The sequence below is a fragment of the Rhinopithecus roxellana genome, chromosome 7, assembly GCF_007565055.1.
Source record: "Rhinopithecus roxellana isolate Shanxi Qingling chromosome 7, ASM756505v1, whole genome shotgun sequence".
NCBI classification, from domain to species: Eukaryota; Metazoa; Chordata; class Mammalia; order Primates; family Cercopithecidae; genus Rhinopithecus; species Rhinopithecus roxellana.
This window is the reverse complement of record NC_044555.1, coordinates 126,894,495-127,038,673: the sequence shown is the minus strand read 5'-3', so window position 1 is coordinate 127,038,673 and position 144,179 is coordinate 126,894,495. Positions and strand designations below refer to the sequence as shown.

The 144,179-nt window shown below is 38.7% G+C and overlaps 2 protein-coding genes and 1 pseudogene across 3 annotated transcripts; 2 read left to right on the top strand and 1 right to left on the bottom strand.

Moving 5' to 3' along the window:
* The first annotated feature begins 26,110 nt into the window (after positions 1-26,110).
* LOC104671847 lies at positions 26,111-27,380 on the top strand (annotated as a pseudogene).
* A 2,005-nt stretch (positions 27,381-29,385) lies between these two features.
* FRMD7 (FERM domain containing 7) lies at positions 29,386-80,973 on the top strand. Of its 2 annotated transcripts, none has more exons than XM_010375477.1 (12): positions 29,386-29,620; positions 57,460-57,564; positions 58,681-58,723; positions 60,639-60,717; positions 63,679-63,776; positions 72,069-72,183; positions 72,375-72,522; positions 73,510-73,605; positions 75,582-75,745; positions 77,693-77,761; positions 77,878-77,953; positions 78,999-80,973. In XM_010375477.1, the coding sequence occupies exons 1-12, from the start codon at positions 29,564-29,566 to the stop codon at positions 80,091-80,093; spliced, it is 2,145 nt and encodes a 714-aa protein (XP_010373779.1). In that variant the 5' UTR covers positions 29,386-29,563; the 3' UTR covers positions 80,094-80,973. The 2 variants fall into 2 exon arrangements, with proteins under 2 accessions (XP_010373779.1, XP_010373780.1); XM_010375478.2 differs by having other exon boundaries at positions 29,388-29,620; positions 60,684-60,717; positions 78,999-80,093.
* Positions 80,974-82,125: 1,152 nt separating this feature from the next.
* STK26 (serine/threonine kinase 26) lies at positions 82,126-134,613 on the bottom strand. The gene is made up of 12 exons (XM_010375479.2): positions 134,348-134,613; positions 134,096-134,246; positions 103,373-103,603; positions 94,530-94,586; positions 89,711-89,819; positions 89,453-89,610; positions 88,399-88,584; positions 86,838-86,986; positions 85,697-85,790; positions 85,183-85,245; positions 84,965-85,101; positions 82,126-83,926 (listed from the first exon to the last, which is right to left on the bottom strand). The coding sequence occupies exons 2-12, from the start codon at positions 134,135-134,137 to the stop codon at positions 83,902-83,904; spliced, it is 1,251 nt and encodes a 416-aa protein (XP_010373781.1). The 5' UTR covers positions 134,138-134,246; positions 134,348-134,613; the 3' UTR covers positions 82,126-83,901.
* Between the last annotated feature and the right edge of the window lie 9,566 nt (positions 134,614-144,179).

The following is a 144,179-nucleotide window of genomic DNA, read 5'->3' as shown; positions in this document are numbered from 1 at the left end:
CCTGTCTTCTTCTGAGCTCTCCAAACTGTTCCAACCTCTGCTTGTTACCCAGTTCCAAAGTTGCTTCCACATTTTCGGGTATCTTTTCAGCAATGCCCCACTCTACTGGCACCAATTTACTGTATTAGTCCATTTTCATGCTGCTGGTAAAGACATACCTGAGAGTGGGCAATTTACAAAAGAAAAGGTATAGTTGGACTTACAGTTCCACACGGCTGGGGAAGCCTCACAATCATGGTGGAGGGCAAGGAGGAGAAAGTCACGTCTTATGTGGATGGCAGCAAGCAAAGAGAGAATGAGGGGCATGCAAAAGCAGAAACACCTGATAAAACCCTCAGATCTCATGAGACTTATTCACTACCATGAGAACAGTATAAGGGAACCACCCCCATGATTCAATTAGCTCCCACCAGGTCCCTCCCACAACACATGGGAATTATGGGAGTACAATTCAAGATGAGATTTGGTTGGGAACACAGAGCCAAACCATGTCAGACTTACCTAACAATTTTTGACTGTAGAAAATTCAGGAAGATTCTCCTTATGATATTAGCATTTATTAATTTTTGCATGACGTAAGTTTTATGGTATTAGTGTTTATTATATTTTACATACAGTGTGAGGTAAGGTTCAAAGTTAATTTGTTTTCTATATGGATAGTCAGTTATTTCAGCACTATTTATTGAAAAGATTATCCTTTCCCCAGTGAATTCTTTTGGTACCTTGTCACAAACATCAATTGACCACATTTGTAAGGGTTTATTTTAGAATTATCCATTCTGTTCCCTTAATCTATGTCTACCCATAGATGAATACTGTACTATACTGTCTTGATTACTGTATCTTTATAGTAAATTTTGAAAGCAGGTAATGTAAGTCCTGCAAATTTGTTTTTCTTTTTCAAAATTATTTTGCCTATTCTAGATCCTTTGCATTTCCATAAAAATGTAAGGATCAGGCCGGGCGCGGTGGCTCAAGCCTGTAATCCCAGCACTTTGGGGGGCCGAGACGGGCGGATCACGAGGTCAGGAGATCGAGACCATCCTGGCTAACATGGTGAAACCCCGTCTCTACTAAAAAAATACAAAAAAAAAAAAAAAAAAACTAGCTGGGCGAGGTGGTGGGCGCCTGTAGTCCCAGCTACTCGGGAGGCTGAGGCAGGAGAATGGTATAAACCCGGGAGGCGGAGCTTGCAGTGAGCTGAGATCCGGCCACTGCACTCCAGCCTGGGCAACAGAGTGAGACTCCGTCTCAAAAAAAAAAAAAAAAAAAAAAAAAAAAAAAAAAAAAAAAAGGAAGGATCAGCTTGTCAATTTTTAGGAAAGGTCTGTTGGGATTGCATTGAACATAGATATTTATCCATAGATCCATTTGTGGAGACTTTCTTTCTGGCAATACTGAGTCTTCCAAGCTATGAACATAGAATGTCTATCCATTTATTTAGATCTGATTTAAACTTATTTTACTATCCTGTAGTTTTAACTGTAGAAATAAAGTACTTCATTTGTTACATTTATTCCTAAATTGGCCAGGCATGGTGGCTCACACCTGTAATGCCAGCACTTTGGGAGGCCAAGGCAGGCAGATCACTTGAGGTCAGGAGTTCAAGACTAGCCTGACCAATATGGCAAAACCCTGTCTCTATTAAAAATACAAAAATTAGCTGGGCATGGTGGTGCACGCCTGTAATCCCAGCTGCTCTGGAGGCTGAGGTAGGAGAATTGCTTGAACCCAGGAGGCAGAGGTTGCAGTGAGCTGAGATCATGCCACTGCACTCCAACCTGGGCAATAGAGCAAGACTCTGTCTTAAAAAAAAGGTGTTTTTGTATGTGTGTGTGTATATATATACATATATATACACATATATATACATATATACATATATACATATATATGTGTATATATATATATATATAAGTTTTGATGCTATTTTTTTCTTGAGACAGGGTCTTTCTCTGTCATCCAGGCTGGAGTACAATGGTGCTGTCATAGCTACTGCAACTTCAGTCTCCTGAGCTCAAGTGATCCTCCCATCTTAACCTCCCAAATAGCTAGGACTACAGGTGTGCACCACCATGCCCAGCTAATTTTTCATTTTTTGTAGGGACAGAGTCTTGCTACGTTTCCCAGGCCGGTCTGGGTCTTGAACTCCTGGCCTCAAGCAATCCTCTTGCCTCAGCTTCCCAACGTTCTGGGGTTACAGGCATGAGACTCCATGCTCCAATGCTATTTTTAATGAAACTGTTTTTTAATTTCATTTTCAGATTTTTCACTGTTAGTATATAGAAACCAACTTTATTTTTGTATAATGTTCTTATATCCTATAAACTTGATAAACTTATTAGCTCTAGTACTTTTATTGTGAATTCCTAAGGATTTTCTACATAAATAATTATATCATCTATGCACAAAAACAATTGTATTTCTTTCTTTCCTATCTAGATTCCTTTAATTCCTTTAATTTATTATTTATATTTTCTTTTTGCTTTATAGTGCTGGCTAGAACCCGAAGTATAATGTAGAATAGAAATGGTGAGAGTAGACATTCTTTCCTTCTTCTTGACTTTAGGGAGGAAAGCATTCACTATTTCACAATTAAGAATGTTATTAGTTGTAGGTATTTCATAAATGCCTCTTATCAGGTTGAGAAACCACCTTTCCTTTCTATTCCTAGTATTTTTAAGTTTTAATCATGAATGAGCATTGGATTTTTCTGCATCTATTAGGATAATTATGGGGTTTACTAGGCTTTTATCCTATTTTTATGGTATATAAATTTTATATTGCTGCTGTAACAACTACAAATGTGTAGCTTGAAACAGCACAAATTTATTGTTGTACGGTTCTGTATATTAGAAGCCCAACATAGGTGTCATTGGACTAAAATTAAGATGTTAGCAAAGCTGGATTCCTTTCTTAAGGCTCTATGGGAGAATCTATTTCCTTGCCTTTTATGCCTTCCAAAGGCTGCCTGCATTTCCTGGTCCACGTTCTTCATCCTCCATCTTTCAAAACCAGCAAAGGTAGGTCCAATCCATCTCACATGGCATCATTCTGACTCCTTTCTCTTTTGTGTCCCTCTTCCATTCTTAAGGATGCTTGTGATTACACTGGGCCTTCCTGGATAGTCCAGCAAAATCACTTGATTTTATGGTAATCTGAGTTGCAACCTTAATTACATCTGCAACCTCAATTTCCCTTTGACATGTGATGTAACATAAATCACAGGTTTTGGAAATTAAAATATGGATTTTTTGGGGAACCATTATTCTTCCTACCACAGCATGCCATCTGACCCCCTGAAAGGTAAATGTTTAACTTATATGTAAAATACATTCACCCCATCCCAAAGTCTTCAAATGTCTCATCCCATTGCACTATTAACTCAGAGTTAAAGAACATCTAAATATTATCAGCTCAAAAATCCCAAATCTCATCACCTTAACAATCTACATCAAGTATAGATGAGGCTCTGGGTATAATCCATCCTAGGACACAATTCCTCTTCAATCTATGCACCTGTGAAACACTGGCTCCCAAAATATTATGACGGTATGGGATAACTGTCATAAACATTCCTGTTCAAAACGGGAAAAAATGAAGTTAAAAAAGGAGTCACTGGTCTCAAGCATTTTCAAAATCAATGAAGGCAAACTTGATTTGCTTTAAAGACCTACAAAGAATCCTCTGTAGCCAGTGGCTTCATCCAGTGGGCAAGCAGTTCTACCATCTGGGTTCATGCATCCATGCTGTCAGTCATCTTTTTCATGAACTGCAGCATGTTTGCAGATGGTTACTTTCATTAGCCTGTTTCTTGCATGCAGAATGTTGAGGCTCTGACAACCCTTTTTTTCATTTCATACTCTCTCTGTCCTTTTCAGTACAAGCTGGCAGCATTTATGCTTGTATAAAATTCTCAAGAACCTTGTGTGTCTCTTATGTTTGTCATGGCGATTTACTCCACTAAGCAAGAGGCTCCTTCACAGATCTTTTCTAATTTATCTTATCTCTATTTTTGTCTTTTGCAGAAATAGCTGAGGGTATCTATGAGTCACACTCTAATCTCAAAGAGCAGCCTTCAGTGTGGTGGAACACACTAATCTGTTGATCGTTTTGTGATATGAGCAAAAATTTGTCCAGCCACAGCTTCAGCTTTTGTTCTAGAACACACTTTCCTATAAGTAAATCTCTTAATTGTATTATCTTTTGCAATCTGGATAGGCTGGGAATTTCCCAAATCACCAAGTCCTCGTTGTACTGTAACAATTTCCCCCTCAGTTTATCTTTTTCCTCTCACATTTTGTTATAAGCAGTAAGAAGAAGACAGGCTGTACCTTTGATACTGGGTTTGGAAACCTCAGCGCAGTGTCCAAATTCGCAGAATTCTGCTGAGTTTTCTTCCACTGTATAACAAGACTCCATTTCTCTCAGTTTCCGGGAACATTTTCCTCACTTCGAGTCCTCACTAGTGTCACCTTAAACATCCACATTTATTTTCTTTTTCATTTTTTAACCTTTTATTTTAAGTTCACAGGCACACGTATAGGTTTGTTATATAGGTAAACTTGTGTCATGGGGGTTTGTTGTACAGATTGTTTCATTACCCAGGCATTAAGCCTAGTACCCATTAGTTATTTTTCCTGACTCTCTCCCTCCTCCCACCCTCCACTCTCCAATAGCCCCCAGTGTCTATGATTCCCCCCACATGTCCATGAAACATCTATATTTCTAATAAAAGTATATTTACAATTATTTATGTAGTCACTAAGGTGATATATGTTTTCTTTACCACAGTCCTCACTTTTTTTCTGAACCTTCATCAGCAGAATCTTTGATATCATGTTTCTATTAACAGTATGTTCAAGGCAACCTAAGTTTCTAAAATCAAGCTTTTCAAATTCTTTCAGCCTCTGCCCACTGTTCAATTCCAAAGCCACTTCCACATTTGTTATGACAGCATCCCACTTCCAAGTATCAAAATCTATATTAGTTTTCTACTGCTGATGTAACAACTAACCACAAACTTAGTGGCTTGAAACAGCACAAATTCATTATCTTACAGTGTGGTACATTAGAAGTTTAATAAGGATCTCACTAGGCTAAAATCAAGATGTCAGCAGAGTTGTGTTCCTTTCTGTAGGCTTTATGGAAGAATCCATTTCATTGCCTTTTACACCTTCCAGAGGCCATCCATGTTTCTTAGTTCCTGACCCTCTTCTTCTATTTTCAATGTCAGCAGTGACAGGTTCAGTCCTTCTCATGTGGCCATCATTCTACTTCCTCTCTGCCCTCCTCCTACTTCTAAGGATTCTTATGATTACATTGGGCCTACCTGGATAATCTAGCATAATTTTCTATTTTATGATCAGCAGATTAACAACATTAATTCCATCTGCAACCTAATTTCCCTTTGGCATGTAGTATAACATATTCACAAGTTCTGGGGATTAAGACATGGGTAGCTTTGGGGAACCATTATTCTGCCTACCACCTATGTTACATTAATCTATTTTTTAGTTGTTAAATCAGCTTTTCATTATTAGGATAAATGTCACTTGGTCATGTCCTATAATTCATTTTTTATATTGCTGAATGGAGTTTGATGTTCTTCAAAAGGATACTACTCTGGAGTTTCTTTTCTTGTGGTGTCTTTGCTTTTTGTACCAGGGTTATACTGGCTTCTTAGAAAGAGTTAGAATATATTCTCATCTCAATTTTCTGAAGGCATTTGTGAAGGATTGATTTTTTATCTTGAGTTAATTTGTCTAGCCTAGGCTTTTCTTCATGGAAAAATATTTAGTTTCTAATTCAATTTTCCAGTAGTTATGGGTCTATTCAAAATTTAAATTTCTTCTTAAGTCAGTGTTGGTAATTTATGTCTCTTTTCAGAATTTTCTCATTTCATCTAAATTGTCTAATTCATTGATATAAATTGGCTTCCAATACTACCTATAATCTTTTTAATTTCTGTAAGATCAGTAGTGATAGCCCCTCTTATTCCTGATCTTCTCTTTTTTTCTTCATCAGTTGAGCAAGGATTTGCCAATTTTACCAATCTTGTCAAAGAACCAACTTTTAGTTTCCTAGATTTTCCCTGTTGTTTTTCTGTTTTCTTTTTCTATTTCATTTATTCCCACTATAATCTTTATTATTTGTGTCCTCTTGATTGCTTTGGTTTTTAGTTTGCTCGGCATTTCCCAGTTTCTTAAGGTTGAAGCTTAGGTTATCGATTTGACATCTTTCTTCTTTTCTGATACAAATGTTTAAAGCCATAAATTTCCTTCCAAGCACTGCTTTAACTGCATCTCATATGTTTGAATATATTAAATCATTTTTATTCAAATCAAAATATTTTTTTGAATCCTAGTTATTTTTATTAATCAATTATCCAACACATGATAATTGTATTCAAGGCACTATGCAAGATGTTGAGAATCCAGAGATGAGCTTTTATTTCATCCATCTCACCTCCCCTTCTGTCTACATATGTCCATAGGGTGATGATCCTGGAATATCATGCTTATAAAGTTTGTGGAAACCTCAGCATTCTGAAGAGAGACATAGAGACTGTTAAAATGCAGGAGTATTGGGTGACATTTCAGGAGCTCTAGTCCCCAAACCTTCTCTTCTTCTTATGGGCACCTATATCCATAAGGAAGAACAGCTATACATGACACACAACTTTTTATTCTGTGTCTGACCCTGGGACTGTGATGGAAAGAAGAAAAGTTGATGAAGTCATTGCCCTCCAGCTCTCTGGTCACCAAGGAGGGATGGACACCTCCCTCTTCTTTGTTTCTCAACGATTCAGTATGTCTGACTGGGGTTTTCACTGACTCTTTCACACCCTTCCTCTTCCCTGGGCATGCAGCCTTGGAGTAGCAATCAGTGGTCAGGTCCTCTGACTCCTCCTCTCAGTGGTCCCCTTTTCCAGTCCTGCCTTGTCAGTCTTTTAACTTCAATCAACTCCTGCTGTTGTCTCCAAAATCAAAATATTTGATTGCTCTTCTGATTTTTCCCTTTGGTCCATAGAAGTGCTTTATTAATTTTCAAATATTTGGGCTTTTCCCAGGTTACTTTCTGATGTAGATCACTAAATTAATTATGTTGTGCTCATAGAACATATTTAAATAATTGCAATCTTTCCAATTTTATTGAGACTTCTTTTATTGAGACTTAATTTTTCCCTTTGGTTCATAAAAGTGTTTTATTTAATTTTCAAAGATACAGGCTTTTCCCAGGTTCCTTTCTGATGTGGATCTCTAAATTAATTCTTTTGCACTCATAGAACATATTTAAATAATTGCAATCTTTTCCATTTTATTGAGACTTGTTTTCTGGCCTAGTGCATGGTATATCCTAGAATACGTTCTATATGCATTTAAAACGAGTTGATGGGTGCAGCACACCAACATGGCACAAATATACATATGTAACAAACCTGCACGGTATGCACATGTACCCTAGAACTTAAAGTATAATAAAAAAAAAAAAAAAAAAAAAGAATGTGTATTCCATAGTCATTGGGTGTAGCATTCTAAAAATGGTAATTAGGGCAAGTTTGTTAATAGTGATGGACAAGTCTGTGTATCTTTGCTTATTTTCTATAAGTTATGGCAGTGGGATATTGAAATATCTAACTATTATTGCTGTTTACCTATTCCTCCTTTTATTTCTGTCAGGTTTTGTCTCATGTATTTTGAGGTCCTGTTGCTAAGGGCATATGTTATAAACATATGTTTATACTCTTTACATCTTCCTGATGGATCTACCTTTTAATCATATAAATGGTCTCTCTTTGTTTGCAGTAACATTTCTTGTCTTAAAGTCTTTTTATGACATTAATAAAGCCAATATCATTTTTATGGTTTCTATGTGGGATAATTTTTTCCATCATTTTATACACTTTCAACCTATGCATTTATTTGACTCTAAGTGGTATCTCTTCTAGACAGGATATAGTTGGAGCTTGCTTTTTTTTGTCTTGGCTGATAATCTCTGACTTTTTTTTTTTTTTTTTATTATACTTTAAGTTCTAGGGTACATGTGCATAACGTGCAGGTTTGTTACATATGTATACTTATGCCATGTTGGTGTGCTGCACCCATCAACTCGTCAGCACCCATCAATTCATCATTTATATCATGTATAACTCCCCAATGCAATCCCTCCCTCCTCCCCCCTCCCCCCTCCCCATGATAGACCCCAGTGTGTGATGTTCCCCTTCCCGAGTCCAAGTGATCTCATTGTTCAGTTCCCACCTATGAGTGAGAACATGCGGTGTTTGGTTTTCTCTTCTTGTGATAGTTTGCTAAGAATGATGGTTTCCAGCTGCATCCATGTCCCTACAAAGGACGCAAACTCATCCTTTTTTATGGCTGCATAGTATTCCATGGTGTATATGTGCCACATTTTCTTAATCCAGTCTGTCACAGATGGACATTTGGGTTGATTCCAAGTCTTTGCTATTGTGAATAGTGCCGCAATAAACATACGTGTACATGTGTCTCTGTAGTAGACTAATTTATAATCCTTTGGGTATATACCCAGTAGTGGGATGGCTGGGTCATATGGTACATCTAGTTCTAGATCCTTGAGGAATTGCCATACTGTTTTCCATAATGGTTGAACTAGTTTACAATCCCACCAACAGTGTAAAAGTGTTCCTATTTCTCCACATCCTCTCCAACACCTGTTGTTTCCTGACTTCTTAATGATTGCCATTCTAACTGGTGTGAGATGGTATCTCATTGTGGTTTTGATTTGCATTTCTCTGATGGCCAGTGATGATGAGCATTTTTTCATGTGTCTGTTGGCTGTATGAATATCTTCTTTTGAGAAATGTCTGTTCATATCCTTTCCCCACTTTTTGATGGGGTTGTTTGTTTTTTTCTCGTATATTTGTTTGAGTTCTTTGTAGATTCTGGATATTAGCCCTTTGTCAGATGAGTCGGTTGCAAAAATTTTCTCCCATTTTGTAGGTTGCCTGTTCACTCTGATGGTAGTTTCTTTTGCTGTGCAAAAGCTCTTTAGTTTAATTAGATCCCATTTGTCAATTTTGGCTTTTGCTGCCGTTGCTTTTGGTGTTTTAGACATGAAGTCCTTGCCCATGCCTATGTCCTGAATGGTACTACCTAGATTTTCTTCTAGGGTTTTTATGGTATTAGGTCTAACATTTAAGTCTCTAATCCATCTTGAATTAATCTTCGTATAAGGGGTAAGGAAAGGATCCAGTTTCAGCTTTCTACTTATGGCTAGCCAATTTTCCCAGCACCATTTATTAAATAGGGAATCCTTTCCCCATTTCTTGTTTCTCTCAGGTTTGTCAAAGATCAGATGGCTGTAGATGTGCGGTATTATTTCTGAGGACTCTGTTCTGTTCCATTGGTCTATAGCTCTGTTTTGGTACCAGTACCATGCTGTTTTGGTTACTGTAGCCTTGTAGTATAGTTTGAAGTCAGGTAGCGTGACGCCTCCAGCTTTGTCCTTTTGACTTAGGATTGTCTTGGCAATGCGGGCTCTTTTTTGGTTCCATATGAACTTTAAAGCAGTTTTTTCCAATTCTGTGAAGAAACTCATTGGTAGCTTGATGGGGATGGCATTGAATCTATAAATAACCTTGGGGAGTATGGCCATTTTCACGATATTGATTCTTCCTATCCATGAGCATGGTATGTTCTTCCATTTGTTTGTGTCCTCTTTGATTTCACTGAGCAGTGGTTTGTAGTTCTCCTTGAAGAGGTCCTTTACATCCCTTGTAAGCTGGATTCCTAGGTATTTTATTCTCTTTGAAGCAATTGTGAATGGAAGTTCATTCCTGATTTGGCTCTCTGCTTGTCTGTTGCTGGTGTATAAGAATGCTTGTGATTTTTGCACATTAATTTTGTATCCTGAGACTTTGCTGAAGTTGCTTATCAGCTTAAGGAGATTTTGGGCTGAGACGATGGGGTTTTCTAAATATACAATCATGTCATCTGCAAACAGGGACAATTTGACTTCTTCTTTTCCTAACTGGATACCCTTGATTTCTTTCTCTTGCCTGATTGCCCTAGCCAGAACTTCCAACACTATGTTGAATAGGAGTGGTGAGAGAGGGCATCCCTGTCTTGTGCCAGTTTTCAAAGGGAATTTTTCCAGTTTTTGCCCATTCAGTATGATATTGGCTGTGGGTTTGTCATAAATAGCTCTTATTATTTTGAGGTACGTTCCATCAATACCGAATTTATTGAGCGTTTTTAGCATGAAGGGCTGTTGAATTTTGTCAAAAGCCTTTTCTGCATCTATTGAGACAATCATGTGGTTCTTGTCTTTGGTTCTGTTTATATGCTGGATTACGTTTATTGATTTGCGAATGTTGAACCAGCCTTGCATCCCAGGGATGAAGCCCACTTGATCATGGTGGATAAGCTTTTTGATGTGCTGCTGAATCCGGTTTGCCAGTATTTTATTGAGGATTTTTGCATCAATGTTCATCAGGGATATTGGTCTAAAATTCTCTTTTTTTGTTGTGTCTCTGCCAGGCTTTGGTATCAGGATGATGTTGGCCTCATAAAATGAGTTAGGGAGGATTCCCTCTTTTTCTATTGATTGGAATAGTTTCAGAAGGAATGGTACCAGCTCCTCCTTGTACCTCTGGTAGAATTCAGCTGTGAATCCATCTGGTCCTGGACTTTTTTTGGTGGGTAGGCTATTAATTGTTGCCTCAATTTCAGAGCCTGCTATTGGTCTATTCAGGGATTCAACTTCTTCCTGGTTTAGCCTTGGGAGAGTGTAAGTGTCCAGGAAATTATCCATTTCTTCTAGATTTTCTAGTTGATTTGCGTAGAGGCGTTTATAGTATTCTCTGATGGTAGTTTGTATTTCTGTGGGGTCAGTGGTGATATCCCCTTTATCATTTTTTATTGCATCTATTTGATTCCTCTCTCTTTTTTTCTTTATTAGCCTTGCTAGCGGTCTGTCAATTTTGTTGATCTTTTCAAAAAACCAACTCCTGGATTCATTGATTTTTTGGAGGGTTTTTTGTGTCTCTATCTCCTTCAGTTCGGCTCTGATCTTAGTTATTTCTTGCCTTCTGCTAGCTTTTGAATGTGATTGCTCTTGCCTCTCTAGTTCTTTTAATTGTGATGTTAGAGTGTCAATTTTAGATCTTTCCTGCTTTCTCTTGTGGGCATTTAGTGCTATAAATTTCCCTCTACACACTGCTTTAAATGTGTCCCAGAGATTCTGGGATGTTGTATCTTTGTTCTCATTGGTTTCAAAGAACATATTTATTTCCGCTTTCATTTCGTTATGTACCCAGTAGTCATTCAGGAGCAGGTTGTTCAGTTTCCATGTAGTTGAGCGGTTTTGATTGAGTTTCTTAGTCCTGAGTTCTAGTTTGATTGCACTGTGGTCTGAGAGACAGTTTGTTATAATTTCTGTTCTTTTACATTTGCTGAGGAGTACTTTACTTCCAATTATGTGGTCAATTTTGGAATAAGTGCGATGTGGTGCTGAGAAGAATGTATATTCTGTTGATTTGGGGTGGAGAGTTCTATAGATGTCTATTAGGTCCGCTTGGTGCAGAGATGAGTTCAATTCCTGGATATCCTTGTTAACTTTCTGTCTCGTTGATCTGTCTAATGTTGACAGCGGAGTGTTGAAGTCCCCCATTATTATTGTATGGGAGTCTAAGTCTCTTTGTAAGTCTCTAAGGACTTGCTTTATGAATCTGGGTGCTCCTGTATTGGGTGCATATATATTTAGGAGAGTTAGCTCTTCCTGTTGAATTGATCCCTTTACCATTATGTAATGGCCTTCTTTGTCTCTTTTGATCTTTGATGGTTTAAAGTCTGTTTTATCAGAGACTAGGATTGCAACCCCTGCTTTTTTTTGTTCTCCATTTGCTTGGTAGATCTTCCTCCATCCCTTTATTTTGAGCCTATGTATGTCTCTGCATGTGAGATGGGTCTCCTGAATACAGCAGACTGATGGGTCTTGACTCTTTATCCAGTTTGCCAGTCTGTGTCTTTTAATTGGAGCATTTAGTCCATTAACATTTAAGGTTAATATTGTTATGTGTGAACTTGATCCTGCCATTATGATATTAACTGGTTATTTTGCTCGTTAGTTGATGCAGTTTCTTCCTAGCCTCGATGGTCTTTACATTTTGCCAAGTTTTTGCGATGGCTGGTACCGGTTGTTCCTTTCCATGTTTAGGGCTTCCTTCAGGGTCTCTTGTAAGGCAGGCCTGGTGGTGACAAAATCTCTAAGCATTTGCTTATCTGTAAAGGATTTTATTTCTCCTTCACTTATGAAACTTAATTTGGCTGGATATGAAATTCTGGGTTGAAAATTCTTTTCTTTAAGAACGTTGAATATTGGCCCCCACTCTCTTCTGGCTTGTAGAGTTTCTGCCGAGAGATCTGCTGTTAGTCTGATGGGCTTCCCTTTGTGGGTGACCCGACCTTTCTCTCTGGCTGCCCTTAAGATTTTTTCCTTCATTTCAACTTTGGTGAATCTGGCAATTATGTGTCTTGGAGTTGCTCTTCTGGAGGAGTATCTTTGTGGCGTTCTCTGTATTTCCTGAATTTGAATGTTGGCCTGCCCTACTAGGTTGGGGAAGTTCTCCTGGATGATATCCTGAAGAGTGTTTTCCAACTTGGTTCCATTTTCCCCCTCACTTTCAGGCACCCCAATCAGACGTAGATTTGGTCTTTTTACGTAATCCCATACTTCTTGCAGGCTTTGCTCATTTCTTTTTCTTCTTTTTTCTTTTGGTTTCTCTTCTCGCTTCATTTCATTCATTTGATCTTCAATCGCTGATACTCTTTCTTCCAGTTGATCGAGTCGGTTACTGAAGCTTGTGCATTTGTCACGTATTTCTCGTGTCATGGTTTTCATCTCTGTCATTTCGTTTATGATCTTCTCTGCATTAATGAGTCTAGCTGTCAATTCTTCCACTCTTTTTTCAAGATTTTTAGTTTCTTTGCGCTGGGTACGTAATTCCTCCTTTAGCTCTGATAAGTTTGATGGACTGAAGCCTTCTTCTCTCCTCTCGTCCAAGTCATTCTCTGACCAGCTTTGATCCGTTGCTGGTGATGGGCTGCGCTCCTTTGCAGGGGGAGATGCGCTCTTATTTTTTGAATTTCCAGCTTTTCTGCCCTGCTTCTTCCCCATCTTTGTGGTTTTATCTGTCTCTGGTCTTTGATGGTGGTGACGAACTGATGGGGTTTTGGTATAGGTGTCCTTCCTGTTTGATAGTTTTCCTTCTGACAGTCAGAAGGACTCTCTGTTGGTCTGTTGGAGATTGCTTGAGGTCCACTCCAGACCCTGTTTGCCTGGGTATCAGCAGCAGAGGTTGCCGAAGATAGAATATTGCTGAACAGCGAGTGTACCTGTCTGATTCTTCCTTTGGAAGTGTCCTCTCAGGGGTGTACTCCACCCTGTGAGGTGTGGGGTGTCAGACTGCCCCTAGTGGGGGATTTCTCCCAGCTAGGCTACTCAGGGGTCAGGGACACACCTGAGCAGGCAGTCTGTCCGTTCTCAGATCTCAACCTCCGCGTTGGGAGATCCGCGGCTCTCCCCAAAGCTGTCAGACAGAGTCGTTCGCGTCTGCACCGGCTCCCGCGACTTCCCCTGTTGGTCTTCAGCTGTGCGCTGTCCCCAGAGGTGGAGACTACAGAGACAGGCAGGCTTCCTTGAGCTGCTGTGAGCTCCACCCAGTTCGAGCTTCCCAGCGGCTTTGTTTACCTACTTAAGCCTCAGCAATGGCGGGCGCCCCTCCCCCAGCCTCGCTGCTGCCTTGCGGATAGATCGCGGCAGACTGCTGTGTTAGCAGTGAGGGAGGCTTCGTGGGCGTGGGACCCTCCCGGCCAGGTGTGGGATATATTCTCCTGGAATGCCTGTATGCTTACAGCGCAGTATTGGGGTGGGAGTTACCCGATTTTCCAGGTGTTGTGTGTCTCAGTTCCCCTGGCTAGGAAAACGGATCCCCTTCCCCCTTGCGCTTCCAGGTGAGGCGATGCCTCGCCCTGCTTCAGCTCTCGCTGGTCAGGCTGCAGCAGCTGACCAGCACCGATTGTCCGGCACTCCCTAGTGAGATGACCCCAGTACCTCAGTTGAAAATGCAGAAATCACGGGTCTTCTGTGTCGCTCGCGCTGGGAGTTGGAGACTGGAGTTGTTCCTATTCGGCCATCTTGCTCCGCCCCCCATCTCTGACTTTTGAAAGGGATGTTTATTTCATGCGCATTTAATACACATTGATATGGTTAGATTTATGTCTGCAATTTTGTCACATGTTTTTCATCTGTTTCATTTTATTTATGCATATGTTGCTCTTCATTTGCTTTTCTAGGTGAAATAAATATTTCTAGTGTATAATTTTAATTTATCTATTGCTTTGTTATTTACTATATTATTTTCAATTATGTTCTTAATGGTCTTGAATTTACAATATGCATCTTAGCTTATTACAGTTGACTTCAGAATAATGCTAATTTAATTTTAGTAAAGTATAAAATTTTACTCAAATATGTCTCTTTTTCTTCCTCCTGCCTTTTGCTATTACTGTCATATAGTATATCAATATATGTTATAAACCCAATGATAGTGTTATGTTTATTAGTTTACACAATTGCGTGTCTTTTTTAAAAATTGATAGGAAATTAGAAGTAATATATTTATAGAAACTTTTGTATTTACCAACAGGTATATCATTTCCATAACTCTTTATTTCTTCCTGGAAATTCAAGTTATTACCTGCTGTCATTTTCTTTCAGCCTGAAGATTTCCTGTAGAATTTCCTTTCAGGCAGGCTAGTGACCAACAAATTCTCCCGGTCTTTGTTTATTTGAGAATGCCTTTGTTCTACCTTCATTTTCTAAGGATAGTTTTCTTAGACACAGAATAGTTGGTTAAGAGTCTGTCTCCTCTATTCACCCATTTTGAATATGTCATCTCATTACCTCCTGGTCCGTATTATTTCTGATATGAAGTTGACCATTAATCATATTGTTGTTCTTATGTACCTGATGTTTTTCTTGCTGCTTTCATTTCAAAATTTTATATTTTTATGGTTTTTTTATAGCTTGCTCAGGATATTTTTAGGTGTGGATCTCTTTGTGTTTATCCTGCTGGGGGTTGGAGTGGTCAATAAGTTCCTTGGATGTATAGATTAATTTTTAAATAAAATTTGGGAAAATTGCAGCCATTATTTCTTAAAATGTTTTCTGTTCCTTTCTCCTCTCCTCTAGGACTTCCATTATACATATGTTAGTAGATTTTATGGTTTTCACAAGTCTCTAAGGCTCTGTTCATTTTTCTTTATTCCTTTTTCTTTCTGTTCTTCAGATTGTATCTTCTCTATTGTTCTATCTTCAGGTTCACTGATTCCTTCTTCTGCCAGCTCAAATCTACTATTGAGCCCCTAAAGTGAAGTTTTCATTGCAGTTATTTTACTTTTCATTTCCCAAATTTACGTGTGGTGCTTTTGGATAAATTATACGTCCTTATAGAGATTCTCTATTTTCTGTGTCATTGCCATCATACTTTCCTTTAATTTTTTTAAACATAAGTTATATGCTTCAGTTCTTTAAACATATTCATGATGGCTGCTTTTAAGTCTTCTCTGCTAAATTTAACATCTGGGAATATTCATAAACAGTTTCTATTAACTGATTCCTCCCCTGTCAAGTATAGGTCACACTTTCTTCTTTTTATGCATGTCTTATAGTTTTGTTGTTGAATATTGGATATTTTGGATAATATAATATAGCAATTCTGAATTCTGACCAGCCCAAGGTTATTGTTCTGTTTCGTTTTGTTTGTTTTGTTTCTTTGTTGACTGGGCTAAATCTTTACAATCTTTTACCCCAGTGATGTGCAACCACTGGTGTCTTTATTTAGTTTTTTTACCTTTGTTTTTATTTTAAAATCTGGATTTTTAAGGATGATCACTGGGCCTTCATAGCTTCTGATAGACCAAATATTGGTTAGTAGTTGTGTTCAAACATCTTATGCCAGAAATATTTTCTCTCTCTGCTGATGGATCTGTCTGTGTGTGCTGGGAAAACATTTAAACCTCAGACTGTTTTGAAGTGTTCCAAAGATTTTGCTTTTTGCCAGGCTTTTTCATGATTCCTCTGGGGGGTGTTTACCGTCTCCATCAACCAGGTATGTGTGGGTGGCTTAAGTCTACTACAATCTCTGCTGCACATGTGCACATCTTCTTATTAAGCCAGGATGTGTGAAAAACATATCAGCACCCTATGTCTGTCACCTCCCCAAAAACCTTGTTACATTCCTAGCTAGTCCACTGGTATCTTGCTTGCCCAAAATAGGCACACAACCTCAGGCTAATGGAGCCATTAGCTCTTCCTATTCACTTGTTACCTAGTTTGCCACTTTCACTATGAATGCTGCTAATCAAGTAAGCCCCTCCCACTGAGGCATCACAACTGCTGGTTTGCACAGCCTTCCTCACCCTGGTTTCATTACACTACATACAGAGCTGGGAGATGGTGTCTAGAACTATCCCCAGGCAAAAATACCAGAAACATGCTGCTCTTGTACAAAGTTCAGTAGTTTTCACAAATAAATAATCCTCAGTTTGCTTTGTACCTTTGTTTGAATTCCAGAATGTTGAAATGGTTGTTTTTCACTATCTTGTATAGCTTTATAGTTGCTTTTTGAGGAGAGAATTTCTCAACCTCCTGTCATGCCAGAATTCCTGTCCTATAATAAATATTTTAGAATGACTTTTATCTTTTGGCTTTCCTAAACTCAATTTACTTTTCATAGCTTTTTGTATATTCCTTAGCATTTTTTTTTTTTTTTTTAACGAATATAATCAAATTTTTTTTTTTTTTTTTTTTTTTTATTATACTTTAAGTTCTAGGGTACATGTGCATAACGTGCAGGTTTGTTACATATGTATACTTATGCCATGTTGGTGTGCTGCACCCATCAACTCGTCAGCACCCATCAATTCATCATTTATATCATGTATAACTCCCCAATGCAATCCCTCCCTCCTCCCCCCTCCCCCCTCCCCATGATAGACCCCAGTGTGTGATGTTCCCCTTCCCGAGTCCAAGTGATCTCATTGTTCAGTTCCCACCTATGAGTGAGAACACCTTAGCATTTTTTTTGCATACAATCGTACCATTGGCAAAGTGGGCAATTTTACTTCCTCCTTTCCAATCTGTATGCTTTTAGTTTTTCTTGCCTTACTGCAAGAGCTGAGACCTCCTGTATTAAATTGCATAGGAGGGGTGAGATCAGACAACCTGTCTTTTTCTCTGATCTTATAGAGAAAGAATTAGTCTTTTACCATTAATTATTATGTTATCTTTACATTTTTTATAGACAAGTAATGTTTTGAAAAACACACATAATTCTTGGATAAATGAGAAAATATGATGAATTGTAAGAAGATAGTAAACTGTGGCCAAAAGGCAAAATCTTCTATTATCTAGCTAAATGACCTTGAGCAAGTCTCTCCACCTCAGTTTCTTCATCTCTAAAATGCAGAAGGTTGAACTGACCGCAGGTGATCAGAAGTTTTCAAAGTTAAAAAAAAAAAAATCCTTTCTTAAAAGTTTTTTCCATGAAATTCTAATATTTAAAAAGAATAAAATAAAATCTGATCTGGTCCAGTAGAAGTAGGAGTGGTAGTACTGGATCCCAAGTTACTCATGCTCTCTACCTGTCCTTTTACAATGGGAGGTACTGCCACAGAGGCGGTAGGGTTCTGTGAATGGAATGGAGTTTGAAAGGAGCACACAACATTATTAACATGACTTGGAGAGGTATAAGTGGAATAGGAGATCAGCATTTATAATAAAACAGCATATAATACGTAATATATGTATATATAATGGTTACCATTATATAAACATAATATTACATACATACATATATATGATGGTTACCAATAGTTATATGTATGCAATGATATACATGTAATACATATACAGTCATGTGTCAGTTAACGATGGGCAGACACTCTGAGAAATGCAAAGTTAGGCAATTTTGTCATTGTGCCAATATCATACAGTGTACTTACACAAACCTAGATCATATAACCTACTACAGACCGAGGCTATATGGTATAGCTTATTGTCCCTAGGCTACAAACCTTTAGAGCATGGTACTGTACTGAATACTGTAGGTAACTGTAACACAATGGTAAGTTTTTGTGCATCTAAACATATCAAAACATAGAAAGGCACAGTAAAAATACCATATTATAATCTTATGGGACCACTATTGTATGTGTGGTCTGTCATCTACCAAAACATCATTATGTAGTGCATGACTGTGTATAAGCAAGATATTAATGGTGGTTATCTCAGGTTGGTGTCATTAATTTCAGGTGACCTTAATTCCTTCTTTGTGTTTTGGGGTTATGAAACTTTTTAAAAATGGATTTTATTTTCATTTTTTGAGACAGGGTCTTGCTATGTCACCCAGGCTGGGGTGCAGTGGTACAATCACAGCTCACTGCAACCTCCACTTCCCGGGCTCAAGGGATCCTTATCACCACAGCCTACTAAGTAGCTGGGATCACATGCACGTGCCACCGTACCCAGATAAGTTTTTTCATTTTTTGTAGAGATGGGGTCTCACTGTGTTTCCCAGACTGGTCTCAAACTCCTGAGCTTAAGCAATCCTCTTGCTTCAGCCTTCCAAAGTGCTGGGATTTTAGGTGTGAGCCACTGCATCTGTCCTATTTCACACATAATCAGTAAAAAAGCTATTTTCTTGGGGGTACAGGAAATAAAGAAAAATACACATAAGAAAGGCCCTTTAAGCTCTGACATTATATGAAATTCACTATTAAATAATAAGGTTGACTAACATTCAAGAGTGTTGGCAGTTTAATAAGGGACCCTATAAACGAACAGACTAACCCCGAAAGGAATAAGGTGCTAGTGAAGATATGCCAGGAACTGGGGCCATAATTTTTATCAGGATTTTTAACTTATGTCTTCCAAGTTACACCACAGTGGTCAAAGACTACTCTTTGAATCTTAGGTAAAACCAGTTGTGTGGTGCTTTTTAGTTTTTATTTAAGTTTGTTTTATTTATTTTTAAAGGATAATGGTAAAATCTATGTAGACTCACTCTTCTATTTCTATCCAGCTCACAAACCCTGGAATTCATTTCCCAATCTCCTCGTGCTGCTATTCTGGCCTCCTGCCCATCTCTCCTGCTCCACTTCCCTATGTGTGGAGAGACTAAGTGAAGACAGACTGGCCAGGCTAATTTTTCCAAGGGTGAGCTCAACTTTGGATTTTTACTTTAAAGTAGAATATGAAAATTCCCTTTAGGACAGTTTCCTGTTTTAGATCACAGTCTATTTAGTAAAAATTTTGCCAGTAAATCTGAAGGAATAAAGTCTAGGTGGAAAAAGAGAGAGGAAAGAGATAATCCATTCTTCATTTACTCAGTTATTATTTTAAACTTTCACAAAAAGGTGATTTATACATGTGTATTTTCTTAATATTCACCTATTCAGCAAACATTTGTTGAGTGTCTACTGTGTGCCAGGCACTGAAATATATGATTTCACCAATGTACATTTTTTCTTTCTCATAACAACCCCATTAAGTAGAATTGTCAGTCAGATGTGGTGGCTCATGCCTGTATTCCAAGCACTTTGGGGGGTCAAGGCAGGAGGATCACTTGCGCCTAGGAGTTCAAGGTTGCTGTTAGCTATGATTTTGCCACTGAACTTCAGCGTGGGCGACAGAGGCGACAGAGCAACCTCAAAAAAAATTGTCACCTTACTTTATATGTCAAGAACTGAAGTGCAGGGAGTGGAAGTGACCTGCCCCACGTCACAGTGTTGATTAGATTCCAAATAGAGTCTTTGGTCACCAGAGCTACTGCTTTTCCTACCAGCCTTGCAGTTGCCTCTCCAGTTGAAGTTGTTGTGGAGACTGTGCTATAAGCAGTCAAATTATTAGCAAAGGTATGCACCCTTGTCCATCAGATGACAACATTTTATTAGTCTAATTTTACCAGCCTATGTATTTAGTGACATAGAATAAGTTGGTTCAATAAAGACATATGGCGGTATTTGGGCTTTTTGCCTAATCAAGTTTAAATGTACTTTTTAAAGGGTTTCATTCAAAAGCCACTGTTTTACTTAATGTGGAAGTACTGGGAGCCTTCCCACTAAAATCAAGAGGGAAAAAAAGATGCTCACTCTTGCCACTATTATGTAACAGTGCATTGAAGGTATTAGGTACCCTAACCAGACAATAGAATAAAATAACTATTTTAAGAATTGGAAAGAAAGCAATAAAAACATTTCTACTCACATATAATAGAATTGTCTTCTACCTGAAAACCAAAGAATCAAGTAAACAACTACTACAAACATTTAACAACATTTAGTACATTAGTAAAATATAAAATTAATGTGTAAAAATAAATTCCCTTCATATATGCAAGCAACTGTCAATTAGAAGATATAATGGCAGGGAAGAACACATTTTAAAAAGCAGCCAAAAACATTACATACATAGTAGTGAATATATAAGAAATCTACAAACCTTTATGAGGAATACTTTCAAACACTTTGATATTCATCACCTAAACACATTGATCAATCTTAGAATCACTAAAAACGAAACAGCCAGACATATGCCTTCTGATCCAATATTAAGTACCTGGCATCAACTATGAAATATCTTTAACAAATAAGTGAATCTCATCAAGAAATACAAGGAATAGAAGAACAAATTAAATGACACAATGAAGCAAGCAGACAAATCTAGAACATGAAACATTCCAGAAGACAATTGACCTAGGTTCTTCAATTGATTTATTGAAGGGATAAAAAGGGAGAAAGGACATTGCTTTAGATTCTAAAAGAATCAATGGATGTAACAACCAAATGTAATGTGTGGACCTTGTTTGGATCCTGACACAAACTAATTAACAAAAAATAAAAAAAACTTTTTGAGACAATTGGGAAACTTTTAGTATGTATTACAGTTGACTCCTGAACAATGCAAGGGTTAGGGGTGCCAACCCTTGCACAGTTGAAAACTAGCATATAACACTGACTCCTCCAAAACTTAACTGTTAATAGCCTACTGTTGACTGGAAGCTTTATCAACAACATAAACAGTCGATTAACACACATTTTGTGTGTTATATGTATTATTTTCTTACAATTAAGTAAGCTAGAGAAAAATGTTACAAGAAAATCATAAGAAAGAGAAAATATATTTACTATTCATTAAGTGGAAGTACATCATCATAAAAGTCTTAATCCTCATTGTCTTCATGTTGAGTAGGCTGAGGAGGAGGAGAGGGGTTACTCTTGCTGTCTCAGGGGTGGCAGAGACAGAAGAAAATCATGTATAAGTGGACTCATGCAGTTCATACCCATGTTGTTCAAGAGTCAATTGTATATGATAATAAGAGAGTGTTTAATAATTTTGTTAGATGGGATAATGGCTTTGGGGTAATAGAAGAAAATTTCCACATTTTAATGAAACACATACTAAAGATATTTAGGGAGTGAAAAGAAATAATGCTTGGAATTTGCTTTAAAATCATTTGTGGGAGGTAGAGAGAGAGGAAAAGATAGAGGATGGAATCGAAAAATCTTAATATTATTTGTATTAGCTTGCTAGAGGTGTGTCTTAGTTTATTTTGTGTTACTATAAAAGAATACCTCAGGCTGGGCAATTTATAAAGAAAAGAAATTGATTTAGCTCATGTTCTGCAGGCTGAGAAGTTCAAGGCATGACTCTGGCTTCTGGCAAGGGCTTTCATGTATGTTACAATGTGGCAGAGAAGGTCAAAGGGGGCAGTGGGCACATACAAAGAGAGGGGAAAACCTGAAGAGCATCCTGGCTTTACAACAACCCACTCTCTCAGGAAGGAATCCATTCCCACAAAAACTAATCCAGTATCATTACAACAAGCACTCATTACCCCGAATACAGCACCAAGCCGTTCATGAGGGATCTGCCCCCATAACAGGAACACACCCCACTAGGCCCCACCTCTCAATACTGCCATATTGGGGATCAAATTTCAACATGAGTTTTCGTGGGGACAAACAAACCATATCTAAACTATAGTCAGATGCTGTAACAAAATATCACAGACTGCGTGGCTTAAACAACAAATTTATTTCTCACAGTCCTGGAGACTGGAAGTCTGAGATCAAAATGTCAGCAAGTTTGGTTTCTCCCGAAGCCTCTCTCTTTGGTTTATGGAAGGCCACCTTCTTGCTGAGTCCTCAGTGATCTTTCCTCTGTGCACATGTTTCTCTGTCCTAATAGCCTCTTCTTACAAGAAGACCAGTCAGATTAGATTAAGGCCCACCCAAATGGCCTCATCTTAACATAATTGCCTTTTTAAAGCCTATCTCCAAATACAGTCATGCTTTGAGGTACTGGGTGTTAGGGCTTTGACATAAACATTTTGAATGATGAGTGTATGTGAGTTTATAGTACTATCTACACCCTTTGCTTTTGTGTATGTATAAAAATGTGTATTAAATACAACAACATTCCAGAGGAGAACATAAAGGTACACCCAAGGCTGGGTGCGGTCGCTCACGCCTGTAATCCCAGCACTGTGGGAGGCCGAGGCAAGCAGATCATGAGGTCAGGAGTTCGAGACCAGCCTGGCCAATATGGTGAAACTCCCGTCTCTACTAAAAATACGAAAATTAGCCAGCGTGGTGGCACATGCCTTTAGTCCCAGCTACTTGGGAGGCTGAGGCAGAAGAATCACTTGAACCCGGGAGGCAGAGGTTGCAGTGAGCCGAGATCATGCCACTGGACTCCAGCCTAGGCGACAGAGCAAGACTCCGTCTCAACAACAATAACAACAACAACAAAGTACACCCGAACAGATAAACATACATAGCATGTCCCATAAATAGGTACCATCAGGAAGATATCAATTATCCCTAAGCAAATTCACAATTTTAACATATCTCAATAAATACACCAACATTCATTTCCTGGAACTGAATAAGCATATGCAGAAAAATAAGGAAACAAGAATAGTCAGGAAAATTCTGGAAAATGAAAGAGTAGTGGGGTGTGGAGCAGCCTTCTTGAATACTAAAACATACTCTAGAGCCTCAAAAATTAACAGTGTGGTATTTGTGCATGACTGGAAGAGAATAAAAATCCCAAAATAGACCCATGTGCATAAGGTGATTTAATACATGATAAAAGCAACTTCTCAAATCAATGGAGGTAGAAATAAACTTTCTGATCAATATTAGGACAAGTGGGAAGCCATTTCAAAAAAGATTAAGTTGAATCTATACCTCATGCCATACATCAGGATAAAACCCAAATAGATAAAAGATTTAAATTTTTTAAAAAAACAAAACCATAAAAGCACTTAAAAGAAAGCCTTGAAGTCAATGCCTTCCTAACTATGACTCAAAATCCAGAGGCCATTTTTTAAAATGATTGACAAATTGTGCTACACAAAAAAGAAAAACTCATGGCAAACACATGTGAGTGCACGCACACACACACACACACACACCCCATAAGACCATGAGCAATGTCAAAAGACAAAGGAGAAATAGGGAAAATATTTGTAACTTAGATATCACAGACAAAGGACTAGGCTAATTTCCCTAATTTTTAAAGAGTTTCTAGAAATCTGTGAGAAAAGACAATAAAGCATTTTTTTTTTCAGGGAGACCTAAAAATAAATAATCGACAGCATGAACAGACAACCTACAGAATGGGAGAAAATATTTGCAAACTATGCATCCAACAGGGGACTAATATTTAGAATTTACAAGGAACTCAAACAATTTCACAAAAAAACCAACCACATTAAAAAGTGGGGAAAAGATGTGAATAGACATTTTTCAAAAGAAAACATATAAATGACCAACAAGCATATGAAAAAAATGCTCAGCATCACTAATCATCAGAGAAATGCAAGTTAAAACCACAATGAGATATCATCTTATACTAATCAGAATAGCTATGATTAAAAGGTCAAACAAATAACAGTTGTCAGTGAGTATGCAGAGAAAAGGGAGTGCTTGTCCACTGATGGTGGGAATGTAAATTAGTACAACCACTATGGAAAACAGTATGAAAATTTTTCAAAGAACTAAAAATAGAACTACCCTTCAATCCAGCAATCCCACTACTGAGTATCTACCCGCAAGGAAAAGAAATAATTACATTAAAAAAAGATATCTGCACTCATATGTTTATGGCAGCACTATTCGCAATAGCAAAGATACAGAATCAACCTAAATGTTCATCAACAGATGATTGGATAAAGAAAATGTGGTATGTGTACATAGTGGAGTACTATTCAGCCACAAAATAGAATGAAATATGTCTCTTGCAGCAACATGGATGGAACTGGAAGCCATTATCTTAAGTGAAACAACCCAGAAACAGAAAGTCAAATACCACATGTTCTCCCTTATAAGCTAAAATTACTTAACCAGTACAATTAATTTCTTAATGGGTACATTATTTGGGTGATGGACACAATAAAAGCATAGACTTCACCAGTACTCAATATATATCCAGGTAACAAAATTGCACTTGTACTCCTTAAACTTTATACAAAATCTTTTAAATAAGAAAAATAAAATGGGAATCCCAAAGTAAATGAACACGTCTTTCACAGTAAAAGAAATCCACACACAAAAAAGAAATTAATATAAATGTAATGGCACTGGGGCCAGGCGTGGTGGCTTGTGCCTGTACTCCCAGCACTTTGGGAGGCTGAGGTGGGCGGATCTCCTGAGGTCAGGAGTTCCAGACCAGCCTGGCCAAAATGGTGAAATCCCGTCTCTACTAAAAATACAAAAAAAAAAAAAAAAAAAAAACAAAAAAAAAAAAAAAAAAACAACACTAGCCGGGTGTGGTGGTGCACGCCTGTATTCCCAGCTACTCAGGAGGCTGAGGCAGGAGAATCGCTTGAACCTGGGAGTTGGAGTCTGCAGTGAGCGGAGATCACGCTACTGCACTCCAGCCTGGGAGACAGAGTGAGACTCTGTCTCAAAAAAAAATAATAAAATAAAAAATAAAAAAATTTTAAAAATAAAAAAAAAAATGTAATGGCCCTTAAACATATGAAAAGATGTTTGACTTCTCTCATAATATGAAAAGTTCAAATTTAAAACTACACCAAGGATTTTTTTCTCAGCTATCAGTTTGGTAAACATTCAAAAGTTTGATACTACACTCCACTGTCAAGCCTGTATAGAAAACAGTCACTCTCATACATTACTAATGGGATTGCAAATTAGTACATTTATCAGTTTGGTGGGGCTGCCATAAGAAACATCGCAGACCAGGTGGCTTAAATAACAGAAAGTTATTTTCTCACCATTCTGCAGCCTAGAAGTCTGAGATCAAGGTGTTGGCAGGACTGGTTTCTTCTGAAGCCTCTCTGCATGCCTTATAGATGGACATCTTCTCCTCTATGTGTCTTCACGTAGTCTTCCCTCTTTACATGTCTGTGTCCTAATCTCTTTTCATAAGGACACCAGTCGAATTGAATTGCGACCCACCCTAATGACCTCATTTCAACTTAATTAATTCTTTAAAGACCCTCTCTCCAAATGCAGTCACATTCTGAGTGACTAGGGCTTAGGACTTCAATATAAGAATTTTACGGGTCACAATTCAACCCACAATTACCCTCATGGAAGGAAATCTAGATATAGCTATCGTGACTACCAATTCATTATCCTTGACCAGCAACTCTACTTCTGGAAATCTATCCTACAGATATACCTGCACACATATAAATTGACATATGTATGAAGATATTCATTTCAGTCTTGTTGAGGCTGAAATATTCATTTCAGACTGGTTGAGTGAACTTTAGTTTGTCTACACAGTGCAAAATTATGCAGCTGTGAAAAGAAATGAGGAAGTTCTCCATGCACAGGTAAGGGCAGATCTCCATGATAAATGAGGAAAAAGAATGCACAAAACAGTAATACTAGTATGCTACCTACATAGGATATATACATTTGTATTTGTTTGTATAAAATTTGCATAAGGAAACACTGAAGGCTGAACAAGTACAACAAAATGCTAATAAAAGTGGTTACCGAGTGGGACCAGCAATGCAAATCTCTAGATGACGGTGTAATTTAAAACACTTCAAAATCATTGGAAGAAAGCTATTGCTGGGCTCTGCCTGCTGACCTGGGGAGGTCAGTGGCTCTATGAAAAACACTGTGATAACCTACTAAGGAGAGCAGCCTGTGAAGAAGCTCAGGTGTTTGGCAATCAGCTCATTCCTCCCAATGCACAAGTGAAGAAGGAAACTGTTTTTCTCAGTCCTGCAGCTTGCAAAGGCAAAGCCAGGACTCTATTTGAAAAAAATGCTGCCCTGATTTTACATTTATCCTGGCATAGGTGTGACTATTGTTAAGACAGATTATGAGGTACAAGCCAAGAAATTCCTGGAACTGATGGAAAACACATATGTGATCATTGTTGCAGGAGGAGATGGGACACTGCAGGAGGTTGTTACTGGAGTTCTTCGACGAACAGATGAGGCTACCTTCAGTAAGATTCCCATTGGATTTATCCCACTGGGAGAGACCAGTAGTTTGAGTCATAACCTCCTTACTGAAAGTGGAAACAAACTCCAACATATTACTGATGCTACACTTGCCATTGTGAACGGAGAGACAGTTCCATTTGATGTCTTGCTGATCAAGGGTGAAAAGGAACAGCCTGTGTTTGCAATGACCGGTCTTTGATGGGGATCCTTCAGAGACACTGGCATCAAAGTTAGCAGGTACTGATATCCTAGGCCTCTAAAAATCAAAGTAGCCCACTTCTTCAGCACTCTTAAGGAGTGGCCTCAGACTCGTGAAACCTCTATCTTGTATATGGGACCTACAGAGCGACCTCCCAATGAACCAAAGGAGACCCCTGTACAAAGGCCTTTTTTGTACAGGAGAATATTACGAAGGCTTACATCTTACTGGGCACAACCACAGGATGCCCTTTCCCAAGAGGTGAGCCGAGAGATCTGGAAAGATGTGCAGCTGTCCACCATTGAACTGTCCATTACAACACGGAACAATCCGCTTGACCCAACACGCAAAGAAGATTTTATGAACATCTGCATTGAAGCCGACACCATCAGCAAAGGAAACTTTATAACTATAGGAAGTCGAAAGGTGAGAAACGCCAAGCTGGACGCCGAGGGCATGGAGTGTCTCCAAGCCAGCCAGTGCACTTTGCTTGTCCCAGAGGGAGCAGGGAGCACTTTTAGCATTGACAGTGAGGAGTATGAAGTGATGTCTGTGGAGGTGAAACTGCTCCCCAGGAACCTGCCGTTCTTCTGTGATCCTAGGAAGAGAGAACAGATGTTGGCAAGCCCCACTCAGTGAGCAGGCAGAAGACAAGTACTCCCAGACCACATTTTAAGCCACCAGTGGGACCAAAAGGGAACAGGTGCCTCAACCATCCCAACAGTGTTGTCAGAGGGTCCCAAGGGCATTTTCATGACAAGTACCCCTCTGCCCCCCTCCAGCAGTGCTTCCCAAAGTGTTGTCTGTCACCTGCTTTGCAATCAGCTTCCATTAGTGGATGTTTTGTTTTGGTGTGACGGTTGACCCTCCTAAACACGGACTTTCCTCAGGCTGGTTCAAGATGGAAAAGGACTTTCTTCTGTTTTCTCCCAAAGTGCAACCACAGTGGAGAGCCCACAGTGGGCTTAGCTTGCCTAAGCCCTTCCATTCCCATTTTGTTCTTTGACCGTACTAGGAATTCCGGGGAAAGTGCCTTCCTTCCCTGGGGACCTTTTCCTATTTCTAGGTTCCTCCATGGGTGCTGCTATTTTGTGAGCTCCGGCTCTTGCTTAGCTTTTATTTCAGTTCTATCCTCAGTCCAGAAATGTATGCAAGGTTGTTTCCCTCTTAGCCATGGCTACAGTACTGTAAAATGCTAGTTTTATTTTTTAAGTAGTGCCTCCTAAATGGTTTGCATGAGAGCCACTTGGGGTGCATGTTGAAAATTGATCTATTTGGGGTCCACCCCAAACCTAACAACCCAATTTGGGGATGGGGCTGAGGTATCTGCATTTTTTAAAAAGTCAGCCACCTTTCCCAGGTGATTCTGTAAGTTGGTCCCTCAACCGCACTTGGAGAAATAGTGTTTTAAAGCAGTGGTCCACAAAGTATTCTGCTCATGTGCCCCCCAAAAGTATTTTGAAAAATGATGTATCCCCTCACCCATCTAAGTTGACATCTAAAATTTTTCATGGGAAGTTAAATAGTTGACAAAGTATGTATTTGCTGGTGTCATGTAAATATTGGTATTTTAAAATAAAAACTGTTAGATCAGTATTTTAAACATATCCAGTACAATTTAAATATCACAACAGTTTGACACCCTTTATTCATTTATAAAAATAAATGAGCTAGTTCTTTAGTAGTTGAACATTTTAAATTGGCTTTTCTCCTTCTATATTTCCATACCACTTTCAGTCAAGAATCCTATCATAATGTAATCTACTGTGCTTGGCATCTTTTAATCATTCACCCATTATCTTCTTGTCACAAAAAATATAAATGGAAGTAAGTTTTTTTAGTTCTTGCTTTAAGTATTATCTCAGTCCAGAACAAATGTTATCGTAATTATTGGTATATAATGAAAATAATATAATTCTTTGAAGATTTTTTTAGAATGTTCTTTGTCCTAATTAGTTCATTTATCCAAGAATATATGAATGTTATTTACAGCTGAGATGGGGTTCAACCTCAGTTGTATTCCTTGTTTCATTTCTTTGTAGACGTAAGCACATAAATTCTATGGGAATAGAAAGAAAAAACATTGGTTAGCAATAAGGGTGTATTGGGGACACAGAAAAGAGGGAGCAGGAGTAGAAGTGAAGTTTTCTATGTACCTTTTTATACAGTTTTTATTTCTAAATCATGTGAATTCAGATAATTAAAATTATATATAATTTTATATTATATGTTTCTATATAATATGCAGTTATATAGATATATATAATTACATATAGATATAACATATCTATATAATTACATATAGATATACATAAGCATAGATAGATAGATAGATAGATAGATAGATAGATAGATAGATGCTTCCCAGCTTGGCTATGAAATTTCTAGTACAATTTGAGATTAACTCTAATCTTTTTACTTTTGAAAATGGCTATTCTCAGTTTATTAAAGCTTCATCTAGGGTTTTCAAATTGTGCCCTTGTGAAATAAAGAATATCCCCAGGGACTGCAAATGCTTGCTTTCTTTATATTTTTCTTTGAAGAAAGGAGCTGAGTTTAAGAAGGCTAGAGGAAGTCCAGTTGGATTTGATATTGACCAAACAGGAGACTGCCCAGATGCTATTGATCCCCTGCACTCAGCAGCACAAACGCCCTTGGGTGTGCATTACTTCAAGCAAACGGAAGTGTGCCCCGCTGAGAGTGGGGATGCCTGGCTGGGGGTGGAAGGACTCGAGTGCACCACATCCAGCTGGGAGTGAGATTCCTGGAGAAAGCACCCACAGCACTCTGAGCCTGCTTGCAGCCCAACAGCCTCGCTGAGAATGCTACATTTAAAAGTGCAGTTTTTGGATGATTCCCAGAAGATTTTTGTGGTTGATGTAAGTGGAAATCACATTGCTATTATTCCTTCATTATTCATTCAATAATGGTCATTTGTGAACAGCCCATTAGACAGTAATGTTATGTCTTCTTTAGGACCGAATGAAGGAGGACTGTGATTTTTAGCTTTGGACAAATAATCTGTATTTAACATCACAATGTAGTTCATATTTTTCCATTAACCTTGCTCTTAGAACAAGTTGTCTTTTCTCAAGGGACAACAATAACAAATTTTAAAGACAGGATAACTATTTGCAAAAAGCAAAGCAGCAATAAACTAGTTCTTTTACCCAATAAGGTATTATTGTTCATTGAAATTATGTCTGTGGGTCTCACCCCATTAGCATTTGTGGGGAGAAAACTGTTGTTCTGAGGGAAAGGAGTGGGGGAAGCTATCCTCCTTTTCTGAAGAAAACCTATGGGTTACAAGGGTTAGAATTATGTAGTTGTAATGAGAACTTCAGGAAGTAATGACAAGTATGAGAGAGAAAAATAGGATAAGAGACTATTTAGTCTGATTTAGTACTTATAGTTCAGAGTTCTTAATAAATTCCTAGCTACAAGATGATTGCATACAATTATACCTCATCTCTTCAAGAAAGAACAAATGTATTAAGCACATCATTTGGGGCTCATGTTCCAACATCTTAAGATATGTACATTTTGATGTCAGGATTTATGTATGAGCATTTTGAAAAGTTCTATGTTTTTATTGGAACCAAAAATGCTATTTGCTTTGATATTTACCTTAGCTACTAACAAGAGACAAATAGTTTATTTTATTTGAAATTCATACAAAATGTTGATTCTTTTATACATAAACTGACAACTGCTATGGCTCAGCCATGATGTTGGGTGTGTGGGTAGCCCATTTTTCCAATGAGTATTTTGTTTTTATTTGAATCATGTGCTTTGTGAGTGATGACTTCATGTCTTCAGCTGCTGTTTTGCTGTCTCTTCCTTTCAGTTTTATGCGCAAAAGGCATTTTGAGGTCCACGGACCTGAATGATTTGTTTTTGTAGCAAATAGCTTCCATTAGAGGTATGAGGCATTTCCTATTATTTCTTGGAACTATATTTAAGGGGTGGAAAATATCTTTTGAGTAGTTTATCCATTTGCAGACCGGTGGTGTATGCTCACAGTGCTGCAGTACCTGAATTAGTGAGCTGCGTATTCAAAAGATATTGCTTTAGGCTAAGTTTTTAATAGATATTTCAAGGAACTCAAAGAGAAATCTTTGACAAAAAGTGACAGAAGAGTTTTTTGAATGTGCAGTCTAATTCAGATCCATTTAAATGGGGTGTGGGGTGGATGGGGAACACAGTACCATATCTTCACAAAATTCACCTACAGAAGAGCTAGTTCCAGCAACTTAAAGACTTGATTTGGCTTCAAGTCAAACTTTCTCTTTCCAGCTGCAACACATTGTGTTCCTTAGAAAGATAATGGGAGAGATTTGATACCCAGCAATTCTAGTGTCAAAGCATGTGATCCCTTTTGCTCTGTGTAAGACTGCTTTGTAAGTAGCAATCGTGGTGTTACCCAGAATGGCAATAGCACTGGCTGCAGTACTGTGAGTGGCTTTGTCCAGAGGAGTTAGAAGCTTAAGTTAGCATTCAGTCATCCAATAGTACCTTCTCTGCTTAACAATAGTAGATTGATGATGATGATGATGATGATGATGATGATGATGATGATGATGATGATAGTGATGATGATAAGTGGTGGTGATGATGATGATGATGATGATGATGATGATGATAGCAGTAGTGAGTCATCTGTGGATAGCACTTTAAAATTTACAAAGCACTTTCACATCCATCAGTTCATTTGATCCTCCATTCTACCTTGTGAGTGAAGGTAGGAAAAAGATCTTTTCCCATTTTGTAAGTTAAAAGATGGGGGCTCAGGGAACTTAAGTGATGTGTGCACGACCACACAGCATATAATTGCAGAGCTGGACTTCCAGTCCAGAACTCTGCCCTCTCCTTCATATACAATTGTAACCAGAAGACTCATCTGTCAGTAGCCTTCAGTATTGCCGATGCACATGGTTTATTTTCTGATGACCTTAAAAGGCATAGAACTTGGCACACAGTGAGCTTTTGATGACTATTGTGAACCAGTTAGTAGATCCTTCTTTTCTTAATCATGGTTGAAGAATTATGTAGGACAGTGTTCCCTCAAGGTCAGGGAGACAATGGTGTGAATCTTTTCATCTATTCAAACACTTAAAAAGCAACCTAAAGAATGCTCTATTTTATTAGTACTAACAGTCCAAATTTGATGAGGAAATGCTTGGAACCATAATGAAGAGAACCCATTAATAGCTGAGGAAGGCCACATGGAGGACCTTTTGATGCTAAACTGAAGTCTCGAGAGGCATGGATCATAACCAGGGAAAATCGTCCTTCAAGATAAGATTCAAGAAAATGATTGGTTGCATAAGGGAAAATAGTGTACACTTGGGTATTGGTGTTGATTTTACAGAAAGTGCAGTTGTAGAACTATAAAAAGGACTCATGATCAGATAAAATAATGTCACCTGGGGAAAGCTCATTGACATCCAGAACCCTTCCTCCACCCCCAGTACTATTATCTTGCTGAATTTGCCAGTGTCCAAGGTCTAACTTAGGCCTCCTAAGAAGCCTGTTTTGTCAGTACTTCACAAAAACTGGAGTCAGAGACTGACATTTAAAATTAGAATGCTAGTGTCACCATTTACAGTGGGATTGGGGACACTGGGGTCCTCTCATCATTTATATGCCAAATGATTTCAGAAGAGTCAGATCTGGAGGAATTAGATATATGATCCTAACATTCGATGGCTTGGTAATGCATCTGTGTCCACAGAGGCCATGGCATTGAGACCTTTTAGTCATGTATTCATTAATTAACTCATTTAGTTAACAAATTATTATTGAGGACCTAATATGTCTCAGGCCCTGTTCTGGGAACAGTAGACTTTCCTATATTGACAGGTAAAGTTCGTGAGCAAGAGCACACTCTGGTCTGGACAATACTGCCTGGATGCTACCAACTTTGGCCTTGGTTATTCCTTTTTCTCTCATTGCATGATTGACAACTCTGCTTTCTGATCATCTTACTGTTTTTAACTTGTTAATACTTTCAGTTAGTTTATTAGAAAGAGTGGCTGCTCCCAAATACATCTTGTTTTCCTGAGGTTTCTTTGCATGTTTGTGCTCTGAGTCACTCAGTGTTGATTTTACAGATAAATTCTCTGAAAATATTAGTCAACCTTTTCTTTCATGAACTTCCAATAGTGTTTAGGGGTGCAGGATAGGTTATGGGACTTCAGAATTGCTAGAATGTGCCTACTAAAGTACAGTCCAATGAAGAAAATGAATTTAGTGAAAACATCATCTTACTTTTCAAGCCCTCATATTTATTTTATAAAACTGATCATTGTCAAATATTAGCATTATTCTTAGGGCTGATCTTACCATGGACAGCTTATCTTTAGACTGTCAAGGAAGGCTCTCTAGGATGATGATGGGAGTGGGTGAACGGGACTAAAAATTGAATAAGGTCATGATTTACAAATTAATTGCAGGTTTTAATTGTATATTTATTTTTGCTTCTTCAACATGGAGACTAGAACTTTTCTCGATGGAAAAAAGGAAGGTAAGACCAAAGTTAAAGCTTTGTGAGATATTAGAAACAATAAAGGGTCAAGTTTCTAGCTTGACTATGAATCTCTTCAATATATACATATGCACATGCACATGTGTACACACACTCTCTCACACATTTAGTAGTAGTGATGAGTGACTTTGGAGAGCAACCTCTTGTTTGCTCATCTCAGTTTACATAGAGAGTTGTACAAAATGGTCATCCCATCACCGTATTTTACACAGTTCTATCTGATACCCCTTTTTGCCTGCTGCATTTCTGTCTTTGTAAAAGCTGTTATTTCTGAATTTCCAAAATGATATTTCAGTTTGATGGATTCTGGATCCTAAAGTCAAAACAAGATGTTAAAACATCTCTACTTTCACATTTACCTGATTGCTAAGTGATTGTACTGGCCATGCAGTTGGTACCAAGTAAGAGAATATAGTAAGTTAGCTCACCTAATTCCCTTGGGAGTCCATGATAAAGGCCACTAGGTCTCATTTTTGAAAGGAAAAAAAAAAATTAAGAAAAGAGACAGAGGAGAGGCAGTGCCAGGACCGAACACTGCTCAAGTTAAGTAGGAAAGCAAAGCACAGTGATTTTTAAATTTATTAGTGGTGGAATTTACCCTTGGGATGTTTGCCCAGGGGTTGGTTTTTAAGTTTGTAATGATGAAGGATCTTTTGTAGTTTGGTCAACAGTGAAACAGATAACCGATTCTGTCACCGCGTAAGGCAAAGTTCTTCCAACTTCAATGATATGAAATTGCTTTGGTGTGGCCAGGCGCGGTGGCTCACGCCTGTAATCCTAGCACTTTGGGAGGCCGAGGCGGGCGGATCACGAGGTCAGGAGATCAAGATCATCCTGGCTAACACGGTGAAACCCCGTCTCTACTAAAAATACAAAAAATTAGCCGGGCGTGGTGGCGGGCGCCTGCAGTCCCAGCTACTCTGGAGGCTGAGGCAGGAGAATGGCGTGAACTCAGGAGGCGGAGCTTGCAGTGAGCCGAGATCGCGCCACTGCACTCCAGCCTGGGCGACCAGCGAGACTCTGTCTCAAAAAAAAAGAAAGAAAAAACAAAAAAAGAAAGAAAAAAGAAAAGAAAAGAAATGGCTTTGGTGTGATAGAAGGTACCTGTATTTGGGACTACAAAAACTACCAGAAAAAACCCCACCACTTTAGCTGTGTAATCCGGGACTAATCACTTATCTCCTTAGCTCGCTGAGTTGTTGCGAGGAGTAATACAAATGAGGTAATGTATATTTGGAGTCTGATAAACCAGGATAGATTTGACTCTGCCACTGCCAAGCTGTGGAGCCGTGGGCAAGTCACTTAGGCTATCTGAGCCTTAGTTCTGTCAACTGTAAATCCTAGACTTGGGGTGTCACGAAAAACTTCCAGAAGAACAAACCATTTAAGTTGCTGAGTAGGAGTTAAGAAGGTGAAGATTGAGAGGTAGATTGTGGGGGGAAGTATGGTGATCTACACAAAGGAAAGAGCGAAGGCCAATATGCAAAAGAGAACATGGTTCTTTCACAGAACAAAAGGGCCAATCTGAGTGAAGAATGGAGTATTGAAAGGAAAATGGGAGTGACCGGAGGTCAAAGTTGAAAAAGAGGTTGGTACCTAGATCATTCAGGCAATGTATTCTATATGCAAAAAAATGTAGTCTTTATCCTGAAGGTGTTAGAGACCACTAAAGGGTTTAAAAGTGGGGACATTAGCCTCTGTTCATCATTCATTAATTTATGCATTTATTCATTCAGCCTGTACTTAATAAAAATATGTTCTAAGTGCTAGAGATGCCAGGTAGAATCTGAATGTTCCCATCAAGTTTAGTGGACCCAATTTTAGATGGTCAAACTATATCCAAACACATATGCCCAAACATCAATATTACAGCCTACTAGGGTTCTGAACTTAGTCAATGGTGAAGACAGACAGGAAGGATAAATAAAAGACATGCTAATGAGGTAGAATTTCTAGAATCATTTGATGCCACCCTTTTGGATATGGGAGATATGTGAGAAAGTACCTAAATGACCATCAAGTTTCTGGCTTAAGTGGCTGGTGGGATGATGGTCCCATTCACCAAGATGGAGAACAGAATAGGAGGAGCAAGTTTAGAAGGGATAATGATTGGTTTTGTTTGAGATTTATAGATGGAATGATGGAAGGAAAAACACATCTGGAGTAGGGCAGACCTGAATTCTAGACCAAACCCCAACAATTTGAAGGTGTGAGACTTCAGGTGGATCACTTCAGCTCTCTGAGGATATGCCCTTATCACTAAAATGGGGATAAACCTAGCACCTACCTCATGAGGTCATTGTCATGATAAATGAGGTATCAGGGATAAGTTTCCTGACACAAAGCAGGTGCTCAAACTTGTTAATTCCCCATCTCCCTGGCTTACAGACCTCTTTATTTCCGTACTTTGCAAACCAACACAGAACAGTCTTTCACTTTCAACTTGGACTTTCTTTTGATAATGCTTGATTTTGCAACCCACCTCCAGGTAATAGAGCTGTGCTCCCCCATTTCTGAGTTTCCTGTAGGGTTAATTTATCCTGCCTTTTTGCATGCTTTGGCCTCTGTTTAGTCAGCAGCCCCAAGAGATTTGCTCTTCCCTTTGGAGTCATTAATCCTGGAAGGGTCCATAAGAACTCCCTAGAGTTACCTAAAATAATGTAGGGCTTCCTTGAGGAAGCAGATGGAAATTACCAAACCCTTTGCATTTGACTACATTCTAAATTGTTCCATGGTCACTACTCACAGTTAGGGTAACACAGTTAATAATAATGATAACAATAATATTACTGAATAATAATCACAAATAGCATTTATCAACAATTTTCTAGATGTATTTCCTATGCACTACCTTACATAAGTCTCACACACATCAAATAAGTGTCACTATCTAGGGTTGTTATATAACTTCTCTGTGCCTTGAGGTTTTTTTTTTCTTTATCTATAAAATGGGGATAATATTAGTACCTGCTCCATAGGGTCCTAACAAAGGTTAAATGAATTAATATATGTAAAACACTCAGACTAGTACTAGTAAGTGCTATATAAGTGTTTGCTACACTCATGCCTCATGGAATTGGCTCCGATTGTAGATAGTGAACACATCCTGCTTCTTATGTCCAAGCAGTAATATTCCAAGCTGACTAGGCCTAAAATATTATGTTTATCTCTATTTTATGAGTATGTGAACTGAGGCACAGAGAGGTTGACTTACCCAAAGTCATATGGCTATTTAAGTTAGCAGGTGAGCTGGGATTCAAGCCCCAGTTTGTCTGGCTTCAAAGTCCTGTCTGGTCATTGATTAGATGGTAGGCTTCTTACTCAAGTGTGATTTCTGTATATGCAGTGAAACTTCCTGGTTTTCCAGGACTTTGTGATGTATCCTCTAGCAGATACATCACAAGCAGCCTGCCTAAGCAGCCTGCCCCATGCTAGGTGGGATCAATCAATGTTTGTTGATAGACTAACCAACAGACTGAGCAGATCAGCTCACCACCACCCCGTGCCTGTACAAAGAAAGCCAAGTGAAGGTGCTTCTAAACCCAGGTCAGAAAGATCATCCTGGAATGATAACGTTCCAACCTAGCCAATGTTGGCTGTCTCTTTGCCAGATATTCATTTGTCATTGCAGGGGACCCATACTGCCTGGTGAATGTCTTTGTTTAAACTGAGCTTCCTTTGTCGTTCATATCCTGAGGTTTGTTGATTGGGAGAATAAATTGAACTGAAAAAGAAAAAAGTGCTTGTGCTTCCTCTGGACCCAGGCCAGGCTGAGCAGTGGGTCAAGCATGGTTTGGGCGCTGCCTGCCCCACCCTCTGAGAGCCCCACATCTTCTGCTGTCACATGGCTTCCAGGCTGCTTTCCTGCTCCAGCTCAGAGCAAAGGCAGGGCCTCCAGCCTTCCCACTCCCACTCCTACCTGCCCCTTGACTTCCCATCCCCACAGCTGAAAGGAGGAGGGAACCCGAATGCAAGAACATTTGAGGCCATGGTGGAAGTGATTGGGGAACTGACTTTGGAGCTATATAGGTGGGTGGTGGTTGGGTGTTTGTTCAAGTCTGCACTCGTGGGAATCTCTGTGAAAATTTCAGTTAGTCAGGGCCTTGCTGCCCCTTCATCTTTCATCGCAGGGCAGGCCTGCCTGCTGCCTGGTGCTGGGGAGGAGTAGCAGAAGTTGGTTCACTGCCCTGCAGCCAGAAAGATCTGCAGATCGTCCCTCTGAATTAGACTCACCAGAGGAGAAGATTCCTCTGAATTCTATAGGAGTTTCTCTCTCTCTCTCTCTCTCTCTCTCTCTCTCTCTCTCTCTTAAATACCCTGCATTTGCATCAGTGTTTTGACCTGTCACAAACACAAATGTATTATTCTAATAAAGGCTTAACTTTAATTTGTGCCTTAAGACAATGAAGCTGTCAGTTGCAACTTGGAGAAATTATTCAAACTGACTGAGCTGAGTCCAAATTGTCTTGGGGTCAAAAGGGCATGGCCTGAGGGGAAAAATCATCTGGGAGGCGGCTGGACTGGCCCAGTAATTTCCTAAAAGAGCCTGGAGACTGCCAGCCCAGCAGCAGGGAGCAGCGCCTAGCTTTTGTGATACTAGGTGCCTCTTAGCAGCTTTGTGCCAGACTGTCAGAACTGGAAAACATTCCGTGAGACCAGTTCTACTGCTGAAAGAACCACCCTTAACAGTTCATTTGCACCCCAGGAGGTAGTGCCAAGCTGGCCAATGAGGTGCTAGGGCAAGGTACCACTGAGAAGATCTGCTGAAGGCTGCAAAACTCAGGAAGAATGAAAGGTGACAGGTGTTCTGAGGAACATTTTTCTGGGGGTTGTGGAACTCTCTGATGTATATAGCTTGTCTGGTTCTAAACACAGCTGCTGCGCAAAAGCTACAATTATTACCCCCACATCATCTAATTCCAGCCCCTTTTTCTTTATTCCCTCTCATCCTCTTTACTCACTTCCTCCTCTTCTGTGTCCAAGGTGTGGGGCCAGAAAGGGGAGGTTTGTCTGGGTGAGCTGACCCCAGGCCCTGGAAGCACTTAGGCATGGCGCCTCACCACTAATCGCTGGGCTTAGTTGTCTTAAACAAGAGGTCCTTTGTCCTCTGACATTCTTTCTATGATGACGAAATTCACCTTTCAACCGACTTTTAAAAAGACAAAGATTCTCCAGAACTTCACACTCAGAATGTTTTAAGTGATTGTAAGAGATCTGTGACAAAGTTACTGTCAATTGCCTTTAATGCTATTAGATATAATTTCCTGACTTAGCTGCATGCCAGGAATTTCCACTTACATTATTTCATACAATCATAACTTAATACATCTGTGAAATAGGTATGATTATGCTCCTTCATTCATTCATCACTCATTTAACAAGTCCTCATGAACCCTCACTGAATCCACACACTGTGTTGGCTATCGAGGATGCAGAGATGAATGAGAAATAGTACCCAATCTCAAAGAGCTCATGGGCTAGGGGAAGAATCAGAGATATAAGCAGGTATGTATATTATGGTGTGATGTGTACAAATGACAGTGGAAAGGATAATTTTTTTCTAGCACAGCAAAAGAGGGGCATCTAACCAAGATTGAAATATGTATGTGGAGGGGACAGACAAGCAGGGTTTTCTAAGGAAGGTGATGTCTAACCTGAGCCCCAAGTAGCCAGTACTAATTATTTAGGTATGTGTTGGGGAGTTGGGGGACTGTAGGGGAGCAGAGATGAAGGTTGGTCCAGACAGAGGGAGAAGCAGGAAAAGGCTTGTGGAGTAGATTAATCTGATTGAATCTTAAACTTGAGGGCAGAGGGGGCTGAGAGAGAGTTGTGAGAAACTGAGGGCTGAGACAGGAGAGACAAGCAGGAACTGATGAAACAGCTAAATGCCTAGGCAGATAAAAAGGGGTCCCCAGCCGGGCGCGGTGGTTCACGCCTGTAATCCCAGCACTTTGGGAGGTCAAGGCAGGCAGATCACAAGGTCAGGAGATCCAGACCATCCTGGCTAACACGGTGAAACCCCGTCTCTACTAAAAATGCAAAAAATTAGCCAGGCGTGGTGGCGGGCGCCTGTAGTCCCAGTTACTCCGGAGGCTGAGGCAGGAGAATGGCATCAACCCGGGAGGCGGAGCTTGCAGTGAGCCGAGATCGTGCCACTGCACTCCAGCCTCAGTGACAGAGCAAGACTCCATCTCAAAAAAAAAGGGGGGGGGGGCGGTCCCCAGAGAATCTCTGACCCACCCCGGAAGTGTTTACTTCAGACGCTTTTGTGCAGATGGGGGAACCTGCCCAGGGCCTTATCTGAGCGTTCCCACATGCACACTGGGAGAACAGGGCGGAGCCATGGGCAGGGGGAGGAGCTTGGCCTCTTCAGTTCCTGTGTGGTGGTCTGGGATTCAATTTTCTGTGAGGTCAGGGACCTATTAGCAGGAGCGCTATCTCCCTTTGCTGAGTTTTTTTTTTCTTTTTTGCCCAGTAAAATCCTGCCCTACTCACTCTTCAATGTGTCCGCGTGCCCAATTTTCCTGGTCGTGTGCCAAGAACCTGGTTTTGGCTGAACTAAGGAGCAAAATTCTGCACCACAAAGTCATAAAAAAGATTTTTCATATAAAGAAATCAAGGTTCAGCAAGGTTAAATATGAGCTCAAGGTCATACAACTGCAAGTAAGTACAGAGTCAGGAATTAAAAGTAGATGTGTTAATTCTAATCCCCAACTCTCTCGCCTATGGTTTGCTGCCTCCAGAATTCTGATGCACAGTTTGGGTTCATATAATTCTTTCACTGCTTTACCAAGCAAGAACTACCACTGCCACGATTCCTTCCCGTAATTTGTATTCATATTTCCATATTTAAAGTTTTACACAAAAAATTAATTAGACATTTTAGTATTTAATTCAAAGTGTCAAGCAAAAACAAGACAACCAAAAATGTACCCCAAATAAGCTGGGAAAATTCAGTTTCTGGAAAAACATATCCAAGGAAATAAAATTGTATGTAAAGATACACGTACATCTTTGTGTACTAAGATGTTTATCTTAGTGTTCTTTGCAATAGCTCAAGGGAGAAAACAACTTACATATCCAACAAGGTAGTTTCGTATAACAGTAACTAATGATGATATTCACAATATAATACTAAATTTATTTTGAAGTCGGTCACCAAAAGGTATTATTATGTCACGTGCATTGAGCTTTACTCTGTGATCCTTAGAATGGCTGTCTCTTGATAGGTGGGATTAGGAGTACTTTATTTCTTCTTGCTTTTGTTTCTTTTGTTCCCTGTTTTTTAAATAAGCATATATTGCTTTTGGAATGAGGCCAGAAAAACAAACAAACAAACAAAAAAGAGAAAACAATAAAAGAATCTTCATTGAAAACACAGTTCCAATGATAAGTATGTGAGGTAAAGCATATGTTACCTCGATTTAACCATTCCATAATCTACATATTTTAAAACATCATGTTGTACATGATAAATACATGTAATTTTTATTCATCCATTAAAAATAATAAATAAAAATAAATAAAAACAGTTGCTGTATATGATACACTACCTGCATAAGCAGTCAAAAGCCTCTCATAACGGCAGGGCCACACTTTCCCAGCTGCTCATAGCCACATTATATGATATGTATAGGTTTGAGGCAATTGCTCCAAAATATCAACCCCATTCCCCACTAGCCTAAAATTATTACTTTTCCAACCTAAATAGTAATGGTAATAGCTAATATATATCAACAGAATGTTTATTATGTGCCAGACACTAGTCTAAATATTTTATATGTATCAGCTCATTGAAATCCTCAATGAAGTAGGTGTTACCAATATTCCCATTTGACAGATGAGCTAACTGGAAAGAAGTGAAGTAACTTTCCCAAGGTCACAGAATAGTGAGTGGTACAAACAGGATTTGAACAGAGACAAGCTGGATTAAGAGCACATGCACTTGACCACTCCATCCACTCTTTGAAGCTAGCCCTTCAAGAACCACCATGTTGGAGTTATCTCAGCGTTTGATTTTATTTTGTATTTTTAAATTTTATTTTATTTTAAGTTTCGGGATACATGTGCAGAACGGACAGGTTTGTGACATAGGTAAACGTGTGCCATGGTGGTTTACTGCACCCATCAAACCATCACCTAGGTATTAAGCCCCACATGCATTAACTATTCATCCTAATGCTCTCCCTCCCCTGGCCCCAACCCAAACGGGCCCCAGTGTGTGTTGTTCCCTTCCCTGTGTCCATGTGTTCTCATTGTTCAGCTCTCACTTATGAGTGAGAACATGTGGTGTTTGGTTTTCTGTTCCTGTGTTAGTTTGCTGTATCTCAGCACGTTATATCTTAAATGGCTCTTATTTGTGTTGGGAGTGGTTGTGTAAAACACAGGGTCAGCAGTTGCTGGCGAAGTGGGCCCTGTAAGAGCTCTAAGAGAGCTTTCATAGGACAAATGGAAAATGGAAACGGTTCAGAGAAATGGACAAGGTTAGAAAACTACGTGGCATCTGAGAATCATATGAGGCCAGAAAGAAAGGTCATTCTTTGGAGCTCAGTGGGTGGGGTTATGAGGCCAAAAGGATGCAGTAAATTCCTTTAATTTTGAGAAGGCAAGCAATAGTTGTTGAATAATTACTGCTTACTCTGAAACATAATAGATATTTAGTAAATATCTGTTAAATCAATGTAAGAGTGGATTCTGTTCTTGCTCTCAGCTGCTAGGCAGCTAATCCTTGCTCCAATGAGTTAGCTGATAGAATGTCAGTCAATAAAACATTCTAGGAAGTTAAGTGTTAAGTCGGAAGGGGTGTGGTGCAAACATTTCATTTATTGCAGTAATAATTTTTTTCCTGGACCAGCCCTGCACACATGTGAAACTGTGTGGTCACAGTATGCCCTCACTGACTATTCGAAATGGGGTTGCCAGAATAAATGAGAAACGCCCTGTCTCAGACTTACCCAGAGTATAACAAATGAGAGGTCATCTCTACTCCTACGAATCTACAAAGACTCCTCAGGTCTCTCTGTGGAAGCCACCGTGAACCTGTTTGTTCATTTCTGCATTTGGAGGAATGTGGACTAGAGCCTCCTAAGCTGAGAAAAGCAAATGTCAAATTCAACATTCAGAAGGGAAGAATATCTTTGGTTTTGATTTTTAAATAGCAGTGAGTCAGCTTAACCAGATCCTTCTGTACAAATAATTCCACCTAAGCAATTAAAGGAGAAAAGTATTGGAAGAACTTGCATTGGGAGTGTACAACTAATTTTAAGACACAAAGGTTAGTATCCCTTGGGATGTAGTTTCCCATTAAAGATTGCTAATAAGTTACAAATCCTACCTCTACTCCCTTCTCAGGTTTCCCACAATTCTACATTTAGAAAGTTAAACCATGCTTTCTCTTTCTGTCTTGTGCATTAGTCTTTTAGATGTGTAGTACTTAAAAGAAATACACGAATTAAAAATGTTCTGGGTTTGGCTGCACTTGTACGTGGGTACAATTAGAGAATTCCAGACAACGTTTTGAGTTATGCTGCATACCCTAAAAATAGAGCCACCATATTTAAATAGCCTTGAGGAGAAAGGATGGCAGAGGTCCTTAAATCTGGGGCCAGCCCCAGACTAATCCAGACTGAGAAGAATCTGTAATCACTAGGCTTACAAGTTCAAGTCACTCCAAGGCTCACAAGTGTGAGTTAGCACTTAGGACTGGGATGACTACAGGCTGGTGTAGGCTACAAGAAAAGGGGCAGGAAGCTGTAAAGCAGGCCCCGGAGTTAAGTTACACTGCTGAGCTATAAGCAGGCCCAGGAGTTAAGTTCAACAAATCTTTGAGAATCACCTATGGTGTGCACGACATATCTGGCAATCAGTCAAGAGGAGAGCAGACTAAGTGGAACCTAACTGGTTGCCATTGTAGGTCCAAGTTAGTACCAAGCAGCAGGAACCCAAGTGAAGAGACTAAGTGAACATCAGGATTAGGGACTTGGGTAGATGTGTGGGTAGAAAAAGAAGAGTGAAATAACAGGTCATTAAGTGACTGCTGCAAGGGTGGGGCTTGGCAAGAAGCCAAGTCAAGACTGAGGCAGGGGCCTCTTTTAGGTTTCCTGCTCTAGGGCAGAACTGGTCCCTTAGTGTAGTCCACAGGTGTCAACAAGCAAGCATACCTGGCTAACGTGGAGATGTGGGAAGGGTGGGAAATAAGACACTTCTGGACAGGGAGATCAGCTTGAGTGATAGCTCATATGACCTCTCATTTTTGTTAATCAGTTTGAATCCTGTAGACGTTGTATATTTTTAATTTAAAATTTTATATCCAGCTTCAAAAACAGTAGAACCTAAGTTCATTATAAATAGATGAGAAAATTCTGGTAAGCAAATGAAGAAAATAAATTTCAAGTATAATCCTACCACCAAGATTTTAACATTTTGGTGTGCATTTTATACATTGAAATTCTACTTCTTTAATGGATCCCTAAATTCCACATGTGCCTCCCCATTCCATTTAGTTTGGAATAGTTTCCTGAATATATTCAAAAAGATTTTCTGTTCAGTCAGTGCAGATTCCCCACAGTAACCCTAATATGCTGGCTTTCATAGCCTCTTAGTAAGTAGATGTTTTATAAGGCATTATTCCTTGATTACTTCTTTATAGGGTTTCTGTGAAATTCACAACCTGTCAGAACAGCATGGCTTCCAACCTGCTCACAGCCCTGCTGGGCAACACAGTGAGCACTCTTTCTAAATGGAGTAAAGCTGATTCTAGGAAAAAAGAGACAGACTCAGGGAGCAAGTGAGAAAAGGGAGGCTAAAGGAGAAGGTGAAACATTGAAGTCATAAGCAGAAGGCGGGAAAAGTGAGTCAAGGATGCAGTCCAAAGGTGAGAAAAGATAATAAAGTCATGTAACATGATTACCAGAGGCTGGGAAGAATAGTGGGGGCTTGGAGACTTGGGGGGAGGTCGGGATGTTTAATCAGTAGAAAAAAAAATAGAAGAATGAATAAGACCTGCTATTTGATAGCACAAGGTGACTATAGTCAATAATAACTTAATTGCACATTTTCAAATAACTTAAAGAGTGTAATTGCATTGTTTGTAACTCAAAGGATAAACGCTTGAGGGGATGGATACCCCATTGTCCATGATGTGCTTATTTCACATTGCATGCTTGTATCAAAACATCTCTTGTACCCCATAAATATGTACGACTACTATGTACCCACAAAAATTGAAAAATGTAAACTGAGGTAAACAGAGTGACTATGACAGGAAGAAATGAATGAAAAAAAAAACAAGTTCTAGTTGTTTATCTCTCTCTTATCCTTCATACACCTAGATATTAGTTTTCTCTTTACATTTAAGGAGAGCCTGGTATAATGAAATGAGCCCATTACTGGAGGCCAGAAGACCTGGGTTCCACTCCCAGGTCTGCCATTAACCTGCTGAAAGATCCTAGGCAAGTCTCTTACCTGCTCTGGATCTAAATCTCCCCACTTGTAAAATATGGGCTTGGAGTACATGATCTCTAACGGTCTGTTTTGTCCTGTGTGTCTCCTATTGCTAGGTATATACAGAATCAATTTCATGTCAAAATATAATTCCAAGTACCATTTAGAATTTGGTTGTGCATCATGCCCACCACATGGATTTAATGCTAAAGCATTATGTGGAAACAAACAATTATAATTGTTTTAATTACCCAGAGTAGCTAGTAATTTCCATAAGACTTGGGAGCACTGTCTTAAGAATGCTGTTATTACACTGTCACTTTTCCACGGTCTTTCCAATTTAGGCATGATAATTTCAATGTCCCAGGAGTGGGGACAAGATTGCTATTAAGCTGATAATCTTGCTGGTAATCTTGTTCTTCCCCTCTTCCCCCCAACCCCACCCTTAGTATGAAGGTTAACACTGAGCAGTGAGAGTCTCTTAGACTCCATCCAGTTACTCCACCAAAGAATGTGAATCAGATGCAACCTGTCCAGGTCATTGTCAGGCCTGCATAAGGTCTCAGGCAATTATACATAATCACTTCCTTGTAGCTTTGAAAAGGTGTCTGACAGAAGGTATCGTCTATCAGGTGCTGGACTAGCTATCCGATTCCAGAGTTCTCTTCCTAGCTTGGTTTGGTCGGCGTCAATATGGCTGTGGGTATGGGGGGTGGTGGTCAGGCAGCTGTTCAGCTTGATTCTCCAGGACCCCCCAGGATAGTCACGTGGGCCGGAAATCTTTCTGGGCAGTTAATCCTAAGCAACGTTAAGCCTTCCATCTTTCACACATGAAGCACTTTGAACTGCTTTATGTTTTCAGAAATAAAATAAAAACCAGTTGTAATTTGGTGTGAATTTCACACGTGCACACGCATCTAAAAGGCTTGTTCTCTCTCCTTACCCCCACCAGGAAACCTTAAATACCCAGTCAAACTGTGCTTCCCTCCAAGGTTTATTGCTGAGTCCTGTGGGCTCTGGGGAAAGGGCCTTGATTCACTTCCTACTTATTCTTTGTTCTTTGATGTGCCTAACTGCACCTTGCTCTCCACCAGATGCTAAAAGATTAGACTGCCTGCAGAGAGAGCTCCATTTTAGAAGGAACTGCTGCTACCTGGTAATTAGCCTCTCACCACTCTTAGCAGTTTTCCTTTTACCAGGAGTTAAAACCCCAGGAAGGGTTACAGTTTGGTCAATGAATTTCTTCTGCCTCTGCCCTGAAGGAGCTCCCTTTCCTAGTTCCCTAGGTGATTTACTGAGTGCAGACTTTCAAATTATGTTCAGCTTATTTCCTAGAAAACTTGTTGCAGCTGACTATATTGGTAAATGTGTAAAATATGAACCTTTTTAAAACATGTCAGAATATTTGCATTTTTACCGAAAAGCAAAATAGTCTTTAAAAAGAATCCCTCCTAGGGTTTATTCCTCAAGAAGTTCTGAGATTCCTGGATGTAGCCTGCAGAAAAAGTCTTACCTTCAGAGGGGTTTAAGCTCTCTGTAAATAAGGTACACACCTATTGATGTTTATAAACAGAGCTCAGTCGAGTTGAAGGAGTGCAGACCAAAATTTCACCAGATGGCTGAAATTAAATCAGCATCACTGAAAACATGCTTAGCCTAGAATTGCACTAAATGGTATCAAAATGTAGAACTATCTCCACACTTCCTATTCTAATTAACACAAGTCCAATCCTCTCAGTGGAGTGTTCTGCTTGGTTCTGCCTTCCAAAATGCTATTTGGAGTTCAGGATTTGAAGAGTAAATTACTGATGGAAATTAGCCAGAAGGAACTAGTTCACAGTTGTCCCCACAAATATGCTGAATGACAATGAGCTTATACTACTAGTTCTGGGCCAGTGTCAGAGTGGGTGATTGGTGTAAGTTACAAAAAGGATAATACATGGGGAAGCTCTGAGGTTTACCAAAAGACCAGAAGGAAAATACCAGGTGGTTGGCCAGACACGCTGGCTCATGCCTGTAGTCCCAGCACTTTGGGAGGCTGAGGCGGGTGGATTGCTTGAACTCAGGAGTTCAAGAGCAGCCTGGGCAACATGGCAAAAGGACATCTCTACCAAAAATAAAAAAATTAGCCAGTCTTATAACCCAGTCTCAAAATAAGTAAATAAATAGATTAAAATATTTTAAAACAAAATTAAAAAATTAAAAAAAGAAAATGCCAGGTGGTGGACTTAATTTTTTATGTTTATTTTTCTTTTTATTTGACACAGAATCTCGCTCTGTTGGCGAGGCTGGAGTGCAGTGATGTGATCATATTTCACTGCAGTTGAACTCCTGGGCTCCCACCTCAGCCTCCTGAGTCGCTGGGACTCCAGGCATGCACCACCATGCCCAGCTAATCGTTGAATTTTTATAGAATTGTTTAATTCTCACTATGTTGCCCAGGCTGCTCTTGACCTCCTGGCCTCAAGCAATTCTCTTGCCTTGGCCTTCCAAAGCTCTAAGATCACAGGCATGAACCACTGTGCCTGGCCCAGGTGGGTGACTTTAAAAGGAAATGGTGAACAAAATAGGTTGTCAGAAGGAGATTTTATAAGTTAATGCCACAGAAAGCTTTTGCTATGAGAAGCCATGATTTTCTTTTCAGACCTGTGCAAAGGCTAGGGAGTGTTGAAGGAGGGGTTCAAATACGTGCACACATTGGTGAGGAATATTCTGAGCATCCCCACTCTCAGATAGGTTGGTGTGGGGAGAATTCAGTAACAAGGGATGGGGAGTACGGGAGGCAAAACTGCTTGGGTAGCCCCTTGTTGTGCGTGTGGTCTGTGGGCCAATTGGTAAAGAAACAAATGTCAAGGACGAGCAAAGTGATGCATAAAGGTGAATGAAAGACGGTAAAATGAAGCCTAAACTCAGGGATGATGCACGTAAACACTTATCCCGGCAGAAGGCAAAAGGGGAGCAAGTCTGTAAGACCTGCAAAGAGAATACCAGGAATCTCTAGGACACTCCCTCTCTCTTAACCTCCTGTAGTCCAATTGCACCTACTATAGAACCATCTCTCCCATTTTTACCTCTTTCTATTCTCACTACCACTGTCTTAATCCAGGCTACCATCTTTTCTCACCTGAACTATAGCAGCCCCAACTTGGCTACTTGTCACCTGTTTTACCCCCTCCTCCACCTATCCCTTAAACCATCATTCCTCAAAGTGTAGTCCACAGACCAGCAACATTGGTCTCACTTGGGAGCTTGTTAGAAAAGTATATTCTCAGGCCTCACCACATATCTATAGAATCTGAATCGGCATTTTAACAAGATCCCCAGGTGATTCATATGCACTTTACAGCTTGGGCAGCAATGCCCTAACTACTTTTAGGCTGGTGTCTCTAAGACACAAATCTGACCATGTCAAGTCCCTGCTGAATATCATCCAGCTACTCCTAACCCCACCCTGTACCTCACCTTCAAGGCACATGGCTTCACATGCCACAAACAGCTCCCCATGGTATGACTTCTGCCCACTTTTCCAGGCCCAGGGTCTCCCTTTCTCCTTTAGCAACACCAAACTGCTTGCAGTTTCATTGTTCAAACCAGGTTTTCTAATCTCTTCTTCCTCTAACACTCTTCTTCTTTCCCCTGGCTAACTCCAATTCTTGCTTCACACCTCAGCTTAGAAGTCCCATCTGTTAGAAATCCTTTCTACTACGCTCTCACCCATCTTTATGGGTTAGATGATCCTCACATTTACCCCCTGCATACATCCCTCCACAAAATCACTTAGCTCAAACTGCTGTGATTAACCATGGATGTGCCTGTCTTGTCTGCCAGCCTATGTGTTCCTTGGTGGTAATTCCTATGTCTTGTTCATCTCAGTGTCCCCGGAGCCTAGGAGAGTATGTGGCACAAGTAGGTGCTCAATAATCTGTGTTGAAATGAAGGGACAATAGAAAGGATCACAAAAGGGTAATGGCATACACAAAAAGGAAAGGGCAAGCACATGAGAATTAAGCCCAGAGTTTGGGCAGATAAAAATTACAAACAGGAAAAGAAAAAGAGCTCGAAAAAGACAAACAATAGAGTAAAAAGCATGCTAAAGGAGAGATGAGGCGTTGACTTTTAAAGTGTTTATTAAGGAGAAGGTTGACTGATGAAACAGTTCTCTGTCTCTGTTTTTGTGTGTGGCTGTTATGGCTGAGACTTACCTATGAAAATGTGGAATCAGAAGGTTAAAATGACCAAAAGGTGATTTATTTACTTGCCACCTGGAGAAATGATCAGCTGATACTGGTTTATCTGAGAGAAAACCAAGAGTTGTGTATGTGATTCTAAATATTGCAGATCTTGAACATTCAAATAAACATTGCCCTTGTCAAAACAGACCCCTCAGATGGTACAAATGCTAATAGCTAGGTGTAGTCCATTCTCACACTGCTATGAAGAAATACCCGAGGCTGGGCAATTTATTTTGTTTTTTAAGAGCTTTAATTGATTCACAGTTCTGCATGGCTGGGAAGGCCTCAGGAAACTTACAATCATGGCAGACGGGCACCTCTTCACAGGGCTGCAGGAGAGAGAATGAGGTCAAGCAGAGGAAATGCCAGACACTTATAAAACCATCAGATCTTGTGAGACTCACTCACTGTCACGAGAATAGTATGGGGAAAACCTTGCCCATGATGCAATTACCTTCATCTGGTCCCGTCCTTGACACGTGGGGATTATTATAATTCAAGATGAGATTTGGGTGGGGACACAGAACCAAACTATATCATCAGGTGACCACACACCAGGATTTGTCCAACACAGGCCTGGTTTATACCTGTTGTGACAATATCCTTATTACAAGTGCCCCTTGTTATCCTCTAAAGTGTCCAGGTTAGGTTCATAAATTATATGGGCACCTAGAAGTCGTCAACACTTATTGAGTTCTTCCTATGTGTCAGACACTGTGTAAAGTACTTTACATGAATATTCTCACTAGAAGCTCGCTATGATCCCTTTTGAAATAGACATGCAATTCACATAACAGTAAGTTAATCAAATTCATCCTTTTAAAGTGTACAATTCAGTGGTTTTTTTGTATATTCATTATGTTGTGCAACTATCCCAACCATCTAATCCCAGAATATTTTCATCGCCTCCAAAAGAAACTCTATGCTCATTATTAGTCACTCCCACTCAGCTGCTGGAAACCACTAATTTACTTTCAGTCTCTAGGGATTTGCCTATTCTGGCTAGTTCATAGAAATTGAATCATATAATATGTGACTTTTTCTTTCTGGCTTCTGACAATTCTATTTTACAACTGAGGAAACTGAGGCTCAGAGAGATTAAGTAGTCTGCCCACGATCACTCTTCTACTGGGTAGAGGAGTCGGAACTAGACCCAGGTGTGTCTGGCTCCAAAGCAAACCTTCTTAGCCACCATGCTGTGCTGCCACCTCATATTTATTGCAAAGGCTCAGCACATTCTTGGAACTCTTCTTTGGCCCTCTGTAGCTGGGCACATTCTTTCCAAAATGCCTCACAAATCTTCATTATTTGAGAGGGAATTTAGTGTTTGAGAAGAGCCAAAAGTCATAAATAGCAAATATGGTAACTAAAGTGGACCATCAAGCTGGGTCATTGCTATAGACTGACTTGTATTCTCCCAAAATTTATATGTTGAAGCTCTAACCCTCAGTGTGACTTTATTTAGTTAGGACTTTTAGGATGTAATTAAGGTTAAATAATATCATAAATATGGAGTCCTTATCCCATAAGATTGGTAGCTTTATAAGAAGAAGAAGATTCTCTCTCTCTCTTTCTCTCACTCTCTCTCTCTCTCGCGCTCTCTCCACCATGTAGAAATGTAGTGAAAAGGCAGCCATTTACAAACCAAGAAGAGAGCCCTTACCACAGCCCAACCATACTGGCACCCTCATCCCAGGTCTCCAGCCTCTAGAAATGTGAGAAAATAAATTTTTATTGTTTGAGCTACCCACTCTATGGTGTTTTGTTATGGTAGCCTGAACTGGCTAAGACAGTCATATTTGGGAATAAAAAATGAGGCATAACCATAAAGTCAGGAGAATGAGTGATTATCATCTGTGACTTTGAGAATAATTTCCTGAAGGGGGCATAAGAAATATTTTGAATGCTAGAGTCAGCATTGGAAACAGGGGAAGCATCTATAAGACATTTTGTATGACACTATGCTTTTAACTTTTAGAATACCTATTGTATTTCTCTGGAAAACATAACAAGTATAAGAAAAAAGTAAAAATAACCCATTATGCTACTATTAACGATATGCTATATTTCTTTCCAATCTATCTTTTCCTGAAACCTTAATTGTATAGTCTGTATTTTTTTAAAACACACAATTAATATGTAAGATACATTAACGTTTCTCTCTTTTTAAAAATCTTTTAATTTTAGGTTTGGGAGTACATGTGAAGGTTTGTTACATAGGTAATTTTGTGTCACAGGGTTTTCTTGTACAGATTATTTCATCACCCAGGTATTAAGCCCAGTACCCAATAGTTATCTTTTCTGCTCCCCTCCCTCCTCCCACACTCCACCCTCAAGTAAACCCCAGTGTCTGTTGTTTCCTTCTTTGTGTTCATAATTTCTCATCATTTAGCTCCCACTTATAACTGAGAACATGGGTTATTTGTTTTTTTGTTCCTGTGTTAGCTTGCTAAGGAAAATGGCCTCCAGCTCCATCCATGTTCCTGCAAAAGACATGATCCTGTTCTTTTTTATGCCTGCACAGTATTTCATGGTGTATATGTACCACATTTCCTTTATCCAATCTGTCATTGATGGACATTTTGGTTGATTTCATGTCTTTGCTATGTGAATAACGCTGCAATGAACACTTGTGTGCATGTGTCTTTATGGTATAATAATTTATATTCCTCTGAGTATATACAGTAATGGGATTGCTGGGTCCAATGGTAGCTCTGCTTTTAGCTCTTTGAGGAATTGCCATACTGCTTCCACAATGGTTGAATTAATTTACACTCCCACCAACTGTGTATAAGTGTTCCCTTTTCTCCACAACCTCACCAGTATCTATTATTTTTTGACTTTTTAGTAATAGCCATTCTGACTTGTGTGAGATGGTATCTTATTGTGGTTTTGATTTGCATTTCTCTAGTGATCAGTGATATTGAGCTTTTTTATATGCTCGTTGGCTGCATGTATGTCTTCTTTTGAAAAAATGTCTGTTCATATTCTCTGCCCACTTTTTAATGGGGTTGGTTTTCTCTTGTAAATTTGTGTAAGTTCCTTATAGATTCTGGATACTAGACTTTTGTAAGATGCATAACTTGCAAATATTATCTCCCATTCTGTAGGTTGTCTGTTTACTCTGTTGATAGTTTCTTCTGTTGTGCAGAAGCTCTTAAGTTTAATTAGATCTCACTTGTCAATTTTTGCTTTTGTTGAGATTGTTTTTGATGTCTTTGTCATGAAATCTTTGCCCATTCCTATGACCAGGATGGTGTTATCTAGGTTGTGTTCCAGGGTTTTGATAGTTCTGGGTTTTACATTTAGGTCTTTAATCCATCTTGAGTTAATTCTTGTATATTGTGTAAGGAAGGGGTCCAGCTTCAATCTTCTGCATATAGCTAGCCAGTTATTCAGGCACCATTTATTGAATATGGAGTCTTTTCCCCATTGCTTGTTTTTGTCAGCTTTGCCAAAGATTAGATGGCTGTAGGTGTGCAGCCTTATTTCTGGACTCTCTATTCTGCTCCATTGACCTATGTGCCTGCTTTCGTACCAGTACCCTGCTGTTTTGGTTACTGTAGCCCTATAGTATAGTTTGAAGTCAGGTAACTTCATGCCTCCAGCTTTGTTCTTTTTGCTTAGGATTTCCTTGGCTATTCAGGCTCTTTTTTTGTTCCATGTGAATTAAAAAAAATTTTTTCTAGTTCTGTGAAGAATGTCATTGGTAGTTTGATGGGAATTGCACTGAATCTTAAATTGCTTTTGGCAATATGGCCATTTTAATGATATTGAGAATGTCTTTTTTCAAATGTTGTCAAAGGTTGTTGTTGATCAGTTAATTGACAAAATTTGCTAAAGCAAAAACTAATAACAAGTTATATACATATACATACAGACATCTCAAATTTTTTGTTTTAACATAAAATGTATACATTTTATTCATATCCCAACCGTTTGATATAGGGCCAAGACCTTTTCTTTAATATGGACTTCTCTGATTGTATTCCCTTTTGTCTTTCTTCCATAAACCACATCCATAATCTGTCGTCGATGATTTCCAGTCTTGGTTTATTAACTGTGGAACAAGAATATAAATGCTTGCAAACCATGAGTACAGAATCTTTCCGGATTTTGATGTCTTTCCTCCCTCAATCTTTTATTGCTGTCATATCCAAAACTAATTTGGCAGCACATTTTTGGGGACTCCCCCTTATTGAGTCTTTACAAAAATATCAGTTTAAGTTTCATAGAAACAACTCTTGCTATTAGTGCTCATTATAATTTTTGATATACGTACCATTTAATTAAATGATGTAATTATAATAAGTAGAGCTTGTCAAAAATATTTCCAAGAACGTAATCATTAGTAAGCATGGGACTCGATTGGTCACTGTCAAAGTGTACAATTGTATTCGAGTCGCCTACTAGCCATGAGCTTTCATCACAATGTGGGCATTTGCCAATTTTTGTTTGTTTGTTTGTTTGTTTGTTTGTTTTTTGTTGTTGTTTTCTTGAGATGGAGTCTCGCTCTGTCACCCAGGCTGGAGTGCAGTGGCGCGATCTCAGCTCAGTGCAACCTCTGCCTCCCGGGTTCACACCATTCTCCTGCCTCAGCCTCCTGAGTAGCTGGGACTACAGACACCCACCACCATGCCCGGCTAATTTTTTGCATTTTTTGGTAGAGATGGGGTTTCACCGTGTTAGCCAGGATGATCTCGATCTCCTGACCTTGTGATCCACCCACCTCGGCCTCCCAAAGTGCTGGGATTACAGGCATGAGCCACCACGCCTGACCTGCATCTGCCAATGTTTTAAAGAGAGAATGGAAAGCATTATATGCGCATTATTAAGTGGAAGTTTGGTTAAGAAAGTTTCTACCATCGTTGTTTATTAAAAAAAAAAAATTCAGACATGTACAGAGTAAAAAGTTAAAGTCCCCCTTATTCTATCTCCTCTCTAGGAATATTGCTGTTACCAATTTGGTATATATTCTTCCAGATTTATTACTATGCATACATCTATACATGTGCATTGCTGAAGTGCTTATGCATATGTGCATGTGCAGATGATGTGCTGGGCACTATACTAAGACCTTGATGTGAATTATTTTATTTAATCCTCACAACAGCCCTATGAGATAATATCACTATTATCTCCATTTTACAGATGAGTAAACTGAGGCTCAGAAAGGTTCAGTAATTTGCCCAAGGTCACGTAATGACTAATTTGTCTCCCTCTTAAGAGGACTATTATACTAATGTACATGAATCAAGTTAAATGTTTGGGTTCATTTATCCACTTATTCAGTAAACATTTATTGAATGTCCACTCTGCCAGGCACTGTACTTAATTCCAAAAATTCAAACACATGGTTTTTATCTTCAGGTATCTAGAAGAGGTAGATCATCTGTGAGCTAAATGATTTGCCCCAGTTCGTCCAGCTAGTAAGTGAATAGAGAAAGATTACAATCCTGATTTATTTTAACAAATTGGTATATAACAGTCCTAGGTGCACAGAAAATTTGGTAGATTTGTTTTTAGAGCTAGCCATTTTAATATTATTGTTTCCATGAGAAGATGAGTTTGGAGCCCCCAGGAATCAGTGTCTAATTGTTATGAACCAGTAAATTAAAGATTATAAATCCAAGGTATGAATGATTTGTTTAAATTATAGAGATAGATAGATGGTAGATAGATAGATAGATAGATAGATAGATAGATAGATAGATAGATAGATCATTTAAAGGCAGATATTAGGATGAGACAGGATTCAGGATTAGAGTTCCAATTCCTTGGGTGGGAGGACTGACGGGTGGTAAAGAATTTAGATCTGCTAAGGAGCTTGGTTAGGATATTGAAAAGTACCAGCTTAAAAAAGAGCAAGCAATTGTACAGAGAATCAGAAGTCCAGAGAAAACAGAAAAGAGAAAGAGAAAACAGGAAAGTTGTATATAAGGTGGTATTACGAGAAAGAGAATCATAACATCAAAATTGAGAAATTTGATCATAATGATAGAAAAAATTAAAGGCTGCATGTTGAGACAGAACCAAGACCTTACCTATTACATAACACATTCCACAAAGCTGGCCAATTTCAACGTACACTATGGAGGACTGAAGGAAAATGCCTCTTGCAGAGATGGGGGTGGAAAGCTTGAGCTACATGAGTGTCTGACCTCCAAATGCATAAATGCCAAAGGCTTTTAGAGCCAGTTGGCAACACTTACAGGGATGGAAGAATCAGGGAATTATTCTTATAAACATAGTATGGGATCTTACGGAAGGAAACAAAAATAAAGCCGTAATTAGAAACCTTAAAAGAATGGTTACATATTCTTTGTAATTGCAGAAACATGTAAATACACAAACACATGGAACATGGCAGTGTTGATAGGGAGGATTAAGTGCCCTGATGGAAAATAAGAATAAAATATGAAAAGGAGAAAGGAAAATATTGAGCTTCTTAAATTGCTTGCAAAAAACCTGGAGTCTATGACAGAATTTGGTCCTCATGACTGAAATGTTTCTTTGGTGCTGGAAAAAGTATTGCTGTCATCTCTCTCTCTTTAGAAATTCTTTTTTTTTTTTTTTTTTCGTAATAAAAATCCTGTGGCAGCTCCTTGTCCGTGAAGGATTTTAAAAATAGGAGTGATTTCATGTGTCTGCAATGGTCTGTGTCAGCACTTGCCCTAGGCAAGGTTGCCACACAGGCAAAAATGTACCCCTCTCCTCTATAAACAGGCCCTCCCTGGCAACCCCATTCCCTTGGTGCCCCCCCAGGGGAACTGACCCCCTTTTCTTGGACTACAGCTCCATTGTGATCTCCCACATCAAATCAAACCCCCTTTCCCTCAGTAGAGCAGCTCTGTCTCCAGGTGCAAGGGATGAAATAGGTTTCACCCTTTGCAGCCTATTTTCATTTAAAAATAGCACCCGGGTTAACCCAAATGAATCTTGAGTCGGTGGAGCTCTGGGCAGTAAAACCAAGTAGAGAGAAGTCCATGGGGAGAGGGGCGTAGTTTTGGTCGCTGGGGGAAGGGGGTGAGGTAGGTTGCCTTCCTGAAAGCTATTAAATCCCAGATGTGGGCTCTGTTCAGTGTGGTGCTGCCTTGAGGGAGGGAGGAGGTGGTGGTGGATGGACTCTCTGACCTCTCAAGGTTGCTGTTAATTCTATGGGTCGGTGATTTCCAACTGCATTTCCCCGCGCCTGGCTTCCTTTGCAGTACTGTAGGCACCGCGTGACTCGGCTTTAACTAGGGGTTTTCAGCAGCCTGTCTTTGTGCCTATCAGCCAGGGCTCAATTTTCCCATCATGGTCCTCCCTGCAACAGCAACCCCTGGGTTCAGCAATAGTGGAGGCTGAAAATCAGCCCCAGCCATACTCAGCTCAAAGAAATTTTTCATAGAGAGCTCTTCAAAGCTCCTGTTCTCAGAGAAGCATAAGAAAGGGACTGTTTTGTGCTCACAGTGTGTGTGGGCTTTATGAAGAAAAAAAATCTGTGGCCTTATGTGAACAGAGTATGCTGTATGCAGATTTGGTGGGCAAAGCTACAAAATGAAATCTACTCAAGGGGCTCATATAATCATATGGTCAATTTCATGTTGGATCAACAAACATTCAGGAGCCCAATACTGTGTGCCAGTCTCTGAATTAGAACTGGTGAGTAACAAGAAAAATAAAGCAAAGTCCCTGCTATGGAGGAATTCAGTCTAATGGGGAAGATAGATATCCAGGGCAAGAAGTGCGAGGCTTGAGGTAAGTGAGGGTGTTTGGAGGCATAGGGGAGCTTGCCCTTGGCTCAGCCTGCGGCTGATAGGGATTGAAGAAAGTTTCCCTGGGGAGATGACATCTGAGCTGAGTAGGAGTAAGCCAAACCAAAGAAATGTGGAAAGAGCGATAGGTGGAGAAGGATGACATGAGCAGTGGCATGTAGGCACACAATGACTGAACAGGTATGGGGAACTAAGAGCAGGCTGCAGTTATTAGAGAGGAAAGTGTCAGGAGGAGGTGGGCAAGGGGCTGGAGGGGCAGGCATGGCCACAGGAGGGAGAGAGAGCTGAGTCTCCTGTGCTGAGGAGTACAGGCTTTATCCTGAGGGGGAGCCACTGAAGGATTTCAAGCAGGGGAGTAATAGGGTCGGATTTACAGCTTGACTAAACTATCTGTCAATTTGGAAGAAATCATTCAAATTGCCCATGGGATGAACTGATTAAAGAATTCCATTGAAAGGGTAAATTTGCAGATGTAGCCATAGTTAAGTGCAAGGCTTTCTTTGTCCAAGATGGTTTGTCATGAGACTTTTTTAGGGATGTCGCTAAAACAGCATACAGACAGATATGTGGATCTATCTGTAAAGGTCAACATCTTTGAAAAGGATGCAGGTCCTCTAAACAGTGCTTAAAGGAAACAGGGCTTGCAGCGAGTCTTGTGGCTTCTACCCTTTATTCTGTGCTGCAGTAACAGTATCGGGTTAGGAATGCAAATTGTGTTATCATCTTTTTGTTTTGTTTAGCAAAAGTCATCCGGGAAGGCATTGTTTAACCTGAGTTGCAGCCATCTAAATCTTGCTGAAAAGGAGTATTTTGGATTAGAATTCTGCAGCCATTCTGGAAATAATGTAAGTTGGTTTCATTATAGGGTTCTTTGTGTCTAGCATTGCTTCTAAACGCAGTTTGCGGCTAGGTATACAGGGTTCAATTCCCTGATTAAAAATGAAAAACTATGTGCACCCTTGCAACATGATTAGATTTAATAACTAGTGTTCCTCCTCCCTCTTGGTTTATTAACAGTCACCTTGGCCAGGTGCGGTGCCTCATGCCTGTAATCCCAATACTTTGGGAAGCTGAGGCAGGTGGATCACCTGAGGTCAGGAGTTCAAGACCAGCCTGGCCAACATGGTGAAACCCCATCTCTACTAAAAATACAAAAATTAGCTGAGTGTGGTGGTACATGCCTGTAATCCCAGCTACTTGGGAGACTGAGGCAGGAGAATCGCTTGAACCTGGGAGGCAGAGGTTGCTGTGAGCCAACATCACACCACTGCATCCCAGCCTGAGCAACAGAGTGAGACTCTGTTTCAAAACAACAACAACAAGAAGAAGTCACCTCAGTTTGCCAAACACAAACTCTTTTACCCCACGTTCCTGTTTTGTCACTCTGTGAGCAGCTATGCATGCTTTATCAATTTTGCCTTTCCAGAGCCTGGACCTCAACCTGCAGAATTAAGACTTTTAACCTCACCAGTGAATATTCAGAGGAATCTCCTTTCTCCTTTCTCAGGCCCTAACATTCTTGATATTCTTCTGCTGTGTCCTGCCTTGGTATATCTGTGATCTGGCACCTTCCCAGAAAGGCTCATTATGTCTATTAGACTGGCATTTGGGGACTGGAGGGTTCAAATGTGGAGCCAAATGCCTTCATTAGTCTTTGTAGCAACTAATGAGCCATGTATGTGACACCTCTGTCATCCTACTAAGGCAGTGGAGCAGTGATTCAAATGTCAACAAAAAAGAGTTTATAGATCAACAGTGTTCACTGTCATTGGGAAAATATAAGGGGGCAGATTAAACATGGTATGCCACCTATTTGACATTGCTGTTTGTTTCTACCTTTAGAAGTCTAAATAGTCCTGGTACTCGTTTATTTCATGTTAATCTTTATCTATTACTGAAAAAAAAAAAAAAACTCTGCTCAGTGCCATGCTCTACCAATTTTTTCATTAATGTTATTACAGGTTTGGTTGGAACTTTTGAAGCCCATAACAAAGCAGGTAAAAAGTAAGTATGGAAAATCATTTAAGGAATAGAGTTCACAGTTAGAGCTTGAAAAAGATTTCAGCAACTTCACACAATTTCTCATTTTAATATAAAGGGAGAAAAGGGCTTTGAGATATTATTTCAATCCTTAATACATCCAGTGAATTCAGCAATTTAGAAAATTGTTTTAATTTTGCCTGAGATGAAAGAAATCATGCTGCTGGATCTTTGAGTAAATCTGAAGAACTCTGGTAATTACAGTACTCTGTGGATTGGTTTGAGGAATATATCTCATTTTCTGGCACTGCAAATCTTCGAGCATCCTTGATGTCAATCTGCAATGCCATTCACTGTCTGCCTGAAGATTCTTTAGTTATATCCTGTCACAAGCATTATTCATTCGCTTTAGTTCATATTTGAGTGCCTACTATGTATGAAATATTTTCTCCCTATATTTTACAATCCAGTGTGATGGATCTCAAATTTCAGTGTGCATTAGGATTGCCTGAGTTTCTTGTTAAATGCTGATTCCTGGGCCTTATTCCTGAGTTGCCAACGACCTGCATGTTTACAGAATTCCACAGATGTTTCTGAGGCAGGCGGATTTCTATCAGGATTTTGCACTGTTTTAATGTCTCTTTTACTGGTTCCCCTTCCACTACCTGCTCTTTACATGTTAGTGCTTCCCAAAGTTCTGTCTGTTCCCACTACATAAGGATCACCTGTCACATTATTCCAACAGCTTCCAAACTGATTCCCCCCATTCATCATCTACATTACTCCCAAAGAAATCTGTTGAAAATACCAACCTGATCACATCACTCTTCTTCTTAAAATGCTTCCATGTCTCTCTACTACCTACTCTTCTAGCAATAAAGTCCCATTTCCTTAGGATGGTAAACAAAGCATTGAAATCTGGCTTCCTTCCTAGCCTTGTCCCTGCCACTAGCCACTTCATATTTCTACCTCTGCTGGCTTTGACAAAACTCATCTCACATGGAGGCTTAGCAGATAAAATACAGAATGCCCTATTAAATTATAATTTTGATAAACAAAGAATAATTTTCTTATATAAGCACATCCCATGCAATTGTTGTTTATCTGAAATTCAAATTGAGCTGGGAGTGCTGCACTTCTTATTCACTAAATCTGGCCATTCTACTCGGGTCTCAGGTCCTCTAGGAGGACATCCTTGACCTCCTCCCAACTCTTTTCTCCCTTCTTTGCTTCTCCAGCACTCAGTGCTTATAGCATTTTAGGGTGTTGTAATTGTCTAGATGTCTGTCTCTTCTACTAGACAGTGAGCTCTTAGTTGTCTTTTTACTCCCAGTACCTGCTTTGCACATAATGGACACCAACAAATATTTACTGAATCAATGGTGTTAATGTTGCATGTGTGCATTTATGTTTCGTGTAAAAGTTAATTTTCAAATGCAAGCAGGTGTGAAGATAAGCATATGTGTTTTCTTAATGTATATTATAAGATAGATAGAGGCATCAGTCCATCGTGCTTCGAATTCTCTTTATGAGATACTTAGGCCGGGTAATGTACACCTGCCTCAGCTGAAGTTGAGCCCTTCTCTCTGTCAGGAATGCAGAATCCCAACTAGCAAGTGCTGTATTTTTCTAAATGGGATACTTCTTAGGAGAGGACATAGTAGGTCCCAAAGGGGGACATTTATACAAATAAACTCAAAGAAGACAGGGTAGAAAGAGGGGTGGGAGAACTTTCCTAATCGCTGTACACATAGAGACACAATCCAGAAATTGTGACACTTTATACATCTGATAAATGGAAACATAGAAGTCTGTAGGAGGGAGTGATGGGGAGGGGAGGGAAGGGGAGAGGGGTATGTGTGTGTGTGTGTGTATGTGTGGACCTATAACTGTTGTGATGGACATTTAAATAAAACTTATGGAGGTATTGTGTTTTAAGATCCTAAGGAGATTGTTTTCAAATTTATGGTGAAATTTTTCCCAGTGGACCCTGGACATCTGCGGGAAGAACTTACAAGGTATAGTGATTACCTGTGTGTCTCTGCATGATGTTACTTAAGAATCATTATTCTCCATTTATTGGGGGCAAGTGCTTCTGGCCCTTCTCACAAAACTTGGCTTTACGTCACTCTCTGGGAGATGGTGGGGATCTGGAGAGAGGGTGGGCCTAGCTGGTTCCCCAGGTGTTCATCTTCCAAAGGGTGGAGACTACAGTAAGAAAGAGGGGTGTTCTAGAAGTTCAAGCCTGGGCATCCACTTGGGGATTATGCCATTAACTACTACAACAATGAGTGTGCTGTCCTTCATGACACCTGTGTTTCAGTCAGAGAGGGCAGCTTAACAGCACAGGTATAATGGCAGCCAATTTCCATGGAAACTGAAAATGTGGGGTTGTGAATGTATCTCACGGAAGACAAAATATTCTGTAATGATGATAAATACTTATGAAAAAAGTCCTTCAGAATTACAAAGTAAACCTACTTCTGCAAAAATATATTGTCAACAAAACACTCCTCAAACCTTACTCTATTTTCTAAACTTACACTTTTTTTTTTTTTTTTTTTTTTTTTTTGAGATGGGGCTTTGCTATATTGCCCAGACTGATCTTGAACTCCTGAGCTCAAATGATTCCCCTGCCTTGGCCTCCCAAAGTGCTGGGATTACAGGCATAAGCCACCACACCTGGCTTAGATTCAGACTCTTATACATGAAAGAGGTCTGAGAGATAATCTAATCGAGCCCTCTTAGTTTACAGATGAAGAGATAGGTCATGGGAGCTAAAATGACTTGTCCAACATCGCCAGAGGTTGCCAGTTATTCTCCCTGATGTCTTCCCCCAAAAAGAGTTCATGGCCAGTTCAATCTTTGCCCCTTTCGTAAAGACTTTTCTCAATGGCCTTTGCAAAAGTTGCTTTTTACAAGCCTCTCTTTCCCTCTTTCTCTCTCCTAATCCTCTCTTCACATTTGTGAGCTACAGGCCACTTTCCCAAATAACTTGATACCTTAGTATATATATATGTATGTGCATTTGCTAACCCATTTCAGTCGAGTTTCAAATTGTGACCAATTTTGATTGAGATAAACTCCCCCCACTCCAAAAAAAAAAAAAAAAAAAAGAACGGGAAAATCAATGTGATGATAAATGATTCATCAGCTGTTCAGAGCAAGGATTTGGTATTTGTAGCAGGCAGCTGCCTTCTTAACAGCAAGGAACGTGTCAAATGACAAGAAGTTCCCTTTCTTTCATGCTAGGAGCAAAACGAAATTCACCTTTCCTTTAGCAACTCAAGCTGATTATTCTCATTTACAACTATATTTGAAAACAGGCAATGGCAAATGTTAGGCTTCATTTATTTGTTTCCCATTGGTCCATTTAAATAATACCTAACTGTAGTTGAGTTTATAAGGATGCCTTGTCTAGGCTAATACGTGGGTTTCTGAGAGTAGAGTGCAAATGTAATTTTTCTAATTGAATGGTTTCTAATGTATAACGGGAGCTCATAATTTGAAGGAGTATAATGATGAACACTTTTGTAAACTGAATAATCACCTACTAATTTATCTGCTTTTTCAATCTAGATTTTCATGTATCACTTGTGATTAATTTTGAGTCACTACATTGCCTTCAAGTCTTAATTGGTTAAAAAGGAAGTCCACATAGACGTTTATTTAGAAAATTACATTTTTGTAGGGAAATATCCACAGTATTCAGTGTTTTAATTTATAAAACAGAATACTGGGGCCAGACACAGTAGCTCACACCTGTAATCCTAGCACTTTGAGAGGCCAAGGTAGGGGGATCACCTGAGGTCAGGAGTTCAAGACCAGCCTGGCCAATGTGGGGAAACCCCACATCTACTAAAAATACAAAAATTAGCTGGGCATGGTGGTGCATGCCTGTACTCCCAGCTACTAGGGAGGCTGAGGCAGGAGGATCGCTTGAACCCCAGAGGCAGAGGTTGCAGTGAGCTGAGATCGTACCACTGCACTCTAGCCTGGGTAACAGAGCGAGACTCTGTCTCAATAAATAAATAAATAAACAAATAAACAAATAAATAAAATATTGGAACCAATCTTGGACCATGTAAGAAGGTAATTAGTGGTAGGTAGTCTTTATTATACACAGTTCTTTCCAAAATTTGATTCTCCTTTGAGAATGACTTTTTCATAAGTGTGGGATAAATGTTATCTGTGTAGCAGAGCCCTAGATACCAAGCTGCACTTTATAGGTCCCTGATGAGCTTTTGGTGGGAAAAAGGGCAGTTTGGTTTAGTTCTTTTCAGCAAACATTAATTATACTGACTCTGTAAAATTATGTGTTGGGCACTGGTGATACAGAGAAGATGGTCCAGGCAAAGGGAGTAACAGGCAGCAGCATGGCCCCAAGTTCTTCATTTCCGAAACATAGTCTTTTGGATAGGAGGCAGCCTGAATTCAGGGACAGACCTAAGTTCTAGCCACAGATTCACTATTCTTGGATGATATGACCTTGTCAATATCACCTAGCCCCTCTCTTTCTGTAATTATAAACTGGGGTGATCATTTCTTGCTCCACCAACCTCCTAAGTTGTTATGGTAGTGCATACTTGATAGCATTTTGTAAACTGTACACTACTGGCCTCCTGAGTGCATTTGTTCTTGCTGGATCTCCTATTCTCTCTAGCTGGGAATGTGGCTTTGCTACGTGGCAGAAACCACCAGAGGATGATTGGCCAACTTCCTCAAGTTGGCGGGAGGATTTGGCCAGGGTGATTCCTAATGGCTGTGAGGCCTGCCAAAGTGTTCGATCAGCCGAGTTGTGGTCCAGGTCTGGTTTGGGGCTGAAGCAAAGCCTATGCATTACTCACCACCCCAAAAAAGGCATCTGACTGACTGGGGGCACCATTCCTTTCTTGAATCATCTTGGATCTGGGAGAAGGAAAATGCTTCTTTCTTATTCCTGTTTCTTTCTCAAGAGATTCTTCCCAATTTCTTCGCAGGTATCTTTTTACTCTTCAAATAAAGAAGGATTTGGCTCTAGGAAGGCTTCCATGCAGTGACAACTGTACAGCGTTGATGGTATCTCACATCTTACAATGTAAGTAGCAAATGTCTGTCTGCTTTGGGACCTATCAGCCAGGTAGAGAACCAAGCACAGGAGCTGAGCTCCCTACACATGCCCATCACTGTGTTAGGGTTTACAGAGGAGAGAAAGCCTGGATAAGATACAGTGAAACAGCATAGCCTGAGCCTGAGTTTCCTTGTCTTTAAAATAGTGACAAGAATACCTTTGGTTCTGTGGATTAAATGTAAATGCTGATTTTCTTCTACCCCAGTCCAACCTTACCCTCCTACCGTCTCTGGGATTGCTGTCCAGGAGCTGGTTTGGGCTAATCTGGGCATGGGCTTTGCCAGACAGGTCCCCACTCCCCCTGCTTGCCCCAGGATACTTCTCTGATACATGCTCTCTGTGGCACATTGTCACGTTTGTTGTGATTTTCCTGTTGCTCTTTATCATGATTTCAGAGAACAAAGCACAGAGTACAGCATGTAGTGAGAGGCTAAAAGGGAAAAAAGCCCCAGGCATTTATTAGCGTTCCCCATATCCTAACAACCAACAAGTAGCTGGACTAGGCTGAATAACGAAGGTAGGTAGAAGGTGGTCTGGAGAATAGCAGGGGCCTTCCAGGGAGGGGGTGATGCCTGGCAGGCCAGCCTGCTCCAACAGCCCCAAGGGCAGGGTGTAGGCAGATGGAGATAGTATCTCTTCTAAAGCCAGCTGGATGTTTTCTCCCCTCTAGAGAGGCCTCCAAAGAATAGGCTGTTTCTTACTCGTCCTGCAGGATCATAATTTCATTTTTTGTATCTTAAGTTCATTTTTAACCTCTGTACCTTACCTTTCTGATAGTCCAGAAATGGCAGATTTCTAATTTCACCCCAGAGCCCCAGAATGCAGTGCTTAGATAGGGACAGTGTCTGAATAAGTGTTTACCAAGTGACTCCTGACAGGGACAAGCAATGAGAGCTCTAGGATCTCAGAAAGGCAGGGGGCAGTAAGAGAAATGGTAATCATGGAAGGCTGTTGGAGAAGGTAGCTTTTGTGCTGGGCCTTAAAGGGACACATAGGAATTGGATAAGTACTGGTCAGTAAAGGAAACAGCATGAAAACAAAAATAGTGGTTGGATAAGAAGTGGCATATATAGAGGATGAAAAATGACCCAGTATAGCCCAAACATAGGGTCTGTTTAGAAGAGGTGATGGAAAATGCACCATTTTGAAGGGTCTTGAATGCCGAGGACACTAACCGTCATGTCCAGTATTGTACTTTGGCACTGGGGTGGGAGTATAGGGTAGAGCAGGTAGAGGAAACAGTGCTAGAAGACATCCTTCTCCACTAGCTGCCTGTTGAGATAGCAGTCAGAGGATTGGGGCTCCCAAGCAGTCTCTGACGGGGGAGCCCAATTTCATGCTTAACAGTTCTGCCTTAAGGATTTGAGCATTCCCTAGTGGCCATTTCAGGCATAGCACAGAGCATTTGAGCTTTTCTAGAGGATATTGTTTGTCAGTAGAAACTCTTTCCATGGAAAAAAGCTAAAGTTCCAACTAGGTAGTTCTTCGCAATTGATCCCAGTGAGACTATTTCACTGAACTCTAACGTGGTATGCAGAACACAACTAGATTTGTCTAATTTTCCATTCATCTAATATTTGTTGGATACCCGCTATATTTTAAGCGTTCAAGAACCTCCACATTCCAACTTTCTCGTCTCCTTTGGTTTCACTTACACACCTCCTACTCTAGCCAGACACTCCCTCCCAAACACAAGTTGTGCATTTCAAATGAAGCGTCCCTCTTTTATGAACTCCCTCAGTAACTCTTCTTGGTCGTTAATTCAAGAAAATTGTATCATGTACCTACCACATGCCAGATACTATTATAGGCGCTGGGAACACAGCAATAAACTAAACAGACAAAAGTCCTTGCCCTTGTGGAGCTCACATTTTGGCAGTGGGGTAAAATCAGACAATGACCAAAATAAGTAAATAAATTATATAATACATGGCAGCATGTGATAAGAGCAATGGAGAAAAATGAAGTGTAAGAGGGAGATGGAGGAATTCTGCGGGCAGATACTGAATATTTATATTTTTACATTTTATTCTTCTTTTATGGACAAGAGTTAACATCGGCATAAATATTTATTTTTTGAGATGGGGTCTCACTCTATCGGCCAGGCTGGTCTCGGCCCACTGCAACCTCCACCTCCCAGGTTCAAGTGATTCTCCTGCCTCAACCTCCTGAGTAGCTGGGTTACAGGCACATGCCACCACACCTGGCTAATTTTTGTATTTTTAGTAGGGACAGGGTTTCACCATGTTGACCAGGCTGGTCTTGAACTCCTGACCTCAAGTGATCCTCCCGCCTTGGCCTCCCAAAGTGCTGGGATTACAGGCATAAGCCACAGTGCCCAGCCAGCATAAATATTTAAATAAGGTGGACAGGGTAGGCTTACTGGGAAGATGACAGCTAAACAAAGACTTCAAGGAGGTGGGAGGGTAAGCTATGCAACAAAATCATGTGAAAGAGAATCCTGGCAAAGAGAACATTCAGTGCAAAGGGCCTGAGGTGAGAGCATGACTGGGGTGTTCAAGAAACATCAGAAAGGCTTTTGTGGCTGGCTGGAGCTCAGTAAGAGAGAAAGAGAATAAATATGAGGGCCTTAAAAGCATATTAAAGGGTCAGGTGTGGTGGCTCCTGCCTGTAATCCCAGCACTTTGGGAGACTGAGGTGGGAGGATCGCTTGAGGCCAGGAGTGCACTAGCCATCTCTTTTTTTAAAAAAAGTATTAAAGACCTATAGCATAACTCTAAATGAGCAGATAAGCCATTGAAGCAATTTAAGCAGAGGAGTGAAATAATCTGAATTAGGTTTTGACAGGGTCATGTTGGCTGCTGTGGTGAAAACAGACCTCAAGAGGAAATGGTGGAAGTGGGGAGACTAGATAAAAGGATATTACAGGAGAGTGAGACCATGGTAGTTTGGACCAGCATGGTAACAGTGAAGGTGCTTATAACATTCGTCACCTTCTGTTACTGGAGATATTTACTCATTTGTATGTCATAATAGTGTTCTTAGGTTGCTATAGTGTTGTATGGAGAGAAAAATAAGCACAGTCTTATGTGCTTTTGTTTTTCTTAGGGTCAACATGGGATTTGTGGTTAATAAACGGGAAAATTGGGGTGTGTGTGTATGTTTGTGCATGTGATTTATTTAAAAAAAAACAGCTCTATTGAGGTATAATTTACACATCATAAAATTCACCCATTTTAAGTGCACAACCCAATGATTTTTAGCAAATTTACAAAGTTGTGCAATCATTACCGCAATCTACTTTTAAAACATTTCCATCACACCAAAAGACATCTCTCATCCATCCCTACTTGCAGTCACGCCCTGTTCCCATGCTCAGCCCCAAGCAAACACTAATTTGCTTTCTGTTTCTATAGATTTGCCTTTCCTGGACATTTCGTGTAAATGAAATGATAAAATATGGGTATTTTGCGTTTGACTTTTTTCACTCAAAATAATGATTTTTAAATTAATGCATGCTCTAACATGAGTTGCAGCAGTTTGTTCCTTTCTTTTGCTGAGTAGTATTACCCCCCCCCCCTTTTTTTTTTTTTTTTTTTTTTTTTTAGACGGAGTCTCACTCTGTCGCCCAGGCTGCAGTGCAGTGGTGCGATCTTGGCTCACTGCAACTTCCACCTCCTGGGTTCCAGCAATTCTCCTGCCTCAGCCTCCTGAGTAGCTGGGATTACAGGCAGGCACCACCACGCCTGGCTAATTTTTGTATTTTTAGTAGAGACAGGGTTTCACCATGTTGGTCAGGCTGCTCTCGAACTCCTGACCTCATGATCCACCTACTTCAGCCTCCCATAGTGCTGGGATTACAGGAGTGGGCCACTGCGCTGAGCCACATTTTGTTTATCTATTAACCTGGTCATGGACATTTGGATTCTTTTCCAGTTTAGCTATTATGAATAACGCTATAAGCATTGGCACACAAGTGTTCTTGTGGATACAAGTCTTCATTTCTTTTGGGTACATTCCAAGGAGTGTAATTGCTGGGTCTTATGGTATATTTATATTGAACATTTTCAGAAACTGCCAAACTGTTTTTTAAATTGTTACAATAACATTAGAAATGTACAGGGTTTCTGATTTCTTCACACCTTCACTAACACTTGGTATTGTATATCTTTTTGATTATGACCATTTTAATGGGTATGAAGTATCTCACTGCAATTTTAATTAGCATTTTCCTAATGACTAATGATGTTGAGCACAGTTTCATGTGCTTATTCCAATGTTTTCTTTGGTAAAATGCCTAGTCAAATCTTTTGCCCATTTTTAAATGAGTTTTTATGTTATTATTGAGTTTTAAGAGGGTTTTATAAATTCTGATTAAAAGTCCTTTATAAGATACACAATTTGCAAGTTTCTCTTTTAATATGTGGCTTGGCTTTTCATTTTGTAAGGATATCCTTTGAAGTACAACAGTTTTAAAATTTGATGGAATTTCACTTTCTGTATATTTTTAGTGGATCATTCTTTTGGTGCTGTATCTAAGAACTCTTTGCCTAACTTAAGGTCAAAAAGATTTTCTCCTAGAACTTTTACAAATTTACCTCTCATAGTTAGATCTATGATCCACTTCGAGTTAATTTTTTGTGCGCTTGCATGGAGTATAGTGTGAGGTAGGGGTCCAATTTCATATTTTTGTGCATGGATGTCCATTTGTCCCAGCAACATTTGTTGAAAAGAATATTATTTTTCTTCATTGAATTGTCTTGGCACATTTGTCAAAAACCAAAAACCAACTGACCGTAAATGTAAGGAATTACTTCTGTGCTCTCAGTTATGTTTCATTGATCTGTATTTCTATTCTTATGCCATTACCACACTGTCTTTTTTTTTTTTTTTTTTTTTTTTTTTTTTTGAGACGGAGTCTCGCTCTGTCGCCCAGGCTGGAGTGCAGTGGCCGGATCTCAGCTCACTGCAAGCTCCTCCTCCCGGGTTTACGCCATTCTCCTGCCTCAGCCTCCCGAATAGCTGAGACTACAGGCGCCCGCCACCTCACCCGGCTAGTTTTTTGTATTTTTTAGTAGAGACGGGGTTTCACCATGTTAGCCAGGATGGTCTCAATCTCCTGACCTCGTGATCCGCCCGTCTCGGCCTCCCAAAGTGCTGGGATTACAGGCTTGAGCCACCGCGCCCGGCCCACACTGTCTTAATTACTGTAGCTTTGGGGTAAGCTTTGAAATAAGGAGGTGTACACATTGCCCAACTTTGTTCTTTTTCAAAATAGGTTGGTTATTCTGAGATCTGTGCATTTCCATGTAAATTTTAAGGTCATTTGTCAATTTCTATTTTTAAAAGCCTGCTGGGGTTTTGATGGGGATTGCACTGAATTTATAGATCATTTTTTGGAAAACTTGCCACCATAACAATATTTAATCTTCTTGTCTGTGACCATGAACTATCTCTTCATTTATATAGATCTTTTAAAAATTTCCCTTGGCAGCATTTTGTAGTTTTCAGTGTGTAAGCCTTACACTTCTTTTATTAAATTCATTCCTCAGTATTTTATTCTTTTTTGATGCTATTGTAAATGGAACTTTATAAAAATATCATTTTTAGATTATTCATTGCTAGTATATATAAATACAATTACTTTTTCTATATTGATCTTCTATCTCATGCTACCTTGCTAAACTCATGTATTAGTTCTAGTAGTTTTTCATAGGTTCCTTGGAATTTTCTTCTTTCCTTTTTTTTCCTTTTTTCCTTTTTTTTTTTTTTTTTTTTTTTTTGAGACAGAGCCTCACTCATTCACCCAACCTGGAGTGCGTGGCATGGCCATGGCTCACTGTAGCCTTGAATTCCTGGGCTCAAGCAATGCTCCCACCTCAGCCTCCCAAGTACCTGGGACCTGGGACCACAGGCACATGCCACCACACCCAGCTAATTTTTACATTTTTTTGTAGAGATGGGGTCTTGCCATGTTTCCACAGCTGGTCTCGAACTCCTCGGCTCAAGTGATCCTCCTGCCTTGGCCTCCCTAAGTGCTGGGATTACAGGCATGAGCCACCACGCTCAGCGTTGGGATTTTCTACATGCAGGATCATATTGACTGCAAGTAAAGACAGTTCTGCCACCTTCTTTTCAGTGCAAATTCTTTGTTTCTTCTTCTTGCCTGACTGCACTGACTAGAACCATGGGTACAATGTTGAATAGATGTGGCAGGCACTTGATATCTTTACCTTATTTCTGATCTTAAGTGAAAGCATTTAGCTTCTCACCATTTGGTATATTCCTTGTTTGTTAAGTGTTTTGTTTTGTTGATTGTGAGTGGGTATTAGACTTTGTGCAATGCTTTTTCTCCATCTCTTGAGAAGATAATGTGTGGGGTTTTTTTTGTCCTTTATTCTATCATCACAGTGTATTATAGTCATTGGTTTTCATATGTCAAACTGACCTTGCAGTCCTGAGATAAATTCAACTCATTGTGTATAATATTTTTCATATGCTGCTGAATTCAGGTTACTAGTATTTTGTTCAGAATTTTTGCCTCTGTATTCATGAGGAATGTTGACCTGTTGTCTTCACTTCTCATATTGTTTTTGTCCTGTTTTGGTATCAAGGTAATATTGACCTCATAGAATGTGTTGCTAAGCGTCTACTCCTCTATTTTCTGGAAGAGTTTGTGAAGAATTGGTATTTATTTCTTCTTTGAACATTTGGTAGAATTAATCAGTGGAACCATCAGGGCCTTACTGGATTTTAATGTGATTTGTACATTTATCAGTATTGGTGAAAATTAAATAATAAATTAATGAGCCATTTCTTTGGTCTTTTTAAAAATGTTTACTATATGGAGATTTTCATTATATTGTGATTTTTGAAATACAGATACACACCCACCTGTCTAAAACACAAATGGAAAACCAATAAAGAAGAGAAAAAAAAAAAAACAGCCCTCCAGCACTCAAAATAGGTATACTATTGTCCATGTATCTTATCCAATAGAAGAGCACCATAGGATTCCATGGAGCATCTATTTACTCTTACAGTATATAGAATGCTAACAGGTTTGGATATTTGCTTTCTCATTTTATGTTAGATTAGATGTCTCACTTGAGAACAAAGTATTCTAAAGTTTGACTTCAGGGGAAGTCAGTGACCAGGAAATGATTCATATAAATCTGACAGAGAGGAAAAAGGCACACAAATTATAAAGAAGAGAAAAGAATCCAAAAATCAAAACAATCTGAGGCAATTTAGGTTAAGGGCACATAGTCCTAAATGCCTTTGTAGACATAGTGCTATAATAGATGTTTTATAAAAATAAAGTGGAGGCATCTAGAAAAGAGCAAATTATGATCATGGATAAACTGCTAGCTATTTGAAAAAGCCAGAATGATTTTCAGAATGATTCATCTGTTGGGGATTTCAGATAGCTGGGGATTTACTAGACTCCCAATGTACAGAGTGATGAATTGGCTTGCAATGTAGTTGGCATTTATATTCCTCTTTCTTGATAATATATGATCAGGGTGGAGTGGGGTTGGATGACTATATTAGTTTTCTAGGGCTGCCATAACAAAATACCAGAGACTGGATGGCTTAAATGCCAGAAATGTATGTTCCACAATTCTGGAGGCTTCACGTCCAAGATAAGCTGTCAGCAGGTTTGTTTTTTTCTGAGGCCTTTCTCCTTGGCTAGCAGATGGCTGCCTTCTTGTTGTGTTATCACTTGGTCTTTTTTCTGTGTATTCACATCCCTGGTGTCTCTCTGTGTGTCCAAATTTCTTCTTCTTATAAGGATACCAGTCAGATTGGTTGAAGGCTTGCCATAATGGAGTCATTTCACCTCAATCACCTCCTAAAAGCTCTATCTCCAAATATAGTCACATTCTCTGCTATGGGAATTAGGACTCCAACATATGAACTTGGCAGAGGGTGGGGACATAGTTCCACCTATACCAGTGGCTGATTGAAAGTAAGAGAGATCATATATACAATATGGTAGAAGAAAAATCTAACAAAATGTTCAACTGTGATCTTGGAGCCCTTAAGATCTATACTTGGTCTGTTGACTTCCTATACTAAGACTGCAATGCTTCCAAACAGAAAAAGAGCCAATAGAACCCCCAAACACACACACCCCTATAGAAACATAAATATACATAAAGCATGGGGTTGGAGGCTTTGGACTGCACTGGCTGCAAATAAAGGGCTGTTTGATGGAGGACAAGGGTACACTGGATGCTCCATTGCTAAGTTCCTCAAAGGTAATGTGAAAAATGTCTTTTTCCTGTCATGCAGCAGAACTTGGAGACTTTCATGAAGAAACAGATAGGAAGCATCTGGCACAAACTCGGTACTTACCAAACCAAGACTGTTTAGAAAGCAAGATCATGCACTTTCATCAGAAGCACGTGTAAGTACTTTCAACTGGCACCTGCTTCCCCCAGTAGAGAACACTAAAGCTGGGGATGGACTCTTAAGAGCAAGCCCTTAAACCTGAGAAGTTTCAGGCTCCGTGAAATGCTGAGCTCCTCACGGAGCTCTCAGAGTGGAAATGTCATTCTTGCAGCATTTATTAGGCTCGTAAATTCTTTCCCCTTTCAGTGGCAGGAGCCCAGCTGAATCTGACATTCTGCTACTGGACATAGCAAGAAAGCTGGATATGTATGGCATCAGGCCTCACCCCGCCAGTGATGGTGAAGGGATGCAGATTCACCTGGCTGTTGCTCACATGGGAGTACTGGTGTTACGGGTAAAATCTCTTTCCTTTCACGCCCTTCGGCTTTAGTGAGGGGTGGTTATCTTGGCTCAAATTTGGGTGTCCATTCCCAAGGTGATCTCACCCCTCAGTATTATCACCAGCCAGAAAGGGAAATGGTCAATCATATTTACTTGTAGTTGCATGAAAAGTATACATGACAAACTAATAAACGTAGTTAACTGTAGGGAATGGATAGATGGGGACAGAAATAGGGGTGACAGTGGTGGGAGTGAGACTTCTTTCTATATATATCTTTGTGTATACCTCTGATTTTCAGACCACGTGAATAGATTACCTGTTGAATAAACAACAGACAAGCAAAAACAAAGCTGGTTGGGCTGACCAGGAAAGCCAAGGGAGTTTAGAGGAGTTGGAAATGGGTGTAGGCTGCTGTAATTAAACAGAATAGCCTAGAGAAGGCTCTGTCAGAGCTGGCAAGAAGGCTTGACTATGTGGAAGGCATTGTGGGCAAGGAAAATGAGGAGACTGCAGGAGAGAGGTATAAAGTTAGACGAAAGGGTGTTTTGGAATTAGTGGAAACAAAGGTTATATATTCAATATAGATGAGCAGAAAGATATGGCCAAGATGTGATGTGGGCAGTGAGAAGCTATTGAAGGTGTTTGAGCTCCTGTCAGGAGAAAGAAGACATTGTTTTTAGCAGATGAATCAGGAAACATGGGAAAGGGGTGAGATTAGAGAAGCTATTGTAGTAATCCTTTCCTCTTGTGATCTCCCTGTGCTGGCTAGAAACCTTCCCTAGGCATACCCCTTCTTGCTTGCATTCCAGAGCATCCTTGTGTCCCACCTGAAATGCCTTCTTTGACCACAGCTCCTACCCAGTGCAGCAGGATCAATCTGTTGAAGAGATGGGTCAAGGGCGGTCCCTTTTATGAAGTGCATTTTCTATCAGGTTTGCACTGTCTTACAAACTAACTCGTGTTAATACATTCTGAAATCTGCCACATTTTTTATTGTAGGGAAATACAAAGATCAATACTTTTAACTGGGCTAAAATCCGCAAGTTGAGTTTTAAGAGAAAGCATTTTCTCATCAAACTTCATGCCAATATATTGGTAAGTAGCTTCCTAATAAATTCGTTTACTTTCTGTTCACTGGGAAACTTTTGGTTGTTTCTGCAAATCGTTTGAACGTAAATGGTGAAAGCTGGCTGGCCCTGAGTGATTATGTGTCTTTTGTTTTGCCTTTAAAGAAATCAACCAGAGTTTTAATCATTTTTTACTAAAGGTAAAACACTAAGAAATCTGACTGGCAGTTTCGAATTAACAAAGTAATAGGAAAATGGGGCAACTGGGCTGAAAGGCAAGTCTCCCTGGAAACTATTTTTTAGGGATTTGATGAGTCAAATGGGAGTGACCAGATCTAGGACTAAGAACAAATTGATTTGATGTTATCTGTTCCATTTTATAAAGTATCTTCAATTACCTTCCTTAAGCAAAAATTACTGAACACCTAGTACATGCCAAAAACAAGCAGGATGTGGGAGTCAGGTATACATGTAAGCAAAATAAACAATTATTGGGCAAGGCTGCATAGTAAAGGGTGAGACAAAGATGCTAGAAATGATCTTCTTCTTCTTCTTTTATTCTAGAGACAGGGTCTCACTGTTGCCCAGACTGCAGTGGAGTGGTGACATATAGCTCAGCGCAGCCTCAACCTCCTGGACTTAAGTGATCCTCACGCCTCAGTCTTTTGAGTAGCTAGGACTACAGGCATGCACCATCACACTTTGCTAATTTTTAAAACATTTTTTGTAGAGACAAGGTCTCACTATGTTGCCCAGGCTGGCCTCGAACTCCTGGCCTCAAGTGATCCTCTTACCTTGGCCTCCCAAAGTGCTGATGTTACAGGCATGAGCCACTTAGTCTAGAAATGAATTTTTTTATGACCATAAGGAAAATAAAAAGTGTGTATCGACTAATTTTTCACCTACTGAAGATCCAGCAGTTTCGATTTTATTCTCTGCATCTTGACCCTATAGAAAAGTGTTCATTGAGCAGTTCAAGTAACTGGACTCAGTGTGAAGCTCACGGAGAGCCCCAGAGGCTATATGCAGGAACCTGGAAAGGAATGAGAGAAGTGGGGTCAGTGCAGTGGGTTGATGGGGCTGCTGAAAACAGGGCTGCAAACATGCCATGTGATGGGTACATATAGTGTCAGGAGATGGGGCAAACTTGAACTTTAGGTCTGGAAAGCCAAGATTAGAATATGCTAGATGAGCAATATAGAGCATTGTACAAGACAGCCTATAGAGGAAAAAGTTTTTCTAACTATTACACTAAAAAGACTCATGGGCTGAGTGTTGTGGCTCTCATTCATAATCCCAGTGCTTTAAGAGGCTGAGGTGGAAGGATCACTTGAGTTCAAGAGTTTGAGACCAACCTGGGCAACATAGCAAGACCCCATCTCAACAACAACAACAAAAATACAAAGAAATTAGCCAGGTATGGTGGCACATGCCTGTAGTTCTAGCTATTCAGGAGGCTGAGTCAGGAAGATTGCTTGAGTCCAGGAGTTCGAGGTTATAGTGAGTGATGATCATGCCACTGCACTTCAGCCTGGGCAACAGACACCTTGCCTCAAGGAAACAACAGACTTATGTACATGTAATCATCTTATAAACCCTTCCATCTATAAAGAAATCTTCTCCTCCCTCCTGTTTCCTGTTGGTCATTTATAACTTCTCCTGACCTTGGAAAGATATACCCTTTGACATCATTTTAATCTAATTTACAACTTCATAAAAATGTTTCTGGCAGAGAAGAGTGAGTAAAAAAGGTATTTAAGGTGAGGGGAGTGTGCAAAGCAAGATTTGCTTCCTAGAGAAGGCTCTGTTTGCGAGCAGTGGCCCTGTCTGTTCCTCACAAGGTTGCCAATTATTAGGTTTCAGTAGGTATGAAACCTACAGGGAGCCAAGTGGAAAATCAGAAGCTGCATGGGCCAATGGAGCAATAGTTTGGAAGGCATTGGGATTTGAAGGTCTTTGATATTCTTGAAGGATGTTTTACTTGATGGAAATTGGTTTATACAGGTGTTGTGCAAGGATACCTTGGAGTTCACCATGGCCAGCCGAGATGCCTGCAAAGCTTTCTGGAAGACTTGTGTGGAGTACCATGCTTTCTTTAGGCTTTCGGAAGAGCCCAAATCAAAGCCCAAAACCCTACTCTGCAGCAAGGGTTCCAGTTTCCGCTATAGGTAATTAAACAATGCACATAGGCAAACTGCTCACACTGCTTCTTTTCAATAACACGGGAGGTTTAGGAGGAGTTCACATTCTAGAAGCAACAGAGAATCCATTTCAATCACATCAAGGATCACACCGTTTCCTACTCATTCTCTGTGTGACACTTTAAGTCAATGATTCCTAACTAGGAGGCAGGAAGAGGGGGACACCTTACCTAAGGGGTAGGATCCGAGTCTCAGGAAGGATGGGTGGATGTGTGCAGTTTGAGAATACATGTTCTATAAACCCATTGTTTCTCTTATATTTAACTTATATGCAAACCATGGAAAGAAAACTCAACATCCTTTGGGTTGTAAAAGCTAGTATGAGAAAGCACTGGAGGGGATAAGAGATTTAGAAAATTGAACAATATGCCACTAGAGGCTCCTCACTACAGGTCACACTTTGGAGGAATCAAAGCAAGGTTGGGTTAAGATCTTGTCTTTGCTTGAATACATCAGCCTAGGAATCCACTGGAGGAAGTTTTCAAACTTTTAGCTAAGGTACTAAATTCTGATTTAAAGCTTCCCCATAAAGGATTTTTTTTCAAAGAGTGGTATCCTACCCCAGTAAAAATTAAGATCTATGAAACTTACATATTTCTGATTGAATCTTTCCAGTCTGTATTCTACAAATCCCTGCCTTCTTAAACAGATGATACTGAGCATATTTTGCCCTTTTCTTAATGACCTGAGTTATTATAAACATCAGATATTATCTTTTGCAGGCAGCTGTAGTGCAATGATGGCCTCAGGGCAGGGGAGGCATGTCAAGGCCCTGTACTTAGGTGATAAATGGTTCAGACTTTTTAGGCTTTATTATTCTTGCGATTTTTTTTTTTTTTTTGAAATGGAGTCTCGCTTTGTTGCCCAGGCTGAAGTGCAGTGGTGCGAACTCGGTTCACTGCAACCTCCGCCCCCTGGGTTCAAGCAATTCTCTGCCTCAGCCTTCCAAGTAGCTGGGATTACAGGCGCAGGCCACCACAGCTGGCTAATTTTTGTACTTTTGGTAGAGACAGGGTTTCACCATCTTGGCCAGGCTGGTCTTGAACCCCGACCTTGTAATCCACCCACCTCGGCCTCCCAAAGTGCTTGGATTACAGGCATGAGCCATGGCGCTTGGCCAATTCTTGTGATTTTTTTTTTTATTTTTATGTTTCTCCCAGCCGTGATCTGACTTTCTTTGCTAGTGTATGCCTGACTAGAACAATCCTCTTCTACTGTTTAGTTAGCTGCTTTTCTTCTGCTGTGGACTGGGAAACCAGATAAGTAACCTCATTCAAAGTAGTATGGAAAATCAGTCAGTTGACTCTGATTTGGAGGTAGAGGAAAAGCCTTTAAAGGAAAATACATTGTTATTATTATTATTATTTGAGACAGGGTCTCGCTGTGTTGCTCAGGCTGGAGTGCAGTGGCATGATCTCTGCTCACTGCAGCCTTGACCTCCCGGGCTCAAGCAATCCTCCCACCTCAGCCTCCCAAGTGGTTGGGACTACAGGCATGTACTACCATGTGCGGGTTATTTTTATTATTTTTGTAGAGATGAGGTCTCACTATGTTGCCCAGGCTGGTCTCAAACTCCTGGGCTCAAGTCATCCTCCTGCCTCAGCCTCCCAAAGTGCTGGGATTAAGGTGTGAGCCACCGTGCCCAGACCAGGTATATTATTTGTAAAGCTCACAATTTTTAGCTGTTATATAACCCTGTTCAGAGGCCTTTAAAAAATACCTGCGTTCTGAGTAGTTGAGGTTGTTCTCTGCCTGGTCCTTGAATAAGTGGGTATTATCCTTGTGATGGTCAAAGATTCATGACATATGTCATTCATCTAGTCTTTTGATTTCAACAATAAATGAGGCTTTCAAGTTTTGGTACCCTATTGGTTTATGGCTAGAACTAAGGATTTTTATTGTTCCTTATGATAGTGGAAGAACCCAAAGGCAACTTTTGGAATATGGGAGAAAAGGGAGGCTGAAGAGCTTGCCATTTGAAAGGTACATCATTTTGTTTCTCTTGCTCGTGTTGATTTTATGTTGAATTTGGAGATTTCTATGTATCCTGGTATTCACATGAAGGTTATTTCAATGACTTCTCTGCTTGGCGATTTCAGGAAACATTACCCATCTCAGTACCATCAACGACAGTGCAGGTCCTCACCAGACCTCCTCTCTGATGTGTCAAAACAAGTAAGGTTTCTGAAAATTTCTACTTCTTTAGATAAATGTAATTTGTGCAAATTTCAAATGCTTCCAAGGATTGATTCTGTCAGAATCCCAGTGTGTAAAAGGGTTACTCTGTTTGAGTAGGTTAGCTTCCTAGGGAGGTCTGTCAGCTCAGTCTTTCCTGCCAATAGAAGACCATTTAGTAAACTACCACTGGTGTGTACCTTATAGACTGAGGGTTCTGGCACATCTTCAAATTGCAACCTGTGTTGCTAACATCTTGCAAAATGCAGATCCAAATGAATTCTATGGCTTTGAATTTTTAAAACTGAAAGCTCCATCTTTTTACCTATGAAAATCTTAAGGTGTAGAGGAAGGTATAAGGTCTTGGGTTAAAGTTTTAGAGTACTTTTCCTGTGTAGTTTTGTAACTTAAGGACAAAGTGTTGTTCCCCTGGAACTGTGAGACGATGACTTCCTTTGACATTTTTAGTATGAAAATTGTGAATTACTATTATTTTACTTTCCCTAAAAATAATTATAGGTCTCATAAACCCTCAAGCCTTCAAGTCACTGGCAGTTTTTATCCAAAAGACATCAGAAGCATAATGATGAAAGGAGCCATTTAGTATATGAACCTCTCCTACCATTCACAGCCCTCCTCCCACCATTTTACAGAAAATAGGGAGGAGGCTGGAGCAACAAGGTTAGGAGACTTGTCTAAGGTCACACAGCAAATCAGAGACAGAGCCAGGACTAAAAGGCAGGACTCCTGGTTCACTAATATAGCTATTAAACCAAACTGCTTGTAGTGTATACACTCAGAGTCTGCAAGTAGGATGGCACTGAGAAGGAATAGTGTCACATGTACTTTTTAACACATGCACTGGGATGTGGTACAAGTTATTACCCTTTCTTTATATATTTATCTACCCTAGAATAGAACATGGATCTTGTTAAATGACTTTATGAAAAACTACCTTTCGAACTTTGAGGCTAATTTAGATCCCTCCCCCAGCCCTAACCAAATGGCCTTTTCCTTCTTTCACCAATGTGTCCTTTGTCTCAAGGTGGAAGATTTGAGACTAGCATACGGTAGTAGCTACTACCAAAATGTGAATGGAGTGCACGCATCTGAGCCGGTGCTGGACAGTAGGAGGAGGAACTCTGCAGTGGAGGTGACATTTGCAACTGAACTGGAGCATTCCAGACCAGAGGCGGATCCCACATTGCTACATCAGTCCCAAAGCAGTTCCTCTTTCCCTTTTATTTATACAGACCCTGTCTTTAACACTGAGCCTGATCCTAACCCTGATCCCAGAGACTTTTTTTCGGAGAGGAGTTCTCTAAGCTCCTTCCAAACGAGCTGTAAGTTTACTGGTAATCACATGAGCACATCTTCTGGCCTCACAAGCAAAGTGAGTCCAGCAAAGCAGCTAACTTACATGGATGTGCCCTATATTCCTTGTACAGGTCAGCAGGTTGGTATTATGCCTCCCCAGGTCTTTTTTTATGTGGACAAGCCACTCCAGGTGCCCAGACGGTCCCCAATCAGAGCAGAGGAAAGGACAAAGCCAGATAGCTATATAGAGCCCACTGCAATGACGCCAGCCAAAAGAAGCCCAAGGAATATCAGAATGAACAGCTTTCAGCAAGACCTGCAAGGACTCCAAGAAGCTATAGCCAGGACTAGTGTTAGGAGCAACATCAATGTAGGTCTAGAAGAGGAAGACCCAAATTTGGAAGATGCATTTGTATCTAACATTCAAGAGCAAACCCCTAAAAGGTCCCAGAGCCAATCAGACATGAAAACTATTCATTTTCCTTTTGGGTCAGAATTTAGACCTTTAGGGCCTTGTCCTGCTCTCAGTCATAAAGCAGACCTGTTTACATATATGTTTGCAGAGCAGGAGTTGCCAGCAGTTCTAATGGATCAAAGTACAGCAGAAAGGTATGTAGCTAGTGAATCCAGTGATTCTGAATCAGAGATTCTTAAACCAGACTACTATGCTTTGTATGGCAAAGAAATAAGGTCACCCATGGCCAGAATCCGCTTGTCTTCTGGTAGTCTACAGTTAGATGAAGAAGATGAAGATGCTTCTTTCAACACACCAACTGCTGAAGACAGGACTTCACTAAAACCATGTAATTACTTTTTAGCTTAAAAGTGTGAACCTATGGACATTTGCCAGTTCCATGTTACCGACTTAGGCAGAAAATAATGAAACTTGTAGAAACCATTTTCTTGGTTACTACGTATTCATTGGTCTTAAGAAAATCTCATTTTTGACACCTACCTTATGAAAGATCCAGCTGTTGCCTCATTCCTTGAGTTTCACTCTTCCAGTACCTCTGAAGGGACTCTAGAACATGCCCTCTCCTCCCCAGCACTGTGGCAAGGTGAGGTGGGTATTTGTCATCTCCACTGCATACTTCCACACAGAGACACTGTGAGTGAAGGTCAGGCTCTTCAATGCTGAAGAATGGTGACAGTATGGGTTGGCATTTGGAATTGGCTTCTAATGGCATTTAGTGATTTAGTAGATTGTGAATGTGTTGATCTTTGTGCTCTTAAAAAACACTGAACGAATATTTCAGTCTTTACTATTTGTGTGCGGCCCAGTAGAAATGGTCTTGTAATATGTTAAAGACTTCCATTTTTATAACATATATAAGGGGAGCATGGCCCTCCTACAGCCTCAGGAACAAGGTGGTGGCATAGATCGTCTCAAGAGAATACAGGTTTAGAATTAATCTAGGACTTGGCAGAATTCTAAACCTAGGAAATTTATGAATTAAATCAATTTCTACAGCCAGACATAAACCTGATAAAAATATCCTGTTGTTTTACTTATAACTTCTATATTCTAAACGATCTACTATATCTAGTAAAAGAGAAACATTAACAGGTCAGTTTGTTTATCTAATATTTCCTGCCAGAATTTATTTTTTGTCATAGCTTCTTGCATGTATGCAGGCCAGGAAATGAATGTTATTGTAATAAAGTGTGATGGAAAATCCAGGTAATTAAAAAATAAATTATAATTATGTTCTTCCTTTTGTTTTAATCAATTTCAGAAGTGATTGGTTCTGGCCTATTTTACTAAGGAAAGGGACAGTTACACAACAAGAAAAAGGAGGGAGGCAAGTGAAAATGTATGGCCAAGGAGAGGAAAAGTAGTAGAATTGAAGGGTAGCTGAAACAAAAAAGGATAGTACTAATACCAGGGTGAGTTAATTAACCAAAATTCCATTTTTGACCCATTCAGAATTTCTCTAATTGTCCTCCTAGAAGGTATAGCATTCTATTTGAGAAGTTTATTTTGTTTGATTTTAAAGTCCAACATATTTACAAGATAATGTTACTACTAACTTCAAAAAAAGGAGGCAATTCTACAGGCAAGTTATTTTTATATACAACTTAAAGGAGAAAAAAACTAATGGAATAGTTTCCTTACTTTCCTAGTCTTTACATCAGAAAAATCCCTTTTAATATACCTCATCCCACTCCTTTCCTCCATCCTAGCACTTTCTTGTCTGCTCCTGGACTCATATTTAGTAACTCACAAGCAAAGTGAGTCCAGCAAAGCAGCTAACTTACATGGATGTGCCCTATATTCCTTGTACAGGTCAGCAGGTTGGTAACTCACAAGTCAAGAGTAGCTATCTAATAATAAGAATATATTGAAACCCAATCACCTGGGCTTAATAATATAACATAGTATACTATTAGAATATTATATAATTAATATATGAATATATTAATACATATTAATACCATAGATCCTTAATGCTATGTTAAGTTCACCCTCAACCTCTTCTCTAGGAAAAACTTAAACTCCTTTATGTTAATGCTATTTCTCATATCAATTTCTAAAAATCTTCACTAAGTTTATATCTGTATATGATCTCTTAATAATATAATAATCAGGGTGACCATATAATTTATTGTTCAACCCAGGACACTTTCAAGTGAAAGGGGACGTTATTAATAATTTGGTCAAGACAGGAGGCTTAGAAATCAGGACAGATGTTCACTGTAGCTATAATTAATGCTTAATGAAATGTGAAGAGTATCTTCTGGTTTCCAACAGGAACTTCGATTTTAGTGTTTGAACAATAAAGGACAAAGGAGAAATAATTTGAAACACTGAAGTCCCATACCACACCCCCATCTCAAGGAAAACAAACATTGAGGACTGTGAAATTTAAATATTTATTTTCAAAACCTTCAAAACACTGGAATATGCTTCACCTAGAAACAGTTTACAGGACGAATAGCTATAATGAATAAGCAATACAATTTGTATTTGGGATGCAATTGTGTTGTAAAGTTTCAACTAATCAATTTATAAATTTGTTGCTTTTACAAAAATATTCATTTAACCCATAACATGAGTTGCAAAATTATCTCCAGACTTCTACAGATTATAAACTGTAATTGTGTTTCAGTTACACAGCGGGTGAAAAATTTAACTGGACCATTACTTCAAAATACAATGCATTAAAAATAAGTGTTACACTATAGGCACCAATAAAAAGAATTTTCTTGGCATACAACACCACAACAATCTTCTCAAGTATCTATACCATGTAAAGTAAAAAGAGGATGTAATGGCCACTTTTACTAAAAACTGTATTCCTTACAGGAAGAATATCTTTCGTCTAATACTTGGCAATTATTCAGATTTTTAAAAAAATGACTTTTGTGCAAAAACCAAATTGTGCAGATCCAAACAATTAAACATTAACTATCAAAACTAAATATCAATAATTCTACAACTACTGAAATATAGCCACAGTTCAGAACTTAGGCAGGCATAATACTGGGCTTAAAAAGGCATCACCCACATAATAGTACCATAAATATAAGTGAAAATTAACTGTGCAATCTAACTTACCTTTGAGTGGTCAGAAATCATCCTGTACTATGGTTATTTTCATGTGAACTAGAAAATGCTCACTTAAATATCCTTTTAAAAACAACAAACTGATGCTTATTAGTGACAATTATGAAGAACAAAAATATATAAATAGTTTATAGGACAATTTATTACCATGGCAAAAATATGCTGGTGTAAGTTATATTCATACCTATGGATCAGGTATTTAATCACATGACAATCAGCTTTTTTTTTTTTTTTTTGGCTCTCCAAATCCAAGCAGATAGTATGGGATTTTAGTTGAAGATATAAAACATGAAGCCAGACTAACCCCTCCTTACCAAACACCTATCCTTGGGTAAATGATCTTGCTTTAAATTTCTAACCATGTTAAATAAGGGTAAAATTGCCTCTTCTACCTAAAAGGGAATGTAAATACTATACACCAAGAGGTACCTCTGTTGCTGTACATTGCCAGTAAATGCTTCAAACACAGGGTCTCAAATGTGATAATCATTGAGCTGCCTGGAATATCATACCAACTTGGTAGAAGAATCAATACTTTTACAGGTTTCATTTAAAAGACTTTACTAAAATTTTCTGTTTTAAGAAGGTATGACTTATTTACACCTCCCCACCAATAGTCATTTTTAGAATATGTATGTTTAAAAAAAAAAAAACAAAAAACGCTTTTTGAAGCTTGATAATTTACAAAAGCTGAATACTGAGAATGACTTTGAAAGACCTGTATGTTTCATGACTGTAGTCAACTAAAGATCAAGACGTGAAAGGTATTCATCGTAGTAACTTAACTTAAGAAATAGGGATACTTAAAAGCAAAACGGTGTCTCAACATTTACTAGAATACAGGTGAAACTATAGTATTAAAAGTTACTCCTTACAAAATAATCCTTTCAAAATATAAAATGATAAACACCATCACAAAATAGTTTAATAGCTTCTTCCAAATCTTCAGTGTTGCAAAGATCCAAAAGGCACATGGAGCTCACGGGTTAAGCATTGTTAAGCTTGAAGTAGTTTTGGTGGGGCTCTCTGGGTCCATATGAAACAGAAGCCAATAATAATTTTCTTAGGGGGATTCGTCTGCTGAACACCTATAAAATTTTTTAAAAATGTAAACAAATGTACAACTATGCATATTTATATTTCTCTTTTGTATGAACTCTGCAATGAAGAAACTGATTCCACAAAAGGGATACATAGTTTTTATGGAATCTCATCATGTAGATGTTAAAATATAAACAAGTTCAAAAATCCCTTCTGTATCTGATTTCACAACTTCCAATTGATTTGTTTTCAAATGGGAGGTCTTCATTAAAATATAAGGGATTTTAAGGGGGGTTAGGTTTACGAGTACAAGTGAGCCTTATCAGATAGAAAGATCTTTGAGTGTGTGATTTCACAGGTCACAGAGTTTGTTCCAACTCGATCCCAGTGGCATCACAAACAAAGAAATATAAAGATGCACTGAGAAGAGATATAACAAGGTCAAGGCTAAAATTAGTATCACCTTATAGCTTGCTTGAGCTAAGGAGTGTATATGTGTGTACATGCATACAAAAGTCTTGTTGAAAATTTTTTAAAAAATTAAATGTAAGAACTTTTTTGAATGTGAACAAAATCAAATGAATATTTCAAGAGACAACATAGAAACTGAAGTTGAACATAAGAGCCCTTTTTCAGTCTGGATTGAGTCCGTCTACCTTTTCCTTAACTTTTCATATGGAGGTCAAATGTAAGAACTTTAGCACTGGAAATTATGCAACTAGTGGTGTTTTGTTAAATTCTGAGGGTAGTGGCAAGAAAGAAAGCATTCCCCAATGATATTAATAAGAGCTCAAATGAGAACATGCTCAGTGACCTTTTGTCCATACTCCTACTAGTGGAGAAAGAAAAACAGGCCATTTCATGCAGTGGAAAACTACCTTGTCATGCCTAAAGATAATCATTCCAAGAGCTAATGTTTAAGATACACAACAAGCAAAAACTATTTTTAAGTATACAACTATGTATTAAAAGGTGACTTTGTTAGGAATAATTGGAATGGTTGAATCAAAGAAATTACACTGCATCATAAATTAACATACAACAGAAAATGCAAAATAATTTTTAAAATGACATTTCCAACTTACTTTTGAAATTTTTCAATTAGCTTCTTCACCATTTTATCTGTGATGCCGGGACAGGCGGCTTCAGCCACAGCAATACTTTTCTCGAGTTCTTCAATCGCCTGATTCCTGCTAGCGTTATTCTCGTCCTGCTGTTTAAGCTGAGAAAGAGTAATAATTAAAACATTTAAAATATTATACTACTTCAAACAGATATCCAAGGCCAATTAATCTGTACTTACTTCAGCAAATGCAGGTGTGATTATCATAGACAAACAGCTCAGGGTTTGCACAAGATCTTGCTCCTTTGAACAAATGATACCGATTATACACATGAAATTAAAATAATTGTTATGATTTTCTTATTCTTTAACAAATACGAACTAATTTGAATCCCCCACTGAAAACAAAACATATTGTATGCAAGGCAAGTCTCTAAGCTTTCTTCCTATCATTCATTCCCATTCATCATCCAGAAGTCCTCTAACTTCTGGGATTACAATAGATACCTATGATTACCTGGGCTTATGTATCTCTAGGTGAAATGCACTTAAAAAATACCAATATGGCCACTTAAATAACTTCTATTAACTTTTTTAATTAGCTCAAAACTAATGACAAATGAAGCATACTACAAACACAGTGAGGCAGACAGGCATTTGGGGTATTCAGTCCTAACAATTTTGGGCCATTATAATCTCACTACATAGTTTGAAAGACTGTATGAAGAGTAAGTAATTGTCTCCATATACGTACTGCCCCATTCTGTACTTTCTTTGGATCAGGCTTCTTTCGTACGGTGGTAAAGCTCCATTCAGGATGAGTATTGTTTTCCCTGCTGGTAGATTCCCTAAAAAGATTGCCAAAGATACCTCTATAAGTGACCAAATGATTCAGCTTGGCAAAAATACCAAATCAATGCATGTAGAATCTAAAGGAATAATTGTCCCAATGTTTAAAAACTCCTGGTACAAAAAAGATCTGATCTCAGCTTCAGGTGAATACTACATTTTACTACAGACTGGTAGTGGAGTGGTTCTCAGCTCGATGTGTGCTTCATTGAGACCTCCTACCAAATGTAAATACCTGTCCCTCACTGCTCCCCACCTATTGAATCAGGATCTCCAGTGGTGTGGCTTGTGATTGCTTCAAGGTTCCATGAGTGACTCTTATGGGAAGCTAAGGCTAACACCCATCAGAATAGGGCACAAATTATTCTGATATTTTTTATCCCTTTCCAACATTGAGCAATTTCTCATAAATGGAAGAATCTCAGGGTAGTATCTAAATAAATTTGGTGTTGCCTTTTTGCCAGTTCAGCTGGTAGAGGACTAAATTCTGGCATAGCATACAGACTTTCCTAGTCTAAATTAATTGACGGACTTAGAGGCTGAATTTTTAATGTAAACGCTGCTGTTATAAAACACTACAACTTTTTCAAGAAATAAAAATTACACATAAATGAATATTCAAATGTATCAGTCTGATCTTGATTTGGTACATGGCCAAGAGGTGGGAAAGGCTTGGAGGTCAGTTCTTTAGAGGGATTTTGCAGGTTGCCATCAAAGTATGAGAAAACACAGTTCCTTATTACTTTGGGCAAACTAATATAACACTTTTAATTGACTCTTGCTCCAAATTTTTGTAATATACTCAAGTATCCACTAGGGGTTAGACCAAGACCATTTAAAACTAGAGTTATTCACTTCCAAGAAAAACATGTTTCCAACTTCATTGTATTCCAAACTGTGATTGAAAAAGACTTTTACAGTTTCTAAGGTGAAATTTCAAAATATGGTTTATATTTTATGCTAGAACAAGCACACTGGATCATAGCTAAAAGATATACAATATTTAAATAGGCTATCTACATAAAAATTAAATAATTTGTACATACGAATCAGAGCCCTCAGAATCAGATTCATCATCACTGTGTCCTTCTGCCTTCCATCTCTTAAAACGATCTATCAGTTCAGTCAGATAAGAAGTCTTCTTTGAATTTTTTACAATGAATTTGTGTTTCAGAAGTTCTTTTGCTGTAGGACGCTAAGGATAAAAAGATCAAGGCTGCATATTACAATTGTTGAACTCTTATGATTACAAGGAATGGTTAAAAAAATCATCTGAATTATTAAGCTGAAAGGTATAAAGGTATGTCTGTAGATATAAGAACAACTAAAATGCTGTAGGAAAATAGCTAATTCTATTATTGAAGTGGCTCAAGGCAACCGCATTGAATCTACTACTTTGGTGTCCGAATTTGTTAAAGCCCAATGGGTAGCAGGTGGCTTACCCACCAGCAAACTGGCAGGCAGGGCCTTCTCAAAAGCAGAGAGACACATGACAGCATTTAGAAAGTAAACATTTAAAAACATTTCAAAGTAGTATTCTAAAATACTTGAATCACATTTACTGTAAATTTGAAAAAAACTGATGAAAACTTGCAAGGCTGTAATTTTGTTATTATCTACACATATAATCCCTTCTCCATCAGACATCAATGTCTATTGCATCTAAATGCAAACACTAGGTGCTGTGGAGAATGTCCCGCCTTCACTTTATTAATATCAGAATGTTTATCAACTTAAAAATAGTTATATCAAGTTTGGACTGCTCTTGTGTATTTCTCGTCTCGAAAAGTCACAAGGCAGCTTTATTTCAACAACAGTGAAACAACTGTAATCGAATCTGTCAAGTAAATGAATGGAGCTCACTAGCCTAGGAAAAGTATACAACTTCACGTTGAAGTTTCTAAACACTAAATAAAAATAGTTAAACCTGGCCAGGCGCAGTGGCTCACGCCTGTAATCCCAGCACTTTGGGAGGCTGAGGAGGGCAGATCGCTAGAGGTCAGGAGCTCGAGACCGGCCTGGCCAACATTGTGAAACCCCATCTCTACTAAAAATACAAAACTTAGCCAGGCATGGTGGCAGGTGCCTGTAATCACAGCTACTTGGGAGGCTGAGGCAGGAGAATCGCTTGAACCTGGGAGATGGAGGTTGCAGTGAGCTGAAATCACGCCACTGCACTCCAACCTGGGCAAAAGAGCAAGACTCTGACTCAAAAAAAAAAAAAAATAGTTAAACCCAAACATAACTTTTCATGAAAAATGAAAACAGCTGAATAAAAATCATTGTATTTATACATGCACTTTAATAATGACATAATATAAAGTTAACTTTATTTCTCAAATTTATTTCCCCCTGAAATAGGAAATAATGAATAGAATAAGGAGGAAGCTGGGGACCAAGAAAAAAACAAAGGGTAAGGAGAAAAAGAATGAAGAATCTGGTTAATAACTCAATAGAAATAGCAGTACAGAAGGAAGAACCAGGTTCCTGGATGGATCTTAGACAATTCTCACATGCACTGTGTTCCCTACTGCAGGAAAAGCTGCCTTTGCTATAAGTAGATCTAATAATAGAAAATAAATAGTAATAATAGCAATATATACTCACAAATGATGGATCTTTGTTCAGGCAAGCATCAATAAACTCCTTAAAAGACTTAGTAAAGTCTCCAACAAGAGTTGGCGGATTGTTTTTGGGAATAAGAAACAGAACTCTCATTGGATGCATATCGGAGTTAGGTGGCTCTCCTTTAGCTAGTTCAATAGCAGTAATTCCCAATGACCAAATGTCAGCCTAAGACAAGAGGAAAAAAAAAAATATATATATATATGTATATCACCTTGAAACTCCATTGCAATATACTACCACAAAATAGTCTGTGGAACCTAATGGTCATACAGTACTTGTCTCTCAAGAAAATGTGGTGTTAATATATTTTTATTACTATAATTCATTTATTTAAAACATAATGAATTCCATACTTTGTGCCAGGTACCCTTCTCAGAATGGAGGATTTCAGTGGTGAATACGCCAGACAAAAATCCCTGCTCTTAAGGGGATTACATTCTAATAAGAGAGACAAATAAATAAATAAATAATATGGTGCCAGATGGTGTTAACTTCTGTGAAGAAAATAACAAAGCATAGTAAGAGAATAATGAATGATGGGGGCAAGGGTGTTGCAAATCTACATAAGATGGCCAGGGAAGACTTCTCTGTGTAAGTGATGTTTAAGCAGACCTGATTGTGGGAGGAAGATTTTTTCAGACAGAGGGAAGGGCAGGTGCAAAGGTCCTGAGGCCAGGGTGTACTTGCTATGTTTGAGGAACAACCACGAGGCCACTGTGGACGAATAATCTAGAAGAGAGTGGTAGGAGATAAGACTGGAGAGGCAGATAATGGCCAGATTGTGTAGAGCTTTATATGCCACAGAAAAGACTTAGGATTTTATTCCATGTGGGATGAAAAGCCATTGAAGTGAATAGGGTCCAAATATTGTTAGCTGTGAGGGAATTTATGATTAAGCAGCAAAATATGACATAACTCTAGCTTAAGAAACACTTGTGAAACAAGGAAAAATAAGGCAGTGTATTAACTAGGATAGTGTGCCATATACAATTTATTAACAAACCCAAAACAGTTTGAACAGGTAATACTCTACTTTTGAGTCATAAGCTGACTGTTGAATAACTTCAGGAGCCATCCAAAATGGAGTTCCCACAAAGGTGTTTCTTTTAATCTGTGTATCTGTCAGCTGACCAGCAACTCCAAAGTCAGCAAGTTTAACATCTCCTTGTTCTGACAGCAAGACATTGGCAGCTAGGAGGAAAAAAAAAAGAAAAGAAAAGAAAAGAAAAGAAAACTCAGCTTGCTCAGAATGCTTCTATTTTTCTCAGGTTCATATTAGATTTTTGTATACCTTTTATGTCTCGGTGAATTTTCTTTTCTGAATGCAGATAGTCCAGACCTTTTAAAATTTCCTTTAGCATGGTAGCAATCTGGAACTCATCAAATGGACCAGCTCGAAGCTTAAGGGGAAAAGCACACACACACATACACACATGTGTAAAAGTTTGGAAACATCAAATACAAAATTGGTGTCTTTGAAATGAAGAAATCACTTAAACACATGATGCTGTTCTGTTTATCAAACCAATATCTAAACAAGGGAGGAAAAATGTAAAATGTGAAGGAAGAAAGCAAAAGAGTTCAATCAAAGGGCTGAACAGGTTTTTTAATGATTCAATTTAATGAAAGATAATATGAGCCCTTTCACCTATATACTAGGCTTCAGATTCTGAGGTTCCTGAATATTTACATCAAAGATGGAACAAATATGCTTACATAATGACAGAACGAACTATCTTTCCTTTAGACAGAAAAAAAGAGATATCAGTTACTTAAATTCTGGCATTTGCTGTGAAAAAGTTGCTACATATTGACACGAAACTGATTTTTAGGTCAGAGAATCCATAAGATTTCCACAGCAACTATTTGATCACATCAGTTAGTATTTACGTATTTTAATAATATTGTAAAGAATAGCCTTTTTGAGACTGAAATTGTAAATTTAGCCAAGAATATAATAATTAAACTATTCAGACTATGATTGTAAAAAAATTAAATCATGGAGGGATAATGTTTTTTGAATAAATGTAACACATATCCCTTTATTTCCCCATCCCTGTACCAAAGCCAATAGTTCCAACTGGAATACAAGGAAAGCAATGATTAGGTTTCAGGAGAACTTGTAATGGAATATCTGAAAATCCCTCTTTAAAATAAATGGTTATTTTAAAATTCTGGTACCTCATAAAGCACAAACAGTGGACTGTACAATATTATTACAGGAAAGGGTGGGAATCTAAAGTCAGAGCCGAGGTGGAGTTCTGTTTGCTTCTGGAAGGAGGGAAGAGGTGGTGAAAATCAAACATTGCCCACTCTGCCTCACACTGGGAGGGATCCACAGCTCTTTGGCACCTTTTGTATTTCATCTTTCATGAATGCCATATTTATGCTGAATAAAGGGCACTTTCATGTTGAAATTTAACAGCTTAAAATAGAACTCATACTTTGGTCTCACCATCTAATATTAACTGTGGTCTGGGTATATAGTATCCTCCAGGGATGTCTGTAATTCAATAGGTCCCTTTCCTAGGTAACATTATCTATTTACTTTCAAATCTATCAACTTCCACCCCAAAGTTTCTACTCAAACAGTAGTGATTAAAGTAGTTTCTAAAGTCTTCTAGAAAGGGTGAAAATGGCACACTGTTTTATTGATGGCTGGCAATGAACTTCTGAGGTACTACAAAAGAACTGAAGGACAAATGTCACGCTACTTAAGATCAGTAATTAGTATCATCTGATCATAGGACACTGGCAAGGCCAGAGGAGGTATATCCTTGGTTATTTAAGTGATTGGGCAAGATTAATGTACGGCCTACTAGCTATCATTCTGAAGGATATCTAAAAGTAACATAAATAAGCCAGTATATTAGCTAATACAGAAGTTTTTAAAAATATTCAAGTAAAAACAACAAAAAGGGGATCCTAAAGATTCATGAACTTATCTGCTATATTTTAGGTTCATGTTAAAATTCAATAAAAGTGAAGTCTCAATTAACTGGGTGCTGGAGGAGGATGGGAAGAAAGACTCTGTGGCAAGGAGACACATTTCTCCATTTAAACTTATCTTCAATAACTGAAGACCTTGCCATGTCTCTAACAGATAACATCTCTGTCCCAGGGCAGCCTACTTGCCTTGTATAATTTGCTTCTGTTGTCAAGCGAGAATATGCAAGAGAGGGACCTTGACTCTTTCAAAGACTGTACATTTGTGAGCTCGTGGATCTTCGTCACACTTCTTTAACTTCCAGCCAGTCCCTAATGCAGTCTGCTATGTTATGCCCTCTCTTATGGTTAGCATATTATTTCTTTTTTCTTGGGGCTCATGTTTTATTCTAGTCATCTTACTATATGTGTTTTTGTTGCAAGCCACCACGATTCTTTTTGGAAAGAAGTGGAGCATAATAAACTCAATAAAATGATGTGCAATATACTCAAAGTCTGCTCACATACAATAAATTGTTTTTCAAGAATGGGAGTGACTCAAGGTAGACACTGTATAATGTTGACATAAATGACAAGTTGTAATCTTATGTTATTCCATTAGTTAGGCACCAGGCACCAGTTTAATGTGAGAAACACTCTCCGCTAAACATCCCTCTTAGTTCCTCTTGTTCTTAGTAACAGAGCCTTCCTCTACACCTAATCCTGTCTTAGATTCCCCCAAATGATAACATTTATTTGTACAGGAATATACATGAAAAGAGAATAGCACATTTTCTCATTATCTGCTCTCCCTGTAAAGTCTAGTTAAATGAGTTTTCTAATTAAATCACAGTATTATTGAATTTTAGAGCTAAGAACACAAAATTAGAGATTACTGATTCAATTTCTTCATTTAACATGTGAAGAAATTAAGACACAAAGAGGCTAAAGGGCTGCCCAATATTTGCCAGGCAGTCAGTGTTCGCGCTGGGTTTACGACCTAGGTTTTTTGATTCTTAACCAATACAGTACTAACAACATTTTTCATTTGTTGAAACTGATACTAATGGCTATTTGTTTTATTAAGTAGAGTTCAGAATAGCAGGATGAGATTAAGATCTCACAATCATTTAACTTGGAGATTTCATAAAACTGACCAAACTACTACTAGGGGATACAGATTTGGGTTGTTGGTTGGGGTTAGGCCAGTGTTCACTGCTTAACATTGCTGTCAGTGATCCTGTTGAACAGAGTCGCCTAGCTTTGCCAATGCTTCCAAAACGGAGAAGAGACATGGTGAGCACCCTGAGGGACCAGATAAGGCAACTGATAAATTTGGAAAGGGCTCTTAATATTCAAAAAATGGAAGAAGGATCATGAAACAATTGAGAGGCTTCTTGTAGAGCTAATGAAAAAACTATTGAATAATACGACTCTGTGACAAGACAAATAAAAATGAGATCATTTAACTTCAAGAGGAGAATGAAGCCTGACTCCATATGCATGAAGGATTATTACACAAAGAAACATCAGTGGTGTTCTCTCACTAGAGAGGAGAGAAAAAAAAAAGAACTCAGGCTTTAGGATATAAGAATTAGACACAAGGAAAGATTACCAAATTCAGCAACTGATTAAACTGACATGAATTCCTAGTAGTAGATGAGGCCCTCCATCAAGTTTAATTACCATTTCTTTAGAATGGTTTAAATATGGTTCTGCCTAAAGGAAAGAAAATCCCTTACGGTCATTTCTGTTCATAAAATTATTTGAAACTTTGAGTCACTGGCAGTCAGGGTTAAAGCCTTTAAAAATATTTAATCACTTTCAGTTAGGAAAACTCATCTCCACCTAAAAAAATAAGAATTAAAATATTACTTGATTATTTTAATCAAAACACTTTCTTAGAAACAGCATACTCTATAATTTCTAAGGCAGAAGCATGCAAATAAAAAAATCATGTAATATTAAAGATGGAAGGGAACTTAGAAATAACTTAGTGCAACTTCTTTGTTTTATAGAACACCTAAGTCCAGGAAGTTTGTGTCTGGTTCACAGGCACAGAGCCAGACCTATAACCTCAAACACCCTAAGCCAGCCCAGTGGTCATTCTACTACACTAAGTTGCCTCTCATAACTCATACTGAATTTTAAACATAGTACCATATTAATAAAGATTTTTAAGGATGGGAAAGAAACTCAACATTGATATGATCATACTAAATTGGGGAACAACCAGTGTTTCTCAAAGGCATTCTGTGTGTGAATGCATCTTCATTGGGTTGAATTTTCCTGCACACTGCAGGATTTTAGCATTTTTAGCATTCTGATCCATGACCACTGAAATGGTAGGAGCACTTCTAAGTCATTGTGACAACCCAAAATGCCATTACATTTCCAAATAACCTATAGAGGGGCAGAGAGAACTCTGCAAAGAACTGGATCTGTAGGCCTACCTTGGTGAGAACCCTAGTACCACTATCTTAGTCAATTCAGGTGCTGTAACAGAATACCACAGACTGGGTGGCTTAAACAATATTTACTTCTCACAGTTCTGGAGACTGGGAAAGAAGTCCAAGATGAAAGGGCTGGCAGATTTGAGTTCCAGAAGGCCTTCTTCTCACTGCATCCTCCCATGATGGAAAGAAAGTCAGAGAGCTCTCTGGGGCCTCTTTCATAAGGGTACTAATCCCATTCATGAGAACTCACCTTCATGACTTAATTACTTCCCAAGGTCCCCACCTCCTAATACCATCACATTGGGGGTTAGGATTTCCACATATGAATTTTGGGGGGACACATTCAGTTCATAAAAATCACTTTTAGTGACAGTTATCTCAATTATATATTTTTTAAAAATATAAGAAAACTCAGTTTTTTTCAGGGATAAACTTGCAAAAGTCAAACTGACAGCAACAGACACACACATCCCCTTCTAATTTGGGATACTTTATTTTATTAAGGTATTTGCATTCTTACGTAGTCTTAGGATGCCAGCAACATGTTCAAACGTACAATACATCTGTACCTACATAAGGTAGTGGTCATGAAAAAAGAATTTAATTTGAACATATTAACTAAAGCAACCACTTAGAGTGCCCAAAAGCCACTGATCTTCAATTTAAAAAAATAAGGTATGTGCATATGCACACATTTGCATCTGTGTGTAATTACTTTAAAATACTTACAAGATCCAGTGCTGAACCACCGCCCAGGTATTCCATTATTATCCACAATTTAGACCCCTGTAAAGCCATGAAACAATTTAATAATTACAAACCTGAGCCAAAATAACATACTAGCAAAAATGTTAAATCTCACATACTAAAGCACAGATTCTATTTGCATGTTCTCATTTATTTGTGGGAGCTAAAAATTAAAACAATTGAACCCTTGAAGATAGAGAATAGAAGGATGGTTACCAGAGGCTGGGAAGGATAGTAGGGAGGGAGAGTTGGGGATGGTTAATGGGTACAAAAAGTAGTTAGAGAAAATGAATAAGATCTAGTATTTGATAGCACAACAGGGTGACCGTAGTCAATAATAATTTAATTGTACTTTTTAAAATAACTAGAAAAGTATTACTGGACTGTTTGTAACATAAAGAGTAAATGTACCCTGATGTGATCATTATACATTATATGCCTTTATCAAAATAGCTCATGTACCCCCATAAATATTTACACCTTCTTTGTAGCCACAAAAATTAAAAATTAAAAAAAAACAAAGAACAGATTCCAAAATATAGGTTTAAAAGTGGTTGCTTGGGAACCCAGAATATATTTTTTCCATAGAACATTCCAAATTAAAGTTCTGAGCTTAGACTACCCCCATACCTTTTTGCCTATGATATAGCTAAACAAATGAAAGTACTATTTGTTATTGTTGAACTATTAGTAATTTTTATTTAAAAAAACAAAGCTTTAAATAATTACTTTGAATGATATTGGAAAGAAAATACAGTTGCATTAAAGAATGAGGAGGTAAATGAGGGCTTGTACAAATTTCGGGTTTGAGTTTGAGGACAATGGACATTTTGCCTTATTTCAGTTGTTGGCTTTCATTTGTTTTGATGTACTTCAAACTTTTATCAGCTATGGTTAATGGGCATTTTTGGTACACACATGGAACCTAGAAAGAATATTGTTCATTTTACCTCTGATGTAAATGGATAAGAAAAAGGGAGAGTGTAGCTTCAAAAACATATGATTACTCCAGGTGGAATTAACTTTGCTGTGAGCTGAACAAGAGGAAATGGGCCTCCTGGGAGGAATATATGTATACAAATTCCAAAACGGGTATATACACACACATACCATTCAGTACCATCAGTTAAACACTGGAATAAACCATTAAACCCTTTTCATTTTAGCTATAGCTTGAAATACAAGGGACACCTCTCTCTCCATACCATTTCATGAGTGGTATTCTCTGAATTTTTGTGGGACCACAGAGCTGACTGGAAGCAGAATGGTTGATTTTACTATACTGGCGGCAGCCAAGTAGTGACTAGACTGTGTTCCAAAAGTTGATTTTTAAGTAAGATGTTGGGAAATTTAAAAGCAAGCATTTCCCATAAAAATAATGCCTAGGTTCCTGGGGTAGTCCTCCCAAAAAACAATTTCACACAAATGTATTCATTCATAGTATAGCATGAAAAGTACCAGGGAAACTCACTACTATTTATATCTTAACAATATTTCAAGTGGAAACATATATTCAGCATTGTGCTTCAACTTGGGATGCCAGAAACACATTTCTCACCTTTACAACCCCAGCTGCGGGGTGAAGATTCTCAAGCTACTGCCAGTAGCCCTCAAACTCAAAAATCCCTGGGAGGTATTCAGGAGTCCAATTTAAAATTTCCAGGCATCTCCATGAGGATGTGACTTTATCAAGGCAGAGAATGGACTCCAGTGACATGATGATGAGTGCTTAGGGGATGGGAGAGAGTTGAAGAATCAGAGTGGAACTGACGTTGTAGTGTGGGGAATGGGATGTGGCCTAGGGTTGGGGATCGTGAAGGGAGGGCCCAGTTAATTAAGACAAAATGATTCTCCTTTCCATATGCTGACACTATGTAGAATTTGTAAGAGAAAGGGAGGAACAGTGTTCCCCTACCACTTGCTCCAGTAATCTTGATATCCACTCTGTCCTGCCATAGATGACTAGCATGCACTGCGAGCAGAAAGCTGAGAGTCTTGGTTAGCAGTGAAGTCTACATTAGGAAATAGAGGAAATAAATTCCCACAGTACTGGTGAGGGAAGAGGAGTTCCAGGAAAGGTTCATGTAACTTGTATTTGTGTGTAGAACTTAGGCACTCACAACCTGATAATTGTGAATCTGACGTATCTTTACACTTTTTGCAAGAGAAGAAAAAAGTTGTTCTTAAAATGGTGGATAGGTTAAAAATTGTCTCTTTTGCCACAAGTTTGTTTCTAACAAGTACTATACTCTATCATATGAATTCAGAGAGCTTCCCATTCACCTGACATTTAAAAGAAAAAGATCTTATAAAACATGCCTGTCTATGTTGCAGTTCTGCATGAATGAAAGCACCTGTTTTCCAAGTTAAAAACAATGTGTGCCTTTTTGTTTGTACTAATTCAAAACAGAAGCTTGCCAACTGTCACTAAAACGTGTTCATAGAAAGCTTGAAATGTGACTTTACAAAGTAGTATATACCATTAAGCATTAAAATTACAACTACTCAATTTCTAGATCTGAAAATAAGGAATCCTTATTTGTTCTGGAAATCAGTGGTGGTGAGGGCTGCACAACACGCCTGTAATCCTGGTATTTTGGGAGGCCGAGGTGGGAGAATTGCTTGAGTCCAGGAGTCTGAGAGCAGCCTAGGCAACATAGTGAGACCTCATCTCTACAAAAAGTACAAAAAATTAGCTAAGTGTGGTGGCATATGCCTGTGGTCCCAGCTACTCGGGAGGCTGAGGTGGAAGGATCAATTGAACCTGGGAGATGGAGGCTGCAGTGTGCTGAGATTGCACCACTGTACTCCAGCTTGGGAGACAGAGAAAATGGCAAATTTAGTGTTTATTTTGCCTGATTAAAAAAAAACATACAGCACGTAAGATTTTATAAAACTGGAAGTGACAGTAGAGATCATCTTGCCAAGAATATGGCTAGAAAATTTACCACTTCTGAGTCATTTTCTTCCAGTTTGGAATGCTGTGTCCCTACCCCACTCTCACCTTCCAACCCCTACCAAAATCATACTCAAGACTTAGTTCAAATGCTACCTCCCTAGTTTGAGGGTTATTGCACTTGATGTACTCACAGATAAGCAGGCTATTAATATGAGGCAAGTTATAAACACATATCTGGGGCTGAGCAGAGAGGATGAAACCAGAGACATCAATTTAGAAGTTGTCAGACCAAAGTAGATGAGATTAACCACAATATGCAAAAAAAGAGGAATACACATAGTAGGCATTAATAAATAAACATCTGTTGAATTGAATCTAACATGGGGCTTCTTAGAGGTATATTATATTAAGTTTAAAGCTATTCCTATTTTGAGAAAAGAACATTTTAAGAAGGAACAAACTTTCCAGCCTCCATTTTCTTCAAGTTTTATAAGAGAACTCCAAAAGAAATGTTAACAATAAAAGAATATTCCAGAGGCATTGAGTATACATACACTGGCTGTAAGCACATACAGTTTCAGTGAAAAATAAGGAGAAGGCCACAAAGCCGTACAGATGATTCTGAAATATTTCACTTTATTCAATTCTTTTTTTCATAAATATTGGTGATGGTGGGTGGGAAGCAATATTTCCTTAACATACACAGAAATCTAAAGGCAATTTTCAGCAGCAAATAAAGGCATGATTCAAATTCTATTCAATGCCTGAGTGTCATTTTAAGATTTACATTGAACTAGAAAAATATTTAAAGATTATAAAAGATTATTCCAATATTATGAGATCAGAAGGGAAGGGTTTGCTTATTTTAGCACTCTTCATAAAGACTAACTTTGTCAAGAAAATCTGCCCAGTGAACTAAAATTAAAGGAAAACACTGTGGTCATACTGATGTGTTTGTCTGGTTTTTAACTCTTGTTTTTAAAAATGAAGTTATACAGTGAGCTCAGTCAAAATGAATACCTAGTACATTTTTTGCATGTCTCAAGGAAATCACTACAACTGCATACAGTTTCAAAGAGCATATAATTTTCTCTCAAATGTAATAACCTTTTCCTCCAGCTTACAGTGAGGTCTTAGTTATGGATGACATCCTGTGTAAGAACAACCCATTTCCCAGTTTGCTTAATTAACTTGACTCAAAATTCTCCATGTTACCTGAAATGGAACAACGGGCCACAATAAGTATGTAAGTTGACTGATAACGCAGTTCTCCGATGGTACTAAGAGGATGTGGCCTTGACTTATGTTGACTACATGGAACAGAACCCTGTTGTATTTTGTGTGATTTTAGTTTAGAAAAAAATACAAACCCAAACATATAAGTTGTAATATATATGATAAGTAAATGAGTTGGTAAACTTAAGAAAGTGATTTAAATAAATAGTATGAAAATGTTGTAAGATTATAGAATATTTCTTTCTCTGTGTGTACATACATATGTCTTGTAGAGAGACATATGTATATATACACACATTTATTTACTTTAAATAGATTCAGAACACAAATAACATAAGCCAGCTGCACATTTCTACAATTTTATCATGAAGCAACATGTTCTTCAAAGTAGTGTTTTACATCATAGAGTTTAATTAATGATGGGTGAAGGAGATAAAAATAATTCAATTTAATCCCTTAAGAAGCTATCTTGGACAATGGTTTTGTAGCACTGGCTGGTCTGAGTCCACTTTACAATCAAAATTTGGGACAAACAAAAAACTAGTTTTTAATTATTTAAAGATTAAGTAAATACTGGGTAACTAGTACATGTATACTACTATGCTACTTAAAAAACACCCTATATGGGCCGGGCGCGGTGGCTCAAGCCTGTAATCCCAGCACTTTGGGAGGCCGAGACGGGCGGATCATGAGGTCAGGAGATCGAGACCATCCTGGCTAATACGGTGAAACCCCGTCTCTACTAAAAAATACAAAAAACTAGCCGGGCGACGAGGCGGGCGCCTGTAGTCCCAGCTACTCGGGAGGCTGAGACAGGAGAATGGCGTGAACCCGGGAGGCGGAGCTTGCAGTGAGCTGAGAGCCGGCCACTGCACTCCAGCCTGGGCAGCAGAGCAAGACTCCGTCTCAAAAAAAAAAAAAAAAAAAAAAAAAAAAAAAAAAAAAAAAAAAACACCCTATATGAAATCTTAGGAAAAGAAGATATAGCTGTAACTCATTTTCTATGGGAATATTGAATATGAATAAATAAGCAATCAATAAAATGGTCAAACCATATCAGTATCAATTTTTCAATATATTATGGAATAGCCATTTTAAATAGGGCTTATTTAATATTTTAGGTCAGCAACCAAAAATAGTGTATTTGTCACAGGTGCCTAAAAGTAGCAAGGATTCAGATTTGCCCTAGAGAGGGTCTGGAATTACCGGGATTCAATCCAGAAAGAGTAAACCAGAATGAGCAAATGATACACACACACACACACACACACACACACACACACACACACACACACACACACACACGACAACAAATTCCTGGGGCTATGTACCACCAAGGAATTGTATGGGAATTAAGAGGAGAACCTAAAACTACTGAGACTGCGTAATCACTCATGAGCTCTCTAAAAACGAATATGATGGGCTGAATTAGCTTTTTAGGAACAAATATTACAGCAAAATTATCACACAAAGGAGCAGATAATTATGTATGTAGTAAAATACAGTAAGAGCTAACACTTAGAAGTAAATGCTGAAATTGGATAGAAATTACTAGCATTATCACCTCCTTTTGGAGGCCTTTTATTCATGCCACTCCTGAAAAGGACAGAAGTGACTATTTATTTGTGCATCATCTATACCTTGTGCATACTTTAATCATAGAATCTGTATCATTTCAGTGCAATACTGGACTGTGAGTGCCTTGACAGCAGTAGTGAGTTTGTTCATTTTTATATCCTCAGCACCTAATACAGTGTATAATACATAGTGGTTGTTTGGCTGCTTAATGATTCATTCTACTATGCATTCATTCCACATACATCTAATATTAGAATAAGTCAGGTTTTGTAAACAGGCAGTGAAATTTGTGATGAATTTCTATATCAGTATTAACGAATATAGATAGATAGATCAAGAAAGCGATGACAAAGTCACCAAGACGGCAGAGGAGATACCAGTTTTAATCACCCCCTCCCTCCACATACACATTAAAAAAAAAAAACCCAAATATAGACAGCTATCCACAAACCCAAGTAACCCTGGAAGGATTCAAGGACCCATTTAACAATCTGCAGCAACACAGTGGAGAAAAAAGAAAGAATATCTCCACAGAAAGGATCACTGATAAGATCAGCATACCTGAGAGGCCAGGAAATGACTAGGAACAAAGATGAAAGGTGGAGGCTACTGGTATCACTACACAGTAGAAGCCATCACGGTCCCCAGTGGCCTCCTCTGCAGAGGACACTGGCCTCCCTTGCTGCTGAGGTAGCCAACAGCCATTTCTGCCAGGGAACCCCAGAGAGGGATACATGACTATAAAACTCTTTCATCTCACGAAGAAGACATTGTTGAGCCACATGGAGAAAGAAGCCACCACTCTCAAAACTGGTGCAGCCTCCTGACCTCTAAGTCATGGCTGCTCCACTAGTGCCCGCACTACAGACCCAGTTTCTGTGTCTTCTCTGAACTCAACCATACCTCAGACATTGGAGCTACTGCCACAGTGAGCTAGCTCACACCCCAGGGCCCCGGAACCAAGGTTTCTCTCAGTGTGCCTATGCTCCGGACATCCAGTCACCACTGAAAGCTAGCCTGAGTTCTGGACTCCAGACCAGTTGAGTGGTTGTACTGCACCCACCCACAGCTCAGACACTTGAGCCAATCACTGCCATAGTGAGCTAGCTCACATCCCAGGCTCTGGAGACAAGGTCCCTCTGAGCGTGCCTATGCTCCAGACACCAGTTCAGATGTTACAAATAACTAGGCCCCACCCCACCCTTAGAGCCACTGTAGCCTTGTGCAGCAGTAGTGGGTATTTGTACCTAGGACACTGGTATTACTATTGGCTTGGGCCCCAGAGCATGTCCCTCCAGACATGCTTATGCTTGAAGCCTTAGTTCTGTGGCCACTCCATGGGCATCACTCACTAGACACTAGTGCCACCTCAAGTGGGCCCACAAGCCAGACCCAATGCCAAAAGGGATCTACACAGCAATGATTTCTCTGGTGGAAGAAAAAGAGACTGGGGGGACCCTAGCAGTTCTCGCCACCAAAGACCTCAAACAGCCCTCACCACTGTTGTAGACACCCAAGGTATTGACCACTGGGGATCCCTGCAATCTTTGTTAACACTAATCTCAAATGACAAAGCTGCACAGGGACTATGCTCCTATGCCCTCATTGGAGCCAGAACCACTGCAACCCACCCAGCCATTGCTCTCACACTGTCCTACAGAGGAAGAAGGTCTTTTCACATTGAAACCTGTAATGTCTGGAAGAGGCGATTGCTCTACCAACTGCAGAGAGATCAACAAAAGGCAATAATAAACATGAAAAACCAAGGAGACATCTCATCACCAAAAGAACACAATAGTTTCCCAGTAGCTGACTCCAAATAAATGGAGATTTATACACTGCCTGACAAATAATTTAAAATAATTGTATCAAGGAAGCTCAGCAACCTTCAAGAAAATACAAAGAAACAAGTGAAATCAGGAAAACAATAAAAGAACAAAATGATAAATTTAACAAGGAGATTAAATCATTTTAAAAACTCAGAAATTTTAGAGCTGAAAATACAATGAATGAAATGACACAATACAATAAAGTGTCAATAACAGAACTAATCAAACAGAAGAAAGAATCTGTGAACTTGAAGACAGGTTATTTGGTAAAGGTATAGATGGATATTCGAAGTTTTATTTGGTCAGCAGAGCATAAAATGATAGCATTAAGTTTTACGCAGGCCAACAGCTTAATTAGTTATAGATACACTTTTTGGCCTATAGATCAACCAGTAACAACAAACACTTGCCTCCTTTTAAACCCTATATGGCAAAGATCTAGTACAGTCTTCATTTGAAAAAGTGCAATACAAGGATAAACAATTTTAATTTTAAAATGATTCAAACTGCAAACTAAGCTAGAATTCGTGGAGGCTTTTTTTTTTTTCAACTATTTATTGTTCACATTTCAACAGACACAAATCCTGACTTCCAACTCTGGAACCCAAGAACCACTGGGTTTTACCAACCAGTTTTCTGCTATGTAGTAACATCTCCATCTGCTGGAACTTTAGGTATCTGCTAATCCCATGATCCTGGAACCAGTAAAAATCCAACTTTTATTTGGAGGCAGAGGCAGATGTTATTCCACTTAATTCCATTTTAACAAATATTTATTACGTGCTTAAGATGTGCCATACCCTGTGCTAAGGGATGTAAGTACCAGGACTGATTAAGCTTAACTACCTGCTATGAAGGAGCTCACAACCTGGTGGGGGAGAGAAATGTGTAAATAACTACCACAACTCAATGACATAAGTGACACACTTACATGTTCCATCAATTCTGAGGTTGAGACAGTCAAGACCATTGAGAATAGTGTCTGGAAACGCAGGGGGATAGCTCTTTCCTGACAAAGGATATGTCTCCAGGACCAGCTGCATTTCTCCGTCAAACCAAAAGTTCAGGTGTGGAAAAGGGGTGCAGCTGAGTACTGGGATGCATTCAGGATACAGCTGCTAAATCTAACAACGGTTTATTTGGCACTATAAATGGAGCTGGATTCTGCCTGGAGGCCATAGACTGCCAAATCCTAATTTAAGACATTGCCTTTCAAAAAAATAGAATTAAAAAACTTCTAATGAAAATACCTTATGACTTAAATAATACAGCACACACATTACCTTTAAATATGATCCATAGTATTTTGTCACATACGAGCTGTCACATTGACTCAAGACAGTTATTTCTTGCTGAATGTCTTCTATTTCGTCTTCGGCTTCCTCAAGGTCTATGATTTTAATAGCAACGACTTGCTGGGTACGGTTATCAATTCCTTTGAAAACTTCCCCAAATGAGCCTTTCCCAATGCGCTCTAATTTTGTGAACAGTTCTTCTGGATCAGCTATGTTATTCTAAAGGGAGTGGGGAGAGAGAAAAAGAAAGAACACAAATGTTTTGAATCAGATTTTTTTAATGAAGGAAACTAAATCACATAAGACAATAACCAATTTTTGTAAAAGCATACAAACTTCTTTGATTCCCCATATGTGCTTTGTTAGAACAATTGTAATCCCAAACAGGCAGCTAGTCCATATTCTAGTGAAACACACACACTAACTGAGCTTAGCTGATCCTGCTACCACAAACATTCTCACACAGCAAATACATTCGGTGCATGCCAAAACATCAGGCACTTTTTGGAATAAAGCTGCTGATTATACACAGTTTACACATTAAGGCAAATGTAGCAATAGTGGGAGAATATCTAACCTAAGCTAAGGTGAACTGTTTTAAGTTTCTAACATTCTGCCAATATTACCTTTTAACTCTCCTCTCTCTCCAACTCGGATATCCCAATCATCTTAGCTATACTTCCAAACCGCCATCTAAATAATATAGACCACAAAAGACTCCAGGCTTTATAGGCCTTTGTTTTTCTTTAGCTGGAATCTTATCTATATGAAATGTTATCATCAATAGCTGAACTAAGATTCTATACCTTTGTACTAATTGCTAGTAATCATGAGAAAATGGTAATACATTGAACTTTCACAACTCATCTCACAGTGAAGATCCAGAATAATTTAACACTTCACTACAATAAAATCTGGAATAAGCGTAGGCTTTTAAGGTTAACAAATGTATAGGCATGACTTAGATTTATAAATTCACTGTTGTTTCCTGATTCAGAAATATTCTGTATCTTATAATATACAATTTTGAATTAAAATTTTACCCCAAGACAAACTTTATATACTTACACTTACTTAAACTCATATTGCTGAAAATATACTGCTGATCAAGTAGAAACTCAAGATGGCCAACCCTGCCAAAAGCACATTAAGTGCTTTATTGATCAAAAACTTTGAGTTTCTTCAAAATATAGGAGGATTCTATCAAGTTCTGGTGAGCTATCTGTGTCTAATTTGTCAACTGTACATAGAATATCTGTTCATTTACTACAATTTTACCTAGTTTCATTTCATCATCAATTTCAGAAGACTATTATGGAGTCAGCGTGTCCCTTTTATCTTCCTTATTAGACAAAGAGGCCATTGAAAATATTGTTTTTCTCTTATCAACTTCTTTGCACCATGATCACCAAATGGACACACTACTACTCTAGTAAACCACTACCTTTTAAGGTAACTCCAAAACTCATGACTGCTTTTAAAGAATTTCACCAAGTTCTCTTTTTACACAGCCTAAAATACAGTTTGTACATGACCTATTTACCTTATAAGCTTCCCCATTCTTTCTGATTGGATGTTTTTCCATTTCTAAAAGTTGTACTTTCCATATAGAAGTCTCTGAAACTGCAAGCTACTTGTGTATCCCCACCCACCTCCAGTACCCACATGGAACAAACACATCTTGAGCTTTCCATATGGGCTTTTAAAAATAGTTTAGGCTTCCAGTAGGTTGCAAATGCATTTTTAATGCTCACATTTTGTTATAATACCCTCTCAAAAACTTGAGTGGATCATTATTGATTTCCTTGGTGTCCTCTTTCACCAAGACCTTGTATTTCATTGTGACTAACCCACAGTTACCTCTTCCTACTTTTGGTGATGGTTCTTGGTTTTGTAATACCTTGTGGAAAAAATACTTACTACATAGCTTGGTGATGGGTTCACTCCTTACAAATTCCTTTGGAAAAAAAGTATTTCCATTTTCCTGACACAGTTATAAAACAATTCTAAAATTTGGAAATGTATCATTTATTTGAAGACACATAGGATATATCTTCTGATAAGACACTCTGGGAAGTGTATGTATTCATTAACTTTATAACAAGAATCTTCTGTTGTTAAGGAACAAAAATGAAATCTTCATCTTCCTAATTAGTGTTTTAAAAGGATTTGATTGAAACAGTTAACCTCAGGGAGGATACGGCTGTTCCTTGCTTCCCACAATAAACGGGTTCTTGCAAATATGTAAATCAAAAATTTTAAAACCAGGTCACATTTTGCATTTTAAAGAAGCACTGAAGTAAACCCTAATCCATGGATATAGTTTAAGATTTTAAATTGAGGAATAGCAAGTTAGACACAGAAAAAGAGAAAGATCCATCATTTACACAATGTTTGCACTTCCTACTCTTTTATTTTGGGTCTAACACTGCTCCTACAAAACACCAACTTTCAGAGTGGAGGGAATCATGAAAACAAGATTTCACTAATATAACCTCACTTCCCTAACTAGCTAAGGGATAGAGACCCCTGCCACATTTACTAATCGTGAATCCCTGATAGATAATACAAAAGTTATAATTCCCCCTTCATCATTTTAAACCAAAGTATCCTAAGTCTTTGTTAAGACAGGTTTCCTTCCTGTTTTTAGCACAAGGGCAAAGATCAAGTAAATAAATAGCAAACATCCCAAGGAATGCAATTAAAAGCCACTTAAATAAAGAATCTAGCTTGCCTAATCATTCCCATCATTCTTTGGAACCTCTAAGAAAAGTCAGCTCCCTCTCCATCCAAATCAAATATTCTTTTAAGAATACTGAAATTCCAACCCAAATGCCCATCAATGACAGACTGGATAAAGAAAATGTGGCACATATACACCATGGAATACTATGCAGCTATAAAAAAGGATGAGTTCATGTCCTTTTCAGGGACATGGATGAAACACAAGTAACACAAGAAGAGAAAACCAAATACTACATGTTCTCACTCATAAGTGGGAGTTGAACAATGAGAACACATGGAAACAGGGAGGGGAACATCACACACCAGGGCCTGTCAGGGGGTGGATGCTTGGGGAGGGATAGCATTAGCAGAAATACCTAATATAAATAACAAGTTGATGGGTGCAGCAAACCAACAGGCACATGTATACCTATGTAACAAACCTGCACGTTCTGCACATGTACCCCAGAACTTAAAGTATAATAATAATAAAATACTGAAATTTCTAAATATTCCTTACCTCTACTGCAAAAATCACAATGTATTACTCTATCTGCGTTTGTATTGCCTTCTCAAAGCTGCCCCCAAAAAAGAGCTCTATGTTCTGTAGCATCAAATAGGAGGAACTGCTAAATTAACCTCATATTGACTTATTAATGGCAGACGACTTCCACATGCCATACCAAAACAGGGCTACGAAAATGAAAACCTCACAGATCCACCTCCTCAGGACAATCAGATTATTCCTTGGCCCTGTTTTACCTGTTATTTAACTTGAATTTGCACTCTACAGCTATAAGTACACTGTTAGAAATTTAAGTCTTATTCAGAAGGTATCATTACCACTAAAACAACAATAACAACAACAATTATTTAGTATGGAAATACTCTGAAGAAGTCCAAAAGGAAACAATGTTAGGTGAACATCTTGCTTGTCTTCTATGTAAAGTCAGGAGCAGATAGAAGGCTTCTTGGATACTTAAACCACAGAAACAGCTGAAAGAACTCTTACAAGTTCTCTAAGTGCTCTCCGATCCTGGCTATACGTTAGAACTGCTTATATCACTTTTAAAATGTGGATACTTAGGCCTTACCCCAAAACTACTGATTCAGCCTATCTGAGATTGGGGCCTTGCAAGCAATACTTCTGAAAAAGCATCCCAAATGATTCCTGTGTAGTCATTTGAATATTAGTCTTGACATCAGCACTTGAGAACCACTAAGCAGATGGATGTGAAATTTGTATCCCTGATTACAGGGAACCAATTATCCTTATTTTTCCCAGGCAAGCATATGGGTCTCATCTAATTATGTACACTAAAAGTGGACAACTTGGAGATTAAAGTAAAACCAAGAGGACTTTGGCATTTACTATACATACCTATATTTTTAAAAATGAAGTCTGCAACACTTCTTCTAAGGACATGTCTCTAAAATTAGCACTGGTGACCCTTGAACAACATGGGTTTGAACTGTACAGGTTCACTTACACACGAATTTTTTTCAACCAAACACAGATCAAAGATACAATATTTCCAGAATGTGAAACCCATGTATAGGGAAGGCTGACTTTTCATATATGTGGGTTCTGCAGGGTCGACTGCATGACTTGAGTATGCACCAATTTGTTATACACAGGAGAAGAAGGTATCCTGGAACCCCGAGGGATGACTCAAGATTAGAAACATAATGTTTGTCAAAACACAAGCAACATATCCCATACTCTTTGTGCACATATTATTAAACATTGTTTACACCCAATATAGTCTATGTATTATCGATAGGGCCTATAATAGGTTAAGGTGTGATTGATGACACAGTTTTGAGGACAACAGCCAACATTGATGAAGGATAAAAGTTTAGATCTAGTTAGTAGAAAATGGGTCAACTTGTGGAGGGGGACATTAGGAATTGGTGGCCAGGAGAAACAAGAAAATTGAAGACAGATTCAGAATTAGTCTTGGAGTTCTCACAGAATGGGGACCTGGAGAGCAAAATGTGGGAAAGAATCAAGGTAAAAAAAACTAGTTCTTTGAATTTGAGCAAGCTAAGACCCCCAGTAAGACTCTGGGACTGAGAGTGAAAACATAATAGATGTAAGGAAGAGGAGGCAGATTTCTCATAGGATTTGACCTGGAAGGGTTCAACTCAGGTGTCCTAAAAGAACCTTCCAGAACTAAGAACCAAGCTGAGTAAGGTTGAATTGTTTTGCACTTGCCTTCCTACCTTAATAAAGCCCATACTATGAATGCTCTAGCTATAAAATAACTTTTTGCATTTCACAAAGACTGGCCCGTGTGTAGGCCTATCAGTGACTCATTGATGAGGAGCAGTGTTACAGGAAATATTGAGCAAATAATGTGCTAATGATATCAAGGCTTAAAGGAAGATTTCTTACTTCCTTGAAATCCTCAAGAGGGAACACCAGGAGTGACTTGAAGTGAATACAAAGTGCCCTGACAATCACAGAGAGCAACTAAAAACTTCAGCCTAACAATGTACTAAACTAGAGATACACTTAGTTAGTTACCTGTTTAAATTGATCAAATCAGTTCTCCCAGGCTAGAGATTAAATGCTTTTCTGTATTACTTCCATGTACATACAGTTTCCTGTCATCTAAGAAGCAGAATGCATACAAATAAAAGTCATTCTCTAGTTGGTTTATGAGCCTCAAATTAAATTACTATTCTACTATGATCGCCTGTGTTAAGATTTTTCACTTGCCCTTATGAACATTGCCTAAAATGTTTGCTGAGTGTTTCCTAATCAACACATCATTAAAAAAAAAAAAAAAGGAGATTTAGGCCAGGTGCAGTGGCTCATGCCTATAATCCCAGCACTTCCGGAGGCTGAGACAGGTGGATCGTTTGAGCCTAGTTGAGTCCGAGACAAACCTGGGCAACATGGTGAAACCCTATCTCTACTAAAAAAGAAATACAAAAAATTAGCCAGGCCTGGTGGCACGTGCCTGTAGTCCCAGCTACTCAAGAGGCTGAGGTGGGAGGACCACCTGAGCCTAGAAGCGTGAGGCTGCAGTGAACCATGATTGCACCACTGCACTCCAGCCTGGGCAACACAGTGAGAGCCTTTCTCAAAACAAAACAAAAACAAAAACACAAAGGAACAACAACAACAAAAACAAAAACAAAAAACCCCAGAATTTTAAAGTCAACCAGCCATATAACTCTTACTAGTGCTGAGTTCGAGAAAACAGGACACTATCTTTTTTTAAGTGCCAGATATAATCCAAATACAATTGACTGCTCTCTCAATCACAGGCTTTTAGAAATGGAGGGAAATGTATATAGGTCATTCAATCCAACTCTTTATCATCACCATCGGCAATAAGCATTTATTGTATACCCGTTTTGTCCTAAGCTAGGATCACCAAATGGAAGCTATGTAATTTAAGGCCATTTATGTTAAAATGATGGTAAGTCTTAGAGAAGTTAAGAAGAAATACAGAGTCTTGAAGTTAAAAGAATTAGATAATCTTTGAGATGAACAGGAACTTAGCAAACTTGTTGTCCAAAATCTATTTTTACAGAGAGGAAACTATACCCTGGAGAGGTTACAAATTGTTCAAAGATATAAGTAGTTAACTAGTAGCAAAGCTTAAATTTGAACGCAAATCTCCTGACTGTCAAGTCTAAGGTTCCTTCACTACAGCTTGAATTTATTTGTAATTTAAACTATACCCCCTTTTGCTATAAAACCAAAATTATATTCCATTATAAAGAGATCACACAATTGTCCAGTGTCTACTCCATACTATCCCAATGCTTAAAGAATTTGAAAAATTTAAACTTAAAAGAATTGGAAAATTTTTAAATAGGACTTTTCTATATTTCAACTGATACAATTTTCATTAATATTTTTAAATTGACAAAATTGTATGTATTTATCATATACAACAAGATGTTTTGAAATATACAGCATATACATTGTGAAATGACTAAATCTAGCTAATTAACATGCATTACATGCTATATTTCTTATCTTTGTGGTGAGAACACTTAACATCCACTCCATTAGCATTTTTCAATAATACAATATGTTATTATTAATTATATCACCATGTTGTATAGTATATCTTCTGAACCTACTCCTCCTAACTAAAATTTTGCATCCTTTTACCAATCATTTGCAACAACATGGATGATCCTGCAAGAGAGTATGCTAAGTGAAGTAAGCTAGGCACAGAAAGACAAACACTGCATTATCTCACTCACATGTGGAATCTAAAAAACTGACCTCATAGAACTACAGTAGAATGGTAACCAGACTGTGGTGGTTGGGGGTTGGTAGGAAAGATGTTGCTGGAAATGATATAATTTTTTATAATTGTTGAACCACTATGCAATTGATTGGCCCCCATATGTATGCACAACTACCAAATATTTCATATCACAATTTTAAAGAAAAATGATCCGTAAGTAATCTTGACTTTCTGGCGTTTCTCAGACTATTTTTTTTTTCCATGTCAATAACCAGACTGGAACGGGCTAGGCTCTAGAGTGTAGGAGATAAAGTAGTGATGCTATTCCATATCATGATTCCCATAGGAGCCAATGTCAAGAAGCCAACAGCTCCAATTCCAGCTTTATCAGTGATTTGTTGTAGACTTCAATAACCCTTAATACTAAGGTTTCCAGTTCTGTTCATTAAAAAACTCCCACAAATTGATGAAATTGTCCAGGAATAAAAAACAACATTTAGCATCAACTGTTAATTTTGTGCTAGGTTTATGCAGGCCTAGAATTGTTCAAATGACCATGCATGCTCAGATTACTTTAATAATCAGAAGGATAAAATAAACTCCCGACAAAATTTTCTCAACCTTTGAAGAATGTGATGTTACCAGAGTAATTTTTTACTTTGCACAACTTCAGGTTCATATTACAAGTTATCAGATAAAATTTTATGGAATTCTTAAGAGATCTCTATGATTTATATTTCTGAAGTAAAATACTTAGCTCCACTATATTTTGCATATGACAGAATAAGAACTAAGATAAAAATTAAGTATGTCTGTATATGTTTCAAATTAAACATGAAGAATTTGGCTTGAAGTTAAATTTCTTTATATGGACAGTCATTTAAATTTGTATTTCCATATTTATAAGGACTCAAAATATTTTAACTAAGTGTACAATTAAAATGGTATTAGCTTACCTATTTTTACAGTATACTCACATTTTTACATCTTTCTCAAAGTTTATAACTTGCCTTTGCAACATAAAGTAGCAGTCAAATTCCCAGATTTTACATGCATGAAATGAGATAAATGAAATGTAGTAGGATATGTCATTACATCAACCCTGGGCTTCCTTGTGGTCATCAGACAGCGTTTTATCAACTCACAGTTGACTCCTTATCTTTACCTACCCACTTAAAAGGCAGTTTTGAGACAAATGAGGCAACAGCACTCCAACCCTGGTCTCAATGATGAAGCATAAAGTCAAAGGTCTAACACAGTATTATTTCATACTATTAAGGCAACTGTTTAAACTTTCAGCAATTTTGTGCATAGCAACAGGAAAAATGTGTTCATAAGGCAGAAATAAAATTAAATGTATAAGTACTTTTTCATCTTCTCTTTATTTTATTATTCTTATTTTTAAATGCATCTCATTAGCAAAAATACTTAGAATGGAGATATTTTAGTAAAGGATAACTTCATTAAAATTATTACAAAAGATTTTGACATAGCGTATGAATAACAGCAGTTTGAGGAGTTTCTCCTGATTAATAATTTTGAGTCTACTTCATCTTTAAGAACAAAAGAATAATTGATAATATTCCTTCATCTTAATTCCTCCTACTCACTAGAGGATAGGAGAAGAGCTTCCTCTGCCTCCTAACTTGCATTCCTCTTTTTACCCGAGCTCAGATCAGAGGAAAAGAACAAGGAAGCAAGCAGGATACATTCTGGGATGCGAAGAATGCTGTTCTTTACATGTTTGTAAGACAGTTCATTTTACAATGGGGTAAAGAAGAATGAGACATTTCTTTGATTCTATTGTCACTTAACCACATATCACATTTTTCCAAAGAAAAATGAAATACAGAAAGAAAGAGAATAAATTTAATAACTTTCCTTATCTTAAAAATCCTCAAGCAAGAACCAAAATAATAATAGGCAGCACTTTCATTAGCTCCATTTCCCAAATATGGAGGTCTTCACATTCCTGTTATTTTAATTAAAAGAAGAAACGTCAGATTATTTTGTTCAACCAGGTAAATCATCTTTGGATATAAGCCCTTTTAAGTGAAAAGAAATAACAATTTTTTTTTTTTTTTTTTTTTTTTTTTTTTACTAACTCTCTGGGATCTGAAGTTCCCTTAAACTTTTAATTATATCCGTGGTAAAGGGAAGGAAACATCCTGCAAACAATCACATTCTTCTCTCAATAAACCAAAAGTCAAGGCTATCATCACAATAAATGCTGGATGCAAATTCCATTGCATCATTTAGCTAATTCCTCTCTGACCTTACAGCCATTCCAAAGGAAAAAGGAGGTCTGGTTTCTCATAAGTACTACAGAGGTAAAGAGAGCAGAGAGGTCAGGAAAAAATTGACTTAATTTCACTTATCTTGAAAATTACAAGAAATCAGTGATTTAATGTCGATTTCACCATCTGTATGAGGAAGAGAGGTGGATTCAATCTTTAAATTCCTTACTGCTCTGAAGCTGCGTGAATCTGTGAAGTATTAGAGGCCAAGTCCCTTTGTTCCCCTTCCTTGATCACTAGCAATCACCAACCCTAGTTTTGAAACAAGTTAATGGATTCATTGGTATTGGCCATGTGGCCAAGCCTATAACAGCACACAATAGCTCAAATGAAAATTATATACCACTCCATTGTTCCAGTAAGAAATTCAAAATCACTAGTAGACCGTATTCAAGCCCCAACACTCTAATACTGTAATGAAGTTGGCCTAGACACCAAGAATAGATAAAGAGCAGCAGAATGAGTCATTGTCCAAACTGATTTCTCATCCTTCACACTGGCCATGTCCCATTATATACACGTGACTGTCCCGGAGGAAGTCAAGGGGTTCATACAGCTCATACAGGACCTAAATAAGGACCTAATAAGTTCAGCTCGTACAGGAACTAAAGTTCTATTTGTCTTTCTCTCCTTTAGGTGTGAAGTAAATTCACTCAGAACATAAAGTAGTACTCAGAAAGTAACATATATATACACATATATATATGTTTCTCTATACAGATCTATATACATGTTTCTCTGTATATATAGATATATATCTATAGATCTCTCTAGATATAGATATAGATCTCTCTCTATATATAGATATATATAGATCTCTCTATATGTGTGTGTATATATATATATATGTATATATAAAAATATATAAAAAGAGAATTTGAACATCCAGTGAAACTAAGTGTCCAAAGGGAAAATTCTAGGGATATCTTAACATATTTCAAGCCCAATGCTTCAGTAGGTAATACCTTAGACATACAAACTGAAATACAGTGATCCATTAGGAAATGACTCTATTTTTAAATTTTTGAACTTTTGACTCATGCCATTTTCTCAGTCTACAATACCTTGCTTCTCCTTCTCCATCTCTGAAAATTGCAGCATCTTTAACTAAAAACAAAACAAGCCTTCTCATCCCCCTAAGGGAACCTGATTAACCAATCCATTGCTTCATCTTCTGCCCTCCCACAGGCCTTTACTTGTGCCTCCATTAGAGCACACATTTTACTATGTTTGCATTCTCTTTCATCGCCATGACTTTCTATTTTCAATAGTAGGTTTATTAAGGATAGGGCTCTGCCTTACTCAGTGGCAGCTATCCTCACAGTATCCAGTACGGCCCTTTATAGACCATGGCCGTTGGATGATTGCAGGGTATTTACCTGGGGGCCCTCCTCAAATGAAATCTTTGGTGTGTGACTGTCTTTTCATTTGCAACTTGACTTCTGACTTTTGGCGAAAGGGAGATTATATTCAATAAACTGACGGATGTTAACATAGGTGTGAAATTTTAAGTCAATCCCTATTCTCATGTGATTAACATAATAAAAACTTTGCGAAATCACAACTTTGAGATTTTTTTCTTTCAACTGGAGAGAGTTCTTTGGGTTGCAAAACAGCAGTTCTCGAAAGAATATGGAGCTACACTCAAAGAAGAGTTGGTAGTAGCCACACACACAAGGATGCATATCAGTGGTATATATAAATCTGATTCTAGAAGCACATCTGCAATCACTATTAACCAGAACCACATGACTACTGTATGTCCTGGAGCATCCAGGATGATTTCATACTCTAATGCAAAGATTAGAGGCCTTGAAGAGCCACAGTTTGCATACCACTCTGTTGTAAACTTCTTTTACTTTCATTGTGCTAAATACATATAGAAATACACATAGAAATACACAATTCAACCAGGCGTCAGGTTTAACCATGAGCATTAATGTTAAAATTACAGGAATTATTACTGACTAAACAGGACATTACATAAATATGGCCTGGGATTGATAACAAGACCTAACTATAAAATATTCATTTGGAAAGGGGGAAAAGGCCATACAATGAAAGAAAGACAAAGACTCTGTTAATATATAAATGATAAAACAGGTATCCTAATTTATTCAGGCCATTATTTAATCAAACCCACACAGGGCACTTTGAAGTGACAGATGCTGAGAGCCTCATTTTATGCTATCCATATTAGAGGGAAAATAAAAGGATGTCATTCTAGTACTTTCAGAAATAAATGCCTTTGGTTAGAATCTAAGGCAGCAGCCCCTTATAGCAAATATCGAACTATCATGGGTAATGTTATGGTGAATCTTTAGCACACTTATTAAAATGCATTGGATTAAAACAAAATTGATTTGCTCACTGCCTATCTTTCTTCTAGATGTGGAACTCCAATTAAAATCAATAGGTTTGAAGCTTGTAAGCACAGCACTAAATTATTAACACCATGAGTTCTTTTAGAAAATTAACACTGATTGAAAAAGTGGAATTTTACATAGACTTACCTTTTCATTCTTAATGAGAAAGTGGCTGCAGAATAATTTCCCTCCAACATTTTCCTCCTTAATCAAATCTATATTCTGAACGAATTTAATCAAATAGTATTTATTAAGAGTTACCCAATGGAATCATAGGACTAGGGAAAATTATCTCTTGGGTCCTGCTGGCTTTAACATTTTATGATCAAAAGAAAATGATATTGATGGCATGATGGCATCAATAGCAAATGATTTTAATCTTGGCAAAAAGAGAGGAAGTTATTGAACAAAAGAATGGTCTCTAGTTTTTCAATAACCACCTTTTCATTTTCTCAAAGTGAAAAATATCATCAAAGTCTGTGTTTATGTGTGTGTATATGTGTGCAGGGCTAAACAAATGTTTATTGTTAGTTTTTATTACTCTAATTCTCTAAAGATTTGGAACAATGCATTAATAAATAAGAATACACTTAAAAACCAAGTAAAATGGTATGTGTGTGTGTATGTGTGAAATAGTTGTACCTGAAAGCCTAAGAAGAACTATTACAAATGAACAGAAAAGCTCCGTACTATGCATCATGATACAGTCAATATATATGAGAAAGTAGCTTGCATTAACAATACAGGGCTGAGATTTCAGCAGTCTCACTGACAGTTTTATTATTGCTGTTCCCTTTCCTTTGCATGGGGAATACCACTCATTTTGGGGGAAAAGCACTAAATATTGTCATATTTTCACTTTCCCAAATAATTCCAGTTCAGAAGACTCCAAATAATTCCAGTTCAGAAGACTCTTCTACTTTTTGTTCTGAGATAATCCCCTCTTGAAGGTCCCCACATTTTCTTTAACTAAGATTTCTGAAACCTATCTCCATCCTACCCCATTGTCCCCATTGTCAATAGCGCTTGTAAATATCTTAATCTCAATCTCTAGAGGTACAAATTCACCCGTTTTTATACCCATTGATCTGTGCTGACATTGCTGAAATTACCAAAGCACAAATTAAATGTTTGACAAATCAAATGTTCAAATAGAGGAGAAAATGCTACTGAAATTATGAGATATCTACTAATGAGCTGAATCTTTTAACAAATATCATTTCAAACATAAAGCTATTTCCATGTTCTCAACACAAATATGACTAAGTTAATTTTTGCTAATATAAATACAAAGTGTTATATTAGTTGATATTTATAGTCCTTGTCTATTTAGAAATCAATTTAACAAAACTGTAATTCTCCAATTGGGATAATCAACATCTAGTACTAAATCTGAATACATGTACAAAAGCTGATCTTTTTCCTTCAGAAAAAAAAAATGCTATATAGTCTGTTTAAGAACGATAAAAAGCAGTAAGACCAGAAGTGACCCTTATAAAATACTTGGCTTTTAAAAAAGTTTTATACTGAGTGATTTCTAGCTGGGGGTGGAGTGGGGAGAGCAATGACAAATAAGTAAACTCAGGAAGGAGATAAATGACAAAGTTCCTTGATAAGCTCTTAAATTGCTATAGCCAAAATCAGCTTGATGAGCAATTCTAAGTAATTAAAATGATTTGAACACTGTCTACCCAAAAAGATCAGTGATCTACAACTTGAGCTGGTTTGTACCCTATCATTTTACAATCCTAACCAGAGAGAAAGTACTATTCATCAAATAAATCCTCACTGCCTACACCAAACGGACTTATAAAACATTTTGGAAAACGCAACCTTAGAATTCCCTTTGTTCTTTCTTGCCTTGGCTAATTTCATTTCTCCCCTTTCTTTCCCTTATTTACACCCAGTCTGAAAGCCAGCTCAGCTATCTAGTACTGCCCTTCCTGATCACCTCAGCAAGCCTGGCTTGACTCATCTTTCCTGGAATTTCTGGTCAGGCTAGTAGGGAGCCGCTGAAAGCTTTCAGCAAATGAGTGAAAAAATAAAGGCTGTGTTTTAGATAACTGCATCATGTCTACACGCAGCCTCGAGTCTACTTAATGACAAAAGAATGGTGTGACAAAAGAAGAGATGATGTCTGATATTTTGCAGGAAAAAATACTGATAGAACTTCATGATTAACTGAATATGGAGATAAAGGAAATCAGCAGCAAATTACAAATAAGTGCTGATGGTCATTTTCTTTCCTTTGATAATTCTGTGACATACCAATACGTGTTTTATGGTGGATGGTACCTCCCCCACTAAATCAAGTAGTCAAGTGGCATTGGTAAAGCCTGATTACTTCATATGCTATGATCTAATAATTTTATGCATTTTTGATTAAGTATTATCCTCCTTACTTCAGACAAAGTACCTGAGATGTTAATTGTAGGGTGAAGACACTTACTCAGTACAAGGAGGAAACAAATGTGATTATATCTGACACTTAACACTCCCCATTCACTTTCCTTTTCTAATAGATGTGGCCATCTAATTTTAAATACTGATAAAAGCAATTAAGCCTCTACTTTGTCCTCCTTTATATTACTTTATAAAATTATCCCACTTTTATTTTCTTTCTCTAGAAACTGAGAAAAATATTTAAATGTATCTGCATGCAAACATATAAATGTAATTTATCATTCATTGTCATTACCAATACAACATTCTATGTAATTCCATGGTTAAAGTGTATCTCTAAAAAGCAAACAGAAACATATCTGCCTATTTACTCTGATCTGAGGTCTTTCCTTGAATTAAGCATCACAATAATGAAAGCAATAGGCAAGTCAGTTACCTTAATAAAGTGAAAATCTTCTCTATTGTCATGCTATATCCACAACCTCAGTGAAAGTACTATAAAATGCTTCCTTTCTTTAGATCAGCAATTCTCAGTCTTAATGCCCCAAGGCAGGGATCGGCAAACATTTCCTGTAAAGGGCCGGATACTAAATATTTCAAGCTTTGTGGGTCAGGTACACTTTACAGTCTCTGAGTCTCTGTCACATCTTTTTAAAATAACTCTTTTAAAATGTAAAAAATATTTTTAGCTTGCAGGCCTCACATGACTAGGTTACAGACAGTATTTGGCCCTTAGATATAGTTTGACCACTGCTACCCTAAAGAATTCTTGTATGTAAAAAATTAACTGCTCTATGGTGCATCTAGAATTGGGCTTCCTTATATGTCCTTCTTGGGAGAATTGAGAAGACAGTAACTAAAATCATTTTCTGTTTTATGGTTCAGATGAGGAATTCTGGTTGAGAAAGACTGCATTCAATTAACAAAGCTCCAAAAGCACTACTGGAAGATGGTAGATGATCATTATTTTCCAGAAATACAGGGAATCAAAATATTTGTCAGGGAGAACCTAAAAATCCAAAATTTCAAAGAACTTTCCTTTTGTCCAAAGCATAAGCCAAACATTATAGCCTTTCTACCTCTTAGCAGAAAATTAATTACACACAGTAAAAGTATAATTACACATTCATTGCTTCAGTTAAAAATTATTTACATCAAATTCAAAATTTGCCTGGAATGAGTACCTGATCCCTTCAATATATAAAATGTTGTGTGTACCCTGTCTTTTACAAATAATAACCTAGTCCCAACTCCTGAGTAGAATCTCCAAAACTCAGTTTTAGAGCTTAAGGATTACCTATGCAATCCCTTTACTTTACATTTGCAGAGAGGCACACAGGCAATTTCACAGTATAGTGGAACAGCACACACTACATTCTTCATTCATTCTAGTAGTTAGGAGGAAATGATTTAGTGTCCTATCAGGAAAAAAAAAATAAAGTATCAAGCTCTGGAGCCACTTGGCCATATTAAACAAAAAGTATTCTTTCACAATTAACAGATAATCTTTTCAGGTAAAGAAATTTTTTTAAAAATATCTAAAATGTGCTTTATCTTTCAACCAAGATCACACCTATACTGTAATTTCATGATGCACTACTATCAAAATAACACCCCAGAGTAATCAAATTAAAATACTTCTAGTTACACAGATTGACCCAGAATCCAGGCATGTGGGTGGACAAAGGGAGAGAACTGTCTCTATCCTGGAATAGGATAGAGAAAACTGTTTTTTTGTTTGCTTGTTTGTTTTAAGCATAAAGACATTTATACCTTTTAAACTACTGTAAAGTTAAAAGTCAATAATGTAAACAATACAGTATGTAGTATCTGCAAATATTCCTAGAAAAAAGTAACTGGACTACTACGATTTAGAACTCTTAGCCAAAACATAAATCAAGTGGTGCTAAAAAGTCATTAGGCAAACTTATTTTAGAGTATATATGAGATGCTACTCAGCCTTGAAATGCTCCACAGAACTGTTTTAATCATTCCCCAAGGGAGACGTTTAATGCCAGAACTTACTGGAAAAATAGCAATGATATTAAGTACAGTCATTTTAAAATGAGTTTCCTCTTTAGCCCCCCGCTCCCCACAAAACAGCAGTTCAAATTAGCCAAGTAAAATCAAGTGAGAGATATTCTGGCATCTTTCTTTATTAATAAAAAGTATTCATTTTGGCTACCAAGGGGAAAAAAGGCCACCCAAAATGACTCCAAGTGTCTAGAAACAATTTACTGGTCTAATACACATGCTACCAAAATTGCACATCTTAAATAGAAAAGCAACTGTAATCACCATTCCCATTACGTTAGATCTTTTCCCTGATCTTGCACAAGCTTTCTACCAACCAAAAAGGCTCTTTAGACATTTTCTTGCCATAACAAATTAATTATGTAAATGTCACTTTTATCACAAAAGTCACACACAACAAGAAAAAACGAATTACTATTACCTCCCCAATTTCCTTTTCTGTTAGCTTTTTCTCCTCTCTGCAGAAAGTACAGAAATTTCCCATTCTAAAAAAATACAGAAAGAATTCTTAATCTTTAAAGCAAAGGATTACTTTTCCCCTTCCTTGGAAATACTGTTTTTCTGTTCTTCCAGAGTCCAACACCTTTTCCCTCACCTACACTTTCTGTTTGCTCATGAGGCAGCAGTAATCCTCTGTTATTATGAAATCCTACCTTCCCTAAGCAGGGTTTACACCACAGCCTCCAAAAACGATGCCTGAACCTCAGCAGATAGAAGATCCATAGCAACAGCGGTAATCGTTTTTTTTCACTTGCTATTACCAGAAATCACAGTCCAAAAAGACGACCACGGAGGTGTCACCTATGCTAAAACCTCGAAATTGATTCACTATTTAACTAGCTGAATCCCACGTTTTCATTTTATGTGCCCTTTGAGAAGCCTGTGACAGAGTAAAAAAGATCTTTCAGTGACAGTCACCATTTTTCATGAAGAGATAAATAGTTAAAAAAAAAAAAAAAAAAAAAGCAGCTCTCTGGGTACAAGATTTTGTTTGTCACAGAAACGGAATTCAATGCCTAGTCCCTTCCATTCTCTATCCCTTAGAATCTATAGTGTTAAGTACTTATAACAATTTGAGCTTCAAAATAAGAGCTTAGACAACGATGACAAGTTTCTGTGAAGCAGAAGTCATTCGTTTACTGTCCACATATCTCTGATTTTACTAACAGGTAAACAAATACATATCAAAACAGTTCCTTTAATGCAATGATTCTCTGTAAAACTATTCTACAGGAAAAATTAAGCAAAGAATTGAAAATCTTGATAAATATAATCCTAGATAATGTTCAGTTCAATCCTAATTCACTAAAATTGCTTAACATTGGTATTGAATTTCATTAAAAGCCATTTCTCATGATCTGTACTCTGTATGTTATAGACTGCTGTGAGTTCAATTTCTTCAGGAATACCAAGAGTTTAAATATTAAAGGTAGAAAGAACTAGCCACGACAAACATGCAACATGTGCTACAATAAAAGTGCGTCATGTGTAAAATACTGACAATGCTATTATATATTTAGACATAGGTACATACTCACATGTTTTTACCTTCCAGTAAATGAGGCTTTAAATAAGGTAAAGAATTCTATGTATTTTCCATATATTTTCATATAATAAAAATATTTAGCAAGTCCATGGACACCACAAGTTTTACTGAATACATATTTTTACATAAATTACATTGATTTCCTTTAATTTGCAGACCTTCTTAAATGACATTTTCAAATGATATTTTTCTGCTCCTTGAACTTAGTGACCATCCCGTTATTCATTTTTATTTTGACAATGAATTTTTCTACTTTTAAAACATAGTTGTATCTACTATTAGTATAGTTTATTAAAAACTCTGTAGGCAAATATTGAGCCTTATTTTTAAAAAATAGATTAAAAGTATTTTCAAATGTAAAATATACTTCATGTGCAATACACATTGAGAGTGCATATATACATTCATTTATCTATCATTTTCTCCAACAAATCTTCACAATAAAGTGTGAGGTACAAGGTAAACATATCAGCATTTTTACATCCAAATAAATTTAACTCCCTGAAGAGGAAGCAAGTCACTTAGGGATTCTAGTGATAATTAAATACAGCTTAAATTATTATTATTATTTTGAGATAGCGTCTCACCCTGTAGCCCAGACTTGAGTGCAGTGGCGTGATCTCAGCTCACAGCAACCTCTGCCACCCAGGTTCAAGTGATTCTCCTCCCTCAGCCTCATGAGTAGCTGGGATTATAGGCATGCGCCACCACACCCAGCTAATTTTTGTATTTTGAGTAGAGGCAGGGTTTCACCATGTTGGCCAGACTGGTCTCAAGCTCCTGACCTCAAGTGATCCATCCACCTTGGCCTCCCAAAGTACTGGGATTACAGGCATGAGCCACAGAGCCCAGCCAAACTTTTTTAAGAGAATATTTCTTCACATGCTTTTGCACATCCTCATTGGTGGCAAATCTTTGATTCTGAAGGATGGATTCGTTTTTGTTGGTTGTGTGTTCATTTCAGAAATTGAAAAGTGATTTAGGTCCAAAGTTGGTGAATGAGGTGGGTAAATCAAGTTTGCTCACATTGTTTGGTGTTGCCCTACTTGCTTCTCTTATTTTCAGTTCTAATCCTTTGTTTGAACTAAACTCAGAGTTTTCCTATGGGTACCTGTTGGCAAACGATAATATATGAATCTGACAGGTATCGAGAATATTTCAGAGAGCAGAAAGGCCATTTAGGAAGTGGTTTGATATTTCTTTAATGATTCAGAAGTGACTTCCTCTCCCTTCCAGGAATTTACATATATAAATACAAACAGGCTTTGAAATGCCAGGATTGTGAATGTGTGTGTGTGTGTGTGTGTGTGTGTGTGTGTGTGTGTGTGTGCACATACATATATATGCGCAGCCAGAGCTACTAAGTCTGGTTTTTTTTGTTGTTGTTGTTGTTGTTTTTTTTTTTTGGTTTTTGTTTTGAGGGGGGACATAATAATAGGTCTAAAAATGTCTACTTGTGGGGGAAATATTGCTACTTACTGGAATTTAAGATACTGCCATTTATATTACTTTAGCCAAGTTGCATTTTAGCAACTATAAGCATAAACAGATTTCATGTTCTTAATAAGGGTCTGCATTTGAAGATAAAAGCATTAATGAGCTGTTTACTGCAGTAAATACCTAACCATACTGAGCAAGGTAACATAATTCCACAGAAAGGTTCTATTTGTAAGAATTTGTCATCTAAGGGGCTTATCCAGACCAAAACAATAAAAATAAATATAACAAAATAAACAATAAAATGAATATTGTAAAATTTATTATAATAAAATTATATAACAATAATAAAATTAAATCAATCAATAAAAACTGAAGTAGGTTACTTAACAGCACACATGGGCCAATGGTAACTATATAATGATGAGGATGGGTGTTTGCTAAGTCACAAACCTGCCTAGATTAAGGAAAACAGAAGTCATGGGTGACCATGAGATTTTGGAACTTGTAGAACTTAACACAAAGTTGAGTTCAGCTTCTTGGAAAGATAACTGGAAATCTTGTTGTTTTCATCTCTCACAATTTCATCTACTATCTTCACATAAGATTCACCAATCTCCATCTCCTCTTTTCAACAAACGTGTTACTGATTGCCTCTGCTTGGACGTGTGACCAGCACTTCAAATTCAACATTCCCAAAACTGTACCAATTTTCTTCCAAACTCAGCCTTATCTCTGACTCGACTCTCTCATCATGTTTCTTCCCTTCTCATATTTAAGGGGTCGCCAATGTCTGTTAAAGTCACCCTTGAGTGGTGCTCAAAGTGCTCCCCAAATTGGCAGAGCAGCTGAGAACTCATGAGAAATGCAAATTCACAGGCTTCACCTCAGATCTAGTCCATCAGAAACTCTGGGGCTAGGGTATAGTAGTCTGTGTTTTCGCAAGCCTTCCAGGTGCTTCCCATACATGCTCCAGTTTAACCATCACTGCCCTAGATTAAACCCTTATCTCCATACTAGCCTGTTAGGTTTCCAACAGCCTAATGCAATCTTCCAAAACAAACAACGTTATTCCATCATTTCACTATATTGCTAAAAAATAAAAAAATAAAAACCCAAAACTCCTTGTTATGGACTGAGTAAAGAATAAATGTATCAATCTGGCATTCAAGGCCTTTTACAGTATAGCCCTAACACAATTCATACCAACAGGTACCTACCTCAAATCTCTCTTATACAAGGAGCCTGTGTGTGTCCCCTTGGGCCTTTTCCCCTGCTTGCCTCCTACTCTCTTTTAAAGGTCTGTTGAAGGCCATCCTGCCGAGAAGCGATGTAGTGGAGTAGCAAAACGTGAATGCCTAGCAGAAAGGTATTCTATAATTGATAAGTTTCCTTTCTTACTCCAGGCTTCCTTGGGATGGATGTTTCTACATCAGATTCTATCTTATTTGGGATTCATTACTACTGTTCTGCATTGTTAGATTTCTAAATGTGTAGCTGTCTAGTCACTCTGGTTAGAGTATAAACTTCTTGAGCTCAAGGACTCTCTAATACTTTTTGTATTTCAAAGATAGGCAGCAAGCACTCTCTCCTACCCAAAGTAGGCCTTCCAAACTTTGCTGCTAATAATTTTCTGGCTTAAATCAAACCTCGGAGATTCTGTGTGTAAAAACATAAAACCTGGGTCACCACTGTCCAAGCTGGTAAAGTCCAATATATTACCATTTACTGACAAGCACATAAGAAAGCTCACCGCTAAGTTCAAACAAAAGATTTGAACTAAAACTAGAGACTCAAACAGGATCCTAATTAATGAGTTTGCCAAGTGTTCTTCCCATGGGGCCAGTAGCACTTAAAAAGCATACATTTGAAATATGCGTTATTTCCCTGAGGCTGTCAGATACGTTGACTTTAGTCTCTTTAACCACAACAGGTCAAAGTTCTATTTTCTGTGGCCATACTTTAGTAGCATGTGTGCGTACTTTGCTGATTGGTTTCTTTTGTGCTTCTGCTTAAAGTTAAGGCAGGCAGCAGGAAATTGAGATCAGGGAGTTTAGAAACTTTCCCAACTCTAGTGGGCAGCGATAATGATGAGCCAGAGGCTTTGGGAAGAAATTCTGACTTTATGGTTTCTACTGGCTCAGCTCCCCTAAATTGTCTTGCATTAATAACAGCTTATGCTCCACCTGATTATCTATATTGTCCATCCCTCCCCTACCACCCACTGCTCTGTTATTCATACTATAGTGCATCAAGCAGTCAAACTTAGCTTAATATAACATACTGTAAAGTGATATGTCCCAAAGCCAATGGTTTAGTGGAAAGCTGAGGGTGGGAAGAAGGGTTAAAAAGGGACTAACGGAGCAACTCAAAAATGCATTTTCAAATAAAAATCTGGATGCTTCTAGATGTTCTTGAATTATTTCCTCTACCTGCCAAAAATTCACTCTTAGGATCGTGTTACCAGGCACGATTGAAACCTGGTAGAGTAATTCACTAACATGCTTAGAAATTTCCTAACACATCTAGTGTAGTATGGATTTCAAATTCAGTAAAACTTCATTAAGTTGATACTGGGAAGCTTTTTCTATAATTCAAAGCAACTGTTAATTCTTTGACTAGACACCCTATTGTTCCATAATAAACAAATTGAAAAAAAAACCCATTGATGGTTAATCTGAACTCAATGCAATTCAGTCCTTTGTATTTTAAGTTAATAGGGTTTTACTTGTATAGATTTCTTTTCCCCACTTTTTCTTTAAGAGGTAATAGAAGGAGAGGGAAAAATTTAAAACACTGTTGACAATAAATAATCTCTGTTACAAGCATCACAAAGAAAGGCTGAAAACTTTTTCTGTAAACATTTTTCATGAGAAAAATGCAAAAACACAATGGCTTCGATTTCCTCAATGGCACATTTTTTAAGATGCTTGACCAAAAAAAGAGAAAGTGAACATATAAAAAAGATAGTTAGACTATTTTCAACTGTTTCATCTAAGCGATCTACAATTTTGTTTACTCTGGGGCCCAGGAAGTATGAACCACAGTTTTGTTCTAATTTTGCCAAACTATACAAAGCTAAGACATATCAGTGGTTAATCTGATATTTTGAGACACAAATCATTCTCATCCACGATGCTATGAAAAGTGGAGGAAAAGAAAGGCCAGCAGGCTGCTGTCAGGGGAAGGCTGGAACAAGTTCAGAAAAGCCTGAGGGGGAGTTTTAAGGTGCATCCTGTAGCTCTATCCCCAGCAAGGTATATGCTAGTGAGGGGTGGTGGGGAGAGGTAGGCAGGAATGGAGGACGGTATACGTTCCATATATAGGTCTTCTGGTTTCTCTGAATGTTCACAGAGGTGATTTTCCTAAATCATATGTGGTTTTAGGGAGGGACAACAAAGAGGATCATGGGTAGAGTTGGCTGTCAATGTGTCCTTAGTTTTATGTTTAAATCTAAATTTGAAGGCATTTTCCTACAGAATCACTCTATGTTATAGGAGTATTAAGAGAAATTAGTTAATATCTTCAATAAATATTTGATTTCTACAAACATTAATTCAAAGATGTGGTTCCTGCCATCTAACACTTTAGTCTAAAATGGCGGATGACCAAGTGAGAAATGCACAGAAGATAGGGTTAAGAACGGATAAAGAAAATGTGGTATGTATACACAAGAGAGTACTATTCAGCTGTAAAAAGAGGATGAGATCCTGTTATCCACAGCAAGATGAACGGAACTGGAGGACATTATGTTAAGCCAGGCACAGAAAGACAAACACTGCATGTTCTCACTCATATGAGAAAATAGATAGTAGAACTGTATTAGAGGCTGAGAAGGGAAGCAGGAGGGGAAGATGTGGACAGATTGGTGAACTGACACAAAATTACAGCCAGATAGGAGTAAATTCTATTCTGCAGTACTGTAGGGCGAATATGGTTAACCATAATTTATTGTATATTTTCAGAAAGCTAGAAGGGAGGATTTGGAATGTTCACACCATAAAAAAATGATAAATGTTTGAGGTGATAGATATGCTAATTGCCCTGATTTGATCATTACACATCATATACGTGTATTGAAATACTACTCTTGGTAGGGCACGATGGCTCACGCCTGTACTCCAGCACTTTGGGAGGCCAAGCATGGTGGATCGCTTGGGCCCAGGAGTTCAAGACCAGCCTAGGCAACATGGTGAAACCCCATATTTACAAAAAATATAAAAATTAGCCAGGCACGGTGGCGACTGCCCATAGTCCCAGCTACTTAGGAGGATGAGGTGGGAGGATCACCTGAGCCTGGGAGGTTGAGGCTGCAGTGAGATGTGATTGTGCCACTGCACTCCAGCCTGGGTGACAGAGTGACACCCTGTCTCACAAAAAAATATATTACTCTGTATCCCATAGATATGTATAATTATTACATGTCAACTAAAATAAAAGGAAAAAAAAAAGAAGGGGTCAAAATTTTAGTTCTGTGTATTTAATTGATTTTTTTAAAAAGTGAGTTACATTCTGCCATTCCTTCAGAGACACTGTTTTACATGTACCTGTGGTGGAAATTCTTTGAGTCTTAATTACGAGAAATGAAAAGGAGTTTGTTGTACTATAGCTAATAATACTGTTATTTTTTGTTCTCCTAACACCATTTTTCAGGCAACAAATAAAACCAGTAAAACCACCACTCTTTCAGAACACAGAACTCAGTCAAAACTGCTATCAAGATGTCTGAAATTCTACTATTAGATTTCCATTTCTTAAGGTATAATTCCCTGTAAAATGTGAATATCCATGGAGAAGTAAAGCACTGAGCCATTAATCAAAAACATCTTAGTATGAGTGAAATTATCAGATTCTTTCTAATGTGACAGTTCAGACAGGAAAGTAAAACAGTTTTTTATTTATGTTTGTCTTTTGGGGAGTGGGAGGACAGAGGGAAGAAACAAGAGGTAGATAGGTACAAATCACCAGTGAGAGGACCTTGAAGAGCCATGGGAAAGTACACGTAGAAGGAAGGAGAAAAGGAGGAGAGATGAGGGGAGACACAAATTTGTCTGAATCAGCCATGGTTACTAAGAAAGCAATGAAGCTCATTTTTCTCTCAAAGTCTGTGGAAGGCAAGAGAATGAGAGCCTTCAGTGTGTGTGAACAGATGATTAGTTACAAGAATGTTTTGCTAGACATATTACACATAATACATGAAAATCATTTAAATAAGTATAGAAAGTCTACATTGTACACACATAAATTAGTCTTTAAGGTGTACAAAGTTCAAGCATTGTACAATATTTTTAAAGAAACAGAATATTAAACAATGAGACACATCCACTCTATAGTATAGTGATTAACCAATACTTTTACATATAATTCATACCTAATGGTACAAAGAAAAGTGAAATCCATGGTCCCTGATTTCAAGAAATGTACAACCTCATTTGGGAGACAAGTATAACATATATAATTAGAGAAAATCTAAGGCAGTATATACATTAAGGACAAGAGTATCTACTACTGACAATAGACAGAATAGGTGCTTGGAAACAGAAGAGATTTCTATAGCCTGGGACATTCAGAGAGAGTTCACGAAGAAGGTAAGATGGAGGACCTTGAAAATCAGGTAGAATTTGGCCAATCATTGATTATTGAACTGTAACTGGCATGGTAGAATTAAAGGGATTTCTTGTTGGGAAGTAGTGGGAACTAAGTGTAGATCTACAGAGATGAGCCATACAACAAAAAGTATAGAAAACTGAGCAGAGGGCTTTGGGTCTCACTGGGGTGGTGTGGGGTGGTGATTGGGTTTCAAAAAAAAATGTGGGTTATCAAGCAGGAGAGAGATGAGATAATGACAGTGTTTTCATGTGATTAGCCAAGCATTGTTTTGCAGGATGAACTGCCCCCATACATCATAACACCTTTTACAAAGGAGCTCCAGCTCCACAGATGATAGTTAATTCATCCTAATAACCTCTCATTGAAGCAAAGGAAATGCAGCTTTTATTATTCCCCATTTTGTAGATGATTTGCTCAAGGTCACTGAATAAATGAAAAGCAGAATAAAAAATACAGCATCACAATGTTCAATGGTTCCTAAGTACCAGCTAAATTATATTCTCTCATTTTCTGGAACTCAAGCAAGGGAAGTACATGATGATGGACCTTTGTACTCAAGTGCCATTTCTAAACTCTGATTACTGTTGAAGGCACATGTCCTATCATACCCAATTTCTGTTTATTCTCCCTACAGTCCCTACTCCCCTAGTGTTAAAAGTTCTAACTATCCCCCGCTCCGCCCCCCGCTTCTCTCAGCTAACAGTCTTTGATTATTTTGTTCCAGCTGGTCTTCTGCCATTATCATTAGCATATTCAATACCTCTGCATTAACTACTCAACAACAAGGACAATAATTCGGGTTCACCAATGCAAAGCAATGCTTTCAACCTCAAATTGCGAATCTGATTATCCCTTTAGGGAGGTGTAAGGGAGGTATGAACTCTACATACTGGACTCTGTACGAACCTGAATTCTTTCTCCAATGTAGGTTTCCTGATGACTGTTAAATAAAGAATCCCTGCACACCACCCCAGTTAACTCTCTCTCTAACTTGACACATTTTCTCATCTTTTCATACATCTTAAAGCCATCCTTCCTTTTCTTACAACCTATGTATCCTGTCTCATGAGGGCCCTCACTTCCACATATTCTTTCTGGCATTATGAACCTCTCCCTCCTTGATGTCTCTAGTCCTTCATTTTCAAGTGAAGTGCCCAGCATAGAGTAGATGCTCAGTAAATATCTGATGAATGACTAAAGCTTTAATTCTACATCTTCAACTACTTATTGGACATACGTACTTTGTCATCCCATTGTTACCACAAAATTCACAAGTCTAGAACAGAAATCCTTAACTTCCTACCAGATCTGGCTCTTCTCCATTACATTCCAATTTCTTTCAGATGTATCATAAGTCTCCCAGTTCCCTCATATTCAACACCACAAAGTCTTTAACTTTTCCTTCTGAAACTAGCTAATTATTAAGCCTGGTAATTAATTTTTCTTCACAGTACTAAACATATGGAAGGGAATCTGTCCATGGAAGGCCCATTGCATCTGTATAACTATGACTGACCCATGGAAATAGCCTCTGTAGCCAGGCGCAGTAGCTCATGCCTGTAATCCTAGCACTTTGGGAGGCCAATGTGGATGGATTGCTTGAGTCCAGGAGTTGGAGACCAGCCTGGACAACCGCTAAACATTGTCTCCACAAAAAAAAAACACATAAAAATTAGCCGGGCATGGTGGCATGCACCTGTAGTTCTAGGTACTCTGGAGGCTGAGATGGGAGGATTGCTTGAATCCAGGAAGTGGCAGCTGCAGTAAGCTGTGATCGTGCCACTGCACTACAGTCTGGGTGACAGAGTGAAACCCTGTCTCAAAAAAAAAAAAAAGTTAAAAAAGAAGAAATAGCCTCTGTAGATCAAATTCCCTTACATCTCTCAATCCTCCAGTTGATTCATTCATCCAATTTTGAGACTTCTCTTCGGATATATAACTTGGTACATTGAGTCTCCCTTACTCAGAAATGTTTAATGGCCAGTTCAAAGGCCAAAATCCTTCCCTGGCATTTAAGGACAATCATGATCTGTACTCAATCCAGTTTTCTGATATTATAGTGCATCATTTTTCTAGAGGAATTCTCTATGACAGCCCAAATGACTTTATCCTGTTCTCAAAGATTTTGTGTGTATATGTGTGTGTGCACACGCTCACAAATGCAGTGCACCCTTCCTTATCTGTATTGTATACATATGCTCCTTGACTTAAAATGTGGTTATGTCCCAATAAACCTATCATAAGTTGAAAATACTGTAAGTTGAAAAGGCATTTAATACAGTACACCTAATCTACCGAACATCATAGCTTAGCCTACCTTAAACGTGTCCACAACATTTACAGTAGCCTACGGTTAAGCAAAATCATCTAACGCAAAGCTTACTTATAACAAAGTGTTGACTATCTCATGTTATTTACTGAATACTGTATAGAAAGCAAAAAACAGAATGGTTGTGTGAGTACCATTGTCAAGTCGAAAAATCCTAGTCTGTCTACCTCTGCTGGGGATTTTTCCTTGCTTAGAAATGCCCTGCCCAGTGTGTATCCTAACAAGACTTTGGGGTCAGCTTACTTTTTGGGAGCCTTCAATGCTTCCAGTCTGACACTTCTATTATACTTACAGTGAGTTCACAGATTTTGCATTATTTGATATTTCATGTGCTAGTTTTAACAACTCAACAAGATTTTAAGATCTTTAAGGGCAGAACATGTAATATATATCAGTATGCTTCCCAGAATCCAGTGATCATGTTCACCAACATTGGGCAATGTTTCCCACCACTTAGATAAAAGTCTTCAATAAAGTGTTCATTAATCGTCAAACTTCATTTCTACTTCTCATCTCAAATGACAACTGGATTTAAACTGTACCACCTGGGTCATATTTAAAGATACATGAAGGCTAATTTTAAAGTTCTTTAGCAGAAGCTTTAAAAGTTCTTTAACAAGAGGCACAGGATAAAGCACAACATTTAGTACTCTAACTCAACATTTAACTTTATTCTCCCACCTACATCTCACGAAAGATTTAACAATTAACATTATTCTAAATGAAAATTTGTCCTCAAAAATACTATTGTAGGTTCTAAGGGGAAAGATCTTAAACTTAAGTATGATTTGTAACTGAAAACTTCAAAGAAAACAGGTTTTGAATCATTAAAGAGTAAATATTTGAGTGGAAAGAGATAGGTTTATTGGTTTTTTTTTTTTAAGGTGTACTTTAAATAGTTTGAAGAGTTCAGCTACTGCTATGGAAAATTCCTCTAGTTACACACTAAAGAAGTAAGTACAAATTAAGTACAAAAAACTTCATACCCTCAACATTTGGTGTAATATGGCAAAAATGTTCATTACTACAATATTAAGAAATATCAACAATATGAGTTTGAGTAACTAATTCATAAGGAGGAGTTTGAACTGGACCAAATCCTGGGTTTTCTTTCTTCACTCCAAGTTTCTTTTCTATTTTAAACTAGTGGCAACAGCAATTTCTTTGTTTGAAAGTCAGGAATGCTGGAAGTCTTAAGTGATAGAACAGGTAGCTGGGCTTCTACTTCACATCTCTCCTCAGAGGGAGAAAAAATTGTGGAGAAAGCAATTTTGTCTTTATTTCTGGAAAAATCATTTTTCCCATCAATCTACATAATTCTCTAAAATAAACTGTTAAAAAGTTATAGGCTGGTCGGCCACCTCACCCTGATTTGTGGAAACACTATACAGTAATTTCAAGAACACTTGGCTAACTCAAGTTTTCTAAAGGTCTAAAAGTTGCTCCTGACGCTTTCATAAAACTCTAGGAGAATTTTACAAGCTCACAATAGATTTCTGCATCTCATCCGCAATATTTTGCTACATAACAATAATAAAAATAGTCTAGGTTCAAGAGTCACACTGCATGCTATCAAATTTATTATTAAGGTATTGTACAATTTCAACTATGGAAAAAATTGTGTGCTGCACAAAGTGCTTAAGAACTATATTAGAAAGAAAATGGAAACAAGAAGTTAAGAATTTACCATTTTATTAAGATGAAGAGAATGACAAAAAAAAAAAAAAAAAAAGAATCCTCTCTTCTTTGCTAACATTGAGATGTTTGCCCTAATCAAATTAGGTGGGACAAAGTAATCACAACTCAGAGGGCATAGAGTGAAAGGCAGAATTTGTAATTTAAAGTATGTGATTCACATTCGAATCCACATTAATTAAGATTTAAAAATTCAGGAGATAGGCAACTCAGATAATTAAACAAAGCAGGGAGCAATCAGAAATACTGAACAGCAAGCAGTTCCTAAACCACATAAATTCAATAAGGTCAAGACAAATTAAATAAAGATCAGAAACTATTTTCCCCTCAGCACACAGAGTTCCCCAGAATCACAAACTTGATGAACGCGAGGCACTCACTCTGCTGACGCACGCACGCAGGCTCGCGCACACAATGGAGCCAGAAGCATGGAGACCCTCACAGACAAACTTCACATGTGCATCGTTTTACTCTCCACAGAATGGAAAGAAGAGCACAGTGAGAAAATGTCACTTTTTCCCAGATCAAACAGCAAAACTGTACTTAGTATTGCGAACTATGAATTCCCTTGATACAATCAAAGGCAGAACTGAATGAATGGGGTGTGGGGCAGGGTGCATGGGGAAAAGAGGGAGGGAAGGAGGGGGGAGGCCGCCTGAGAGGAAGAAAGTTTGAGGCAATTTGCAAGGCTTGAGTGGATTAATCTTTTTTTTTTAAAGCCCTACTATTTCCTATTTCCCTTTCTCTCTCTCTCTCTCTTTATTTAATACACACTAACTTCCTGAGACTCAATCCAGACTTGCCCTAAATGCAGCTGAAATGTCTGGTGTTTAGGACACATCAGGAGTTCTAGGTGCACAAATAATCACTTTTTGGGAAAGAATTTAAAAATCACTTTTGTGGCCATTCATAAAATGAAAACACTGAAAAACAAACAAAAAAAGAACTCCATGCATCAACAAGTAAATAGAGGCCCCAGTCTACAACTCTTTGATTTCTACTAGAAATATAAGCTATTTACTACTAAACATTTTATTTTTGAACTTGAAAAAAGTTTGTTTTCACATTTTAGATCATGAGGGACTGAGGCTTTAGTGGTTTTAGCCTCTAAACTATTCATAAATGGGTTGTTTGGGCCATCTAGCAAAGGAAAAAAATAGAACATGAATGCTTTAAAAAGTTAGTAGATTTGGATAACATTTAGCAGATAGCCTAAAGTGCACCGATTTAAAAACATAACAGCATAAAAAGTTTTCTGACATAGCTTACCTTTAATAAAATGAAAATATAATGGGAAGGGGTTGGGCTGGGTAGACTTCGAGTAAGAAGTTGGGTTCCATGCAGTAGTCCCTTGTCCAAGACAAAAAGCTTCCTTTAACCACATTTCTTGTGGGAAAGGCACAGAGGGGGCTGAGAAGTCATCACCTCAGCGACTCTGAACTGAACCAGCATTTCTCACGCCACACTATGGGCTGGGCTGGGCTGGGTCGGGGAGCAAGCTACAACTTTGCCCTTAAGCAGCAGTACCGAAAGGGAGAAAGAGGTCATCTCTCTCTTAACCCTACGCACACAGGAAGAGCCCAATTCAAGCCGCCGCCGCCGCCGCCGCCACCCCTGGTCTTGCCCCGCCCCAACTTGAGTGTGTGTTTGGGGTGGGGGGTGTAGGTCACTCACTACTCGCGTTTTACCCCACAAATTCCAAGGCACTTCCATCTCTCCCAGGTTAAGTTCCGCCCCCCCATCCCCAACCCTGCCAAGCTCAGCAGGCGCAGGTGTCTGTGGCTCTGGCCTATTTTTATACCCCCAACCGCCCTCAATCCCCACCTAGTTGCGCGCTCCAGTCCCGCCTCGCCTTCCCAGAGAAGGGCACTACTTAGCCTACACACCAGGAAACACCTCGAGCCCTACTCCCAGGTCACCTGGCCAGAGTGACTGGCCCTGCCCTCAGGGGAGCCCTGGGGCCGTCCCTTGTCGCCGGTGCCCAGCACCGAGAGCGCACCGGGCTCCCAAGTAGTCACGTGGGCGGCGGGGGCGGCCTGCGCTTCCTCACCTGCATCCCAGGCACTTGGACAGCCACCGGTGAGTGGGCCATGGAGGCAACTGCTGCCTCGCTCCGCTTCTGCGGCGGTGGCGCCTTGGGTTCGGACTGGCTCCTCCTCCGGGGGTAGTTCGGCGGCCCTCCCAGGCTTTTCGATCGGGGCCTGGAAGGACACACACCAAGTGGGGTTACTGGGCTGGCGGCGCGTAGCTCGGGGCTAGGAGGTGGGCTGTTCGCGGCGCAGCTCCCCGGGACTCAGTCTACCTTTCTGGCGCCCGCCCGCCGCTGAAGCAGCCGCCTCCGCTGCTGCTCCTCTTCCTGAACGCAGAGCGCTGTGAGTGGTGGTGGCTGGGACCTGGGCTCGAGTGATGCCGCTCCTCTGCGCCTCGCCGCTTTAGGAAGAGGAGGTGGAGGCGCCCCAGCCACCCGCCTGCTCGCCTGGCCGGGGAGGCGGTTGGGGGCGGTTCCGCCGTTGGCCCTGCCCCCGCCCCGCAGTCGGGCGGTGTCGCGGGAGCCGAGGCTCCAGGCAACGAAGGGGTTTGGCTGGGGTTGCTGCAGTCTGAGAAGCTGGAGACTCTCCCGGCACGCGAAGAGGAGAACCAGGGCACCGGGAGACCTGGAACACGGCTGGGCCTGGGAAGAGAATGGAAGAGTTTGGGAAACCCTGAGGATATGAGGGCGCCCAGATGCGGCCACGTTGCAGGGAGGCGTGCGAGGCTGGGACACATGCAGCCTCGGAGACGACTTGAGTTGAAACTTGGGGAGTGTTGGAAGTCTTTCTTGGCTCCCCGGCCTGGCCAAGGTTAGGATCACAGATAGCCGCGGAGTCGGTGGACCTCCGCTTTTTCCCGCCATCTGGTCTCCTCAGTTGGGAGCCGCACCTCTTGGCAGATTCGTGGCCACACTCTTGCTTTCCGAGTTCCCTGACCCCAGACATGCTTCAGGTGACTTCAACTTAAGGTTCCCCCTACCTCTTGGGCTATCACTTGCAGAACTGCCAACCTGGGGCTTCTCTCTACCACAAGTTCTGCACGTGTAAGGCAGAGGGAAATTGGAAAACAGATGGTATGTCGGCAGAAAAATTAATGAGGATAGTAGAGGCTTGGGAAATGAGATTGGATCGTTAGCAGTACAGGTTATTGAATTCAGCCTACACTGCGGTGGTTTTGGTAACTCCCTGCCTCCACCCCATTTTAAGTTCCACTACAGGAGGGAGACGGGCTCTTTTGAGAGTACTCTAACAGTAGCGGCAGTAACACTGGTAATAATAGCAACAGGAATTTCATTATGAAGGCACCTTTGGGGACATGTAAGGGGTTAATTACTTTTTAAAAACGGAATAGTCGAGTGCCAGTTTTAAATGAAGATGAAGTTCCTTACCTTGAAATTTGTTATGGGTCTCTACGCACCACATTGTGGGGGGCCTCTAGTGGTAAACGGTAGTTTCTCTTCTTCCTTTTAAATCTTTTTCAGAGAATAGTATGATTCTTATCAATATCGATATTATTAATGGATGTCATTTTCATTGTGCCAGGGACTGCTAAGTGCTTTCTATGTGTTATTAATACCTTACTGAACCTTTACAAGGGCCTTCTGGAGTCTTATAGATTTCCCCTCATATTACAGATGAAGAAAAAGGCTCAACCAGGTTAAATAATTTGACCCAAATATCACACAATTAAGAAGTGGTACAGCTGGAAAACTCAGACGCAGGTCCGGCTGACTGGTGATTAAACTTACTACTTTCTCTACGGTTTCTGTTTGTGTTTAATTATGATAAAGGGTACAACTGCATTTTCCTTACTCCTGGTTCCTCAAGTCCAGCCCTTCACTATTTCTAACCTAATGCTAGGCTCCAATCTAGTCTCGATTTCCCACCAGTCCAGCTCACAACATTGCCAGCCTGACCAGCAACCTGCAGCACCACCTAAACTGTTAATGTCCATAGAAATCCGAGGGTTCTTTTGATCCCTCAAAAGCGCAGATTTTGATCTCGCAAGTCTGGAGTGGGCCTAAGATTCTGCAGTGCTAACAAGCTCTCACATGGTGATGATGTTTAGATCACACTTTTAAGTCGCAAGGGTCAAGCTCCCTCATTTAAGACCTGTCTCAAATCTCACCTCCATTGACCCTTCCTAGTTGCTCCAAGCCCTCCTTCAAACTCCTCCAATGTGAGCAGCGCTCACGCTGTAGTTCTTTCTTCTTATTTCATATATTTCATTTCTTTTGTCTGCCCATATTAGGTCCTTGAGGCCAGAGATCCAGCCTCTCTTACATGAGAATGATTCAGGTAGGATGGCAAGACTCGGAGGGCAAGCTTTTTATACATTTTGTCCATTGCTGTATCCCCAGAGACTAGGTTCATGGCATATAGTAGGCCCTCAATAAATAATTGTTGAATGAATGAATGAACTTCTTTTGAATTCTCCACTGAGGTTACTAGGTGCATAATGTGTACACTATATATTTTATCGATGTCAGATTAAACCCTAGACATTGACCTTACTGAACATTTAAATTGTTCAGTTTATCATGTGTTACATCTTTCATTATTTAGTCTCCAAAATTCTTCCCTGCTACTCTAATTTCACAACTACTTATGAGCCAGTTGTATAATTTTGATAGATAAGTAAATTAAGCATATCAGAGAAACGACTTTCTCTGACATCATTCTGGGCCAGAGTTATGTAACTATGTGGAAGAACGAAAGCTTAATGCTGAGGCCTGGAATATTGAGACGTTTCCTAAAAGACATTACTTTTGAGATCTTAGTGAGCTTTTTATCCTTTATTTAGGTTTACTGCTATTAAATAAAGCATCGGTTGTTGTTATAATTGATAGAGATCACTTGAGTTTTTGCATGGGATTGCTTGTGGGCTTTTAAATGATTTTTCCTGTGTGTGTGTGTGTGTGTGTGTGTGTGTGTGTGTGTGTATCTATAAACTAAATCTTGTGGAGGTGTCAAAATTTGAAAACAATTCAAATTTTATGAGCATTAGAAACTTTTTTCCACTTTGAGCTGCATTATTTCTCAAATTCTTAATTTAAATAAAATGACAAGAAATTCAAGTATGCTTTTGTTACACACACACACACACACACACACACAGGAAACTTAAATATTTTACTTCAAAGTGTCAGCGCAGGCCAGGCGCGGTGGCTCACCCATTTTCCCAGCACTTTGGGAGGCCAAGGCGGGCAGGTTACCTGAGGTCAGGAGTTTGAGACCAGCCTGGCCAACATGGCGAAACCCCATCTCTACTAAAAATACAAAAATTAGCTGGGCATGGTGGTGTGCGCCTGTAATCCCATCTACTCTGGAGGCTGAGGCAGGAGAATTGCTGAACCTGGGAGGCAGAAGTTGCAGTGAGCTGAGATGGCGCCACTGTACTCCACCCTGGGCCACAGAGCGAGACTCCATCTCCAAAAAAAAAAAAAAAAAGTCAGCCCAGAGTCTGATAATACATTACATTACAGTGTACTCCCATAGTTTACTGGAAAACGTTTCTTAAGGAGAGACACAACTTATGCATTTTGGTCACACGTAGAGTATAACATAGCACCTCAGAGAGGATTTGGGACCTGCTTGATTGGTGTGACCTGAATGGCTGTGAATACTTAATAACCACATAAACAAAGTAAGATTATACACAGATTAGGTAAGATTTTGAGTAACATTATACACAGATTAGGTAAGGTTAATGGATTTCAAGTTAGACAGTATTCTTGAGGCCTCAAAACTTAATAATTTAAATTTGGCACCTGGTTTCAATTTCCTGACATATGTCATACACTCTATTCAGGTTGAGTATCCCTTATGCAAAATGCTTAGGATGAGAAGTACTTCAGATTTTGGATATTTTTGGAGTTTGGAATAATAGCATATACATAATATTTTGGGTATGGGACCCAAATCGGAACATTAAGTTCATTTATGCTTCGGACACACCTTATATACATAGCCTAAAGATAGTTTTATACAATGTTTTTAATTTGTACATGAAACAAAGTTGGTATACATTGAACCATCAGAAAGCAAAAGTGTCAGGTGCGGAATTTTTTCCTTGTGACATCATGTCAGCACTCAAAATGTTTCCAATTTTGGAGCATTTTAGATTTCAGATTTTCAGATTAGGGATGCTCAACCTGTATTAAATATTTAACTTTACCTATGTTTACAAATATTTACCGAATTAACTGGTTCTTAGCTAAAGTGTAGGTAGATGGAAATAGCCAAACTTTAATATAGGTGACAGTGAGATAAGGGCATGTTTCTCAACTAGGAGCAATTATGCTTCCTGGAGAACATTTTTGGGTATCACAAATAGGAAGGGAAGTGCTACTGGCATCTAGAGAGTGGAGGCCAGGGATGCTGTTAAACATCTTACAACACACAGGACAGTCCCCACAACAAAGAACTCTCCAGTCCACAATGTCAATAATGGTAAGGTTTAAGACACCATGCTCCACACAGTTTTTGTGTTAGGAGCTACTAACCAAGAAACAGACTTGAAAATCATTGTTCTGAAGATTTTAGCTCAGTGTTGTGGCTGGGACCAAATAAAGAAAAGACTCATAAGATATTGGGTCACATCAAGTGGGTAATGGAAACAAAGCAGTATTCTTATTTTACCTCTGCACTGAGCCATAGATCGTCTGCCCCCTAAAAGTGAATACAACTTAATGAAAAATAATGTTGAGCAGAAAATAACTTTAGGCAAAAAATTAATGATTTCTTTTAAAAAAAATTAATCACTGAGCATGTTCCAATATACCAGACATTACCTAGCCTTCAAATATGTTAACTCATCATGATAAATCTGACCTCTTATTCTACTTTACAAAACTTAAAGGTAGGATTTCACATTTTGGACTTACACATTTTGAGCCTAGTGACTATGATGAAATGGATAAAATGTAGATATGTATGAAATATAATGGCAAATTGAAATAGTTACCTGAATACTTGAAACTAAACAAAATTATCCGAGTAATTCTAGAAGCTCACCATCCAGTGATGGGAATATTTTGATTCAGGCCATGGAGTCTACTGATATTTGGAAGGACAACATTCAAGGGCCATTTTTTATTTTAATAAAAGCATAGATGATACCTCAAATTTCCTCTTTACTCTCTTTGGGCATCAAGTTGGAAACCATGTTATGATAGTTCTTGCAGATGTTGCATATGTCGTTGCTGTTGTTCCAGCATAGCCTCCCAAGGAGAAACCTATTGAATCAGACCTTGGTCAAGGAACATTAAACAGTAAACCTGTGTGATTTCCGAATTCTCCTGAATACCCTTGTACCTTTTGTGGCTTGCACAACACGCTATCATAGTATTATATGTAATGGAAGCTGTGCTATCCAAGACATCCCTGCTGAATATTCTCTCTAGCTTTACTTCCTGATGCTGCTGAGTGGAATAGAACAACAGAGGAGGTGGGTGGAAGCAGATGCCATTTAAGTAGTTTCCTGCTTATAACATTTCTTTACATATATGCTTACTTGCTTTGAAATGTTTGCATTTAGGTACCAAAAGAATCGAACTCATAACTTCTGGCCTTTATCAGTTGGTTACAGACCTAAGAGAGGTAAGCTGGCCTGGACACTCATTCGCATGCAGAGGCAGGAGTCAAAAGATGGAAGAGCTCCCTTCCTGATTCCAGTTTTGCTCCTCTGCCTAAACTCTCACTTACAGAATCAGACTGTTGATCTTTAGATGCCTTGGACCTAAGGTGAAGGCCCTCAGAAACATGCATAGGCTCACTCACAGTCTCTTCAATGCTGAGAGAACCACTGTACCATCCATCCTAAAATGGTAGTTTATTTTGCCATATAGGTACCTGAGGAGACTGGGGAGTTTCTTGGGAGAGACTCTTTGGAAGCCTGGGCCCTTTGTAACGAGGTCAGGTAAGTTCTCTTGTGGTCTCCAGGATGCAGTTTTTAGTCACAGGAGAGCCTTTCATGTGTCATGATGCTAAACAACCCATTTGAATGATATTTTCCACTTTGAGTTGACTTTTTTAAATGTATTGAATTGACCACTTGTTCTTGCATTTGTAGGCTTCTCAAGAAAACAGTTCTAGTCAAAGGTGGCAGTTAAAAACAGGAAAAAACTGGCAGTTGAGACCAAATAGGAAGTGACTTTGACATTAGCTCACACCGAGGAAAAGGAAGTTGCCAGGACCTCTAAGAAAGGCAGTTGTGTAAAATTACCACCCTTCAATTGCTTGGCTGAGGCTCTGTCACCCTGTGGTAAAAATTTCCATGGTTTTGTTACTGCAGTACTTGAGAGAACGTGAACAGAGTAAGGGAATAACAGGCACCCCTTGCAGGAATGTTATCAGGGACTACCATAAGTTTCTAGTGGGGGCAGAAATTCAACATTGTAAACAAGAAAAGCTCCCACCCTCCTTTTTTTTCCTGGGCCACATCAATATTTAAGATTAGTTAACATTCAGTATCTTATATCATGAGGCTTACTGCAAGGGTCCAACTGTAGACTATAATGGGATTTTTTGCTGAAAAATAGAAGATAGAATGTTTTTTATACTTTCACTTTTGCCCCAGGTCCAGCCTACTCCACACCACCTTTCCTTATTTCCCTTACTTTCTCTTACCTTACTTTCTCCTCCTTTCTTCTTCTTCTTCTTCTTCCTCCTCTTCTTCCCCTTCTTCTTCTTCTTCTTCTTCTTCTTCTTCTTCTTCTTCTTCTTCTTCTTCTTCTTCTTCTTCTTCTTCTTCTTCTTCTTCTTCTTTTTTCTCGCATACTTCTTGCGCTGTGCTAAGTGCTCGGAATATAAAGAAATGCAAGGAGTTTGCTTTCCCATAGGAGAATGCCACAAAAAAACAAGGAGCATTCACAGCAATAGATGATAATAGCAGTCTATTACTACAGCAACAGGTGCCAGAGAGCAATTCATTTTACCTCTGTAGATCCTGGAAGGCTTCATAGAGGAGGTGATATTGAGCTAAACCTTGAAAAATGAATAGGAGATAGCCAGGTAGAGAATTGAGGATATGGGATGGAGAAAAGAAGCCATTTTAAACAGAAGGAACAGCATAAACAAATGCCTAAACCAGGCCTGTGTATTCCCCCATCACCTGAATACCTGGTTAAAATACGGTTATTGCAGTTCATTTATCCAGTTTCTGAATTTGTTCATCCGAGGTAGACAAAGGGCACTTGTATTTTATTTTTTAAAAACTCCCCAGGTGATAATGTTGGGTACTCTTGGTTAAGAACCTCTAGAACTAGCTGATAGTTTGATTTGATTTTACAGGCAGAAACACAGAGTACATGAGGTATCCTAACAGTGAAGCTGGAAGGATCCATTAGGGGCAGACTGTGAGCCTTGTATGGCAATCTGAAGAGTTTATACTTGATCCCTTAGGCTCCCAGTAGTCTTTTGGGGTTTTAAGGAAGAAAGGAATTTGATCCAGATTTGTTTCTTCAAAATAAAACTCTGCTTAGCACATAAAGGATAGATTGGATATGGGAGAGATTGGAAGCAGAGGGACCTATTAAGAGACCATTAGGAGGCCATTGTGAAAGTACAGAAGAGGGACTGAACTAAATTAATGGCTGTGAGAATGAAGAGGAAGGAATAGATTCCAGAAACAAATTACGGTTGGAATCAACAGCATCCAATTGATTGGATGTGGACAGCACCAGAGGGAGAGGTTTAAAACACCAGCGACATCTAGCTTGGGGAACTGGATAAATGTTAATGACTGGAACTTCACCAGAGAATGTAGAAGGGGAACCAGGATTGGGGAAAAGATAAGGAATTCAGTTTGGGTACACCGAGTCTGCAGTGCCTGTACAACCTCTAAGTGGAGATATCCAAAAGACAGTTGAAAATAGCAAGAGATCAGACTGCAAATATAGATTTCAGAACTGCAGAGAGAAATCCTTTGTAACTTCATGTCAAGATGTCAATAAAGGACATAAAAAACAGAAACCAAGTTGGAACTGTTCAGTTCCCATTTAGAAAACCACTTCTTAAACAATTGTCCTACGTTTTGGGCCAGTCAAATGTGTCCTGTGTTTACTGGCATCGTATCTATCTTCAGAAAGCCTACCGTTTCCTTCAGAGTAATGATTGTTAATCTCATGTTGGTGAGATCATATTACTAAATATTTCTGCTGTGTTTCTGCATACATAGATTTCCCTTTGAATGCACGATAATGACAGTAAAGAAAAGAATGGAGTAAAGAACAGAAATCATGTGAAGAGATCTGAATGCTACGTTGCCAGCTTTTCTGGTATGGTTTTCTTGCTTGCAACTGTAAAATAGATTATTGTGCACCAGAACAGTTTGTATTATATTTCCCTTCCTACACTCAAAAGAAAATGAGGTGGGAGATGACATGCATGCCTGGTTTCACGAAGCCAAGTGAGTGTCTTCCACAATGGAAAGAAAAACAGGAACAATTTATTGCAATCTAAAGCACAGATTACTGGCAAAACCATGATATTTGCCTGCTGTGAAAGTGCATAGCAACTTTAGTTAATATTCCTCCAATTTTTCAAAATCATTCATACTGTTCTGGTTCTTCCATTCTTTCTGTACTATTGACCTTTTATGAAACTTCACACATTCTTATAGTTTACCATGTGTGAAGGTAAGCATTCAAATGGCTAAATGCCAACTTGAAATTAACATAGATAAATCATGCTTTCTATATAAATTGTGAAAATAGTGATGGACATTTACAGTATGAGGTCATGAAAGCGGATACAAATAAATTATATTTCAAATGTTTTGTACACTGCATTTTATTATGTGTTTGGGTTTTTCTCAAGTGTTACAAGAAACTGAAATGTACCAGCTCTTAAATTTTAATGTTACTTTAGCATCTGACAATATACAGATTCTTGCTATGCAAATATAGAGAAATGGGTGCTTACTATGTTGTGAAGGATGGATTTAGTTCATGAAATATAGTTTTTAAAAATATACATTTTCCTATTTTTTCCAGACTCTAAACGCATTAAAAGGTTATTGCTGTATGGAAAGGTCATTTATATGAACAATAGCAGAAGAAACTATGTCTGGGTTGTAAAATGCTGGGTTATTGAATATGTTTCCTAGTAAAATTGCAAGGTATGGAAAGTGAGTATACCTAGTAAAGTGCTTCAGTATCACTTCTCTACTTTGGTTCTACGCATAGCATATGAGATATAAAGTAATTGTTTTTCAAAGCAGAAGCCCAAGCCAAACTTGAATTAATTCAAATACAGGAATTAGTTAATTATAATAGGTATCATGTATATAGTTCTTACTGTGTGTCAGGCATAGTTGCAATTTACATATATTCTCATTTAATTCTCACTACAACTTAATGAGCTAGGTACCACTATCATCCTATCATTTACATTTTAGAGATGAGGAAACTGAAGCACAAAAAGATTAAGTAACTTGTCCAAGGTAGAGTTGCCAGATAAAATACAGAATGCCAGTTAAATTTGAATTTTAGGTAAATGAATGATTCTGCAGGAGACACGTTTATACTTTAAAAAGTTGTTTGTCTGAAATTCAGATATAAGTGACTGCCCTGTATTTTTATTTGCTAAATGTGACAATCCTACAGGCCAAAGTAACAAAGTTATTCAGGGGTGAAGCCAGAATATGAACTCAGGGAGTGTAGCCTCTAACCCCTCTACCTATACTGATTATAAGAAATGGAGGGCAGAGGCCAAGGGTGGTGACTCATGCCTGTTTTCCCAGCACTTTGGGAGGCCAAGGAGGGCGGATCACTTGAGATCAGGAGTTCAAGACCAGCCTGGGCAACATGGTGAAACCCCATCACTACTAAAAATACAAAAAGTAACTGGGTGTGGCGGTGCAAGTTTGTAATCCCAGCTACTTGGGAGGCTGAGGCAGGATAATTGCTTGAACCCAGGAGGCAGCATTTGCATTGAGCTGAGATCGCACCACTGCACTCCAGCCGGGATGACAGGGCGAGACTGTCTCAAAAAAAAAAAAAAAAAAAAAAAGAATGCAGAGTTGAGTGCTTCATTATCTATATCGGGAGTATTTTTTATTTTTAAATCACAACTAACAGTTAAGCCTCATGGGCAGGATCA

Coding starts and splice junctions, on each gene's coding strand:
- FRMD7 (XM_010375477.1), top strand. CDS start 29,564: ATGCTACATTTAAAAGTGCAGTTTTTGGATGATTCCCAGAAGATTTTT. Junction 63,777..72,068: donor GGTATCTCACATCTTACAAT/GTAAGTAGCAAA, acceptor CCTGTCATGCAG/CAGAACTTGGAGACTTTCAT. Junction 73,606..75,581: donor AACTTCATGCCAATATATTG/GTAAGTAGCTTC, acceptor TGGTTTATACAG/GTGTTGTGCAAGGATACCTT.
- STK26 (XM_010375479.2), bottom strand. CDS start 134,137: ATGGCCCACTCACCGGTGGCTGTCCAAGTGCCTGGGATGCAG. Junction 88,585..89,452: donor AGTCAGCTTATGACTCAAAA/GTAGAGTATTAC, acceptor CTCTTGTCTTAG/GCTGACATTTGGTCATTGGG. Junction 85,791..86,837: donor GATTCTGAGGGCTCTGATTC/GTATGTACAAAT, acceptor CAATCTTTTTAG/GGAATCTACCAGCAGGGAAA.